At 40.9% G+C, this 130,409-nt stretch overlaps 4 protein-coding genes across 5 annotated transcripts; 3 read left to right on the top strand and 1 right to left on the bottom strand.

Moving 5' to 3' along the window:
• Positions 1–57,361: 57,361 nt before the first annotated feature.
• RMI1 (RecQ mediated genome instability 1) lies at positions 57,362–60,755 on the bottom strand. 2 transcript variants are annotated; one of them, XM_054397674.1, is made up of 2 exons: positions 60,681–60,755; positions 57,362–59,552 (listed from the first exon to the last, which is right to left on the bottom strand). In XM_054397674.1, the coding sequence occupies exon 2, from the start codon at positions 59,529–59,531 to the stop codon at positions 57,660–57,662; it is 1,872 nt and encodes a 623-aa protein (XP_054253649.1). In that variant the 5' UTR covers positions 59,532–59,552; positions 60,681–60,755; the 3' UTR covers positions 57,362–57,659. The 2 variants fall into 2 exon arrangements, with proteins under 2 accessions (XP_054253649.1, XP_054253650.1); XM_054397675.1 differs by lacking the exon at positions 60,681–60,755 and having other exon boundaries at positions 57,362–59,308; positions 59,414–59,598.
• A 2,895-nt stretch (positions 60,756–63,650) lies between these two features.
• On the top strand, positions 63,651–80,368 carry HNRNPK (heterogeneous nuclear ribonucleoprotein K). Its single transcript, XM_054398256.1, has 15 exons — positions 63,651–63,699; positions 63,804–63,891; positions 64,748–64,846; positions 66,108–66,164; positions 67,655–67,698; positions 68,584–68,656; positions 69,317–69,430; positions 70,481–70,609; positions 71,093–71,397; positions 71,737–71,791; positions 74,476–74,526; positions 77,661–77,682; positions 77,760–77,842; positions 78,293–78,462; positions 79,242–80,368. The coding sequence occupies exons 2-15, from the start codon at positions 63,835–63,837 to the stop codon at positions 79,273–79,275; spliced, it is 1,293 nt and encodes a 430-aa protein (XP_054254231.1). The 5' UTR covers positions 63,651–63,699; positions 63,804–63,834; the 3' UTR covers positions 79,276–80,368.
• A 2,050-nt stretch (positions 80,369–82,418) lies between these two features.
• Positions 82,419–89,757, top strand: QNG1 (Q-nucleotide N-glycosylase 1). Its single transcript, XM_054397850.1, has 4 exons — positions 82,419–82,755; positions 83,668–83,927; positions 88,112–88,307; positions 89,340–89,757. The coding sequence occupies exons 1-4, from the start codon at positions 82,419–82,421 to the stop codon at positions 89,570–89,572; spliced, it is 1,026 nt and encodes a 341-aa protein (XP_054253825.1). The 3' UTR covers positions 89,573–89,757.
• A 1,145-nt stretch (positions 89,758–90,902) lies between these two features.
• On the top strand, positions 90,903–125,588 carry KIF27 (kinesin family member 27). Its single transcript, XM_054397698.1, is given in 19 exon segments — positions 90,903–91,212; positions 92,309–92,509; positions 93,776–94,734; positions 109,861–110,004; positions 112,227–112,433; positions 112,969–113,144; positions 113,516–113,649; positions 114,192–114,347; positions 114,635–114,683; positions 114,685–114,764; positions 115,389–115,597; positions 116,440–116,637; positions 116,968–117,066; positions 118,108–118,284; positions 118,871–119,086; positions 120,071–120,277; positions 121,033–121,231; positions 121,670–121,834; positions 125,122–125,588. Coding segments are annotated over 19 exon segments (4,353 nt in total).
• The last annotated feature ends 4,821 nt before the right edge of the window (positions 125,589–130,409 follow it).

Raw genomic sequence — 130,409 nt, 5'->3', positions numbered from 1 at the left:
TTGATCCTGGAGTCTCCAGCCAGGAACTCAGAGCAATATTCCTATCAGAATCATAAAATCATAGAATTATAGAATGATCAAATCATAGAATGATAGAATCATAGAACAGTCTGGGTTGGAAACTCCAAAGGTCATCCTTTCCAGCCCCCTCTGCAGTAAGCAGGGGCATCCTCAACTAGATCAGGTTGCCCAGAGCCTTGTTGAGCCTCACCTTGAATATCTCCAGGGATGAGGCCCCAACCACCTCTCTGGGCAACCTGTTCCAGTGTTCCACCACTCTCATAGTAAAGAACTTTTTCCTAACATCCAGTCTGAATCTGCTCTTCTCCAGTTTGAAGCTATTGCTCCTTGTCCTATCACTACAGGCCTTTGTAAACAGTCCGTCCTTCTTGCAGGCCCCCTTCAGGTACTGGAAGGCTGTGAGTAGGTCTCCCCAGAGCCTTCCCCAGGCTGAAAAACTCCAGCTCCCTCAGCCTGTCTTTGTGGCAGAGGTGTTTCAACCCTACATTATTTTCATGACCCTTCTCTGGATCTCCTCCATCCCTGTCCTTCCTGCTGTGATGGGTTGAGATTACCCCTCAACTAAGTGGAAATTACCCCCAGAATAAATTAAAAAACAAACAAACAAACAAAAAACCAAACAAAGGGGAAAAAAAACAAATCCAAAACAAAACGACCAAAACCTCAGATATTGGAAACGAAATGAAAGTTATATTAAAAAAAAACATAAGCTAAAATCTAGAAGTATAAAATGCAATTAATATGCACAAAATATATTTACATATATTTACAATTCAGAAAAACAAATACAAGGATTCCCTTGAACAGAGTTACACCCACCAGAGCTTGGACAGCCCAGAGGGTTGCTTTCAATCTCCTTTACCAACCCTCTCCCTTCCCTAGTACCTTCAGAGACACAATACAAGCCAGTTCAGACAGCAGGAAAGAGGCAAGGAACCAACCCATGCAAAAGCAGCAGAAAATAACAAGTGAAAAGGAGACATAACAATCTGTGCAGGAGACTTTATCCTAATCAGCAGCCCGGTGGAATGATACAGACATATCGTTATTATTCTTCCATATCCAATGGCTAACTTTGTTTTCCGCTTACTATTTTCTACTCAAAATCCCTGGAATTTTCCTATTCTTGTTTATAATTAAGACACTTGGCTGAAGCATCAACCTGAAACTGTAACAGCTGTATTGAGAGCTCCCTGCCTGGATGCAGTACTCCAGGTGAGGCCTCACCACAGCAGAATATTAGGGGTTGGTAGGGTTTTGTTGTGGGTCCCACCATGGGCTGCAGGTGGATGTCTTCTCCACCATTAACCTTCATGGGCTGCAAGAGAACAGCCTCCCTCACCTTGGTCTTCACCATGGTCTTCAGGGGAATCTCCACTCTGGCAGCTGAAGTGTCTCCACTTCCTCCTTTTTTCACTGACATTGATGCCTGAAGCATTTTTTGTCTTACATATTCTTACTCCTCTCTCCAGCTGAAGTTGCACAGCAGCTTTTCCCCCTTCTTAAATACATTATCACAGAGGTGCTACCACCACCTGCCTTTACTAGTGGAGGATTGTTATAGAATTTATAAATTTATAATTAATAATATGGCAAATATGAATATTTATTAAAATATTAATATAATCGTATTAATATGAAAAATGGCCAAAACCATGTCAAATAGGATCAGTGTGTGGCTGGAATATATATTTACAGTGGGAAGTACAGTATTTAGGCAATATTTAACAATTTAACAATTTTAAACAAACCAGAAGAATACCTGGGAAAGAGAGAATCCCCCAGCACAAAATGGCACTCAACCACAGCCTGGAGACTTGACAAGAACAGTTAAGTCAAAGAGGCAATGACTTAATTACTCATGAAGAGTTCCACCCAAACAGGGTGTGCTGTGGCTGTATATTAGGCATTAAGGCTGTCACGGCGCCACGTGGTCTTCGATGCTGGTTTGGCTTCAGCAGGACAGCGGGCAGTACGACGTGTCTTCAAGAAGGGCTCTCGCATCTTCCTGGGTAAACTGAGGCACCGCACAAATTCTAGTTGCAAGGGGAAGCAAGGCTTGGATCCTAAGGCTTGTGGCTTCTAAAGCTTGCAGTGAGTAGGGCTCATGGCTTCTGTCCCAAGTCCTGGACCAGACAACTCAGGCAAGGCAATCCAGGCAAGGCAAGTCCAAGCAGGCAAGGCAAGGAGAATACAAATCAGACTCCATTTATCACTTGCCTGTGATTCAATTGGGCCAATAGGGCAACTGAAGCCCAAGTTGCCCAATAATATGGGACTCTGCCAGGCTGTGGCCATAAAAGGCAGAAACACAGGCTTGGTCAGGGAGAAGCAGTGGCCAGTACCTGTGCTCTTGCCCCAAAAGGAGACTTGTTTACCAGATATGTTGGGGCCTGTTCTTTTGTCCCTTTTCCCGTGTTACCCTGACTCCTGCAGGAGAGAGAGGGGGAGAATGGGACCATATCTAGACACATCAGGACTTGTCTGGGTTTGTGCTGGGCCTGCTTGGCCCTACCACACCAAGGGTCTGTCTTGGGGTTGAGTGCAACGGGGGTAACTTCTAGCAGCTTCTCAGTGAAGCCACTCACATAACCATCCTGCTACCAAAACCTTGCATCACAAAACCAATACACACTTTATACTTGCATAGATTCAAAGATCTATAGGAATGTTTTGCAAATAATGGATTAAATAGCAGTTGAAGGGAAGTTATGTGGGGTTATCTGTGTTTCAAAGGTCTCACAAAAAGGGAGAGCTTAACCTGCTTTGTAGTTACTAGCATGGCAGTGCACAATTAGTTGTGACTAATGCAAATGGTAAATTAATGAAGCATATATGGCACGAATCAATCTATTTCCCTCAGAAGCTACCAAACGGATATCAGTACACACCTTGTGGAACTTCGTATTGTAGCATTCACAGTGTGTTAAGTTAGCCACTAAAAATCATGGATAATAATTCCAGGAAATGTTTTACACAGTTCGATGTACAATGTTCCAGGAAACATACAGTGTAGCTTTTATTGTGCTCAGAGGATATACAATTAAAAAAACCAACAAACACCACCTCTATTTAAAGTAAGACAAGTTCTCTCTGGTCTGTCTAGAAAAGCACTGAGAGGCTGCTAAGTTAGAATATCTCTATCTTAATTGCCTAGGAAGCAGCTGGAAAACATAAGTGAACTTTTAGAAACAATCTCTTTTTCCAGTTCTATATACCACAGCAACAATTGCAACCTATACATCTTTATGAACATGTGAATAATTGACTATATGAAAAAGGCAAGTCACATACAGCAAGTTATGGAGCAAAATAGGTGTTCTCCAAACCAGATGCCACCTCTTTCTCACAAAAGACATGAGTAAAGAGAGAGAAGGTGCTAAAGATAGAAAATATAAATACCAACTCTTTCCTTCTGTAGCCTGAAGTAGTTGTTACTATGCACTAGTCAGACTGCTTCCCACTATGCAGGGTCATAAATCCACAGTTCCCAAATTTTGGGAGTTTGTGGATCACTCACAGACCTGACAATTTCAAGTATATCCAGGTATATACTCCTTTGAGGTCAATTAATCACGCTGCTCAGCAGGGCCTTAGAGCTGGGAAGGTAGCTCTGAACCTCATCCACACCAGCAGTGGTAGAAGGAAAAACCCAATGCACTGGTGCATTGGTGCAGGGCGAGGAAGTTCTCTGCCCTTGTGAAGTACATGTCACAGGGAGAAAAGAACCCATCTTGGAAGCTGGCAGCACAGGTGGCTGTGGCCTGGAGGCAGCTGGTGTGAGGCCCTTTGTGGCACTATCCCAACACTGCAAGGAAGCCCATAGGACAAGTAGACTTGCTGCTATCCTCAGCTGTTGATTGATATCAAACATTAAAGCAAATGTCAGCTTATAGAACTTCCATGTTTGAGAGGCTGCATCAACTTCCTTTCTCATTTGCATCAGTATGAAATTCAACAATCTTAATGGAGTTAGAGTTACCATGCACTTACAACAGTGTATATCAGATCAGAACTTGTTTCATTTGATTTGAACCTGGCTTCAACCTGGTTTTAAAGTTGGTCTGTCCATAAAAGGCAATGGAAGTACTTCAATTAATACAATATCGTGTCTGTGTAACCGTGCACCTGCATTTGTTTTGCCTTGTGGAGCCCTGAATTTGAAACCTGAGAATATTCAAAAAAACAGACTGATAAAAACCAGTTTACCCTTTAGCTCAGAACTACTCCATTATGGTTTTATGGAGGAAAATAAACAGAGCATTTGCGTGTTGCTATGGTGTTCTGCAGCACAGGGATTTGCTATAGCAACCAGTGCCTTGCTTCAAAAGGCATTGATCAGAATGCGTGGGCTGCCATGGTTGCCATAATGAAAACAGACATTTTCTTTTTGCTCTATTGATTGGTGCCTTTGGTGTCAGGTGACTAGAAATGTCAGGGAGACGTGAGCACACTACATGAGGTTGCTGTATGTTCTGTGGTGGCAGGTTCAGGACCATGTTTGCCTAGATGAAACAAGAAAATTTTATGTTCAAAATCTTGCATGTTACCAGGATTAAATATATGTAAGGAATATACTTTTGTCTTGTTGCTGCACTTGTTCTCCAACTGCCAGCGAAGGGTTCCTACCTAAGCAGCAATTGCATTGCTAAGTTTGGAGTCCCCATGCTAAGGAGAATGTCCTCTGGATTTGTGTCTCGTTGTGAGTTTTGCCACAGATTCCATGTGTGCCTGAGAAAGTATCTTAGCTTTGTGATGTCTCTGTTCCTGGTCTGTAATATGGGGCAGTAGCCTGGGATACTCTCATAACAATATTATTTTCCCCCCTTCCAAATAAACTCTATTGCACTGCTGTAACATCTGAGCTCAAATGACAACACAAACAGAAAACCATTGCTGCCCATACCAAATGACTGATGTTACACTGCACCCTCCCAGCCACCTTACATAGCTGCTATATATTGTCTCTGTGGCCACAAACATTCCAGATGTCCTGAACTGACTGAAGTTGTCATGCAAAACTCTCATTTGACACTAGTTGGCTCTTTAGCTGTGTTAAATCAATTATTACACAAGGAAAGACTCTGATGTCTCTTATCTGTTTATCTTGAATCATTTTTGTGTTACAGGTACTTTATTATTCCTTTCCAGATGCAGGACTCTGCACTTACCATTGTTGAACCTTATTAAGTTCCTCTCTGCCCAGCTCTCCAGTCTGTCCAGGTCTCACTGAACATCTTCACAATCTTCAGGTGTCTCAGCCAAGCCTCCCAGTTTGGTGTCATCAGCAAACTTGCTGAGCAAACTCTGTCCCCTCATCAATGTCGTTGATGATTATGTTGAGCAGGACCAGAACCAGCACTGATCCCTGGGGGACTCCTCTAGTTACAGTTCTCTAGACTGTCTCTAGTCTCTCTGGACTTGGCACCACTGACCACCCACTCATTGAACTCTTTATGTAACCAGTTCCTAATCCATCTTACTGTTCTTCTGTTCCACACTTCCTGAGCTTGCTTACAAGGATGTTATGGGAGACAGTGTCAAAAGCCTTGCTAAGGTCAAGGTAGACTAATCAGAGAATGTTAGGGGCTGGAAAGGACCTCAAAAGATCACCTAGTCCAACCCCCCTGCCAAAGCAGGATCACCTATACCAGCTCACGCAGGAATGCATCCAGGCAAGTTTTGAACATCTCCAGAGAAGGAGTCTCCTCAACCTCTCTCGGCAGCCCATTCCAGTGTTCTGTCACCCTCACAGTGAAAATGTTTTTCCTTACGTTGACATGGAATCTCCTATGCTCCAGCTTGTACCCATTGCCCCTTGTCCTATCATTGGACACCACTGAGAAGAGCCTGGCTCCATCCTCCTGACACTCGCCCTTCACATCATTATAAACATTAATGAGGTCACCTCTCAGTCTCCTCCAAGCTGAAGTGACCCAGGTCCTTCAGACTTTCCTCATAAGGAATGTGTTCCACTCAATAATCTTTTGTATATTTTTTAATTCACAGATAACATGTAAAAGACATCCAGTCCCCACAGATTTTTGAATAATCATGTCCAGGCACTGGGGGGAAAAAAAAAAAAAGGGAATTTGTAGTTATCTGCTGGTTTTGAAAACAGCTCCTATGAAGTCAATGCAGATACTCTCTGTACTAGACACTCACCTTTAATAAGTAATTGCAGTATCTGGCTTGATAAACCTGATAAACTACCTAGGTAAACTTTCAGAACTCTTTCTCCTTGACTCTTTCTCCTTTATTTCTCCTGTAATAAAACCCTGTCAGAGCCCAGACCGAGTTTTCAGGTCAGGTTTCATTTACTAGGTAACTATTGTATTCCCAAGTTTCTTGCTTACCTCCTCTCATCCTTTCTTCTTTTGAGCACTCCATGGCGTTACAATAGCACTGTTCAAATCTTTATTTCTGTATCCACTGCTTGATTCCTCACATCACCACGGGGGTGCTAGAACTTTTCCACTAGGTGGCAGAATACAATCAGTAAAAGCTTTTCCTAAGAAAACGTGTAAGGAAACTATATGTATGTGTGTGTGTGTATGTATGTATATATGTATATGTATATGTATATATAGCCTCCTTGGGGTATTTGTTGCTGTACTTAGGCTTGTGAGTTGTGGTAGGCTCTGCAGTCAGTCAAGGCTTTTTTCAAATGTACCTTCTTTTCCAGCATTATTCTGCTTAAAAATGACTTAAAAGTTACTGCAAATTACCAGTGAGTTGGAATTGTATGATTACTTCACAGGAATATGTCAGGAAAGAAAATAATTTTAAAGACTGACAAAAAAATCAGCCAAGATGGCATGGGTTATCAAGGATCGAATGAGGGACATTCTCTGGGATGAAAGGTCCATGAGACTGCTTTCTCCCTCTCGTCCATCAATAATGAAGATCTCCAAAACAGTACTGTCCATTCCTCTGGATTTCATGTCTAACAGACAAAGCAGTAACTGACAAGATTTCTGAGGGGAATATAGAGTTCCTTTCTCTGTATTACCAAATTTATTATTGTTGTTATGGGATACTTTCTAGAGATAAAGGTTACAAGTGAAAAAAAAGAGAGATGCCAAGTCTCTGGGCTGAAGGATCCTAATCACTACTACCTCACGTGTATGCTTTTAAGCTGGTTCTAGTCATTCATTACAAAGACCTGAAAAACGTCCACCATCCCATTTGCATTGTGACACCATAATGGTCCACACAGTATTGGTGACAAACTGATATTTGTTGCATATGTTGTGACTACATATGAGCCGTAGTCTTTCCCTACGGAGTAAGAGGATGGAGAGGTATGGAAGAACCTGCATCTCCAAGTACCACACATGCCTTCCCCTCTTGAGAATTTTCATTTCTGGAAGAAGTGTCTTTGTGTTTGTGGTGTATTTTTGAGATGTTCAAACCTCTTTTTCTGCCCTTCTGCTTTGCTCCTATCCTTTTGTGAAGGAGCTTGCTAATAAGGTCACTGTGGCTCCCCACAGCCTGGGTTGATGTACTTGCTTCTTTCCCCAGGGGCTGGAGACTTCCCTCTTCCTGGCTCTGTTCTCCCACAAATACTTATGTCTCCTTTCTATTTTCCCTGCTGAGCATTATTCTGTCTCCTTGTCCCCCTTTTTAAGGTCAGGCATCTGCTTTCCTTTTGGGGAACAAGGAAGTGGCAAGAGAGATGTATCAAGGAGGGAGGGGGTGTAGAAAAAAGAGCTGTGGATGGGTGAGGCCTTGCCCACACACAGAGCACCAAAATTCAAAGCTATCTTCACAAAACAAGGCCCTAAATGCACCCCTTCAAGGTGAGGATTGTCATGCCCAAACAAACAATTTTCAGTTTCCATTTAGTCATACATGGAAGCTTCTACAATTTCTCATCAGCCCAAAAGTAAAAGACGAAAACACTTTAAAAAACTTGGAAAGAGGACCTGAAATACAAACTGCAAAACAGTGGGCAGTTAAACCTTTTCAGTGCTGCTTTTGCAATTACTGTGTGACTATTATTTTATGAAAACAGCTTTTCAGAACACACATCAGTTTTCCACATGAACTGAGGCCATGAAACTCTTTTTTTTTTTTCAGTGTTTTGTGTTCATAGTTCCTAACATTAAGAAATATCACACATCAGACATATAGTAAGTTCATTATTGTTCATTTACAAATTTAATTTGTTTAAAGCTAGATATTTTTTCATAAGGCAAAGGGAAGGAAAGACTTAATCTGAAAATCAGCTTTTGGACAAGATTTTAACAACAGACATCCACAGAAAATATATTATGATTTGCATTAAAGTTAAAAACTTAATTGCCTCATCTGTCACTGTGAATCTCTCATAGGTGTATATATTTAATTTTGCTGAACAATGTTCTGTCTGGCTCCAGTGCCATTTGGTTTCCAAAATATGATTTTTCACATGTTTACAGTTTTACTTTACAGGGGGGGTTCTGTTTTCTACAACATCTTTTCACATGGATGGAGTTTACCCACTGTTATGAGGAACACCCCAGGAAAGCCTGTGACAGGTACAGGCCAAGTGCTCTGTGGGAGTGATCTCATTCTGTACATCCTGCTATTTCATTGTCAGTTTCCGAAAATTAGGTTTTCAAAGCGTCAGGGAATTGACAAACACAATATTGGAGAGAAGATGGTAGAATATTAAGTGCATTCACTTTTCATCAAGTATGTTTCCTGCAGTAATCATTCTTGAACCTAAAAAGGCTTATTACTGAAAACACATATCTCTAGAAAAACTTCAGCTTCAATGTGCCAACTAAATAGTCTTTCCAACTTTTGTTTCAGCTTTTGCAGAGGCATGCTTTATTGTTATTTCATCATCTCTGATTAAAAATGCATCTCCATTCTCTTCACTCTATGGGGGGGAAAATCACCTACTTTTGAAACTTTTGCTACTTTCTCAGACATTTTTAACTCATTGTCTCCTTATCTCCCGTCCCTAGTTTCAAGGTGTTGCTCCACTCAAGACCCACTGACTCAGCTGTGTTCTCTTTCTATGGTTCACTGCTTTTAAAAACACTTTCTGAATCCCATTGGCTACACTGCCTTCTATTTTCTGGTCTCACAGACCCGTTTGACAGTTCATATTTTCAGAAAATTAAGCATACATTAAGGCCATTCAGCCACTCTCATCCCTTGGTTAGCGGCTTTCCCCAGCCCACTGCAGATTTTCCTCCTTCTGTTTTTCTAGTCTTGAACTCAAGAGTGCCTATATCTGTAAACATAGGATTAAATGTCCATGTAACTAATATCTACTGAAAAAAGGAGGACTAGACCATGCCAAGCATTAGGATGCTCTCCAGTCAACTGACCTGTCAGAGAGTGACAACAATACAGAGCCCATTTTAAAGGCAAAGTCAGAAAAGCACATGAACGGAAAAAGTGTAATGTGCATAGGTCCTTGCCATGTCACTGTCAGGGAAAACTAGCAGGAAGAGGCTTGCAAATAACAAGTACATTGTAGGCTTATGTGGTGGTTTGAGCTCTGACTGGAGTTTAGGAGCTCAAATGATAAGAGACTGAGATTTCTCCCCACCTCCCTCCCTTTCTCCCGGCAAGGTGGAGAGGCAGGAAAGAAAAAAAAAGGGTAGGGGACAGGAGAAGTAAAGTCGTGAAAGAAATAGTCTGGAATCAGTTTGGAACACGAAGAGGTAATTTTTTTTTTTTTTAACAAAAAAAAAAGATAAATGTATATGTATACGTGTATATATGTGTGTGTGTGTATCAGCAACAAGGAGAGTTCACAGAGGTGAGAGATGAGGGTAAATGGGAAAATATACAAAACCAAGCCTGGATGGCCTTGTATTCCCCTGGATGCGAATGGATTCAGTTGGAAGAAGTAGGTCCCGACCACGTGGTCAGTGCCGGAGGCAGTGGCAGCAGCGATGTTCTTTCGAGCAGACGAGGCAGGAAAGAGAGCAAGCAGTGAGATGCCCGCCCTTTTTATAGTCTTGCTGGACAGGAAGGGGGAGTGGAATAGACCACCTTTGAGTCATGGGACCCCTTCTCCCAGCAGGGGAGGAGCCAAGTCCCACCTGGATTAAGCTTCTTTTGCCCACCTGGGGGCCGGGTTCTTTCAACCCCATCCAGGATGGGTGCAACCCAGCACAGTTTAGATGCTTAATGTAATCTTTCCAAAGTCTCTCTGAAGTGGGATTTAAAATATCAACAGTAAATATGTTTTTACACAGGACTAAGCAAATAACATATTCTGTTAACTGATGTATGACTAAATTGTTTCCCTCTTTTTCCCTGTTGAAACTCAAAGAATGACATCAAGGTCTGAAGAATGGCCTGGAGCAAGGAATCCTCTCTCTTAGTGTTTTTTAATACATCTTCCCAGTGGCAGATAGGATTTTACTGATGGGGAGAAATCATTACTGGGAGCAGTAGCAGTGCAAAAGCCTATGGAAATGATGACACCAGAGTGACTGTCAAGTGTCTTGACACACTGTAATCTTGAGAGGCTGAACACATCTCACTACCCTCTTTGTCAGTGTGCTTTATAGATTGATGGCTTTATGATTTAAGAAAAAAATATTTGTTCCTTTGCCCTCTAATGTGAGTTGTAGATAAAATTCCTACAGGCTAATTCAGTTTTGTTACTGTAGTTTGCTTTTGTGGTTTCTGCTTTTATTTTTAATTCTGTTAGCCAAGAAATCAAAGAGACCTGATATCATTTAGGCAAAACTATCAGAAAACTACTGTATGTAGTGTCTATGATGCTTTTGACTATAGGGAAAAAAAGAAAAAAACAAAACAAAACATTTCAATGGAATATTCCTTCTGGAATTATCAGTAAAAATAAAGTTAATAATCTTGATACAAATATTTTCCTTCAGGCAACAGACCTCTCAATACAGTAGCACACATAGTATCTGTTTCATGTTATCTGCTGGCACAGGTTGACTTCACTGCACTGGCTGCATTCAGTAGGTATTTACAAGGCTTTCCTCATAATCACGAGGATTATACAAGTTTTATGCAAGCTTTAGGTCAAATTGCCACTGATCAGATAGTCTCAAATATTTAGAAAAGTAGTAAAAACTTTGGGTAATACTAAATGGAAACTAGTATGAATAGTATGTGAAACATACAGGTACTTGCCACTTTGACAGCTTAATTTTGTTCCTTTTGTGATACGCTAATAATGGGGGGAAAGAGAGGCAGGAAAAAAGAAAATGGCAACAAATGGGATGACTGTCTGTCATGAATTGAATTGAAACTACTGCTGTTATTCATACCACACTGCAGTCATACCAGCTTCAAAAATGCAAAGTGCAAACTGGAACAAAGTATTTTGGGGCTTGAAATTCAGATTGTGACATGGGAGGCTTCCTGTTCCGCTTGCTGCTTCTGGGTTCCAGCTTCTTGGGTGCAGTCTCTTTTCTGCAGATATAGGGGTGGAAAGAGTGGGAGTTAGGTAACTGATGGGTTTGGCTTTCTCTTTTATGTTGTTCTATCTTCATTGGGGCTGAAGACCATTCCTATCTGTAAAAGCTGTAAAACGGAAGATTCATCCCTTCACTACAATAATGCATCCTGAGGTTTTATTTTTCACAGTTTGGGGTGGATCAATAATAGTTGGCATTTCTATAACAGCTTGCATTTCAGGAATGAAAAGCGCTTGAAAAAAAATTACCAGAGCTTGAGAATGATCTGTATACTTTTAGCAATTTTATGGCGTGATATTTCTCACACTTACTAGGCTACACAGAAGTAATCCTTTGGAACAGAGAGTACCACTAACAGCTTCTCATACTTTGGCTGCAGTACTAGGACTGAAGCAGAAGATGCTGACATGGTTGTCCGAGGTCCATGCACAACACCTAAGAAGGGAATTCAAGAGGCTCACTGGTGGGACTTATGGGGAAAAGGGTCTGTCAAGAGCAGATGAAGGAGCTGAGGCGTTTGGATCAAGGTTATCGTACAAGAGCAGTAGAGTAAGGGAAAACAGTTACAGGAAAAAAAGCCTGCCATTTGGTAGAACGTTATTATTTCAGCACAATACTTAAACCTTCCTCATCATATTTATAGTATGCAAACACCATATCTATGTTGTTTTCTGATGCCCAGTTCCTTTTGCTTATTTTCTTTAGATAGAACTTTGTTACTTGGTACCTGTGATCAGCTACTTGAGCTCCAAATATTATTTTGACTTACTGTATAAAGAATCACTGCAAAAGATCTCACTTGGAGCTTACAAATGAGAACTTATCTGAAAAAAAAGGGGGGAGGGGCATGTCTTTTAAAAAAGTGTGGGAGTGGGGGGAAAGGGTTTTTTTCTTGCTTGTGGATTTTTTTTTTTTTTTGGATGGGGGGAGGTTTGTTTGGATTGTTTTAACAGCTGCTGAAAATAAAAATAACTGGACCCACCAACCCCAAAACGTAAAGTGCCTTTTTTGAGGGGTTGAGGTGCTTGGGAGATCCACCTTAAGTACTTTATTTTTTCATGATCAGACTTCTTTACCCTGAATAGTTTCACAGAACTGGAATAGAAAACAGTTGAAGAGCAATGTCAGCTTTGTGTATTGTAAATGAAAGGTAAGAAGTGGCCTTAAGAACAGGAGTGATTACATCTTTAAATGGGTCTACTGGCAACAGTTTAATTAATTTGCATTGTTTTTGAACACTCATGTTTGATGAACCAAGCCTTCTCATTAGGTTCAGAAAATCCACATTTTTGGATGCAAAGAGTTTTGCCTCACCCTAATGCAAACTATCCATTAAGTTCTGTTGTTGAGATGTCTTGCACAGAAATTTCTGCAGCCCTTGTGCTGAATTACTTTTTTTTCCTGATGAGCTTACTTGCTTTTTATAATTAGGGGCAGGATGCCCCTCATACAGATCTAAGAGAGAATCTCCAATTAGTTCCTAACATATTCATTCATTTTCTGCTCTCCCACATACCACTCTTAAAGGCCTCTGGTATCAATACTGACATTGTTCATATTGCATTATGAGAACTAGAAGGCTGATGCACTGCCCTTTGGGCATGCGTTCATTTATCAAACAGGGTAAGCCTTATGGCTGAAGTGTAGACTTTTAAAAGCAAACATGGTTAAAGGGCAGGCGTATTAAATAAACTAGCAAACTGAGATGAGACTGAGAAATATAGAGATTATTAAACAAATAGTAAGTCACCTCAAACAAAAGGGAAGTTACACCTTCAAAATATTCCGCTACTCGGGAAAAATTCAGCTTCTGGTCACTCTTTATCCAAGGAAATCCACTTAATAACAAGTTGGACAGTCATTTCTTTGCATATCTTAGCTACCTATTCCAAACAGCCTACTGCCAGCAGTCTTGCTTGAGAGTGGGGTCCATCTTATATTCCAGCACAGAGAAGGAGAGCAAAAGCATCAGCAGGATGCAGAGGATCAGAGAACTGAATGCCATTTAGAGCACAGCCTGTATTTTCTGTGCTGTCTGAGAGGCAGCACAAGAAGTACAAAAACATGATTTGGTTGGTAACCAACTTTTGTTCAACAGGCTCTTCTCAAGCTCAAAAGACGTGCCTGCTTGCAGCTGTTTATTTACAGCTTGTTAAATAAGGGCTTAAAAAATTCCAATATGTACCAAACTGTTCCTCGAGACAAGACTGGAAGAGAAGGACCTTACAGCTTTTTTAGGTGCGGGACTATGGCATACAAGATTAATTTGTGCTCTGTGTTAGCCCCATGTTTGCAGTTTTCCTAGTACCAAACTTCAACACAACATGCTTGTAATACTTCACATTTTTTGATCTGTTATACTTTCCAAGTTTATTTCTCTTTGCCTGAACAGTAGCAACACTTCCCACCAGATGGTATACCTCCACACGGGTTTACTGTAGAGGTAATCAATTTGGGTTTACCACACACTTGACATAAATCTTCCAGTTCACTGGTTAAAACTCCACCCAGCCTCACTGTGGCTCTCAAGCTGCCAGCTTTCGGTCTGGTTTAGATTCTTAAACTCTGAGCAAGTTTTTGAGCTTGGCTTTGTAAGTTTGCAGCTGCGCAGTGCAGTTGCAGCTGGTGTCAGTCATCTGTGGATAGATCTTCCCATTTCATGTGCTGCCCATTTCATGTCCAAAGAAGAAACTTGCTCTTTTATGTATGAGCCATCACAAAGGAATCACACGATGGTAGGGTTTGGAAGGAACCTCTGAAGAGCATCGTGTCCAAGCCCCACTGTCAGAGCAGGATCACCTAAAGCAGATCACATGTTCAGTCAGGCCTCGAAATTTTCCAGAGACAGACTCCACCACCTCTCTGGGCAGCCTGCTCCAGTGCTCTGCCACCCTCAAAGTAAAGAAGGTCCTACTCATGTTTAGATGGAACTTCTTGTGTTCAAATCTATTCCCATTACCTCTTGTTCGGTCACAGGGGACCACTGAGAGGAGTCTGGCCCCATTTTTCCTGACACTCATGCTTTAGATATTTGTAAGCATTAATAAGATCCCCTCTCACTCTCCTCTTCTCTAAGACACAGCTCTTTCCTCATATGACAGATGTTTCCCTCCCCTGATCAGTGGCCCTGTGCTGAACACTCTCCAGTAGTTCTTTGACCTGGAGTGCCCAGAACTGGAGACAGTAGTCTAAAAGTCATTGCACAAGTCCTGCTTCAGTAGTCACAGGACTAAGCCCTTACACATTAAAATCCATCCCATGCTGCTTACTGCCACTAACAGTACCACAGAAGGTGAGGGGTAGGAGTGCACTGAATGAATCCTCAGATGGTCCTGCTCAGCTCAAAACAATCAAACTGTAATGTGCTTTTTGCTGGTAATGGTTCCCCCAGATTCAGAAAACACCATGTCACTGCTTGGAGGACATAGACTCTTACTGAAGGCAAGCTTTACTGAACAGCCTCTAAATAAGCTCTAGGCTGCAATTAAATCTATGTTCTGCTTAACCTGGTGTCTTTTTTGAGATGACCCCAAGCTTCTGGTGTCAGCATACTTTGTCAATGTTATCTCCATAGCTGTTTTCCCAGCAAGACAAAATCAAAGAAGAACACAGTTGCTGACTGGAACCCCTGGACAGCCACGGATGGAAGCACACACTGAAGCATGGCAATGTTTCCCCTGGGGACCAGTTGATAAGTATGGTAGCAAGGAATGACGAAGTGATGTGAACTCTTCAGGGGTTCTGGAAGGCCATTCCAGCATGGATATATCCTCGCTATAATTCTCACAAGTCAAACTGGTGATCCACAGGAAATACTCATTTAGCTTATACTCAGATGCGCGTGGCAGTTTCAATTCACTTACTCTTTTGAGAGTGAATGTAGCTGGAAGTGAGTTTGTGTAATATTATTTCCTTTTATTGTATTTTCACATAAAATTGTGTTAATTTTAGTGGCACGTGGACGATTTGGAGAGTTTGTGGAGTGAAAACTGAAATTACAGATAATGAGATGGCACTAATAGAAAGGAGAGGAGGCAGCGGCAACCAGCTCAGCTCTGGGCGCTTGTCTCGGCTTTTCTTTCCTGCCTTTTCAGGCGAAAAGAGGTTACCCGCTCAGGAACTCCTGAGGAGGGGAGGAGGGGCAGCAGGCGCGGGTTGCCTACGTGCCTGAGCGCAGTGACGTAGCAGGGGGAGGGGTTGCCGTGGAAACCGCGCGACAACCAAACAGACCCCAGCGCCTGGCTGCGAGGAGAGGAGGCAGCGGCGACCAGCTCAGCTCAGCTCAGCTCAGCTCAGCTCAGCTCAGCTCAGCCTTCTCACTGACGGGAGAAAAAAAAAACAGGGGGTAGTGAGGGTGGTTACTGAAAGATGGTTACTACCAGAACAAAGGCTAGTAGAAAAACGGTGGGCAGCCAGAGACCATACACAAGCATGCAGGTGTTCAGGCAGGTTGCTGCAGTCAGTGCTGGAGCCTGGCACTTGATACGGAGGATGTCAGGAACAACACCTGTGTTAGATGTGAGCAGATCAGAGATCTGATGAACATGGTGGACGAACTAAAAGAAGAGGTGGAAAGGCTAAGAACCATAAGAGACTGTGTAAGGGAAATTGACTATTCCCACAATCTAACCTCTTCAAAATCAGAACAGGGGGTAACTCTTAGTGGAGCAGGGAGTTTGATACCCTTCCATCAGCAAGCCTCTCAGCCTCCATGCAGTAACCCACGTGAGCAGGGCCAATGGGAACAGGCCTCTGCCAGAAGGAAGAAATGCAAACAGAGCAAGCGTGCTACTTTAAGCAGCACAGTGCCTACAGTGCACTTACAGAATAGGTATGAGGCTCTGCAGGAGCAACAGGTCGTAGGTAAGGATGAGGACTCAAGAAGGTCAGAAGCTGCACCAATGACGAGTTGCCACAGTCCAGCCATCAAAACTAATCCTGTAAAGAAATCTCGTAAGGTCATCGTTATAGGAGACTCCCTACTGAAGGGAGCAGAGGGCCCAATATGCAGACCAAACTCATTTCATAGAAAGGTCTGCTGCCTCCCTGGTGCCCAGGTAAGGGACTTTGTAGGTAAAGTTCCCAACCTTGTGAGTCCGTCAGACTACTACCCACTTCTGGTCTTTCAGGTGGGTAGTGACGATGTATCAATGAGAGGCTCACAATCAATTAAAAGAGATTTCAGAACCTTAGGACAACAGCTAAAGGGATCAGGAGCTCAAGTTCTGTTCTCCTCTATCCCTCTAACGTCAGTGATGGACAAGAGAATATATAGGAAGAGCCAAGAGGTCAATTCATGGCTCTGGGGCTGGTGTCATCGACAGGGCTTTGGGTTCTACAATCACAGCTCCATTTACAAGGTACCAGAGCTGCAAACAACAAATGGGATGCACTTGTCCCAGAGGGGGAAAAGGATCCTAGGACAGGAGTTGGCAGGGCTCATTGATAGGGCTTTAAACTAGATTCAAAGGGGGAAGGGGTGCATAGTCTTCTGCTGGCCAATGACAGAGGGGCAGCTCACCAGAGGCAGAGGGATGGAGTGCTAGTGAGGGCTCTCAATTTTCTGCCCTGAGGCAAGCCATGAATGGAAATCAAGGGGAACTGGCACAAGAGGGGAACAGGGCCAGCCCAGCTGAAGTGTCTCTGTGCAAATGCACGCAGCTTGGGCAACAAAGAGGATGAATTAAGGGCCACTGTGCTGCTGGGATGCCATGACATAGTGGCTATTACTGAAACTTGGTGGGATGATTCCCATGACTGGAATGTAGGGATAGATGGGTACAAGCTCTCTAGGAAGGACAGGAAGGGAAGGAGAAGAGGAGGTGTTGCCCTCTATGTCAGTGACCAGCTGGAATCAGTGGAGCTCCACCTGGGAAAGGATGAAGAGCTGGTTGAGAGTGTATGGGTTAAAATTAAAGGCAAGACAGGGGAAGGAGATGTTACTGTAGGGGTCTGCTACAGGCCACCTGACCAGCAGAACCAAGCAGATGAGGCCCTCCACAGGCAAATAGAAGCAGCTTCCAGGTCACAAGCCCTGGTCCTCATGGGTGATTTCAACCACCCTGACATCTGCTGGAAGAACAACACAGCAAGGCACCAGAAATCCAGGATGGTCCTGGAATGCATAGATGACAACTTCCTCCTCCGCATGGTAGAGGAACCAATGAGAAAAGGTGCTATGCTGGACCTTGTTCTCACTAATAGGGAAGGGCTGGTGACCAGTGTGAAGCTCAGGGAAAACCTTGGCTGCAGTGACCATGAAGCAGTTGAATTTAAGATCCTCAGGGCAACCAGGAGTACATATTCTAAGCTTACAACCCTAGACTTTAGGCGTGCAGACTTTGATCATTTCAGGGATCTGCTGGCCAGAGTATCATGGGACAAAGCCCTAGAGGGAAGAGGGGCACAGAACAGCTGGTCAGTATTCAAAGATCACCTGCTCTGTGTCCAGGAGCAAAGCAGAGAGAAAAGCAGGGAAGAATGCTAGGAGGCCTGCCTGGATGAGCAAGGAGCTGCTGGACACACTATCACTTAAAAGGAAGCTCTACAAGGAGTGGAGGAAAGGACAGCTGGAATGGGGGTATATGAGGAAGCTGCCCAAGCAGCAAGAGACCTGGTTAAGAAAGCCAAAGCACAGTCTGAATTGAATCTAGCCAGGGAGGTTAAAGGGAACACTAAGAATTTCTACAGGTATATTAATGGTAAAAAGAAGACTAGGGAAGGTGTGGGCCCCCTCAGAAAGGAAACAGGTGAAATGGTCAGAAGTGACCTGGAAAAGGCTGAGGTTCTCAATGACTTCTTTATCTCAGTCTTCACTGCAAGGGCCTCCAGCCACACTCCTGGAATAGTCATGGAAGCTAATGGCAAGAACCAGAAGGAAGAACTGCCCATCATAAGTGAAGATCAGATTCGTGATCACCTGAAGAACCTGAAAGTGTTCAAGTCCATGGGACCCGATGGGATACACCCATGGGTACTGAGAGAACTGGCAGAGGAGGTTGCTAAATCTCTCTCTATTATATTCCTGTGCTGGGGCACACCCATCCTGGATGGGGCTGAGAAGAACCCAGCCCCAGGTGGACAAAAGAAATTTAATCTGGGGAGGGCTTGGCCCCTGCCCTGCTGGGAGAAGGTGGTCCCCTGACTCAGAGGTGGTCTATTCCACTTCCCCTTCCTGTCCAGCAAGCCTATAAAAAGGGCAGACATCTTGCTGCTCTTGCCTTTTTCCTGCCTCCTCTGCTCGAGAGGACTTCCTGCTGCTGTTGCTGTCACTGTCTCCTGCACCGGACCACGTGGCTGGGGCCCTTTCTCTCTCTCTCAACTGAATCCACCGACATCCAGGGGAACACAAGGCCATCCAGGCTTGGTTTTGTATATTTTTTCCCACTTACCCTCATCCCTCACCTCTGTGAACCCTCCCCTGTTACTGATATATGTATATATGTAAAAAATTATTTTTTTCCTTTCCCTTTTCTGAAAAAAGAAAAAAATTTACTCCTACTTCCTCCTACTTCCAAACCGACTTCAGAATATTTCTTTCACGAATTTTTTTCTTTCCCTTTTCCCTACCCCTTTTCTTTTTTTTTCCTTTCTTCTCTCTCTCCACCCTGCCGAGAAAAAAGGGAGAGGGGCAGGGGGAGGAATTTATATCTATTATCATTTGAACTCCTAAACTTAGAGCTCAAACCACCACAATTCCAAAAGTCCTGGCAGTCTGGGGAAGTCCCCACTGACTGGAAAAGGGGAAACATTACTCCCATTTTCAAAAAGGGGAAGAAGGAAGAACCAGGGAACTACAGGCCAGTCAGTCTCACCTCTGTGCCTGGTAAGATCATGGAGCAGATTCTCCTGGAGGCACTACTGAGACAGAAGAATAGTGAAGAGGTGATTGGGTACAGTCATCATGGGTTTACCATGGGCAAATCCTGCCTGACAAATCTGGTGGCCTTCTATGACAAGGTCACAACATTAATAGATGAGGGGAGAGCAACTGATGTCATTTACCTGGACCTGAGCAAAGCCTTTGACACTGTCCCGCACCACATCCTGGTCTCCAAACTGGTGACACATGGGTTTGATGGGTGGACCACAAGGTGGATAAAGAACTGGCTTGATGGCCACACCCAAAGAGTGGCTGTCAATGGCTCCATGTCCCAGTGGAGGCCAGTGACAAGTGGAGTCCCTCAGGGGTCAGTCCTGGGACCAGTCTTGTTCAACATCTTTGTTGGTGACATGGACAGTGGCATTGAGTGCACCCTCAGCAAGTTTGCTGATGACACCAAGCTGTGTGGTGCAGCAGACATGCTGGAGGGAAGGGATGGCATCCAGAGGGACCTTGGCAGACTGGAGAGGTGGGCACAAGCCAACTTCATGAGGTTCAACAAGACCAAGTGCAGGGTCCTGCATCTGGGTCGAGGCAATCCCAAGCACAAATCCAGGCTGGGCAGTGAGTGGCTGGAAAGCAGCCCTGAGGAGAGGGACTTGGGGGTGCTGGTGGACGAGAAGCTCAACATGAGCTGTCAATGTGCATTTGCAGCCCAGAAAGCCAACCAGATCCTGGGCTGCATCAAGAGAAGTGTGGCCAGCAGGTCAAGGGAGGTGATTCTCCCCCTCTACTCAGCTCTGGTGAGACCCCACCTGGAGTACTGCATCCAGTTCTGGAGCCCCTATTTCAAGAGGGATATGGACATGCTGGAACGTGTCCAGAGAAGGGCCACCAGGATGATCAGAGGGCTGGAGCACCTCTGCTATGAGGAGAGACTGAAAGAGTTGGGGCTGTTCATTCTGGAGAAGAGAAGGCTCCGAGGTGACCTTATTGTGGCCTTTCAATATCTGAAGGGGGCCTACAAGAAAGCTGGGGAGGGACTTTTTAGCTATCAGGTAGTGACAGGACTAGGGGGAATGGAATAAAGCTGGAAGTGGGGCGATTCAGGCTGGAAGTGAGGAAGAAGTTCTTCCCCATGTGAGTGGTGAGAGCCTGGAATGGGTTGTCCAGGGAGGTGGTTGGGCCCCATCCCTGGAGGTGTTTAAGGCCAGGCTGGATGAGGCTCTGGCCATCCTGATCTAGTGTGAGGTGTCCCTGTCCAGGCAGGGGGGGTTGGAACTAGATGATCCTTGTGGTCCCTTCCAACCCTGACTGGTTCTATGATTCTATGTTTCTATGATTCTAATAATAAAACCTGTCCAGCCACTGAAGCAACATATTACAGGAAAACCCAAGCTCTAGAAATGCATGCTGGGGTAATGAATATTAGTAGCAATGATAATTACAGTTCAAAAACTTTTGACTTGTCTTAAGCACATCTTAAGTACAGTTTGATGTATGTATCTGCCTGAATTAACAGGACATAAATCTGTTACAGCAGCAAAATTTTCAAAATTGTATATATATGTTGCATTGCAAGAGGTACAGGTTGATAAAGAGGAAAAAAATTTCAAAGCTAATTGCTGTCGTTAACTGTGCCAAATGTACAAATGGTTTCAGGTGTTGGAAATTACAATGTGGTATGGGGTTTCAACATGGCAGAAGGGTTTACCGGCAATATAAATTGCATTAATGTCAAAAGTAACCAAAAGAATAGGTGCCTTAGTTAACTCTATAGAAGTGTTGCCTTTTAAAGCAAAGCTTAATACTAACTAGTGTTTGGTCTTGGCTCAGTTTTTGTTGCAGGTGTTTCAAATCAGCCAGGAAAGATATTAGTGCTTAACTTTCTGTTCAATTACTTTGCTTCTCCTCAGCTGCCCGTTTCTATGTATGCTAATAAACAAAACCCTAATAGCCTTTTAAGCATGGTTATGTTCCTAAGAACCAAAGTGAAGCTTGTTTGAATTTACTTAGTAAGACCCTTTTTGTTTGGGAACACAAGTATGTGCTGCATAACTGTAAAATCCAGATATCAAACAAAAGACCCAGAAACCAAACAAGTAAGCAGCAGCAGTCTATAAATTCTGTTTAGTCCAAATTAGTAACACAGGCAATAATAGTGTGTTGTGGCTTTGTCTTCTATTGCATATATTAACAGCTACAGATACAAAACAAATTCGCCTTTGTGGAGAATGAATTATGTAAATGTAATTCATAGCATTAATTTGGACTTGAAAATTTAATCCACTCAAACATAAAAAGGCTTTCATGCACTGAATATTCCTGTGGCAGTTTAAGATGCTTAAAATAAACATTGAGCAGCTGACATAAAAACATATACTCAATAGCACCAAAGCTGTTTTAAAACAGTAATTTAAGTGCCTAATGAATATTTACTATCCAGATCTTAAACGTATAAGTAAGTTTTCTCCCTAAAATATTAGTTGTGCAGTCTATACCGATGGCAGATATTGATGGGAACAGATTGTCAATGGGCAAGGCAAAGGTACTTTGTAAATGCTGCTGTATTCAAAAATACTTGTCATGAAATAAGAGCGGTTGATACAAAAGGGAGTTCAAGTTTCAAGTCTTTGACATATGAAGTGAATTTTCTACCAGTTCCTAAATTTCCTGAAAGTAAAGGTACTATAATTTTTTTTAACCCCACTTTTATTTTAAAGACTTTGTCTTAGTAGCACACCATAAAATGCTTTTTTACCCAAGCAGGAATGTAGTCAGGTTCAACCCCAAAAAAAGCACTGAGGTTGCTACACTGTAGTTGCTATGCTATCCTGTACTACCCTTGTTCTTTGAAGGGAAGCTACTCCAGTTTTTTAATTAATCTGGTCCTCGGACCTGGTTAGACTTTGCCAGATGAAACTGGTTGATCTTTCCTTTTGGTTCCAAAGCTCCAAAAAGAAATCTGACTGGGTGAAAAAATATTTATGTACCACATTAAAATGATACCAGCTTGCTTTGTTTTTTGCTTTTTAGAACAGAGAGAAAAAAGAAAAACATCAGCAAGAGTTCATTATGACTTTTCTCTCTGAAGTGCATCTTCAGAGACTATAAAAAGCTCTCTTACAATCAGTAATTTTGCCTTGCTTTGGCTAAAACCTCCTTATTCTCAGTAATGGATTAATTTGCATTTAGACTACAAACAAAAATCTCATGTTACTTTTCTCAGCACCATCTTTATCTTTATTTAAAAACGTGTTATGCAACTTCATCTCTATGCAAACCTCTCAACCAATAGTATTAAACTTTGCTGTGTGTCCAGTTAAGTAGAGGCAAGCTTGAGGAAATCAAACCTCTCACCAGATACATGAGATTCAGGCTTGGTGAAACTAAACCAAGCTACGGATGGGAGAACTTTCATAATCTGATAAGAGCTTTTTAAAGGTTGAAGGTGGTGTCTGCTCATAAACAATGTTGATTTATATGAAGTCAAGGTTCTGTTCTGACTGCTGAAAAAAGGAAAATATAAAGAGCCATTACAGATGGTCTGTTAGTTTTCTGACTACTGGGCATTAGTGTACACAAGTGGCAGGGCCTGAAGAGGGTGAAGCAATGCTTTGGAACCACTTCTGATCTGAAGGAGCAGTCCTCAGGGACAACAGTGTAGCAACATCAGTTTATCTGTTTTTTAATTACTTGTTCAATGTTTCAAACCAGGTTGTGTGAAAGGAGTGTGGCCTCCAATGCCAAAGGACAAGAGAGTCCTTATGCTATCAGGGCATTGATTAGCAGCCTGGCAGTAAATCACTGTCAGGTGGAGAGAGCTGATGAAGCCAGACAGTGGCTTTTAAGTAAATATTTAAGTACTTACTTATATACAACATATTAACCCAAACTTGGATTTATTTAAATTTCATATTATACATTCAAATAATGGCGAGTGCATGTGGTAAGTTCATCTTAAGGGGCAATCATTCATAGACTTTTTATTCATCTTCTTTATAAAGAAAAACAACCCCCCCTGCAGATGATAATAGTACATTGGAGGCACAGTCATATCATTTGCATATATAGAAAGAGAGTCGCTGTTTCTCTATTAAAGAGTTTAGACTTTTGGTTGGTTGGTTGGGGGTTTTGTAGACACTGAAGTTAAATAAGTAAACTGTAATGACAAACTGCCTTATTGCTGTTTATCTTCTAATACATATAAATCCAGTCCTGGAAATTCTGTAATCTGTGAAAAACTAAAACAGGAAAAAGATTAGTTTTAACTCAACTCTATTTCTCGTGTTTCACTGAAACTATTTAAGGATTGTTAAATCACTCTTCTGCTAAAATTACAGCGTGTTAAGAGTTTGGACAAGTGCTATAATGGGTTTTGGAAGAATCTTCACGTGTTTCAGCAGCTAATTAATCCAGAAATAATTTTAGAATAGGGATCTACATGATGTTCCTGATTTTTTTTTCTGAATGACTCTTGACCATCTTTCAAGTGGAGTTCATAAGGCCTTGTTGTATAGCTCACTTTAGCAAAGCTGTGAGAATTATAGCAAAGAGTAATTTCAAAGAGTTCAAAGTCTTTGTAAGTTTGTTATCTCTAAGCATTTTTGTGTTTCCAACTAATGTTATGATAATGGTATACTTCCTCTGTACAGTCTGTAGCAGGTCTGTAGCACGAGAAATATGGGCGAAATTAATTATAGCAAAGTAGACCTGTTTAGAGTATGCAGCACATCATATTGCACTGATGTAAAAAGAAATTGTAATAATACAGTGGCAGACAAGTTGATTGAAGCACAACACAGTGAATGTTGCCAGTGACTCTTGCAAGAGTCTTTCCTCCATGTCTTTCTCTGCTGTGATCTCTAAGTCAATTTTTTACAAACAAGGGTATATGATGTAATTCATCAATATTTCACAGCTCTTGCAGGATCACAGGATGTTAGGGGTAGGAAGGGACCTCTGGAGATCTTTGAGTCCAACCTGCTGCCAGAGCAGGACCATAGAATCTAGTGCAGGTCACACAGGAATGCATCTAGACAGATCTCTGGGGAGCCTATTCCAGTGCTCTGTAACCCTTAAAGTAAAGTTCTTCCTCATGTTGAGGCAGAACTTCATGTGCTGTAGTTTACATCCGTTGCCCATTGTCCTATCACAGGGCACAAGCGAGAAGAGGTGGTCCCTTACTTCCTGACACCCAGCCCTCTTATATTTATAGACATTAAAAGCCCTCTCAGTCTTCTCTCCAGACTAAAAAGCCCCAGGTCTCTCAGCCTCTCCTCATAGGGCACATGCTTCAGTCCCTTAATCATCCTTGCAGACCTCTGTTGGACTCTCTCAAGCAGATCCCTGTCTCTCTTGCACTGCGGAGCCCAGAAGTGGGTGCAATATTCCAGGTGAGTCCTCACTGGGGCAGAGTAGAGGAGGAAGACAATTTCCATCAATCTGCTGGACACACTCCTCTTAATGAACTCTAGGACACCATTGGCCTTCTTGGCCACAAGGGCACATTGCTGTCCCATGAATAGCTTGTTACCCAGCAGGACTCCCAGGTCTTTCTCCACAGGGCTGCTCTCTAGCAAATCACCTCCTAACCCGAACTGGTGCAGTTTATTATTCCTTCCCAGATGCAGGACTCTGCACTTACCCTTGTTAAATCTCATTAGGTTTCTCTCTGCCCAGCTCTCCAGTCTGTCCAGGTCTTGCTGAATGCCTGCACAGCCTTCAGGTGTCTCAGCCAAGCCTCCCAGTTTGGTATTGTCAGCAAACCTGCTGAGCAGACACTCTCTCACTCTGTCCACTCATCAATGTAATTGATGATGATGTTGAACAGGACCAGAATCCAGCACTGATCCCTGGGGGACTCCTCTAGTTACAGCTCTCCAGATGGATATCGACCACTACTCTTTGAACTCTATTAATTAACCAGTTCCTAATCCCTCTCACTGTGTGTTCTTCTGTCCCACACTTCCTGAGCTTGCTCAAAAGGATGTTATGGGAGGCAGTGTCCAAAGCCTTGCTAAGGTTTGGAATCATGGAATCACAGAATGTTAGGGCTGGAAGGGACCTCAAAAGATCATCCAAACCCCCTTCCAGAGCAGGATCACCTGTACCAGGTCACACAGCAATGCATCCAGGCAGGTTTTGAATATCTCCAGAGAGGGAGGCTCCACAACCCCACTGGGCAGCCAGTGTTCTGTCAACCTCACAGTGAAATGATTCTTCCTCCTGTTTCCATGGAACTTCCTATGCCTCAACTTCCACCCGTTGCCCCTTGTCCTGTCATTGGGCATCACCGAGAAGAGCCTGGCTCCATCCTCTTGGCATTCACCCTTTACATATTTATAAACATTAATGAAGTCACCTCTTAGTTTCCTCTTCCTCAAGCTAAAGAGGCCCAGCTTCCTCAGTCAGTCCTCATAAGGAAGATGTTCCACTCCCTTAATCATTTTTGTGGCTCTGCACTGGTCTCTTTCAAGCAGTTCCCTGTCCTTCTTGAACTGAGGGGCCCAGAACTGGACACAATACTCCAGATGTGGCCTTACCAGGGCAGAGTAGAGGGGGAGGAGAACCTCTCTCAACCTACTAACTACACCCCTTCTAATGCACCCCAGAATGGCATTGGCTTTCTTGGCCAACAGCACATTGCTGGCTCATGGTCAACCTTCCATCCACTAGGACTCCCAGGGCCTTTTCCCCTTCACTGCTCTCTAGCAGGTCAGTCCCCAGCCTATACTGGTACATGGAGTTGTTCTTTCCCCATGGTGCAGGACTCTACACTTGTCCTTGTTGAATTTCATTAAATTTCTCCCTGCCCAACTCTCCAGCCTTTCCAAGCCTTGCTGAATGGCAGCACAACCCTCTGCTGTGTCAGCCACTCCACCCAGTTTGGTGTCATCAGCAAACTTGCTGACAGTGCACTCTGTGCCCTCATCCAGGTCATTAATGAATATATTTAATAGTACCGATCCCAGTACTGACCCCTGAGGGACTCCATTAGTTACAGGCCTCCAACTAGACTCTGTCCCATTGACCACAACTCTCTGACTTCTTCCCTTCAACCAGTTCTCAATTCACCTCACTACCTGATCATCCAGACCACACTGCCTCAGCTTAGCTGCAAGGATGCTGTGGGAGATGGTGTCAAATGCTTTACTAAAATCAAGATAAACCACATCCACTGCTCTACCAGCATCGATCCACCTGGTTAAGTCCCTATAAAGACTATCAGGTTGGTCAGACATGACTTCCCCTTGGTAAAGCCATATTGACTGCTCCTAATAACCCTCTTGTCCTTGATATGCCTAAGGACAGTGCTGAGGATAAGTTGCTCCACCTTTCCAGGGATGGAGGTGAGGCTGACTGGTCTATAGTTACCTGGGTCCTCCTTCTTACCCTTTTTGAAGACTGGAGTGATGTTTTCCCTCCTTCAGCCCCCAGGACCCTCTCCTGTCCACCATGACTTACCAAAGATGATGGAGAGTGGTCTGGCAATGACCTCCACCAGCTCCCTCAGCACCCTTGGGTGCATCCCATCAGGACCCATGGATTTATGGATGTCCAGATTTCTTAACTCTTCTCTAACCCAGTCCTCATCAACCAAGAAAATTTCTCCTTTGTCCTGTCTTTCTCTGGGGCCACAGGGCCCTTGGGCTCCTGAGGACAGCCTCCAGCAGTATAGACAGAGCCAAAGAAGGCATTTAGCAACTCTGCCTTCTCTGTGTCCTCTGTCACCAAGGCAGCTATCTCATTCAGCAGTGGGGCCTACATTGCCTCTGGTCTTAGCTTTTCCTGCAACATATTTGAAGAAGCCCTTTCTGTTGTTGTTGATCTCCCTTGCTAGGGTGAATTCCAAAGAGGCCTCAGCCTTCCTAGTAGCCTCCCTACATCCTCTGCCTTATATTCCTCCCAAATGTCCAGCCCCTCCTTCCATGATCTGTGGACTCTTCTTTCACCTGAGTTTGCTTAGCAGTTCCCTACTTAACCATGCAGTGTCTGGCTCCCTTTCTTGATTTCCTACTCTTTGGGGTGCTCTGATCTTGAGCTTGGAAGAAGAGATCCTTGAATGTTAACCAACTGTCTTGGGCCCCTTTGCCTTCTAGTACACTGCCCCATGAAATTTTCCCTTAGCAACTGCCTGAAAAGGCCAAAGTTGGCCCTGCTGAAATTCAGTGTTGCAATCCTGCGTAATACTTTCTTCCTACCACACAAGATCCTGAGCTCCACCATCCCATGGTCACCGCAGCCAACGCTGCCCTTCAACCCTCTTTGTTGGTGAGTGTCAGGTTCAGTAACGCTCCTCTCCTAGTTGGTTCTTATACCATTTGCATCAAGAAATTATCATCAATGCACTGGGGGAACCTCCTGGACTGTGGCTGGATGGCTGTGTAGGACTTCCAGCAAATACCTGGGTAGTTAAAGTCCCCCATGACATCCAGGGCCTATGACTATGAGGCTGCTGTCAGCTGCCTATAGAAAGCCTCATCGACTTCCTCATCCTGATCAGGTGGTCTGTAATAAACACCCACAACAGTGTCACTCATGCCAGCCTGCTCCTTAATCTGTACCCACAAACTCTGAACTCGCCTCTCATCCCCCCCTGGGCTGAACTCAACACATTCTGGTTGCTGTCTCACACAGAGAGCAGCACCACCACCTCGCTTAGCTGATCTATCTTTCCTACAAAGGACATAGCCATCCATGACCACATTCCACTCATGTGAGCTGTCTCACCACATCTCTGTAACCGCCACCAGATCACAACCCCTTGACCACACATGGATTTCTGGCTCCTCCTGTTTATCCCCCATGTTGCATCATGTGCTGGTGTACAGACAGCGCAGGGAGCGAGATGAGCACACACCCTGAGGGGGGTGGGAGGCCTTCTGGTCCACATTAATACTAGAACACTGCCCCACTGGTGCAAACCCAGCAACAACGCCATCCCCCTTCAACTCTAGTTTAAAGTTCTGTGAATGAACCCTGCTAGTTCCTGTTCTAGAACCCTTTTCCCCCTGTGAGATAAGCCTCTCCCACGTACTACCATCCATCCTGGTGTCCTACAAAATCAGTCATTATCAAAGAACCCAAAGTCCTGCCTGTAGCACCAGTCTCAGAGCCAGGTATTTGTAGACTGGATTCTTCTACTCCCTTCCATATCATGGCTAGTTCCTGGAAGCAGAGGAAGAGAAAATCACTTGTGCCCCAGACTCTCACCAACTATCCCAAGGCCTTGAAGCCTCTCTTCATCCCCCTCAGACTATGGGATGCAGCTTCCTCCCCACCTGTCTGGAAGATCAGGAAGAGGCCTCTTTAAGGCCTCTTGTCCCTCAAAAGGCTCAACAGCACCTCATAGTTTGGTACCATCAACAAACTTTCTCATGGTGCATTGCACTACTGCATCCAAATTGTTGACAAAAATACTGAACGGAACTGGCTGTATAACTGAGCCCTGAGGGACACCACTGGTGACCAGTTACCAGCCATTCACTACAACAGTCTGAGTCCTGCTGCTCAGCCAGTTCTTCACCCAATACACTACAAACTTGCTCATTGCACAAATGGACAACTTGCCCAGAAGGACACTGTGAGCAATGGTAACAAAAGCCTTACTAGAAAAACTGCATCTACCCTTTACCTTTCACTCACTAGTAGATGACCATATTATAAAAGGATATCAAATGAGTTTATTAAGACTGTTGTGGTTTGGCCCTGGCTGGGAGCCAGATACCTACCAAAGCCACTGTATCATTCCCCTTCTTAGATGGACAGGGGAGGGGAAAAATATAACCGAAGGCCCCTGAGTCAAGACAGAAGCAGTTTAACATGATGAAAAGCCAAAGCAAAGGCCACACATGGAAGCAAGAACAAACAAAGATATTATTCTGTACTTCTCATCTGCAGGTGAGGTCTGTTCACTTTCCAGTTGCTGCAGAGGACAGATGCCATCAACGAATGTCCTCACTCCTTCTTTCCCTTAGCTTTTATATCCGAGCTGATGTCATACAGAATGGAATACCCCTTTGGTCAGTTTGGATCAACTGGCCTGGCTGTTGTCTCCTCCCCAGTCTTGCCTATCCCTCCGCCTATTGTTGTGGGGGAAATGTTGAAAAAGCACAGCCTGGGTCCTTTGCTCAGCAGTAGCCAAAACACTGGTGTGTTATCAACACCCAGCTACACCACTGCAAAACATAGCACTGCAAAAGATGCTCTGGGGAGAATTAGTTCCAGCTCAGCCAAACCAAATACAAGGACTTTCCCTTTGTGAATTAATTTTCACTGTGCCTAATGAATTCATTACTCTTTAATTCCCTTTCAATAGTATCCAGTATAATCTTCTTCCTAATTTTTCCAGGAACCAAGGTTAAACTGACAGGTCTGTAGTTCCCTGGGTCTTCCCTCACACCATTTTTTGGTAGATTGGAATAACATTTTCTAGTTTCTCATCAGCTTCCACAGACTCCCAAGACTGCTGCTAGATGGTCAAGAGAGGTGCTGCCATAACATCTGATATAGCTCCTCAGAACTCTGTGATGAATCTCATCAGGCCCCAAGAACTTGTGAACATTTACCTGATAGAGCAGGTTCCCTACAATTTCAGTGTCCGCAAACGGAAATTCACTATTTTGATACTCATGATTCTCTCAGTCAGGAGACCAGGCAGCCCAAAGTCTGTCAGTATAATTAAAGACCAAGAGAAAAATGACATTGAATGTCTGTGGTTTTCCTTCATCTCTGCTAGTCAGATGACTGTCTTCAACAAGTATCACTTCAACGTTTTCTTGTTTTTTTAAATAAAGAAAACAATGGTCAAAATTGCTATCAATATCAATAATGGCTTCACGCTGTAGTTAGAAATTTATTACAAAGGGAGCAATTTTAATTTTTCCTAAAGCATTAGGAGAACAACTTTACAATGAAGGAAAACCATTAGTAGGATGTTTTGTGCACAAAACTAATTACATAGGATGAAAGAAAAGGTAGAAGTTACTCTAGACAGAGGAGGGAAAGAAACTTGAGAGTGCCCAGGGCTGGGGCTGGGCCTGGGCCAGCCACTATAGGAGTGACAGACATTCTCTATTAACCCCTCTGTTCTCAAAGGGCAGGAGGAAGGGAATAGGGAGAGAGACTCAGAGTTCGGAAAAGAAAGCTACCACAACTTTAATGAAATTAGTAACAATCAAAACAAATATGTGCAAATATGTAGAAACCAATATTGAACCCAACCCCTTGATGGCAATTACATCACTTTCAACAGTGATTCTGTGGGCAGGCACTAAGGAGGTCCAAGACTCAACTCAGTGGCAAATGGGAACTGGATTCAGGAGCTAGATTCTGGAACTGGACTCAGGAATACACAGATTGGTATCAAAGGCAGAAGAGACAAAGTACTCCTTGGACAATGGCCATTGAAGAAGAGAGGTCAATCCTTACAATCACTCAGCTTTATACCTAATGTGACATGTATGGAATGGAATATCTTGCAGGTCAGGTTTCTAGCTGAAACATAAAATCACTGAACAGAATTAGTTTGATTCTAGCTCAAACCAGGACAGTCTGTGGGCTGATTTATTTAAGAATAAAGCAAGATTTTCAAAAGTACTAAAGACATTGAGGACCTCCTTTATCTGTTGCTGAATTTGTAGGCTGGGAATCTATAAATGTTGCTCTTGGTATCACTCTTGGTATCTAAATCTCTGTATTTTCTAGCTACTAGATTTGTGCTAATAAAGAATTCTTTTCGGTGCACAGGAAGAAGTGTCTGTAAGCACTCATCTGCAGAACTGAAATCCAAGACTGTTAGAGAAACAGTCTGTCTCTTTATTTAAAAATGCCTCGTAAAGTAATTCCATGGCTTTACAAATGCTACTTCAGACACCAAATTATAATAACATAATTGTACGTTCAGTGATCTAGACTATCTGTGTTTCTTTTAATTTCCTTTTTTCTCTGATGCATTCTTTATAGTTTTTTACTTAATATGTTTACCTTTATTTTAATTTAAAGATTGGGGGGTTAAAATTTTTCAATTTTATGCAACATTTTGATCTTTGTAAAGTCACCATTTATCAGTAAATATATCCACAAATAAACAAACAAATAAATAAATCAATAACATGTTTCCTTCATAATGCAGTGTCAAAAAAAAAAGGAGAAACAGAAAGGGAACTCAACTCTTATGTTGTTCTTAAGATAATTGATTTTAAATGTTAGGGTACTCTGACATTTAAAAAGGAGAATCAGGGGGACATAATATGCAGAGGTTTCAGTTTAAACCAATATTTATTAATGTAATTCCATTTTTAGATATGGCTTAAAGTAACAATTAATGTTTTAACATGCAGGCCTTAATTACAAGCTGACACATTGAACTAATGTCTTTGGAAGCATTATTCTCTATCTGAAGAACAGCAACCTCTTTAAGAGGAGCCTATGTTTTATATTAAGATGTTCATTATTTAACAGTTAAATAATACCAAGCCTCTCTAATCTCTGCACTTCCATGAGCTGAGAAATACCATGACAAATTCTGCTGCTGCATAAGGTTATTATTACTTCTGAATATTCTTTTTCAGGATCCTTTGCCAAATCTATTTATATTCAGTTTTCATCCTTGAAATGAGCATGAGTTAGGAAGCATCACTTCTTCAAAGGGTTTGCATTACAAAGGTGAGGAAATGAGTCTTTGCCAATCCATGTCTCATTTTTGTTTGTTTAATAGTGCTTAGTACTTGCAGCTGCCTTTCACTTCATTGAGATGCTCTCTGCACATACTTGAGACACATTAAACCTGGCCAATCTTTATTTAGTTTATTTTTAAAAAAAATGGTGGGGAGGGAGGGAAAGCGATTTAAGCACTTTTCAGATACCCATATTTGAAGTCATTGATCACACTAAGTAAATTATTTTAATAGTAGGATTGAAACCACACCAGTCTAGAAAGTTTCAGCACTTACTGTCATAATGAAAGAGTAGTGCTGAACAGAGTTAACTCCAGCTGGTAGCTGGTCACAAATGGTGCTCCTCAGGGCTCAGTATTGGGAACAGTTCTCTTTAGTATCTTTATCAATGATCCAGATGAGAGGTGCACCCTCAGTATCTTTGCAGTCAGCACCACACTAGATGAGAGTACCCTCCCTACCACTGTTTGCAGGTAAGGAGGTCTACAGAGGGATCTCGGCAGGCTAGATAGATGGGCCAAGGTCAACAGTATAAAGCTCAATAAGGCCAAGTGCCAGGTCCTGCATTTGGGTCATAACAACTCCATGCAATGCTACAGGCTTGGGGGAGAGTGCCTGTAAAGCTGCTTGGCAGAAAATGACATGGAGTATTGTTTGACAGCTGGCTGAATGTGAGCCAACATTGGGTACAGCATCCTGGTTTGTATCAAAAAAGTGTGGCCTGCAAGACTAGGTAAGTGATTGTCCCCCTGTACTCAGTACTGGTGAGGTCACACCTTCTGTTTCAGGCCCCTCACCATGCGAAAGATATTAAGGTGCTTAAACATGTGGAAAGAAGGGCAGCAAAGCTGGTGAAGGGTCTGGAGCACAAGATTCGTGAAGAGTAGCTGAAGGAACTGGGGTTCTTCAGTCTTGAGAAAAAAAAAAGGCTGAGAGGAGACCTTATCACCCTCTACAACTACGAGCTGGGTGTCAATCTCTTTTCCCAAGTGACAGGAGAAGAGGAAAAAGCTTCAGGCTGTGACAGGTGAGATTCAAATTTGTGCTATGGAAATTTTGTTGACTGAAAGGGTTGTTTAAGCATTGGAACAGGCTACCCAGGGAGGTGTTCAAGTCACCATCCCTGTGATGGTTATAACTCCAAAAATTTTTGGAAAAGAAGTAAATGTGTATTTACTTATTTATGACTATCCCCCATGTATATGAGAGCAAGATAGATCTATGTTCAGTCCTTGTGTATTATTTTTAATAAACTGCCATCTAGAGAGTTTCTGCTCCTACAATAAGGACAGAAAGATGATGACAGAGCCATAATTTGCTATTCTGTTCAGCAAGAGACTGTATTTTGTCATGAGCTTCAGTGACTAGTATTTTACCTCTAGCAGATCAAAATGCTGCAAAGCAATGAAGGAATCATGGAAGAAGACAAAAGAGACAATGAGTAACAATCAAATATTCAGTTACTTAATCAGCTAAACAAAATAATGATATAAGGCTTTCCCTGCCCTTTTCAGTGAGGTACATTAATAAACAACCTTCCTTAAACAAATACAGCTAAGATGTACTGAAAGACTAACTGGACCTAGTAAGTGAAAGAGAATGTAGTCTAACAAATGCATGAGAAGGTGCTCTTTGCATCTTAGCAGTAGTTTGAACTTGTGACCTGGATGTGTCATGTTTTAAATGCCATTGGTGAAAGAAAACTGATTAAATGTAATGCTGTAGTAAAAAGGAGGCTGCTGTGCATGGGTCTATAGTGTAACTACAGATAGTACAGACTAAATCCACTTATAATCAGTCACTTGTAAAAAGCAGACACTTAGAGAAAGAAAACAGAAAAACATATGCTAGGTGTAACATAGCACTTGATATAATAGCTCCCACAGCTTAAAATTAAAGTATATTTAATTTACCTGTCTCTGTCACTCAGATTTCCCTTAGCCATCCACCAAGAACTTTATGATTACTCTAATGGAAAATCAAGGACCAGAAGTAATGAAAAGTCACCAAACAGTGATGAAGAACTAATTTGTCAAGGCAAAGATGGGTAGCGTGACCACCCATCAAGGGTTTTCATGCTAAATTCCCTCCCCTCTCTTTGCTTTACAACTGCATTGTAGTTCTTTGAGAATTAGGTTGCCATTTTCACAGATATTATTCTTGCTTTCTAGGTGAAGTTTTTGAAGGAATAAAAAAAATGTTTTCAGTGTTTTAACTTTCTTTTTAGCATCAAAAACCTAGTGAGCAATGCAGTGATCTGTATGTTCAGATGATAACTACCTTCTTATTGTCACCTTTGAGCTCACGAAAATGATGCTGGTTTAGGTTGTTCTTTTAAGGGCATGAGGCTGCTGACTCTGTTGCTAGTAATATGGTGATCATCTCTCTGCCTTCTTCCCCCTTCTCTCAAAGGATGGAAGTTCACGGGAAAAAGTGTAGCTAGCTCACCATTAAATCCATCTCACCTTATATCCTTTCATAAATATGAAATTAATTCTGAGTGCTACTGATGATGGCAACTGTATCCTGGCTTTGGTCAAACCTAATTATTATTTAATGTGGTGTCACACTCTGCTATTGTTTCCAGTTAGTGAACGTGGCCTCCTTTTTTTCTCAGCAGCTTTGCAGGCAAATCCTTGTTGATGAATAGTAAGAGCTGAAAAAAATCTACAAGTCTCAAATGACCTCTTTTGCATTGTAAAAACACATGTGGGTTGATAAATATGCTAGGATGTGTTATTATCCATTATTTAGTTTCACAATTAGTGAACACCTGGCACGGAGAAGGTGAGATGGCTGTTTACTTCCCATCAGTATTAATGCTGATTTCCAACAGGCACCAAAGAGCATACCACTTTCTAGAGGAGACAAAAATGTGAAACAAAATTAATTTTACCTAATATTAGTAGATATAGATTTGAATGTTAACTTTAAAGGTTATGGATTACATGCCTTATCTTAAAGTATCTTTTATATGAGGCTTACTTATGGAGCTGAAATAAGACTCGAAAGGATTGTGAAAGGTCACTCTATTTCAAACCTACAGAATAACAGGGAAATTCATCAAGAAGGTGTAACACTGCATTAGGATATAGCCAGACAATGAGCTTTTTGTTTTGTCTAGCTGTATTATACAGTAGATCTGAATCAAGTTGATTTTCAAATTTAATTAAAAGACCTCTTCTGTAAACCCCTTTTGGCTGTTGATTTGTTCTGGTCTCCAGATTTAACATTTTGCAATCTAATGAGTAAGTTACAGACCTCAAAGAAACAAATGGACACATCTGGCCTATCAATCAACAATTCTTTATTTAAGAAAAAAATAAAAGAAATAAAAATGAAAAAAACTATTCAACAAAATTGCAGGGAATAGAATATTTGTGTTTAAAACAGACTTTTGAACCTTCAGAATTTCACAGCTAAGACCATAAGTAAAACAAATGGCATAGGTGAAAACATTAATTTTTGACTTTAACTAGTCTTCATTGAAAAAATGATGATTTATGTACAACAGTGTGATTATTTTCCTTTAATGTATGCAGGGGTGTGTTTTTCTCAACAATTAATTAAGTTTTTGGTGGTTTATACCAAAACCAATGTGATTCTCAGTTACCAAGTAGTATGCCTATCTCTTGATCAATATATATATGTCAAAATAACCCAGAGGAAATGGACAGAGGAGGAAGAAAAAAAAAAAAAAAAGACTTGTTAAAGACTTATGAGGAATAAAAAAGGGACACATTACGGAATAGGTTATAAAAACCAAAAAGACTCACCCGTTTATAGCACCTTCCCACATATAGCCCAAACTGTCTGATGCTTTAGTAATAAGAATAGTCAGCCACAAAACACTAAGGCATAAAATGCTCTGCATAATAATAATCTCCTAAAATGACAGTAAGAAAAGACAGGCTCCTTCAATGCAACATGCAGACATTTTCGTACCTCACAGTATTTCAGCTGACTTAAGTGGGTTGCTGAGACTTCTTGCTCTGAGTTTGTGGTTAAAGGGCATTGGTCATTAGCAGTGCAACAAGGCAACAGAGCCATTGATGTTATTCCAGTTCACAGTTTGTACTGGCCATAGAATCATGGAAGGGATCTTAAAGACCAGTTTCAATTCCCCTGCCATGGGGACTATGTTGATCAAGGCCTCATCCAACTTGGCCTTGAACACCTCTGGGAGGGGGTGCATCTATGACCTCCCTGGGCAACCTGTTCCAGTGTCTCACCACCCTTATTGTCAAGAATTTCTTTCTAATATCCAGTCTAAATCTACCCTCCTCAAGCTTCAGCCCCAAGTCTTGCAGCCTTTCCCCACTGGGAAGGTTCTTCAGCCCTCTGGTCATCTTCATAGCCTTCCTCTGGACCTGCTCCAACCATTCAGCATCCTTCTTATGCAGGGGGCACCAGAACTGGACACAATACTCCAGGTGGGGTCTCACAAGAGCAGAGTAGAGGGGCAGAATCACCTCACTCAACCTGCTGGTCACAATTCTTTTGATGCAGCCCAGGATCTGGTTGGCTTTCTGGGCTGCAAGCGCACATTGCTAGCTCATGTTGAGTTTTTCATCAACTGACATCCCCCAAGTTCTTCTCCTCAAGACTGTTCTTGAGCCACTCCTTGCACAGCCTATATTTGTTCTTAGGATTGCCCTAACACAGGTGTAGGACCTTGCACTTGGCCCTGTTGAACTTCATGAGGTTGGCTTGGGCCACCTCTCAAGCCTGTCCAAGTCCCTCTGGATGGCATCCCTACTCCCCATTGTATCAAGCTTGGTGTCATTCACAAACTTGCTGAGGATACACTCAACCCTATTGTCCATATAGCTGGCAAAGGTGTTACACCACACTGGTCCCAGTACTGACCCCTGAGGGACATCATTTGTCACTGGTCTCCATTTGGACATTAAGGTGTTGATCACAGCTCTCTGAGTACAACCATCCAGCCAGTTCCTTACCCAGTGAATGGTCCATCCCTCAAGCCCATGTTTTTCCAGTTTGGTGACCAAGACCTGATGCAGGACAGTGTCAAATGCTTTACACAAGTCCAGGTTGATGGCATCAGTTGCTCTTCCCTTATTCACTGATGCTGTAATTGCATCATAGAAGGCACCAAGTTCGTCAGGCGTGATTTCACTTTGTGAAGCTATGTTGGTTACCACCATTTTCCATATGCCTTAGCAAAGCCTTCAGGAGGATATGCTCCATGATCTTGCCAGGCACAGAGGTGTGTCTCGCTGGCTCATAGTTTCTGGGGTCTTCCTTTTTTCCCTTTTTGAAGACAGAGGTTATGCTTCCCTCTTTCCAGCCAGGAGGAACTTCACCATATTGCCATGATTTTTCAAATAGGAAAGGCCCAACAATACAGCAAAAAAAAAAAGGGGGGGGGGGGGGCAAAGAAAGGGGGAAAGAAAAGGGAAGAAAAAAAGCCTAACAACACAGCACTGCATTTATACCATCATCTCAAAGATGAAAGAATGTCTTTGTTTCCTTTTTCTATTCTTGCCTCCCATTCTATCCTGCCTATAGGATCTATAGAATGCACAGAACCTGGCAGCGAGACACAGCACCACTCTAAGGAAGGGCAAGAATCAATGTCAGTGCTTCTGGCTAGTGAGGCTGCAGGAGCCTACAACTCAACATAATCAGGTCTTCCTTTTTTCACCAGGTAAAGTTTTTGAACCAGGCTTTGAAAAGGACAGCGCTGTCTTTTAAAGAACAAATAGTAATAGCTGCTGTCTTCAGATGTACAGCTGAATTTGACATGTACATATTATTTCATCTGCTGTTCTAATTCTAGGATTAAATTTTATTAGACATGAAAGTCACATCTCCCACTGACACCTCAAATGCATATGTATTGTCATCTTTATCTGTATTTCGTACCAATGCATGTCTATGAGACAGTAAGATTTTAATAAACCCTCTTTATTGACATCTCTTCTACAGATCATCCGGAGCTAACACATATTTATCAATGCTTCAGTATTTAAACAATACTAAAAGTCTCATAAAGTGATATACCCTGAGTGGCTCTTGGTGAGTGCTGTCCCAGGTTTTCTTTGTAGAGGCTTTTGTCAATGCAAGAAGTACATTGCTGAATCCCAATGTAGCATTAGAATTGTGGAAAATACTGCCACTTTTACAGTGAAAGCACATCTCCAGAGGTGAAAAAAAAATAACAGGATGCACAAAAGAATGGAGTGAGAGACTGTTCCTGTGGGCCAAGGAGGCAAAGCAAGATTAGTGCAGACTGGGTGTGCAAAATACCTCTTCAGGACACACACTTGCTAGTACAAGTTCTCTACCATGAGGATGGTGGAACTTTGGAATAGGTTGCCCATGGAGGTATTTGAGGCCTCATCACTTGAGGTATTCCAGGTTAGGTTTGACAAGGCTCTGAGCAACCTGATTCAGTAGAGGATGTCCCTGCTCACTGGAGGGGGTTTGGACTAGACTACCTTTTGAGGTTCCTTCCAACCCAAACCTTTCTATGATTCTATTCTATGATTTTTTAATTCATTTTGTATCATGACTTCAAAAACTGTATCCTCACAATGTTTTTCAAAATATTTGATGCTCAAAAAGTGCATGACAATCAAATTATAAATCCACTGGGATCTAGTGATGCCCATCTTGCCATTTTATCTTTAGAAACTGGATCTCCTAATCAAGTCCCTTCAGAAAGTTCTGAATTATTTAATTCCCTTTCTCAAAAACTTGTCACCCCATAGGATGATGTCATCAAAGTACTGCAGGTATTCTGTATATCCATCCTGCTCTAGTGCATTCTGGATCAATCTATGGCAAATGGTGGAGCTATGTTTCTCCATAACCTTTCAAAAATGATGGAGAGTGGCTTAGTAATTACCTTAGTCAGCTCCCTTAACGCTCATAGGTGGATCCCATCAGGGGCCATGGATTTTTAGGTGCCCAGGTATCTAGGTGATCTCAAACCCAGTCCTCCTTGACCAAAGGAGAGTCTTCCTTCCTCCAGACTTTTTCTATTACCTCCAGAAACTGAGGGCCAGCCTTAGCAGTGAAGGCTAAAGCAAAAAAGACACTCAGTAACTCCACTTGTATCTTCTGTCACAAGGTCACCCATCTTATTCAGCAGCAGGCCCACATTTTGCCTGGTGTTCCTTTTCCTGCTTATGTATTTGAAGAAGGCCTTCTTGATATTTTTTACATCTTTTGCCAGGTTTAATTCCAAGAGGGCCTTAGATTTGCTTGTAGCATCCCTACATGCCCTCGCAACATTCCTATATTCATCCCAAGTGGCCAGCCTCTTTTTCCACACACTGTGAACTTCTTTCTTCCAATTATTTTTTTTTCTGAAGCTCCTTGCTTGCCCATGCAGGTCTCTTGCCTCCCTTGCTTGATGTCTTACTCATGGGGATACACTGATCTTGAAATTGAAAGAGATGGTGCTTGAATATTAGCCATCTCTCTTTGCCCCTCCCCACCTTCTAGAACTCCGACCTAAATGATTCCTCCAAGTCTCTGAAGAGGTCAGAGATGGCTCTCCTGAAGTTCAGGGTTACGATCCTGAACTCCACCATCTTGTGGTCACTGCAGCCAAAGGCTGTCTCCAGCCTACACATCCCTGACCAGACCTTCTTTGTTAGCACAAGCAGCACACCTCTCCTTGTAGGGTCCTCCATGACCTGTCTCAAAAGTTATCATCAACGCACTGCAATAACCACTGTGCCTCATTGTGCTGCCTTTCCAGCAAAGATCAGGGTGGTCAAAGTCCCCTATGATAATCAGGGCACATGACTGCAAGGCTACTTTAAGCTGTCTGTATAAGGCCTCATTGATTTCCTCTTCCTGATCAGGTGGCCAATAGTAAACTACAGGTGACACTATAAAGTCACCTGTATTAGTCTGATCCTTAATTCTTATCCACACACTTTCAACTCATTCTTCTTCCCTACTTTAGAAAGAGCTCAATACATTCTAGTTGGTCTCTCATACGAAGAGCAACTCTACCAACTTGCCTTGCTGGCTTGTTCTTCTTTAAAAGCACATAGCCATCCATTGCAGCACTCCAGACATGACAGTCATCCCACCATGTTTCTGTGATGGTGACTAGGCCATAGCTATGCTGCTGCACAATGACTTTCAGCTCCTCCTGTTTGCTGCCCGTGCTGTGTGCATGGGCACACAGATGCAATTGTGTTGGACTATTGATTTCATTCCCTTCCTGCTTAGAACCTAGTTTAAAGCACTGTTGATGGGCCTGGCCAACTCATGAGTGAGAATGTTTTTTTCCTCTTTGTGATGGAGGGATACCACCTGTTGCCAGCTGGCCTGGTGCCATTTAAACCTCCCCAGGACCTTTTAGAAAGAAAGCAAAATTGAAGAATGGTACAGTGGGTACTCTGTTAGTAAACCCTGGTAACAGAAATTACTTGAAGGAGCTGAACACACATTAATCACTAGAATCAAATGTGCTGGAATAAGAAGGGGAAAAACACAGGCTGGATGCTTCCCTGGGCCCATGTGGTGCATGGAGTTAAATCCAATTGGTGGCTGGCCACAATTGCTCTTGCTTAGGACTTACTGTTGGGTCCAGATATCTCCAGATACCTGTATCAATGATCTAGACTAGGGGATTGAGTGCACCCTCAATAAGTCTGCAGGCAACACCAATTTGGGCAGGAGTGTTGATGTTCTTGAGGATGGGAAGGCTCTACAAAGGGATCTGGATCAATGGGCAAGGCCAAGTGCCTTGGGTCACAACAGCTCTATGCAACACTACAGACTTGGGGCAGAGAGACTGGAAAACTGCCCAGTAAAGAAAGACCTATGGGTGTTGATCTACAGCTGTCTCAACATCAGACAGCAGTGTGCTCAGGTGGCCAAGAAGGACAACAACATCCTGGCCTGCAGGAATAGTGTGGCCAGAAAGAGTAAGGAGTACTTGTCACTGGTGACACCACGCTTTGAATACTGTGTTCAGTTTTGGGCCCTTCACTACAGGAAAGACATTGAGGTGTGGGATTGGGTCCAAAGAGCAATGAAGCTGGTGAAAGTTCTAGAGCATGAGTCCTACAAGTCGTGGCTGAGGAAACTGGGTTGTTTCATCTGCAGAAAACAAGAATGAGGAGAGATCCTGTTGCTTTTTACAATTTTTTTTTTCTGTTACTCACATGCTTTTGGCCAAGTGTGCGTTTTGTTTGTCTCTATCCTTCCATGACTCAGGATGGATCCTGTTCGTCTGCTCACTGCTTAGTTCTCCAATTCCAGGAACAATAATCTACTTCAGGCATTACAGTTCACGCAAGCAATTTTCAAATGCACTGTACGTAATGATTGCACTAATTTACTTCTTAAACAATGATGGAAGACATCTTATTGGGCTTTCAACTTTCAAATATTATTATTGCATACCAGTAGGAACGTTACAACATTCTGGATATGATTTATCAGTGGTGACACTGCTTTGGGCAAAATTAAAATGGAGACGGAAGCCACAGTTGAATAATCTTATATATAACTACATTGAGAATGTGCGCAGGTACATCCTAAGTACTATGCAACTGATCAGTAAATATCTAAATCAGTATATCTGGTTGCAATCTTTTCAAAACACATTTTTGTGAAAATATCCTGACTGTCTAAGCTGAAATTTGTGGAAAACTGAAAGTTACTTCGACAGAGCTTTTGTTGGGAAGGTTTTATAGCATCCTAGGTCAGACTGTTATTTCAGATGAGAAGATGAAATTGAAAATCTGAATATTTTATACATAAATTGATATTTCAATGCAATTTTACTTGTAAAAATGCCTTAACATTTTGGGTTTACTGCAGCACAGAACAGAAAGAAACTTTAAAAGCTTGACTGTTTTAATGAAATTGAATTCTCATCTTTCACTAACAATAGTAGTTTTATTCTTTTTCGCAGGGTTACAAACCTGGACTCAAAATATTAATTCAATCAACAACACTTTTAAGAGCCTCTTTCACCAAAAGGTTTCAGGTGCAATTAATTAAGCCTTTCAATACTCAAGTCGAGAATGACATTCCTACCTAGTACAGAAAATATAACACGGAGATGAAATAATTTCCCACTGTTATACTATTAGCCTGCCATGGAAATCATATCCTCTGAATCCTAGTCCTGTTACCTGAATAGAATGATTCCATCAAATTGTGGATAATAATGACCACCATTAAACCAATCAAAAATATTGCTGTCAACAAAGGCAGAAGTCACACTCTAGCTCTCAGAGGAGACAAAATCTAAAAAGGACATGTATTTGGTAAATGGCTTGATATCTGTCAACAAGGAAAGTTCAAAATAATTTATTGTCTTTTTCCAAAAATAAGCTATTTCAGTATTATTGTAATCAACAAATGCATCATTTCTTTATTAAATAAGAGAGCACTATTACATCTGAAATGTGGACTAATTACTCTAAAAGCATTAATTAAATTGTTAAGAACTCTTTGGTCATAATGTAGTCTCTTGCTACCACTGTAAGATTTACCTCACATAACCATGGCTTACTGATATAAATACCACCTCCTTTTAGATAATTTCAGGAAAACATTTTAGATATGCTTTAGGCTGAAAGGGATGACAAATAATTTTTAGACTGAAAGTTGCGGTAGATTGATTAGGAGCAATTTTTTATGTTTTACACAAGAAGATGAACTACATGGTTCACAGAGCAAATTTGCAGAGCAACCTCTTCTCTCTAATTGCTGCTAGACTAACGTAGAAGCACACTCCTAGAAATCCATTTACCCAATAATATCATTTAAGTAGTGAACACTAGTGGATTTTTCCATTACCTTTTATATTAGCCTTCCTACATTCCACCTGTGACCCTCATTTTAAGAGTGCAATGGTCTTTTATACAATTTTGTAACCATAATAAAGGTCCACTTCAAAATTTTTCAAAGTAGACTGAGGACAATTAAAAAACCCATATAATCAGGTACATAACCAATCTCACTTATTCCTGGTAATGTATTGTAAAACTAAAGTATTTGCTAAAAGGTCTGATAAATTCCCATCTTCAGGAGTAGAAAATAGCATTTCCACTCTTTCCTCTGGCACAAGAGCCTAGTGACTATTCTCTTCGGACTATTTACTCTGTGGTTGTCCCAGCTACTGCAAATTTTAAGAATTGCTTGAGGATTTTTAACAGGAAAAGGACAGACTCCTATTTAAATCAAGGCAGACTTTTTTTTTTTGCTTGTTTTTTGTTCTTGTTGGTACTGTTCACAGAACAATAGATAATACACTGCTGATGGAAAGATAAAAGGCATGTCCTTAGCTCCACTCATTATAGCAAGTTGGAGTACACAGAATAATTAGTTTTATGTTCCAAGTGTCTCTGATAAGGGCGATTTCTATTAATTGCTGGAACTGCATAAAGAAAAATAACATAAGTAAAAATAACCCTGGGAGCAGAAGTTGGTTCTGTGCAATGATTCTAAGTTTTTTTATTGAACTAAGAACATGTTTTAAAAATTACTTTTGCAGATACCTAGAAAGAAAATCAATTATGCTTGAAGGAATTACGCTTCATTGTTTTGGAATATAAGCAAACAACATCATTGACGGTCCCAGGTTATAGAGTTTTCTAACAGACTGAAATAATTTTGTACAGTGTTTTCTGATCTTCAGATTAAATGTATTAAATACATGTTGTGATATTGTTAAAGCAAAATATTTTATATGTTATAATTAAATTAAAGTAATGATTTAGGAATAATTGCTCTAATACTGCATTACATGCACGGAGCACCCCAAAATCTGGAAAACTTTTCCTGCTGGATACAAAATAGCTCTACATAGGAAACAGAAGAATTGGAAGTGTGCTTTTTTTTTTTTAATGACAGCAGTGCTACTTGTAACACATTAATACAGCTAACATTTTCATTGCTTAATGCTCTAAAAGACAGAGAAACCTGCAACATCCAGAAACCCGCATTAACAACATTAAATGCAGTAATTCATAATAAAGGTTAAATATCTGCTACTTGTCTAAACACTGATTTGAATGTATTATTTAGATACCATAGCAGCAAGGCAAGCATGTACACATTTGTGTTGTATTTACTATTTTCATCGGTATCTGGGGTTTTAAAACGGGCTTCACAATGACCTGGTGTGGGTGTTTGGGAAAAAGAAAGGACTCAGTAGATCTGTTTTTTATAAAGGCACATTTTAACGAACATATTGCACTTACTGATAATGACAATGCATAAAACTTTTGAAAAATAACAAGCATCTTGAAAAAGAGTCTGTAGTCATGGTCCACCTGCTGTGTACACCAGTAATCCCACTATGGATATAGGATTTACTGAAGATTTATAAAAAATGAGCTGATTAACTCCAACTTCAAAATAATATGACTTCCCTGAAGTGTAGAGACCTCATGACCTATTTCAGGGCAACCAAGGAACAAGTGAAAATGGGCTGTTGATGTCCTATTCGAACAGCAGGAACTGCATTGGCAAAGGCTGTTACAGTCAACACCTACAGGCTATCTGGAAGCATGACTGTAGGTTCAGCTCCAACATGATTAGAGTGATTGGGAGTATAGTGAGGTGGGATCTGGGCAAGATGCCTGTGAATTTCTTCTAACAGCTCTTCTGTTTTGATTTTTCCTCACATCCTTCCAACTTTGTTGTAGCAGCAAAATTTCACTGTCTTATACACAAAACTGATTTATATCAGTAAAAGCAGGAAAGGAAGAAGACAAGCCTATTTACACAGCATTAATTTAAAAATCTTCAGCAAGAACAAACTTTCCTTTTTTAAGGTACAAATGGAATTCTGACAAGCAAGGTTTGAGTCTTGCAGTGTGAATAGTATAAACACTTTTCCTACTGATTTTTTTAAAATTTACTAAAATTTTAAAAACCCCAACCAAACCCTAAATAAGCAACTTCTGCAAAATAAGACATACCATGTTTAAAAATCAGATTGTGATTTTGCAAGTTGGAAAATCTCCATTTTTCTAGTACCGGAGGTAGTCACCAGAGGTTACCTTCTTTGTAGTTCAGTTCAAGATATCACAAAAGTCTTCCTTTCTGCTACAGTGACCATATCTTCTTTACCATTTCTTGATCATTTGTTGCACAGGTTGCAATTCTAAAGTTAAAACTACCCAGATATGCCTGGTTTACATCAGAGATGCCTGATATGTGTGAGGTGGTATGATTAGTGCATAACAGAAATTGTGCCAGCAGAAGTCCCTGGCATAAATAGAGCTCTGCCAGCAAAACTCCATTGATGATGCTAAGTGGTAAATGCATCAGTGCACAGCCTAGTGGTGTAGAAGAGTTTGGGAAGGGATACAGCCAGGCCAGCTGACCCCAGGTGACCAGGGCAAAGTTCCATGCCATATGGTGTAGCACTCAGCAATAAAAATTGAGGGAGAGAAGGAGGAAGGGAGAGGAGAACGTTTGGTGCTACAACATCTGTCTTTCCAAGTCACCATCCTATGCGATGGAGCCCTGCTGTCCTGGAAGTGACTGAACAACTACATGTTGATGGGAAGTAGTGAATGAATTCCTTGTTTTGCTTTTCTTCTCAAATGCAGCTTCCCCCAGTCTGAATGGGGAGGGAGCAAGTGGCTAATGGGGCTCAGCTGCCCACCGGTGTCAGGCTGCTGCATGCATGAGATTTTAACCCTTTTCATATTTCCCCATCTGACATTTTCACAGTCATGAGAGGCTGACCATTACCCACTCTGCGGGCTGATTCACCCCCACAATTCCCTTCATGCCTAACCCATCACCACCCATTCTTAATTTGAGCAGTCTGATTCCTATTTTTAGCCAACATTTTATAATCACCAACTTCTTGTTGTATCATAGAATCACAGAATGTTAGGGACTGGAAGAGACCTCAAAAGGTCATCCAGTCCAACCCCCCATAGGTGTAGTCCAATTATTGTATTTTCTTGATTTCTTGCAATTTCTTGATTTCTTTATTTCCACCAGGGACTATTAAGTAGAAAGGTACAGTCTCTGGCTGGGCATGAGGGTGGTACACAAGACCAAGACTGCTCAAAGGATGAGGCAGGCAGCACTACATGCCTTCCAGGCTACCCTCTGCACTCAGTACTGGACATTTTTAAGGACAAAACACTGAATTACATGGGTTGTTGATGCCAACCTCTGGAGGCTGCCTGCATTTTTGTTTAAAGAAAAAAAAAATCGTGTTGTTGCCTTAGTACTCCAGCGTATGTTAATATTTGAATTCTTGTGTATGAGTTAATTTTGCTTACAAATGGTTTTCTACAGAGTAGAGGTGTGGAAAATCACATTTTGTATTTACCATATCGTAATGGTCAAGGGATCAGACCCAGCCAGCATGGATTTAGGAGGGGCAGGTCCTGCCTAACCAACTTGATCTTCTCCTATGATCAGGTAAGCCACCTGGTGGATTTGAGGAAGGCTGTGGATGTAGTCTACCTGGACTTCAGCAAGGCCTTTGACACTGTCCCTCACAGCAAACTCCTGGCCAAGCTGTCAGCCTGTGGGTTGGACAAGAGCACTCTGTGCTGGGTTAGGAACTGGCTGGAGGGCCGAGCTCAGAGAGTGGTGGTGAATGGTGCCACTGCCAGCTGGCAGCCAGTCATGAGTGGTGTCCTCAAGGGATGAGTGTTGGGCCCCATCCTGTTTAGTATCTTTATTGATGATCTGGATGAGGAGATAGAGTCCATCATCAGTAAATTTCACACATCAAGTTCATGTCAGGTTTTGATCTTTTCAAGGGTAGGAGGGCTCTGCAGAGGGACCTTGACAGGCTGGTCAGATGGGCAGAGCCAAACAGGATGGCATTTAACAAATCCAAGTGCTGGGTGCTGCACTTCGGTCACAATAACCCCATGCAGAGCTACAGGCTGGGGTCAGAGTGGCTGGAGAGCAGCCAGGCAGAAAGGGACCTGGGGGTACTGGTTGACAGCCACCTGAACATGAGCCAGCAGTGTGCCCAGGTGGCCAAGAATGTCAATTGCATCCTGGCCTGGATCAGGAATAATGTGGCCAGTAGGAGCAGGGAAGCCATTCTGCCCCTGTACTCAGCACTGGTTAGACCACACCTTGAGTACTGTGTCTAGTTCTAGGCCCCGCAGTTCAAGAAAGTTTTTGAGCTGCTTGAATATGTCCAGAGAAGGGCAACAAAGCTGGTGAGGGGTCTGGAGCACAAGCCCTGTGAGGAGTGGCTGAGGGAGCTTGGGTTGTTTAGTCTGGAGAAGAGGAGGCTCAGGGGAGACCTTATTGCCATCTACAACTACCTGAAGCGTAGTTGTAGCCAGGTGGGGATTGGTCTCTTCTCCCAGGCAACCAGTTACAGAACAAGAGAACACAGTCTCAAGCTGCACCAGGGGAGGTTTAGGCTGGATGTTAGGAAGAAATTCTTCACAGAAAGAGTGATTGGCCATCGGAATGTGCTGCCCAGGGAGGTGGTGCATTCACCATCTCTGGAAGTGTTTAAAATAAGACCAGATGAGACACTTAGTGCCACGGTTTAGCTGATTACATGGTGTTGGGTGACAGGTTGGACTTGATGATCTCAAACGTCTTTTCCAACCTGGTTAATTCTGTGATTTGTGTATTTTTAGTAATGTTTTCTGAGAAGTCGTTAGGACACTTGAGTGGAAAAGTCTTATTTAAAGTAGAATAGTGGTTAAGCAACTTTAAAATTTAATTAAAGCCCTTTACTGCATTTCATTATGAGGTTATTTCAGAATTATTCAGCAGGTCCTAGGTATTTACTAATGCAGAAGTGACAGTACATGATACTGCCTAATTATAAGCACACAGCTGGAGAAGATAGAGAAATATAGAACAGATAAATGCATCATTTAAAAGGCATCAAGGGAAAACTCAGCATCGAGCACCCTTCCCTTCCCCTTTCCTGCCCTTCGTAGTTGTAAATAATGCAACAAAATTCAGAGTGGTGGTCTGCCTTCTAAGGACTTAAGGAGCTGACCAAAAAGAACCAGTTGGTTCTTTACATATGCAGCTTACACAAACTGGGATGTTAGTACCTATAGGAAAGCAATATTTCTAACAAATGAACTTATAGGCAGACTGCTACAATGGCCCTGTCCTGTACCCATTGTGTTGAATTTAGTGCTGTGAGTCAACAGGATGTGGTAAATTTGGCTCTTAATACACTGAGATATGTTATCTTTTTCTTCTTGGGAAAAAACAAAACAAAACACAAAAGCCACAATTCCTTTGGCTTGAGTAATACCTGCATTGCACACCCTCCTAAATTCTGCTGTGAAGTTAATCTTGAGAGGAGAAGGCTGGGTGGGGGGCATCTTATTAATGTCTATAAATATCTGACGGGTGGCTGTCACAGTGAAGGTGATTGTCTCTTTTTGGTGGTGCCCGGTTATAGCACAAGGAACAACAGGTATAAGTTACAACATAGGAGATTCCACCTCAACATGAGGAAAAATTTCTTTGTGGCTGGGGTGACAGAGCACTGGAACAGGCTGTTCAGAGACCTTATGGAGTCTCCTCTGCAGACTTTCAAATCCTGCCTGGACACATTCCTGTGCAGCCTGTCTTGGTGATTCTGCTTTGGCAGTGGGGTTGGACTCAATCTCTAGAAGTCCCTTCCAACCCCTAACATTCTGTCAGTCTGTGCTACCACCATCATTTAGTCTGCTAACCACCAGCAGAACTGTGGCTGTGGATTCACATGCACTAAACCAGGATACAGAGCTGTCCACGATCCCCTACTTCTTTCTTTCCTACCCTGCACCATTTCCTCCTTTGTACCTCAGGGAAACAATTCAAACTAAAATCAGCTCAGGGACTAAACCGAATTTTTAACCCAGCAGCATTACGGTGATGTTTTTTCATAGTTTTAAACTCACCATAAAGAGGGAGGTGTGCAAGCAAGAAAACACAGGCACAAGTCTAGTAGCTTCCTTTAATGGGCAAGCTGGTTCACATAGATCTAAAGTAAATGCAGAACTACCATACGAAAAGATCAGGTCTTTCTATCTTTTTTTCAGTCAGACAAATTCCACCTAAATCTTAAGGCTATGTTATTAATTGTGGTTATTACATAGCTTGCGCCAATTGGCGTAAATTATACCAGTTGAAGCATCTTTACACCAGTAACACAATATCCAATGATTGTCAGTCTGTGTCAATTACCTCACAAGTAATGTATTTGCATTGAACATATCCTGCATAAGAATCACGCAAATTCACTTTCTCTGCATGAAAGGCATCAGGTTACCCCAAACATCTGAAGGATTTGCAAGCTTCTTCAGAGAACAAATATATAAGTTTTAGCTTCCAGAATAGTGCTAGATGAAACAATACTGTCGAGAAAACCACAGCAGGCTTAAAATTTGACACACAGTTTGTAAGCACTGTGGGAAATATTAAGGAATACTTGAAGATGAGTTCTGCTATGAGAGGATCCAATAAAAATTTTGCTACTGATTGTTCTGTGCACACCACTACTGCAAGATCAAGCATGCAAAGAAAGTTGTTTCCTTGCCTAGAACAACCACCTTGGTTTAAATACATTTTCTACAGAAACTAATGTAGTTTTACTTAATCTTTTGGTTTTTTCCTCTACTTAATTAAGGAAATACCTCGCTAAAATACACTTCATTTGAGATAATTAACTTTCTTATCAATCAGGGATGTGATCTGAGTCACAAACTCTGGGCTTAGAGGCAGAGCCAGGGCCAGGTTCTGAGATCCCCAGGGGACGAACAAAGTTTAATCCAACACCAAGCATCTTTTGAAAGCAGATGAAGTTTGATCCAACACCAAGCCACTGTCCAGTTGAACTGTATTAAATACAAACAGCAATGGCAACATGGTAAATTAGTTGTCCTTCCCCTTGTTAAGAAATTAGATATTAAAAGAAAGGAAGGAAAGAAAAGAGAGGCTAGAGACAACAATAAAGGAGACAGAGAGATATCAAATCTTCAAGCTCCAGCATTCTACAATGTGGTCTTCAATCTGGTGCTCCGGAGTTGTGGGGGAACAACTTGGCTAGGCTACCTTTGCATCCCTGGCCTTTGGGGTCCTCTTGCTCGGGCAGAGTTTGCTGGTGATATGCACTTTTTCTGGATTGTTCCAAAAATGGGTGTAGGGGCTTGGAAGGTTCCCAAAATGTCTCTGGGGGGCATAGGGGGTCTCAGAGGTCAGCTTATTCCCTGTGCTACCATGACTGCTGCATGGCCTTTTCAGTACATGCATGTGGCCTCTGTCCCAGGCTGGAGCAGGGCAGCTGCCTCCACCTCCTCACTGGACCTTGCAAAAACAGCATGCTCAGGACATATCCTATAGGTCACAGCCATGACAACCATTCCTTCATTTTCCACTAAGAAATTCTCCTCCTCTAACAATCTCTTAAGCTCCCAAAATGAATTCAGAAATGCAGACACAATTTCCCAATATCAGACCAAGATAAAATCCTGACAGTATACGCGTCCATCGTCATAAAAATTTGGTTTGCTTACTTCCATCACAGAATATCTTTCTTAAGCTTTTAAATCCTTGGTGTAATACAATATTAACAAAGTGATTGTATTTCACAGGAAGATCTATAGTGATAAATTATAGTGAAGACTGGATTTGTAGATTCAAAATTATGCATTTCAGAAAATAAGAAGTCTTCATAAATAATGTTGAACTACAGATTTAAGTAAGTTTATTAACAGTATCAAAACATTAATATTTTTTCTTATCACACATTTCCATATATCTGCAGCTGAAATAAAAAAACAAACCATTTTTTAAAGGAAGCTTCCATCTACAAAAAAATAGACAACAGAGGCTGTAATGGTTAATTCCTGCCTACAAGACAGTGGTTTTATAGGAGCTCTATCAAAATATAGTATGCTCTTGAGGCCTATCACATGCTGTGTCACAAGAATAAATTACTACTAGAAAAACACATTAAAAATGGATAAATACACAGCCACGCTACATTTCATGTATTTGCTTCTGTATCTGCAGACTGATTATTTACATATGGATAGATAGTATTGATCTGAGAGTACTCGCAATTATTTAACTTTTTAATTTTTCACACATGTATCCAGGGCCTAATTTACCAGTTATTATAAAAGCTGCCATGAAGATATCATTAGATCAAACTAATTCCCAGTTTGGTTTTTCAAATAGTGGAAATAGAGGAATGGTCAGGAGTTTTAAATGCAACTAGGAGAGGAATTATCACCTAACTGGTATTATTTGTCGGAAGAAAACCGTATTATTTTGTGTGCCACACCTGCCATCACGAATACTAGAGACGATACAGTATTTTTCTGGAGATAAAGGGGTATTTTACACTATTCTGTCTTATGTTTAAAAATATTATAACCCATGTTCCACTCTAGTATGAGAGCATAAAATCATAAATAAAAACTAATGTAGGGTCACGGATTGAGCTGAACCTGCTGCTGTTATTCATACCATGCTGCAGTCATGCCAGCTTCAGAAAGTGAAAGTGCTAACTGGAGCAAAATGTTATGGGGCTTGAAGTTCAGACTGAAACATGGGAAACTTACTGTTCTGGTTGCTGCTTCTGGGTTCTGGGTTCTTTGGTGTTGTCTTTTCTGCTGAGATGGCGGCAGGACAAGGAGGGACGGGGGAGCAGTTTTCTACATTGGGCTTTTGGCTCACTTGCTTCTGATTGCTGCTGTTTTGCACAGTGCTTTTCCTGCAAATAGGCTAAGGTAATTATGCATTTTGTACCATGGTTATCTGATTTTTGATAAGTAAACTCTATTCTTCTCTCACTTTTTTTTTGGTCTCAATCCCAAGTTTTTGTGTGTTACTTTTCCCTCGCTTCTGTGTTGGGAAAAGAGCCAAGCTAACCCACTGGTTTGTTTTGACCTATTCTGTTCTGATTCAAACTGTCACACATAGTTATTGAAAACATCATGTAGCTTCAGCCTCATATCCTTTCACGAATAGCAACAGACTCTACAGGTAAGACATCTTCTTTTCTCCTATTTTGGCTTTGCCGGCACTATTAAATGTTATCACATTATAGTATTCTGTTGTGAAACAAAACGTAAAACTTATTTCAGTGTTCTTGCATACCTTGATGTGCATTTTAAAATGGTATAACATTTATTTTATAAAGGCCCTTGATGCACATACACTTGGAAGCACAGCCTTTGCAGCTCAAGGGTATTTTTGATCAATATTTTCATCTGAGTAACCATTTTGTAAGTAAAATGTTCGAGGCAATACTCCTGTGTTTGCACGAAAATGTAGCTATTGAATGATTATTTGAATATTTTAAATTATGTGTAGATCCTTACTTACATGTTCTATTTAATGACATTTTCCTAGTTTGAGGAAACTGTATGAGAGCAATTACACTAACAGATGGTAGTGGGGGTAAATTACCTAAGCATGTGCTTAGGTGGCTAGCAACTGGGGCTGTTAAGTTAATTTTCCGTTATGATAAATGACAGATACATGCATAGCCAGATTCATGGCAATAATGTTTGCCCATATTTTAAATAGAGAACACATCTGTTAAATGATGATTGTATTGTAACTGTAAATATTAAAATAAACTGTCCTAGACACAGAAAAGTGCTTAGGACACTAATTGTGAATATTTATATTGTAATTACATTTATTTCCTAAATGCTGCTGGTGGACTACAACATTTCCTCCTAGTTATAAATCACACTCTTTCCCATCACAGATTCTTTGAACATATGCATATCTTCACATCAGTATTTGAAGATATCTTCATATTTTTTTAATCTAAAAGAATGGTTTGTCAAGCTTTGTCATTCTTCCTGTACTATAAAAGTGTCATCAGACTGTTACCTGCTGCAGTTCATGCTACCATTGCTTCATACTTGTACTGTAATTATCAATACCAATAACAGAAGCTTTTGACCACTTATGAAGAAATAATAATCTCCTTCCCCTCCACTTGCACCATAGCAAAGGCTATTCTCATGCAAAGACAAAATTCAAGACTACCAATGATGCAAATACAAAGAAGTTGCTTAAAAAGTCAGGATGATCTATATCACTTTGTAGTTAACCATATAGGCTCTCCATGCAGTTTGTGCAAGGAGTCAAATTGTTCTAGAAATGCTAAGTCCTTGGGCAGGGTGATGTTCATTTAGCCAGTAAGAAGCATTAAGCACTGAACACATTTCAGCTCCCACCTTGACTTAGGGATAAGGTGCTTAAGAATGAAAACTGAATGCTTTCAGACACTCGGACTGAATTTACTACTGCTCTTTGAGAAGCCACAGAACTGAGGTAAATTTGTTTTCTTTGCCACAACGACCTTGAGAGTGCTCCTTTAAGAAAGAGGGAATAGCCTTATTGTGAAAGACCTCTAGTCTGCAACTCCTATGAATGCCTTAGTTCGTTCAACTGTTTACCTCTCTGGTTCATGCTGTATTACTGATACAGATGGTATTCAGGAAGCCCTTTTTAACATTAATGCCACTTTGTTGAAATCGGTAACAGTTTTGTGCTTGAAAAAAGGTGTAAAAGTTAGTTTTTTTGGTATTCATCTGCCACAAAACAATATGCCATATATATCACTATCCCTTTCAAAGTAACATGTCCAGTTCAAAAAGTTAAGTTCTTCTACTCTTCACACTGCCAATACAGTAAAAGGTACTAAACTATTTTAAAGCCAGCATTAACTGTGACTTGTACTACAATGTGAAACCTATGATACAGTTCTTCTGCATAATTTGCACCTTATATGGAAAATACAGATACTGAGAGAAGCAGGTGACCCATAAGTGGATGACAGGAAAAGCTCTGCAGGACCTGCCACTCATAGACAAGAAAGATCTAAACACAGAAAGTTTCAGGGCAGTCCTAGCTGCATTCTTTTCATTGCATTGTTTTAAATGATCAGAGAAGTAAGCAAGTTAAATAGCACATCTCAGAGCTTCAGATCGGACATCACTTTATTTAGGGCTCTCCTTGGATCCAAAAGTAGATTACCTAAGTAAGCTGAAAGGCCCAGGGCAGTGGGTTGCTTTCCAGGGGAACCTCTTTGAAGCACACAGATACTGGACAGTGCAGAAAACCAAGCTAATGGTGCAGCATGCTAGAACAGATGACCAGGCAACCTCTGCCTGAGCTCAGATGTGAAAAATGCACACAGAGGAAATTTCAGGAAGAGTAAAAGGGCAGCAGTAAACCATACAGGGATGAGGAGGGCAACACACAGGGCTTCTGCATTAGGAACAGAAGGAAGACTGAGTAAAATAGGGCTCACTGTTCAGCGAGAATTCACCAACACAGGACATGGGAAAGACTGAAGTACTCAATGCTTTGGGTTTTGACCTTGGTTTTCCCTGGTTAAGGTCTGCTTTCTAGCCTCCTGTTTCCCTGAGCATACTAACATGATTAGCAGAAAGTTTAGTGCAATCCACATCTGATGATAGGGCAGGGAATGCAGCTATACTGACCATCAGATGATTTACAAATTGAGAGGTCAGTGACCCTACTAAGGCTGACCCAAGCAGGCACAGACCTATGCCATGCCCACCTAGTGCAGGCTTCACATTGGGCTGGGCAGCACAAAGCTCTTGGCTGCACAATCTCTGGCAGTACACAGTGCCAGAGGAGCAAGCAGGCAGTTCCTCCATGGCACCAGAGCAGTGCCACTTGCTGATACCATATGTTTCAGCAATTGCTTGTGAAAAGGGAGTATCTTACTGTACAGACAGAAATAAATTGATAGAACCAATTAGGTTACTGAGGAGGGCATTAGGTCACATCACACAAGGTCACTCTCTGATACTGTAAAGGACACAGCAATCAAGAGGATGCAGACATGGCATGGAGTGATGGTGAAATAAAGTGAAAGGTGTTGGAGGGGAACCTAGTGTGGAGTTTGAACCTGGCTAGGGGGGGAACCTAGTTGGGGAAAAAAAGAAAAAGGAAAATGCAGTGTTCAGGCTGGACACATCAGCTGACAAAAACCTCCTTAAATTCACCAAAGGCAAATGCAAAGTCTGTCACCCCCCCACACAACAGCATGGGTTGGTCACCAACTAGTTAGAAGGCTTTCCAGGATGTACACAGGTGGACAGGTTGAACATCAGTCAGCAGTGACCTTGCAGTGGCCACAACTAGCCACATACCAGACTCTATCAGAGCAGCAAGCACACCCAAGAAAGCAAGTCACCTGCTTTCAGCACTTGTGAAACTACATGTGGAGTACCACGTCCTACTTAAGAGTCCTCTAGCGTAAGAAAGCCACTGACACAGTGAAGCTAGTGACCAGCAAATGGCTATCAAGGTAGTCAGGGAGCTGAAGCACATTCCATTCCCTGGAAAGAACAGAAGAATTGGGTTTGTTCAGCCTTAAGATAAGGCTAAGAACCAGAAAAGTAAAAACTCTGACAGCACCATACTACAATTTTGCCCTGTTACAAAACCCACTGTAAACATGGAAGAAAAAAAAAAAAAGTTGCATGCCAGTATGAAACTATGCTACCTATACATCTAGACGAGAAGTTGATTTGTAGGAAACTTCCACCTCTTCTGTTAAATTAAAAGGAATTGCAAGGGCAGGCTGCCTTTAACATTTCACTTGCTGTTGTTACTGGTTGCATTCTGATCCTTCTAGGACAGAGAACTGGATCCGAAATGAGAGATACCACATTGTAAATTCCTTTATGCCCTTTACTCCCAGGTAAATACACTTAAGTTTGCTTGCCACCATACTGCTTGTTCCATATTCAGTACTTTGACAATTCCTCTTACTGACATGACCTGAAATACGTAATTACTTTAGCATGAAGTTACAGTACTAGAGCAGAACTGCACATTCTTTAAGAAATCTATTAACATTCCTAACTGATGCTTTTAAATTACATTATCTCCACTAGCTGCTGTTTCCCTAGGACAATGCCTTCATTCAACAAGAAGAAACTTGCTGGATTATAATGACATACATCATTGTGGCCAGTAGGATTAGGCTAGTCCTCAGGCTGGGTTTGCCAGCCTAGTTTATTTGGAAACCCACCACATTCTTCAGTCTAGCCACCGCCTTTTTCCAGAATTTGAGAGTGAATACTTTTAAAAGAAGTATGGTGCAGCAAAAGTTAGGGGAATTCTCTTGTGAGAGCCTTTAAATGGCATATTCTGATGTCTACTTGGCACCCTCATAGCCATTTTATTGTTTTCACTTTAATAAATGGAAGAGCAAACTTTTATTATTAATATAACAACATCTATGTCATTGCTTGAGAACATTGTAGGTTGTATACTTTAAAAATTAATTAGTTGCAAGTTTCCATTCTGACCAGCAATGAAAAAATGCAGTTTATTTTTCCCATTAATATGAAAACATTAATGAGGAATACAACCTCTGAAGCTGCACTGCAGGTGCAGAAGTGTACTTAGCAGCCAAAACCTTGTTAGCAAGAAAAAGCTTGCAAAATAGTAGAGATGACAGATGGAGTAGGAACTGCTTTCTGGTAAGAAGCTACATGGAACTCTTGAGAGCAGCTGCTCTCACTATTGACTGCAGTAGCTCCCACAAGAATTCTGTTGCACTCTGCAGGAGGAGCATGGCCATAGCTCTGCTTCATACCACTATCACTGTCAGCTGGGGTTGCAGCCTGATCTCTGAATTCATCCTGCACAAATTTTACATTTTTTTGCAAACACTGTGAAGATTTCTCCTGTCACTGGTCTCTCACCTCCAGCAGAATTTTAATTCTTTTAAAGGAAAAAAAAAAAAACCAAAGGATGGACAGAAGGAAATAAAAAAGAACCATTTCTGATACTCTAGACTCTAAAATATACACCTTGTTAAGTCACCAAACAGCTTCCGCTACAGCTTAAATGAAAACATTAGTATTTATTTTTATACATTCTGAAAGCAAAAATTAAAAAAATAAATTTTAAAAAGCAAAACTAAGACCAACAATAAATATACATATACACCAAGTTTGAAGCACAAGTATTTGAGTATTCTGTTAAAAGGTTGGATAAGCTAATGAATAAAGTTGCCTGTGAGTTCAATACTGTTACCAATGATTAATGCTAACATGACAAAAACACTCTTCATGTTACAAACATTCCTTTCTGTTAATAAAACATTAAAAAATGTTGGCCTTTTTTTTGTTTCATTTTTTAAAACATACAGCTTTTTAGCTCATTTAGGTATAGAGTTGGGCTTTTTCCTCCCCTACACCTGAACATTTATAGAAAGATCTCTCATTTCTCTACATTTCAGGCTCTTGCACACTGAATATATATTAGTTTTCCGGTTGGCATAGTCAGAAGGGACTGCATTTACACAGTAATTATTTATTTACATTTACTCTGTTTTCCTCCAAGAAAAGACTGATAGTCTCCTACAGCTACCTTTTAAAAATCAGGTAAGTAACCATCCTTAAAAATGTACAAGAAGATGGTTTGTTTGGTATTATCAATTTCCTGACAAATTCTGCTACTCTATGTCACCAGTCAAGGACAATGAGGATTTTGAAGAATGAAAAATATACAAAAGTATTCTAAATAAAACCAAAAATATTTGAAAATTTATTTCAATACTGTCACCGTAAGAAACGAAAGTTTCACCCAACACGTCATCCACTCTCCTCTCACTCTTCCATTATTTTTCCTGATAACAGAAAAGGCTTACTACTTAACACTAAAACTTAACTTTCAACAGTTCCTCAACGGAAAATGACTTATAGACTCTCTATTAGGAAATGTTTAAGTTTGCATACATTATTTATTTAAACGTTTCTTCAGTTGTTCTAAATGCCTTGCATCAGGATCCTGGAGATTTAATATAGTGGCTTTAGACTGAAGTGGGTTAAACTCGATAGTCATCAAACAACAAAGATCTATCAGTTGTTTTTGGCATTTCTCTAAACCATCCTTAAGCTTCAGATGTAAAGATGGATCCTTCCTCAGCTTATTCATTTCAGGTACTGAAAAGCCAATCAAACTTGTTAGAATATCATCAGCAAAATCTACTTCAAGATAAGCGGAACCATCAGAAATTTTTGCCTTTATACCCCAGGATCCATTGGTGCTTGTAAGGTTTCCAGTGAGAGTAACAATAAAACACTTAACTTTCAGCTGTGTGACAGTTTCTGGCTTTTTTGCAAGGAGAAGGGAAATATAGGTGAAAGGGGAAGAATCTAAGTCTAAATGTGCCTCTGCTCCTCTGCGGGGAAAGGTCTGTGAATCATGCTTCTGCTGATCTGCCCCTGGATCCATTTTTGAAAAAAACACAGAATCATCATTTAACAGCCTGCTGTCCTGGGATTTACATCTGCTGTCATCTAGGTCTGTATCATTCTGTCTTTCTTTAGGAGGATTTTCCAAAGAACCGTCTGCAGAACTGCAGATTTGATGTCCATCCCTGTGCTGTGAAAAGCTACTCATACTATTTCCATCTCCACTAAATACTGTTCTTCCAAAAGTCTTTTGCTTGATGGTAGTTTCTACAGGCTTATCTCTTTCATTTCTATGACCAGTTTCACAAGTGCCATTTAAAGATGAATTACAAGAGCTTTTAGATGTATGTGAAAGTCTCTCAGTAACTAAACTCAGGTTTCTGTTCATGACCACTGGTTTCACTTCTTCCAGCTCTTTTTGCATCTCTTCTTCCAGAAGAAAGTCATCTTCTAGAGGAAAGTCATTTAAAATGCCATCAGCATATTCTATAGGTGATACTTGTAGAGCTGAATGAGGCAAAATTCTTCTAGGTTCTCGATGCAAAACATTCCCATTGTGCGCATTTGTTGAATCTGAGGCTGTATTAAAATTGTTGCTTCCAGTGTAGTATCCACTTTCTAAAGATGCTTCATTGTTTAAAGCAAATTCATTATTTTCATCAAGACTAGCTAAAAGCTCTTCATCTGAAGGGCCTAGAGTTTGTTCTAACTCATTCAAAGACCTTGAAATAATTTGGTTATGCGAAGCTTGTCCAACAGAATTAAGGTTTTCAATTTCCCCAATTAATCTAGTAAGAACCCTTTCCTGAGAATACTCCTCGAGAAGAGCATCCACTTCACCTCCCAAGAGTTTCACATTTTCTGATTTCAGCAGAAGGACACCAAGACGATATGCAATATTACCCTGTATGGTGATTTTTGTTCCAGGAGGAAGATTACAGTGGAGGATGGGCACCGGCTGATACTCCATGCCCTGAACTTGATGTATCCCATCAGTTAGTTGCAGCATCAGCATTCGAGTAGGCTTTGTCTCCCAGGGCTTCTGGAATGTCTGAGTACTGCTTGTTACTTCTTCATTTATGGTATTTTTCCCTCTTAGCTTCTGCAACTGGTAATATGCTGGCTGGCTGACATCAACCAGTGAATCAATCTGTATGGAGTAGAAACCTGACAGGGCTCCTTTGGGAGAACCTAAGATGCAGTCAGGCAAAACAGGATATTCCAAATCTCTTAGATCAGTAAGAAGCCATTGCTCAAATGCCTGCCTGTTAATCTGATCTTGACTTAAGTTATTACCTCTATTCTCTTCCTGGATCCAACTGATACATGCTTCCAGCCATGTCAAAGGAACTTTAACATGCCATGTGGACAAAAGCCAAGCTTCCACTCTTCCTGCAATGTTAGATGTAGACATTTTCTTTCAAGAGTGTGTTCCCTAGAAGAAATACCAAACAGACATACTTACTCTTCTAACAACTAAAATTATGCCAAGTCTCTTGCTCGTATTATACAGAAATTTACCCTCAAAGTTCCACTATTCCATGTGTAACAATATCAAAGCAATTTAAATTAAAAGCAGTTCTCATGAACATGCACTTCAATCAGCATAAAAGGTATGTGCTGTTTACACACCATGGGGCATCAAAAAAGTTTGGAAACTTCTACAAGCAACCCTGCTCTGTGACTTTCTATTGATTTAATTAGAAACCTGTAACTGAAATTCTTTTACAACCATAGATGGAAAAATGAGTGGATGACAAAAAACAAACAGGCAGCAAGCAAAAGTAGGTTGTCCTCTTTTTTGTGGGTGCTGTTATTAATACCAATTAAATTATAAACTGACCTGAGAAATTACTCTCCCTTTTCATCAGCACTGTTATAAATACAAGCAAGAGACTCCGTCTGTAACAACCAAGGTGAGATCCGTCAGCATGTGTATCACAGGGACAATTTTTACAATGCTTGTGACACCAACCACCTCTCTAGCAAGCCTGTTCCAATATTTCATCACCCTCTCTGTAAAGAAATGCATCCTAAACTCCCCTTTAAATCTCCTGTCACAGATTTGACTACTGCCATGTGCCCTATCACGGGATCCCTAGAATGGATCAGCTTTACCTCTTCTCTCCACCTCTTCTCCTCAGGAACCTATAGAATGCTATGAGGTCACCCCTCACCCTCCTTTTCTCCTAACTTGATGAACCCAAACTCCCCAGCAGCTTCTCATAGGACATGCCTTCCAGCTCTTCCACCAGCTTTGTTGCCCTTCTCTGAGCTTATTCAAGGACTGACGTATCCTCTTAAATCGTGGGGCCCAGCACCGCACACATACTCCAGGTGAGGCAACTTGAAACTCCAAGTTTAGAGTTTTGGGGTTTTTTTTGCCACCATAACGTGCAGCAAAAAACATCCGTCCCTGGTGCCAAGTTCTCGGGCCAGAGCCCCCACGGGCGCGGAGTGGAGCTGATTCAGGGAGGTTGGAGGGAATAGCACCCCGCAGCCCCTTGGAGGAGCTCAAGCGCTTCCCCTCCTCCCCACCTGCAGTTGAGCCACCAGCACTTACCGGGGCGAGCAGGCGGTACCGACAGGCGGCCCCGGCTCCCACCACCTAGGGCTCAGACGGGAGAGGAGAGGAGAGGAGGCAACGCGCACACCCTCCTGCGCAGCTCCCCAAAATCCCCGCGGGCCTTAGCAGCCAATAGGCATCGCGCGTCGCGCGCGCTTTTAAGCATCGCGAGAACCACTCTCTCCCCTTCCCACCCGCCCCACCGACGCCCGGCAGCGAGCACAAGGCCGGGTTTTCTCAGACGCCATTTTCTTTTCTCACGATCGTGGTGGCTCTCGCTCTCCTTTGCTTCCCCTCTCTCTCTGTACCGCTCTATCGCGGCTCCCACTGGGCAGGTAAAGAGACCGACGGTGAAGCAGCAGTGCGCAGTGCAGCGGGTGGCGCGGCGGGGCGGATCATCCTTTATTCCTCCTGTTGCCGGGCCTGGCCCGCTTTGGCCTTCACGGAGGGCGGGGCGGAGGAGGACTGTCTCCTATTCTTGATAGACAGCAGCCTTATCCAATGGAGTTTTGGCGGGTCCGGGCAGGGGGGCGGTGGCAGGGCCAATCGTCTGGCGGTGCTGCTGGATATGCGCGTTGCTGGTGGGGGCTGCTATCCTTCTTCTCCCGTACGCGGCGGGGCCGGCGGTGGGTGCAGGTATGCACAGCCTGCGACGGGATGTAACCGGGCCAGCGAGGAGGGGGCGCTGCGCGCGCGCCGGGGGAGGGGGACATAGAGGCCAGGTCGGGCAGAGTTTTTATCGTGCCCTTTTCGGTGCCGTTACGTGACACAGCGGCGTACGAGGCCTGCGCCTGCTGCCTGTCACGGGGCCTCAATCTCCGAGAGCCGTCGCGCCCCGGGACTCCTGTGGGCTCTCTCGGGGGTGGTCGTGAAGTGGGCGAGGGTTGCCTGGAGAAGGAGACGGGTGTCGCCGTTTCGGCTGATGGTGGGGGAGAGTTCCCTCTGACGGCTGAGGGCAGTCTGCAGGCCCAAGGACAGCCCCCCCCTTTCCCCCCCAACCCTCCCGTTCCTCTCCGGCACGTGTGAAAAGCGAGAAAGGTGTCTCTGCGCGCGGCCGTGAGCAATGTGGCCCGGCCATTGTGGCGCGATGGAGGCCGGCAGCACTGTCGGGTGCTCTCTGAGAGTGGGGAGCTGCAAAAGCTGCGTTCTTGCGCCCGCCCTTGGTAACTGTGTGCCCGGGGCGAATTATGGGGAATTATGGCGGGTGGAGGGTAGGGCAATGTCGGCCGCGGCCTGTACGGATGTGGCCGCGGGAGGCCCATTAGGGAGCGCCCCGCGTCGCCTCCGCCGCTTTCTGGAGCGGTCACTGCGGATCTCCCTTAGCTGTCCAGTTCTCTGGTTGTGTTGGTGCTAAGGCCGCTGGGCGCCTCCTTTGTGTCTGCCCGGGCAGAGGGGGTAAATCTGCGACCGCGTGGTAGCGGAGGCTTTTCCGCTCCCGACTCCGCCTAGCAGCGGACAGGCGGCATTACAGTGGCCGCCATTTCTGCTGGTCCCCGCCGCTGGGGAGGTGAGGCTGGGCTTTTGGGAGTTATGTAATGCTGCCGCTCTCCCGCCCGGGAGCCAGCTGGGCTCGCCGCACGCCGCGTCAACGGCTACAGAGAGGGACAGGCGAGCGGGAAGAGCCGCTACAGCCGGAGGGAGCGGCGCTGAGGTGCACTGGCGTGTCCTAGCTTTTTCCTACGATGTTTGTTGTAGTTCGTGCCACTTCCTGTCTTTCGTGGCCACTTTATCCTTTCGGTGTTTACAAAAAGTATCACGAAATTTAATTCCTGTAACTCGATTTACCTAGCAGAGGCCGGTAACTGAGAGCACTTTACATACAGCCGATTAGAAGTTTGGCTAGGCGACTAGAGGAGGCTGTGCTCTGCATTCTGTCTTACAGTTCACCGTCTGCAGTACTAAAATTGTTTGGATGGTTAGAAATAGGCCTTTCGGACTTCAGTTATCCTATTCAAGCCGTGTGGAAATACGTTCGTGCCGTCCCAACTGTTCTCTCACGTAACAGCATTTTGGCAACGTCTGGCAGAGATTTTGTAATCATTAAATCTGTGCATGTCCATCAGTTCATATTAAGTGCCTATAAAGACCAGCGTGTGCTGGGAAGGCAGTGCCTGTTGTTAGCTTGTACAACAGACAAGGCAGCAAAAAAATTTAACAGCTGGCTGAGAGTGCATTAAAAAAGTTAGATGCACCTCGTTGTTGGTTTTTGTGTTGGTTCGGGGTTTTGGTTTTTTTTATTTGTTTGTTGTTTTTTTGGTCTTTATTACAGAGTGAGTGAATATCATTTGTTGAGGCAATGAGAATTAGTAAAATACAATGGGGTAAAATATGATTGGTTGGGTGTATTTGTGGAAACATTTTTGAGAATAAGTTCCAATTTTTCTAGATTTTTCTAGTATCACTTAGTATGCAAGAAATCAACAGAAACAGATCACAGGCAAGATACTTGTTTCAGAAAATCACAGAGAAATTCAGCTGCTTTTGATATTCTTTCTGGTTTTGTGTGTGCAGAGGACTATATGTGGCTACAAAGTGGTGGTATTTTTTTTTCCCCACTATGGCTAGACGTTGTAATTTGTCTTTTCCTCTATTAAACTTGAGTGGAAGGCATGCTAAAATGGCTGCTAATATATTGGTATAGCATCTGTACAACTAATGCTGATGATGAACATAATAGGGCTTTTATTAGCTGAAGTTATGTAAAGTCTTCTAAAAAGTAAACCCAAGACGTGTATCCTAAAAACTGTAATTCAGACAATAACAGTTTATCCGTGTTTACAGACTTGTCTTTTATATCCTGTTAGCGGTGTGTTTGGTCTGGGTCTGCTTTGTCCTTGATAAAGAAAAGCAAAAGCTCAGGTCGAACATACGGTTTTTGGCTGTAGTTGAGAATCTGAGTGGAAAATGAGCAGAGTCACTACTGATGTATGCTGTTTTCATAGGCTCTTAAAGCCATAGGCTGTTGGATTTTGATCCCGCCCAGAATACTTTTTCTCTGCAAGGATATATAATAGTGGTAAGTTTTAGAAGCAGGCATTTATTTTTGCTTTTTTTCATTAGCACAGTGTACAGTTTGTCTTTTCACAGAATAGATGTACAAGATTTTTTGTTCTTCTACAGGTTTTGCCTGTCCATTTAAGAAGAGAAGGCAATGGAGACTGAACAACAGGAAGAGACATTTACCAACACAGAGACAAATGGTAAATTTTTAAAGAACCTTTTTTCTTTTTTTTTTGGGAGAAGCTCTTTAAATTTTAGTGTTTCTAAATATTCCATTTTTAGAATATAAATACTGCTTTAACTGTTTGTGTCAGTAGTAGTTTTTTATGCTGCATTAAGTCTTTTAGTTTTTAAGTCAGCCATATTATTAGACATGATTTTGAAGCATAAATGCACGATCGTTCTATTGGCATACTTAACATATGGGATAAGTAGTTGAAAGTTGTGATAAAGGATTTGAAAATATTTCATAGTTAAGTATTCAGTATTTGTATAGAGAATATGAGTAGAGAGTATTGCAGGAATATCCATTAATTGCATTTTGTTTATTGCAGTTTTTACATGCGATAGTATAAATGTGTGAAATACTTCAAAAGAACTTAATGAAAAACCGCTTCGGCATAATTAATACAGAAGTTGGGGCAACTATTGCTATTTTTTCGTATAAAGTATTTGAAGTGATCATTTGTCTGACACTGAAATAGTAAGTTAGAGCTTTTTGCCTGAAAGGTTTTTTTCCCAGTTGCACATCATAAGTACCAAGTGGAGGTTGCAGCACTGCTGTGGTCAGTATGTTGTGAATTTCTTGCTGGCTGTGTGAAACATTGTGGTGTAAACTATAGGTCACAGATTCTAAATGGATTTTCAGTGGTTAATCAGTAAGCTGACAAAGTAAAAACCTGTTTCTTTGCTGTGAATGCTCAAGACTAGGTGTCAGCAATTAGCATTTGGGTAATAGGAAATAAGGTATTAATACAGAGAATGAATTTGGCACGTACTCTGTTTTATTACAGCTTTGCAAGTTAAATGAATGTTTGTGTTTCTCCCCTATGGACCTTTCTACAGGCAAACGTCCAGCAGAAGATATGGAGGAAGAACAGGCCTTCAAGAGATCTCGGAACACAGATGAGATGGTTGAATTACGCATCCTTCTTCAGAGCAAAGTATGCTTTTTTCATTTTTAATGGTTTTGCTACAGCATTGCATTGTGGCAAAGTGCATGTTTGGAAAGAATGTGTACTTTATTTAACGCAAGATAACTTTTTTGGAATAACTTAAAGTGCATGAACAGTAAAAATGTGTTGGTCATGCAGTTACTTTCAATGATTACTTTGAAGATAATAGAGTTATTTCTAGAAGATATGCTTACTGAGGAAACAGAGCAAAATAAATGAGAGGCTGTTATTTTGAAAGGGATTTCTGTGTATTAGTCTTTGGAAAGGAAGCAGATTAGGGAATGATCAGCTGGCGATTGTAAATAAAATGTAAGAAGTAAGACAAAAACTTCATTAGAGTTTTAGTAACTCTCAAACAAATTTACTAAACTTGTTCATATATGCATCAACAGGAAGAAATGCAGTAGTAATACTTTGTGGGGATTGCAGTGGTTTGGATGACAAGTGTAAATAGTTACAGTAAAGTTATTATGTATGAATTTCCTCTGGTGTTCTCAGTAGTTAGAGATGATTTGTACTTTATGAAGTATCTTGGTCTTTTGTGTTGTCAGAATGTTACTGTAACTCTGCATCACATTTCTGAGTCAAGTTGCATGTGGTACTGCAAAATGTTTTGCATGCCATTAAGCTTGATATGTAATTTTGTGATAATAGTAATACTTTTGCATGTAGCCACCTCGTAAAAGCAGAGTTTTACAATTACTTTTGATTATCTGCCAGTTTATTCTTCCTGATTTCAGAAACTTGAAGGTAGTTAGTGGCTGTTAATACGGGCTTTCACCATTTTCAGAGGGTACTTCCCTGAGAAGTCAATTGTTAGAGAAATATAAACCAAAGTCAGCACTTCAAATTATCAAGAAGTGTTTGGAGTGCGGAAGTGGGATTTGCAAGCACAATCCTATTGGGAGAAGGGGAAGTTACTATAAATGCAGGAAATAATTGACCTGCATTGTATTCATATGATATGTTTTGCCTAGAAACATACATTTGGAATTTAAATACTAGTTGTGAAACTGAATATTCTTCTCTTTTCTAAGTTCAGTAGTAAGAGTTATTGGCCACTTTTTTCATAGGTAAACTATATCAGTTTGTTTCAATTTGATTTGAACCTTTTAAAACCAGTTTCTGCATGCTTCCACCCCAAGGCCAGTAGAATAATGCAAAAATAGATTTACCTTAGTCTTGAGGAGTTTGCAAATGCAGTCTGTGCTGTGTTGCCATAACGTGACTTCTGAAAACTATTTTCCAGAATGCTGGAGCAGTGATTGGGAAAGGTGGCAAAAATATTAAGGCACTTCGTACAGACGTGAGTATATATGTGTTTGAACTACTTTAACACCCAATTCTTTCAGAGCACTACATCAAAAGCTTGATAGCTTGCATTTCTAGAAATGGGAGCAATTCAACTCTAGACATCAACAGTCTAGTTACAAGTCATTTTTATTGATTATTAGAGTAGGTAACTTAGTTCTTAAATTTCTACTCTAATGAAAACCCAACTTGACTCATGGCAGCAGAGGTTTATATTAAATCTCTTCACTTTTCAATACAATTCCACAAAATTACACACTTCATGTGAGTTAACATCCTAATTAGAAATACGGACAAAGCTTAAATCCCTTAATTGTACCATTTCCCATATGTGCAAATCAAGTATAATACTACTGAAACCATTGCCAATGGCTGGCTTAACCCAGTGATAGAGGAATTCTTTATCTTCCTTTAAAAAACAAACCAGTCTGTCTGTTCTTCAGCAGCTTGCACACGAATCTCAAAAGCATTAATGTTAGGATTTCTTGATTTAAATACAGTTATAGAACAGCAAGGGAGTATTCTATTCAGGTAGTTGGAAGCAGTTTTGAACAATCATTACTGACTTGCCTATTCACATTTTACAGTGGGTTGACTCTTGTGATTAGGCGCATGGTCAGCATAATGTGTATTTATAAATAAACTTGGCAACGCTTCTTAAATTCCATTTGTTTGCATTCCTGTACTTGACATCAGCTACAATTTCAACAGTTTTCCAATCAAAACTATGTAATACAGTCTTTGGCAGTATCTCATTACAAATCAGTTCAACTAAGTGCATAAACTACCTCAACTAGAATTGAGGTTGAGGTTGAAATGGTCAGGAATCATGCATATGCTCACTAACGTTGGCAGCTAGTTGTCTTTTTTTTTTTAATAGGATGTTTTTTTTGTGGTGGTTTTTTCTTTTTTTTCTTTTCCTTTTTTTTTTCCAACTTAATGCGTCACCTAAGTCCAGATAATTTAGATTGGTCTGGAAAACTAACTTTCCCAATCTGCCCGAGGTTCTACTAATAGCGATCTCAACAGGTTTTGTGTCTACCCTCATGAGCCAGCCTGCTACTGAAACATCATATGTTAAAAGTAGTTCAGTCAGATCAAGTGACTCATTTTTAAGGTCCATACTGTTAAACCACAGCTGGTGTAGCAATCCATAATTGTGTTAGTCTTCAGAACAACTTAAGCTTGTTTCATTAATTGAGAGTAATGAGTATAGTTTGTATTAAATTAAAATTTATTGCTTTTCCCCCTTTTCCCTCTCCTTGTTTTTTTGGCCATATATCTCCGTTGCCCATGTACTGGATCGACTTGCCCCTGCGTTGCCCACCATGACGTTGGCCCATCCGCCCCTGAACGCCCATGTGAAAACCCTGGTTGGCTATGCCCAAAAATGTGCTCGTTGCCAAACGGGTACCATACTTGACAACTTCTGATTGAATACCCATGCCCAATGCCAACATCCACGAACGCCAATGACCAATGCAGTACAATGCCAGTGTTTCAGTCCCAGACAGCAGTGGCCCCGAGCGGTATGTCCCAACAGTTTATGCCTCACTGCCTGATTAGAAAGAGAGAAATGTGTTTTATTACCTGCCTTTGATATAATTAAATAGTATCCCCTTATAGACGGTGTATTGTTTTTTTTTTCAAGTTTTCTGTCTTATTTTGCCCATTAAGTCTTTTTGTCACTGAACTTTTACGTGAGTTGCCCACCCAAACAATCCACTGATTTTATTTCAATGGAAGGAGCACAGCTTCAAGTGTTGCATATTTGCTGCATTGTGAAACGAATTGTTTCAAAGAAGTCTCTCGCTCTGTCTTTGTGGCCCACCTTGCTCCCGTCAACATTGCCTGTTCATAATTAATTTCTGATGAACTGCTAACTCTGGTTCACTTTCCTTCACTTCTCATTTGTTTTGTCTTTTTTTTGTCTTACATGTGTATTTGTTTTCTCGGAGAACCCATTAGTGATCTGATTTCTAACTGATATCATAACCTTACTCTGGATACAGTGTTCACCACTTGCATATCCCCACTTTTTCTGTGAGAAGGTGTGCCAGTTTTACATATGTAATAGCGAGGGTATCCTAAATTAGTGGTGGCGGGGAACATGAATATTCACTTCTACTTTCAGTTCTGCGTCAGTTTCTTGCCCACTTAATCTGAGCCCTTCCAAAAGCCCATTCTGTCTTTCTATCTGCAAGGCCTACCTAAATTTATCATGCATATATATTGGGCATAAACAAAGATGCATGTGTTGTAAATTGAGCAAACAGGTTTACTTTAAATGGGGAGTCTTGTAAGCTCTTCTCTGTAGTAAATCTTGTTAGAATTTTGTGTATGTTGACTAAAAAAATTTACTTCTACTTCTTTTCCACCTTCACTGTATTGTCTGGCATTATGGCCTCCAACAGCATCTTGAGCATAAGTGCAGATATAGAGACAATTGGAGAAATCCTGAAGAAGATTATCCCTACTTTAGAAGAGGTATTTCTCTTAATGTTTGTTTTCCTTTCAGAGGTGAAAGATTGGCCTTTAAAACAAGATGGTTCTAGATTATTTGCTGGTTTTTAAATACAGGGAATTAATATTAAAACGCCCTTTAAAGAAAAGTTCAAACTCTCAAATTACATGTTGGTGGGTTTTGGGGTATTTTTTGGGTGATGAGTTGTGGTGTGGGGTTTTCTTTTGGGTTTTTGGATGGGTTTTTTGTGGGGGGGGTTGTGTGTGTGTGTTTGGTTTGGGTTTTTTTTGATAGAGGATAAAGTCATTGTTTATTAAATTAGGGTTTTGAGCAACCCTCCTCACTTTCAAAGTACTTCCCTTCAGACTTGTTTCATCCCAATTTTAAAGTAGTTGTAACTTGTATTTTGTGTTGGCTTTGTGAGAATGTTACACTGTTTGATACAGTTTTTGTGGAAAGTAGTGCAATGTCATGTAATAAATAAGGAAAACTGATCTGACATAAGTTTATGTTGAGGTAAAGTGCTTAAGTGTTTGCTATTCTGTCAGAGAAAAAAAATTAATTGTAACTCAGCAATCCATCAAAGCATAGCTCTGTGTTTGGAAAAGAAACTTCACCAAATGCTGAATAGTTCAAATTTTATATGACTAACATTGTTTGCCTTGTATCCTTCTTTCTTACAGTATCAACACTACAAAGGCAGTGACTTTGACTGCGAATTAAGACTTCTCATTCACCAAAGTTTGGCAGGAGGAATTATAGGTGTCAAGGGTGCTAAAATTAAAGAACTCAGAGAGGTACTAGTTTCATGTTCTTCTTAGATCTGCTTTTTTGTTGTTGTTCAATAAACAATTTGCTGTTTTCTGTTCATAAAAGGCAGATGCAAGTGTCTTCTGTGCAGTACGTCCTCCAGAACATACTTTTTTATGTTCTGTGCAGTACGTCTTCCAGAACATGATTTTGATGTTCTGAAATACATCTGTGACTTGCAGCTTTCTTGCAAGCATTCAAAAGTAAAGTTACTGGTGGTAAAACCTGGAACTTCTAGTCAAGCTTGAAACAATATTTGTGGCAGAGCAATATTTTTAAAGAAAGGACAATCTACTTCCTAAAAAAAAATTATAATCACATTCACCACTCCTACAATGAACTTCTGTATGAACTGGATTGGTGTGATTAGATATACAAAATGGTTTAGGGCAAATGCATCTTCTCTCACTCTTATGATGAAAGTTGAATAGGTGCCTGAATATTGCTGTAAAAGACCTGTATTTTTATATTTCTAAATTCTGTCTCCTAGAAGACCATTCATTGTCTTTATTTCAGTGGAGGAATGAAATTAAAAAAAAAAAAAAAACCAACACTAATGGCCCTCCTGAACTTAAAATACCTCTCTGTTTTCCGTCCATCCTCGACATTGTGTCAGAGGCAATTTCAGGTCTGTTCAGGTATGAGCTGATACCATGAGTTGAGAACAGCAAGATACCTCTATGTGATCCTAGCAGTGTTGCTGTCTTGCATCCAAAGCATGTTTTCTTGACTTGTGAAGGTTAATACACTTTTGAGGTCGCAACAGATATGTGGTCCTTCTGATATTTAGATAGAGTAGATAAGTCATGATTGAGAGAGGAGAAAATTGAGTTTTTTTCTTTTCAACAAAACTGTCAGATCTTAAGGAAATACAGTGTTAAATTTGTTGCAAGAAGTTACAAGCAAGCGTGCTCTTAAAATGGCTGGGAAATTTTTATTTGGATTGTTTGTAAAAAATACTTTACTGGGTTTATGAAGTTATTTAAAATACTTAACCCAACAATCTCTTACTTTTTTTTCTTTTTTTTCTTCAACAGAACACTCAGACGACCATTAAGCTCTTCCAAGAGTGTTGTCCTCATTCTACTGACAGAGTAGTTCTTATTGGTGGAAAACCTGATAGAGTCGTTGAATGTATTAAGATTATCTTGGATCTTATCTCTGAGGTAATGTTTATGAAATTAATTTTATTTTCATTGTTGTTCATGAATGTTTCAAGATTTATTTGCATGTAAAATGTTATCTTTCACTTTGTTTTGAATGTAGTACTTCCTACTTTCCCAGTAATAAAGCAATTTTTGCCACCTTTTGAAAGTATTTCCCTTTTTTGTAATTGGTTGCACTTTATGGAAGAGGGAAGCAATATTTGATAGTAGTGGACCATTATTCATGTTTTATATAAAACATTAAGGTGCAGAAATTAAAGAAGTCAAGACAAAACTGGTTAGCCACTAATAAAGTAACAGCAGTTTTTCAGTATCATAGATAAGCTCACAAGAAATGGATCACCATTTCTTCCTTACTAGCATTGTGAAATCTAAGAATGTGTATGAATACAAATTTATGCATTTGTAACACTTAATATAATTAAATACAACAATTGTAATAGTCCTAATTGGGTTGGGGGATTGTCTTTTTGTTTGTTGTAGTCTCCAATAAAAGGACGGGCCCAGCCTTATGATCCAAATTTCTATGATGAAACATACGACTATGGTGGCTTCACAATGTTTGATGATCGAAGGGGACGTCCAGTAGGCTTTCCAATGCGTGGAAGAGGAGGTTTTGATCGAATGCCCCCTGGTCGTGGTGGACGACCTATGCCTCCATCAAGAAGAGATTATGATGATATGAGCCCTCGCAGAGGACCTCCACCACCTCCACCAGGTCGTGGTGGTAGAGGTGGCAGCAGAGCTCGTAATCTTCCCCTTCCTCCTCCACCACCTCCTCGTGGCGGGTGAGTTGTATAAATACATTATACAAAACTCACATTGTGTACAGTCTCCTAAATCATATTTTCATCTTCCAGTGCTTTTTGTCCACACTTTCATGTTGATAGTAATTATGCAGGGTTGAGTGTGAGTTAGACCAGGGTATTTTGAAAAGCACTGGTGTTTAATTACTTGCTGCACTGCAATAGTCTACTAGGACTATAGTCAGTAGTGTTGAAACTTAAAACTGGAGTGGTTTGAAGGTAGGCTGTATGCGCTATGAAATGTAAATGAGACTATATAAACTAATTTATAAAGCAATTTACATGATGCTGGGTTTTTTTGTTTGGTTGGTTTTGTTTTAGAGATCTTATGTCCTATGACCGAAGAGGCAGACCAGGAGACCGTTACGATGGCATGGTACGAGTTTAAAGTTCAGCTTGTTTTGTTGCATAAGCACAGTGAGCATGCTGACTGTCTACGCATACTGTTGCCGAACACATGTGCTTAAGTGCGGGACCGGCATGGTTCTGGTGATAAAACCAAAATGTTTCATCTGTAGAGGTGGTCCCGTGTGGAGGACTGTTTGGGCTGTAAGTGGTATCTGAGACACTCTGCTTGCTTGCTTTCCTCTATGCCACCAAAAATTATACTGAAAGTTTGACTGCTCTATCCTGCAGCTTTTCTTGCACTGACTGTCTTTCAGTTTTTTCTATTCAGGATGACAGAAGCAGGAATTGGTAGGCTTTTCAGATAGAGAAAAAAAAACATTAGAATGACATTCTCTGAAATTCTTTGATTCACACAAGCATTCTTAGTGATGTTGGAAAAAAATATAAATAGAATAGTACAGTTTGTAGAATATTATCTATGAAAAGCTCTAGTTAAGCTGGAATGTGGTTGCTCTTTTGAATCAGTTCTTGTCTAGTTAGTGATTTCATTGCAAAAATCCACTGTCACTCCATATTTTTGGTACTAGCACCACCGATGAGTTGAATCCTAAGATAATTCTAATATTTGCTGAGCGGGAAAAAAAGTCCTTCCTAGTATATGAAAGCTTTAAAAAAAAAAAAAGGCTTAAATACACTCCTCTATGTGAAGCTTCTCAGTAGTCATTTACTTTTGTACTAGCTTGTTTTTTCCTGGGAAATCATGTGTTTTCAGAGGTAAATCTCTGTAGTAGCAAGCTTTTTTTTTCCTCTTCTCGCTTTGGTTGGCACCTTTTTTAAAGTGACAGCTGAGATGGGACTTTTATATTTTGTTTTGTTTTTAAATGAATGGAAGAGAAAGAAGTTGAGAATGTGCTATGGAATAGGCTGCCTGCATGGGCTTTTCACATTTCCTGCTTGGGAGTATAAGTTAATGGAAGTATGTCATTGCGAGAATGTCATTTGCTTATAAAGACATACTAAAAGGAAGGATTTCACACAATTAAGTGTTATCCATGCTACCCTACATGTTAAGAAATTTGAAGAGTCCTTATTTATCTTTGCATGTTTTCAGAGCTCAGGTTTTGTATTCTTATATTTGCAGCTAATAAAGCCAATTCTAGGGCATGTACACTGAGTATCTTGATGAGACAGGTCTTAGCTTGACTTTTGGGCAGCAGTGGGTTCTATTTTTATTCTGTTACAGCTGGAAGAGAAAAACAATTTTGATTTCTGTTTAGCCTGACTTCTGTGAGGTTGACCTTTCCTTTCTCGACCTGAGTTTCTACAAGCACTTCAGGATACAGTTTAGTAGTTATGGTAGTTAGGTTATTGTGGGACTTGACAATCTTAAAGGTCATCTCCAACCGTAGTGATTGTAAGTAACTGTGTACCTACTCCAAATCAAATGCCTGTGGACCATAAGGGCTCTTCTGACAGTTTAAAAAAAAAAAATACATTTCTTATTTAACACCTTCATCCTTGGGTTTCCTTCAAGTACTCAGATGAATGTGAGGGGTGGAAAATAAAGTGGGCAAGCCTATGAAGTGATTTTTTTTTTCTCCTCACCTCTTCCTGTAATTACCTGATATGATACTAACATTTTCAAAATATGAATGATTTCAAAGTCTGAGTTAATAGAGGCTTAAATCAGAATGTCTCCTGGTAAATGGACTGCCTCCTCTCAGACTTCTTTGAGTGTCTTCAAACTTCTGATGTGCTTGTGTTCTTCAGCTACTTCCTAATTCTTGGATTTTTCTTTTTTCATTTATGTATGGATTGATACGTGAGAACTTCGGTATATACGCTTAAAAATACAAAACGTTCTTCATGTTTAAGCGATGTGGCATTAACAAGCAGGTTAAAAAAAAAGTCAGTAAAGTAAGAATGTATGACAACCGTTCTTCTATTTGTCCATGCAGGTACTGGGAGAAAGTTACAGAATTTCACTCTCCTAGATCATCCTATTAAAAATCAGAGAAAATTATGATAAAAGAATTTGACACCAGTTACGGATTAAACACATTTTCTTGCATTAGATGTAAAATTCAGGCTCTCTGGCTTATCCTGCCAGTGTGTACATCAATTGCTGAAAACGCAAAACTCTGAAAGAAAGAAGTGCTATACATCGTGTTTTAAAAAGGCAGCAGAAACGGTTAGGCAGCAGTAGGTTGTTAGTTTGGTTATTGGCTTTATGAGGTAAATCAAATGAATTGGTAGGACACAAGAAGCAGTGTTCTTCCTGCTTAAGCAGCTGTCAGCGTACAGATAGTCACTATTACTTGTTTTAAACTCATTAAACCTTTCTCTAACATGTGGCAGGAATAAAAGGTTTTGATATCAAATAGCACTTGAAGGTGTTCTCAAAGACCAAAAAAAAAAGGCTTGTTCAACTTTGCCTTTAGCTATCTGACCTTCTTTGTAGGAGGAAAAGCCTCTTTACACCACAGAAAGGTGGGGGGGAAGTGTGACTGCTTACAGTTCCCCCAAAACGAAACTGAAATGGAGTGAATCTTGAAAGTGGTCTAAGTCACAAAGACCTAAGTCTTTGTTGCAGTACAAATGTTTCTCTGTACCACTACGTATTCTGTTTGCTTGCCAAGCTGCTTGTAAGTCTGACACAGACTTATTTTACATTTATTTCCTCTTTTACTCATATTGTGTTATGTCTGGAAGATGATGCAGTGTCATGTGGATGCCTGTGATGATATGCAGCCTCCAGAGTTGGTAAGTATGTTCAACCTTCTATGTGAAGACTGAGTGTAATCAGTAGTGACTTGCACCTATTGAAAATCATAAAGCTGTCCTTCTGACTAAGAATTTATTGGCAGTGTATCTTACATTGTGTCCTGTACAGTAATTGAAATGTGGAAGTATGCAGCAGCACAGCCAAAAGAGAAGATCTTTCCTGTACCTCTTTTTGCCTCTTCTATACTCACCCCCATTTTTGTGTTGTGACTAATAACTTTCTCCATAACCAGTGCACTGCAGGTGCATGGATTTAGGATATATATTTTGTATTAACTTCATAATGTCATGTTTTCTCCTGTTTTAACCATCAAGTATTAAAAGTAGCTTCTTGCTTATAGTTGGCGATAAACTATTCTGCTTTACTTAGCAATGCGCTTGGAAATGCACAGTTGATCAGATAGATTCGGGGAAGGGAAATTAAAGGGGTTCATCAGGTGCTCATGCTGTCTAGAAGATGGCAAAGTACTGCCAAATATTAAAAAGCCCGTTCTTAGCTTACATAAACACAGCAAATGTAATTGCTTAATTCAGCTAGGTCATTTGCTGTCATGTAGTCTAGAGAGGTAAAGATGAGTAAGGAAAGAATTGTTTGTGAACACAAATTAGTCCTAAAATGGATCTTGAGACAAGTGTCAACAGAAATAGGTGTTTGCATTGTGCTATTCTGATCAGCCTCTGAGTTAAGCCTTAAGCTGAGTCCTTGATTCTCTTGCACTTTGGACTCTACTACAAGTTCTATTAGGCTTTATTACTAAGTAACATGTTTACACAACATAGGTTGCTTAGAAGCAGAAAACAAGCTCAACTCTTTGGTCTGAGTAGCTTCTATTCTGATCTTATAAAAAGGTAGTCTGAAACAGTATTTAGGGAAAAAACTATTGCAGTACAATGTGAAAAAATAGTTGTTGGTTGAACTTGGTGGGCTGCCAGGTACTCATCCTGCTGCCTTCTCACTCCTCTTCCTCAGTGGGATGAGGAGAGAAAATAAGATGGAAAAGCTTGTGGCTCAAGATATAAGACAGGGGATCACTTGATAATTACTGTCATGGGCAGAACAGAGTGAACTGGAGAAAGATTAATTTGTTGACACTTAAAATTATAGTGGCATCGCAGGAAATAAAGAGGAAAAGTGAAAACACCTTTCCCTCCCACCCTTCACTTCTTCCCAGAGTCAACTTCATTTCCTGCTCTCCTACTCCTGTACCAGGAGTGGTGCGGGAGGGATGGGGAGTGGTGAGTTGCAGTCAGTTCATCAGACTTTGGCTGTTCCTCGCTCCTCGTTCTGTTCCCATGCCCCATCGTGGGGTCTCACACAGGGTGCAGTGATTGACAAGCTGCTCAAATCTGGATGTTTCCAATAGAGAGCAGTTCTTCAGAACCGCTCCAGCCTATGTCGTCTACATGGAGTACACTGCTTTCAGGAACAGGCTGGTCCAGTGTGCACCCTCCACTGGCCATATGCCCTGTCAAGTGTTGCCACTTGTGTGGGCTCTCCACAGATGTCCTTCAGATCATTCCCACCCAAGCATAAGGTACTCTGTGGACTGCAGTGTGATGATCTGCTTCAGGGCAGTTCTCTACATGAGAACCTCTCTACGGAGGTGCCACCAGATTTGCCAGTAGCTTTAAGCAGCACTTTTAAGGACCCCTAAGGGTCCATTTGGGCATTGGTTAGAACTCTCTGGCTTTGACTGGCACAGGTTGCAGCCCCATGCTTCTCACACAGGTCACCCCACTGGTCTCCTGGAAGTTGAATTCTGGAGAACTGTGCATACTTGTTTGAGTCTGTAGGGAAGTACAAAAATGGAGTCTTGGGCACTTAGAAAGTATTAGATGAAATGAAGCACTTGATTACTATTACTGATGTAGAAATCCTAAAACTAGAAGCCATGAATGCTCATTGCTGGTGATTTGGATTTGGTATATATGGTAGTTTTAGCAGAACAGAAGGAAATTGTGGTTATCTGTTCTAAGATTAAAAAGGGTTGTGACAATGTGAATAGAGAGTTAAGTATTAGAGCTCTTCTTTTTAGTGCTTTGGGCTTGGGGATTTTTGGTTGTTGTTGGGGTTTTTTTGTTTCTTTTGGGGGGGGTTGTTTTTTTTTTATGTAGATGAAGTAGAAGGATTGACAGTCACTAGGTAAATTTTTTGTCTCAAAACTGGAGATTTGAGCCTCTCCTGAGCTGCTGTAGTAGTATTAATGAGTATTGATTTGAATGTTAGTTTAATAGAAGAGTCAGGAGTAAAGCAGCATCAAGAGCTGTCCAGCAGCAGCTGAACTGGTGAGACTGTTAGGTAAACTGGTACAGCTGGGTCTTTTATGTCATGTATTGTCCCCTCCCCCCATGACCATCACAGAAGCAGCCACAGACCTGTGGCTGTGCCAGGTACTCCCAGGGGCACTGGCAAGCCAAGCTGTATCAAGTGCTGGCCAGAGCTATGACAGCAGTTAGACTTGGTGTTGAAACTGGTATGTTTGTAGGTCATTAAACTTTCCACCTTAGGAAACCATGGGGACAGGCAATTACAAAGAGCAAATAGGATTTCAACTTCTAGTTTTCAATCATTCTAGAAAGAAGTATTTGAAGAGAAAATGAGTAGGTGAGAAGCTAGTCTTATTTTCTATGTAAGTCTGTCTGCTGGCAGACAGAACAGCTCATAGAAGAATCAACCAGATAAAGGTGGATCATCTTACTTGGCAACAAAAATAAATGAAGCGAAAGACTTGTTGGAATCCAGTGCCAAAAACTTAAATCCAAAGCGTTGGATTATAGGAGATTTCATATTTATCTGCTCTGCACAGTTTAACTATGCATTGGTTGTGCCTATTTAATATCACAGTCGTACATTCAGGATTATGTAACTGTAAAATATTTCAATTTGCTTTTAAATAAAGTTCTGTACAGTTAAGCTTCCCAAACAATCCTTTTTGTTTCTGGTCTGCCCTCTGCCTCAGTATGCCTTCGGTAGCACCCCACTGTTGTATTTATAGTAAGGTTGGGATTGAGATGTTTACGTAAAGTAGGCTCAAAGTTAACAGTGTGATACTTAGGGTGAAAATATGTTAATAAATCATGGCTATTCACCTTTTTTCCCCTTTCTCTTGCAGTTCGAGGGTGGCTCTGGATATGGTAAGTGTTTATATAGAACCTTTGCATGTACTTCAGTATGTGGTTGTTAAAGGGCATGATGCATACATTTAAATCAGACTATTCTTACGCAGGGGGGCGTGGTTCATACGGAGATCTTGGGGGACCTATTATCACGACACAAGTAACAATTCCCAAAGATGTAAGTAGAGTTGATTTGCTTTCAACTTTCCTTTTTTTCTCGTTTAAAAAAAAAAGTCACAGACTTTTCTAAAATTATGTAAATCAGAGGTATTTAGAGTGCTTGACAAGTATTTTTCATTTCAAGTGTTTTCTAAATCACCTGTAGTTTATTCTTCCATTGTTTGTTTTGTCTTCACTTTAGAGGTAGACTAAACAAATTGACTAATTGTTAATATTCAGTAATAGGGATGGTCTGTGTAGCTTGTTTTTTTGCAAATGAGCAACTGGTTCTCCCAGTTTTTATCAGTTTATTTGTACAGCTAACATTGAAAGGATGTTTTGAGGCTGTAGAGAAGTAAGCTTCCATTGCAGCTCTTTAAACTTGTGAAAGGTACTCAAACACTGCTGTGATTTTAATAAATTTCTAGAAAGTTGTATCAGGAGTTGAATGCTTTGCTTTCTCCCCTAGTTGGCAGGATCTATTATTGGAAAGGGAGGACAGAGAATCAAACAAATACGTCATGAATCAGGAGCTTCGATCAAAATTGATGAACCATTAGAAGGCTCAGAAGATCGGATAATAACTATTACGGGAACACAGGACCAGATACAAAATGCACAGTATTTACTGCAAAACAGGCAAGTTAAAGTTTCATGTCCCTACTGTCAAGTTCAGGCTGATTGATGTGTACATGTTAAAACTGTTCTCTGTGGTCCAGTTTTTACAAGGCAGGTTTTAAATAACTATTTGAACCTAACTTCTTCAGAGGTAGTTTTGCCTTGATTCTTTCCTCCATTTTAATTCAAATACAGCTTCAAAACTAGTATTGCTGGAAGATGCCTTAACCAAGCAGTCCTCTTATTTCTGTGGTGAAAACTGCTGCAAAAAAAACCTACTTGTAATAAATTACATAGAGCCTGTAGAAAATATAGAAGATTTCAGTGGATGTTGGCCTAGTTCTGTGTGGAAGACTAGTGATTTTGTTGTTTTTAGATAACTAAATTGACAACAAATCACAGTCTGCCATATGGCACAGACCATGCCTCTACAGGACAAGTTGAAATCGATTTGGTGCCGTTAGGCAGCATTTCACACGTTGCTGACGTTACTTTGTCTTTTTTTGCAAAATATTAACAGCTTCCGATTCAATTTGCTTAGTTTTGTTTTATTAACATGTTGGTGGTCATAGGAGATTTAGACGTTTTAACTTGAATGTTTGACTTTAGATTACTAATATTTAAATGCTAAAATACATTAATATACCTACAATTACTAGTCATTAATATTTTTTATTTATTTACTTTAAAATAATTAGACATTTATAATGTAGTCTGGTCTAAGAATGTCAGTTGTGAATGTTTATGCAAGATGTATGGTCCATCATTCTAATATATGCTTTTTTCTTTTTCTTTTATAGTGTGAAGCAGTATGCAGATGTTGAAGGATTCTAATGCAAGATTATTTTTTCTTTTTTATAGTGTGAAGCAGTATTCTGGAAAGTTTTTCTAAGACTAGTGAAGAACTGAAGGAGTCCTGCACCTTTTTTTTTTTTTTTTTTTTTAATCTGCTTCTGTTTAAAAAGCCAACATTCCTCTGCTTCATAGGTGTTCTGCATTTGAGGTGTAGTGGAATATTTGCTGTCCACCAGATGTAATGTTTTAGTTCCTTACAAATACATGGGGGTGGAAGGACAGGGCGCACGAGACTAACATTGGAATTTTGAAGCAGCAGCAGAGAGAGTGGATTTTATTTTTGTTCATTGTTGGTGGTAAATGTTAATGTCTTTATGTAATTGTTGTGAATGCCCTGCGTTTATGTACACTGTATCTTTTTTTTGAAGTGGGGAGGACACTGGTAGTCCACATGTCCCTGACATCCTTTGAGAGCAGTGTGCAGAATGTAATGCTCTTTTGTAAGAAACAGTTTATGATTTTTGAAATAAATTTAGTGAACCTGTCCTTGGTGGTTATTTTTCTTCAGATTTACATGAGGTAATATCCAAAATGGATATACTCTTCCCCTCCTCCCCCTTCCACTTTGCATAAATTAAATTTGCTGTTAAGCTTGCTCTTCTGCTTCTTTAACATAGACGGAGTTATGTGAGGTTTTTTACAAATTAAAGAAATGTTGTGAAAGCAAAGACTGATTTTTGGGGAAAATGCAAAAATATTCATGCGAATGTGTAAAACATTTTTTTGGAAGTGTTTGGCCCTCTTTGCAGTACATATATATATTGGTGACAGTATACAAATATTTTAAAACTTCGTGATGTCACTGAGCAAACAGTGGTAAAGTACACCTGGTTATAGACAGCTTGCTTAATGCAGATAACACTGTTAGAAATGACAGTTGCTGTACCATTACTGAATTATAGTTGTTTTCTGAGCTTTCATTTGTATGAGGTAGAAGTTCTTATAAATCAGCAAATTGATGATATCTAACTGTAACTTGGTTTTCGTTGTATGCAAAACTTAAACTTATTTGGTTTTCCCTATTGTATGTTGAATTCCTTAGGAATTTTGTGGAAAAAAAAAAATAAAAAATATAAAGCCTCTGGATATCTCGTGTAATACCTTGGCATTTGTATTTATAGTTTTTAAGTTTAAATTTCACTTCCTGAATAAAAACAAATGTAAAAGATGCAAAGTGTGTTGCACATAGGGATATGATGAGCCCAGAAAAATCATGGATTCCTTTCCTGTGTTTTGTGTTGGTTTTGTTTTTTTACTTTACCCAGGGTTGCAGAGCATTTCTCTTTGCCTTTTTTTTGTTGTTGTTGTTTTTTTTTTTTCGTGCTGTGGTGTAATTACTGTCCTGTTGTGGTGGTTTGGCCCTGGCTGAGGGTGAGATGCCCACCAAAGCCACTCTGTCACTCCCCTTCTTAGACAGGAGAGGGAAAATACGAAGGTATTCAATGAGTTAAGACAGGAGCAATTTAATGGGGTGAGAAGCAAAATCAAAGGCTGTGTGTGAAAGCAAGAGTAAACAAAGATGTTATTCTCTACTTCCCGTCAGCAGGTGATGTTTGGCCACTTCTCAGGAACCAGGGCTTCAGTGTAGCAGTTGCTTTGGAGGACAGATACCATCAATAATTGCTCTTCACATTTCCTTCTTTCCCTTAGATTTTATATCTGAGCTGATGTGATAAGGTATGGAATGTAGCCTATTGGTCAGTTTGGGTCAACTGGCCTAGCTCTTGTGCCCTCCCCAGGTCTGGGCCATCAGCCTACTGTTGTGTGGGAAATGGCTGGAAAAGCACAGCCTGAGTCCGTTTGCTCAGCAGTAGCCAAAATCCTGGTGTGTTATCAACACCCAGCTCCACCACTGCAAAACAGCACCACGAAAGAAGCTCTGGGGAGAATTAACTCCAGCTCAGCCAAACCCAGTACACCGCTCCCAAGTAAGAGGTGATGTGTGAGGCTGACATTTGCAGGGCTATAACCCGTTCTTTGAAGCAAAAACTTCGTTGCTTTTTCACAGTTGGTGGATCTTCACAGTGGCACTCGAGTGGGAAAGGCTGTGTGAGAAACAAGCTCCCTCCTAAAAAAAAATGAGGGGCAAAGTCGGTTAAAGAAGGCTGATTTACAACACTGCGTACATGCCTTCCCACATGTACACATTCCTTCCCCCACTGGGGGCTTTTATAATCCGCGCTTGTTAAAGGACTCCGTCCCGTGCAACATCCTGACTGGATCCCAGAACAAAGAACCTCTGCCCCACAACAGGAGTTCCTGCCACGGCATGTCTGGTGGTGGTCTCTGCAGGGGTCAGTGGATGCTTGAACTTCTGAACTCAAGTGTCTCAGACGCACTGCACCCGCTCGCTCCCTTAATTAGCTGAAGCAAAATTACTTTCCCCTATCTTTATCACAGCTGAGTGCAAGCTAGCAGGAGACATCTGCAACCAAGGCACAGGTTTGGGGCAACATGTAACTAAAACATTAGTGCCCTGCTTTCACGTATGCCTTCAATATGAGTGTGGATTTGTTTTGCCTGCTGCGTGTTTGGGTCTGGTTGTTTTGCCTTTTTTTAATCCGTAGGAGAGCTCCATATGTATCGACATGCTAACGAGTTTTGTTTGCCGCTTTTGTCTTCTCAATAATGAGTATCTGCTGGAAAAGTTCTTACGAAGAAACTGAGCACGTAGTCCAACTTTGGCAAGACTGGGGAGGCGGGTGAAGGGGAGAGATGGTTGGTTCTCAGAATAACTGTCCATGATTTAAGATGTGCTGTTGGGCGTCTCGCCGGCGAAGTCTCACCCGCGAGTCTGAGGTTAGTGCGCATCCTCCCTCGGGTCTCCGCTCTATCCTTCTTGTCCTGCCTTCCGCTGCGGAAGCGGTACCGCATCCGACCTTCCAGTATTCGCAGCACAGGGCCTAAACCGCACCGCCGCGGTGGTGAAAGGGTGCAGTGCGGATGCGCCGCGCCTCAGCGAGCAGCGTCTGAGAAGAGAGATGTGCGCCGCGGCAACTCGCGACCGAACTGCTTTCCATCGGCACTCCGCCACCTGGCTGATCCCGGGCGGGGAGGGGTTGAGATAGAGGGGCTGGGCTTGATGGCGTGCGTGTTTCCGGTCCACCGCGAGGCAATCGAGTATGGAAACGTTCGTGTGCCCCTTGGAGTCTGCCAAGTTCATAGCGAGCCATAGCAAAGATGTCTCCGTGGACGAGGAGGGGGCGCGGCGGGTGGCGGAGAGTTTGTTTGACAAAGCCTCGGCGGAGGAGTTCGGTCTGGCGGGGTGGAAGAGCCTCCACGAGCTGAACCCCCGAGCCGCCAGCGAGGAGGCGGTCAACTGGGTGTTCCTGGTGGACACTCTCAACTTCTCCTTCTGGTCCGAGCGGGAGGAGCACAAGTACCTGGTGAACTACAAGGGTAAAACGTATAGCGGCTATTGGTCCCTCTGCGCCGCCGTCAACAGGGCTCTGGACGACGGTTAGTGAGCGGCAGGGGAGTGGAGGGCCTGGCCTCGTCTGGCGGGCTGTACGTCCCGCTGCGCAGCCGGTGGTGGGATGTATTATGGAGCGATGCGTGTAAAGTAGAGTAGCTATCTTCAGAAACGGGAACCGTTTCTGCAGAGTATCGCTTCCTGGGTTGACGAACCTGTACGTGTTGGCTGTTCCAGAGTTAAGGGGATATAAGTGGAAACGCTTCAACAATGCCTTGAAAATGAAACCGCATAAATGGAGGTTCTAAATGGTTTATCGCATTTTTGCTGAAAAGACTTTCAGTAATGGGTCCATGAAGAAGTCCATGACTTCTGCTACTTCACATGTGTCGTTAAGGTAACTTGCATGTTTCCACGGAAGACGAGACAGTAAGGCTTAATTCTCTGAACCAGTCTCTCATGAGAGCAGCTCCAGAAGTCTGGAAACCCGTATGCCTCCAAAATCAGCATTTTAGCCCTTGCTCCTCCCGCCGTCATCGGGAGGAAAATCTATTTTAGATAAAGATGGAAGTTTTAGCTAGTTTTATACATACATGTAAATTAAGGGAACATTAGCGTTAAGATACTGTTTGTAAATGCGCAACGTGATTAGCAGCTAAGGGAAAACAAGTCTTTGCTGACTATGCTGAGTATAGGCTATTTGCCAGTGTGCTGTGTAAACACCACACTTGAAGACTAAGTGACTTGGAAAAATTACACATAAAAAGTAAGAAAGGTTCCACTGTGTGCAAACACAAATTTAGTTTTAAGCAGCTGTTGCTGAACACTCAGGTCAGTTTAAGGAGCTCATAGCCTCTTTGGGTCTTACTCCGTAAATGCTCTCATTGGCAGCAGGCCTTTGCATTAGAACTTAGGTTATGCTATGATAGCCTAAACATCTTATTTTTACTTTTCTGAAGGAATACCTATTACCAGTGCATCGTATTTTGCCACCATGACTCTTGACCAGGTTAGACATGTATTTCGCTCTGATACAGAAGAGCCCATACCTTTGATTGAAGAAAGACATCGAGTGCTGAATGAAAGTGGAACGGTTCTGTTGGAGAAGTTTGGAGGCTCTTTCCTTACCTGTGTTAAAATGAGTGAGAAAAGTGCTCAGAAACTACTATGTCTAGTACTGGAAAATTTTCCTTCTTACAGAGATGAAGCTGTATTTGAGGTAAGCAATTTCTGACACTATCATATGATCAGAATTTAATCCTTACTAATTGTGATTTTTTTTTTTTTGTCTATGTAAGTTTTTCTGAGAGGACAGTCAGCTCAGAATTAATCTGGTATTTGTTAATGGCTAAGTTTTTTTTTTTTAATCCATGAGATGGAAAATGAACAGAAATATTTTTGTGGAACTCAGTGTATTAAAAAGTAAAATTCAAGGGAAGAAGGAAAATTACTATTATTTTAATATTTTTGCCTCAAATCATTAAAGACACTGATCTGTATAATGAAAAGAAAATCAGACTTTGAAACAGTTGATCATAATTATGTAAGGTGCTATGAGACATTCAAATAGCAAAGAAGGTTTTTAAAATAATGCTTCTGGAGCATAGTGTACTTTTTGGTAAGCTGTGGTAAAATTACTGACATTTCATTTGTCTAACCAATCTAAACTTGTGAAAACAAAATCACACCATTTATTAACAGTAAAGGAGTTGTGAGTGCTTAACTAGTCAGAAATGTATTTCTAAAGACAAGGGTCACCTTTTTTCCCCAAAGGAGAGCTATTTTTTCATATGCTGTCTGTCTTCATCACTTTGATATAGTTTATTTTGACATACTCCAAATCCACAATTCGATCATGACTCCTTTCTGCTCCTTAAAAATGCAGAACATTTGAAATAATTTCTGCCTGAGAAATCAAAATATTTTATCCTTTGTTTCTCCTTTTCTCCTTCCTCCCTTGAATTTCTACCAACCCCTGTCTCTTCATCTCTCTCATCTTTTACTTTGAGGATCTCCACAGCTAATTGCTACCAAGCCCCCTCTTCCCATATCCCTTCTTTTACCTCAAGGATCTCCACTGCTACTGAAGGATATGAAACTCCAGTAGAGATGTGAAAATGCACAACTACTGGGAATCCACACTATAACTGTTGCTGAGTCAACAGGTACTGCACAAATGACCACAGGTCAGAAATAACCTATACTTTTGTCAGGGTTCTCAGCTTTTTGGAACAGTTGTCTTGAAGGAAACTGATGGGAAGTAAACAGACTGTCTACTGGTTTTTTGTGTCTCAGGTTTTGCCTGTATGGGCATGATCTTTGTTTAGCATTAGTGCCATCTGTGATTGCTCCTGTGCTCAGTTTCGTCTGTGGACTACTACTTCAGCTGTGATGACATTCCCTCCAGAATACTCTATTCTAGTGACAGTGTAGACCATACTAATAGTCTGTGCAGCCTTTTCAAGGTAACTATGGAATACCAGTCACTGGAGCTTTGAATCCATTGCATTAATCACTCAAATCTGCCCTTAGGTGGCATGATTTTATTTTCTCTTGTCTCTGCTATGAATTAAGGTATATTTACATGAGGAATCACAGGTCCTGTCTAACTAGTCTTTAAAGGTACTTGTTTAATTTATTGGGATTTTTTTTCATTTTTTTTTTCATTTTTTATGATCCATTTATGAAAAAGAAAATATTTTCCAAGTAAAATGATAGTGTATTTTCTTATCTTTATAGTGACTGTATTCACTAACATAATGTCTTTCATGAGATGATGCATGATGCTGAGTGCTTTATAAAGCAAGTCTTCCTAAAGGCAGCAGCAGACTACAGAACGAAAAGATATTCGAAAAATGATTGCAGACTGTAAGCACTGACATAGCAGTAAAGCAGTAAAGCCTGTTGCATGAGTAGGGAAGCTGGTTTTCTGCTTTCACTAAGCAAGATGTGTATTTTGAAGGTTGGTGAAATAACACAGACCAAGTTTATGCCCTGCTTGTTTTAAAAACAACAAAAAAATCAACAGCCCCCAAGAAAACAACAAAAATCCCTTGACCAAACAAACAGCAGCAAAAAAAGGTAAAGACATGCACAGGCCAAAACTACAACTCAAAGCCCCTCCAATGTTAGCACCTGATGCGAGGTGACATGGATCATTTTACCAACATAATTTCTCTGGCAGCAGGTTGAACTCTTAAGACATCGCCTTCAATAAAGGGAACTGAAAGATGGTGAAATACCTAATAGCAAACCACTGTTTCTCAGTAACCCACCATAATAGAATTATATATGATTATAAAATAAATACTGTAGCTCTCCTGCATTCTGAATGTCTAGGGGAACTTCTAAAATTAACATGATTATTTGGCCATGTATTTTTCCAAACACACAAAATACTCTTCAGAATGACACACTACTGAATGTAATTATAGAAACTGCCAGTGTTCTTCCGCTTACAAAAAGTGACTTGCGAACCAAACCCAAAATTCCGTAAAGCTTTTTGTCTCTGGCTGTGTAGTTCATGTTTAGATGCTGTGGCAGAAGTTTAAATATTAGACTATTATTCTCATGATCCTGCTATTCCTTTTTTCTTTCCTTTTTTACTAGCTATCATATTTTGCTTTTTGCCAACACAATATTCCTCCCTTCTTTTAGTATCAGTAGGTCAGAATTACTTACGTCTCTTGATACTGGCTCATTTTAGTGGAGAGGAGACACAAGTGTCCTTATATACTCACTGGAAGGTGAGTGTGTTGCATGACAAAAAAAAAAGAATATTTGTAGTGCCAGCTGGTAAAATGTTCCAATGGTAGTATCTTTGAGACATAGTATCATCCATGTAAAGCTTTCCTTGTTTTCTGTGGAAAAAAATGGTGAGAAAATTTACTAGAAATGCTTGATAGTCTTTTTTACATCTCAGTAATTTTACATCAGTGTCAGAAGCTATATGCAGCATAAAAATAAATTGAAACAGCAAAATTATAAATTGATCTACTCAATACGTCCCATCCAGGATTTTGTTTACAAATTAAATTGCAACACAAGATGAAAAAATTCAAATTGAATTCTCCCTTCCTCTGGTCTTGAAAAGTGATGTGGTGCCAGAGACATTGAGTTCTATATCTAGAAGGAGAAATCTGCCTGGTTTCCATTAGCTTTGGGTTAATAGGAGCTAAGATGGAATTTGGTCTCTTAATTATTACTTCCTGTTGTAACGTTTCAAGTGGTGTTTTATTAATACACAGAATGGTGGTTTTCTCTAGAAGTAAGTTTATGCATCTATGCCAAGTATAGGATGAAGCACAGGGAAGGAACGGTTTTGTTTTAGAAACTGTTCTGTCAGTTGTTCTGGATATCCTGTTCTCAGTACTCTTGGAAAATAGCATTTAACCACCAAAATATGCCTGGCTGTCAGGGGTAGTTGTAGAATCTTGGGAATAATGTCAAATTAGCTTAAAAATGCCATTTATAAATCATGGTGATCTGAACAGTGATGGAGTAAAACTGGAAATAAGTTGAATCCCCACCTACTTGTATTTCAAACTACCAATTCTAGTTTCATGTTGTTTGGCACGTTTTGTCAGAAGCTGAAAATGCCATCTAGCTATATCAGGAGGAGAAAAACACAATCCACTAATACCTTTTATTTTTAAAGATGTGGATTTACATTCACACCTTGTGTTCATGAAGGAGTGAAAACCTCAACAGCGTACAGATCACAGCATATCTTTATTTTTTCCCCTTGTGAGCAGTCACCAAAGCATGTAAATCCTTCCAGGATTAGCACCAGCAAAAAAAGTGGATGACAAAAATAGAACCATGTGTAGTATCTAACAAACCCTTGTATTTGTGAATACACGTTCTACTGGGATTAATTTTCCGCTCTTTAACTGACAAGATACACTACACAACACAGAGGAGCATCCACTGAAATTTTCACTAGAATTTTATTTCCTTAACATTATGCATAAACTGATTTAAAAAAAAAAATTGTGGTCTGATACATGCCTTTTACACTTGAAATAAAAGGTTGGGTGAATTCTAGTGTTTCTGAAAGAATGTTTGCTGGACTTGAAGTACAGTGTTTGCAAGTGGAAGTAAACCAACATCCATGTGTTCTGAGATTCAAGCAGAATCTAATCAAATTTTGCTCCACTACAATGACTTCCGTTGTGTTTTTCTTTTGCTTCCATTTGTTAATGAGCTTTCCACACAGTAGTTGTTCATGTTCCAGTATTCACATTTTAAGGTGTTTTGAGTGTTGAATTTCTATCTTGTGTTAGTGAAGTAATATGTTTGATTAACCAAATAATAGTTTACGTTTCATAGAATAATGTGTACATGTTATTTGCTGTATTTGTTGGTGTTTCAGGTACTTAACTGACAAATTTCTTTCACCAGAAGAAAAAGGTGTCTTTCTACAAGCGGGCACAAATACTTGTGGCAGACATATGGAGTGTACTAGAAGGCAAAGGAGATGGCTGTTTCAATGACATTTCTAGTCTGACTATATTTGCTGACTACAGAATTCCTCAAGTTCTTGTTCATTTAAAAGCAATGAAGTATTCTGAAGAGCTAATGAAAAAATTACGTGAAGGTTTGTGCCTCCCTTATTAATATAGTCTCACCTCTACATTTTTAATAGAGATAGAGCTGTTCTTTGACTTATACCTTGATAAGGGAAGGATTAAAGAGACACTAAACAAATTCATCTCCTAAGTTTCTGAAGGACTGATGTTTCCAAAACTACTTTTTTTCAGCGTGAGTATACTTGTAATTTTTGAGATTTAAATAAGCAACAGTTTTGTCAGTAGTCCATACATGCTGTAAAAGCATGAGGATTCCTCTTCATCTGTATCAAACTGCTGGTGACAAGCAAGGTAATATTTTTAAGCTTCCATTAAAAAAAATAGTTTTAAATGAAGCTAATTGCATAAGACTCTAGAGTCTCTAATTTTTAAGCATAGTTCCATTTCTGGTACTTACTGTGAACTTCAGTAACAAAAACCTGAATTTAAAAATAGCACAGCAAGACAGACAGAAATGCAGTCCTCCGTGGATCTTAATAGAATGGCCATGTTATATAGCAAATTTATCTTTTCCATGAATCCTAATAAGGACACTCCTGTCCAAGTCATGCAACAAATAGGTTCCTTTATATTTATTTTATACATAGTTGGGGATTTTGTGGGCAGTGTTGTTGGTTGGAGTTTTTTGGTGGTGGTGGTGGTTGGTTGGTGGCTTGTGTTTTTTGTTTGTTTTGTTTTTTATCTTAGAGTTATCCTGGTAGAAAATACACAAATTGCAGGTTGATTATCCTTTTTGCCTCCACAAGCAAAGAAATGGTCATGTTATACTGCAGACAACCAAGTAGATATTCTTTTCTTATACTACTTTCTTAGAGTACAGGATGTTTTAATTGAAAGGGGAGTATTCTAAGTGCATATGGTAAAATTAATGATTTAGAAAATATATAGGACTATTGTTAGCAGTTGTGATGCAGGTAAAAAAAAATTGTAGTCCTAGAATTGAGTAAATGTGGAGCGAGGAGGTCAGGGGAAGAAGCAAACTCACATCCTGGGGCTTTTGTCTCTTGAAAATAATTGAATTGCTGTATTGTGTCCTGCAGGAACAGTTTTCCAGTCTGGAGATAAAGAGGAGGTAGAGATCCGTGGCTGTTCCATTTGGTGTTGTGCATTGGTTTGTAAGCACTTGCTGGAGCTCTATGAGAAGAAGGGCCAGGACATGCATGGAAAGATCAATGCAGTTTTACTTGATTATTATCTTTGGGACTATGCCAGGGATCATAGGGAAGATATGAAAGATATTCCCTTTCACCGAGTGCGGTGTATATATTACTAAGTCCAGTGTGATTGCTATTATGTTGATGCATTGTCTGAATTGCAGTTACTCCTTCCATACTGCAGTTGGTCATATTCTGTTTTGAAGCTGGCTAAATCAAATGGCTTTTTGTGATGGTAACACTTGCTCTCTTTTTCGTCTGAATCTTCTGCTGACCATGACTGGAAGTAATAGTGTAAGCATTGCTGGACAGTACATGTGAATATAAAGTTTATTACTGCCACTTTGCGGTTCTGTATTTGTGTACGTGGGTGTCTTTGCACACGGGCTTGTCATGTGTGTTTCTGCGCCGGGTAGGCCGGGCCTGGCAGATGTCGCACCATGACTGCACTTCGGTGGCCGCCTGCAGGCGTCCGCGATGAAGGCTGAGCTAGTGCCTTCACCCAATCAATAGTGCGGTGACAGGACTTGTACGGAGGATGTGCTTGTTTTCACCGGAGCGGGCTGAACAAGGGAACGCGGCGCCTTTCAGCCCACAGCGCGGAGCTGCTTCGCCTGCTGCAGCCCGCGCCTGCCTGCAGGCCCTCCACCCCCGCATTCCTGCCGCCGCGGGGTGCTGTAGGCGGCAGCGTGCGAGGTGGTACCGCTCTGGCGTCGCCGGACGTTGCTGCCGTTGCCTAGCGAAACGCAGTAAACAAGGGAGAGCCAGAGGCGGCCGCCGCCTCGGCGGGCTCCTCCGCGGCCTGCCTCACTCTCTGCTGTCCCTTTCCGTTCAGCGCCGGCGGCCCCTTGCGGGAGCTGTAGCGGGATTCTGAGGCCCCGCCAGCCCGGGCGCTTGGATTCCGAGGACGGCTCCCGAGACCCTGACGTGATCCCTTTCCGGGCTGCTTGCAGGTTTGAAGTAGAAAGACCTCTTCGAGATAGAACAAATACGGAAAATGTACTGTCCCGCTCTCAGAATACCCCTGCCAGCAAAAACCGTACCCGTAGTAGGTGCTCCTGCCTTCTGGCGGCCAAGAGCACACAATGGGTCAGCACCGGCGTATTTTTGTAGCTTTGGCAAACACCTGGTTTATATTTTCACGTTATTGTACGAAGTAGTGAATAAATTTTTCCCTCTCTCTCTTCCTCTCTCCCCCCCCCCCCCGCCCTGATTTGTTTGTTTATTTATTTATGTAATACAATTTTAAAAGAAAGGGAGCATGTTGGCACTTTTTAAAAAGTACTTCCTAGGGGGTTAAAATTAACATGCCTAGGTAAATAAAAACTGAAGTTGACCAAAATGTGTTTTCAATCTGTAGTTATACAGCTATTTCTGATGGCAGTGTCCTGATTTTCTTAGTTGCAGGCATTTTATTGACTATGTGAATGCTTCATGGGGAGCACAGGGATGGATTCTGGCATGGAAGAGACACCAGTTAAAGTTGCAGTTCGAGTCAGACCTCTGCTTTTCAAAGAAGTGCTTCATAACCACCAAACGTGTGTAAGACTAGTCCCAAACACCCAACAGATTATCATTGGTAAAGACCGTGTCTTCACTTTTGATTTCGTGTTTGGCAAAAACTCAACCCAAGAAGAAGTTTATGCTGTTTGTATTAAGCCTCTTCTAATGTCTTTGACTAATGGATACAATGCTACAGTGTTTGCTTATGGACAAACGGGTTCTGGCAAGACTTACACCATTGGAGGTGGCCACATTGGTAGGTTTTACAAAGTTCAGGGGTTTATACAATTTATAACATGACGTTTCTTGTTCTTCATTTTAGCATGCAAGTTAAACTAGAATTTCTTCTTGAAATTTATTGTTTTAGAGATTCTTGCTACATAGGATTTACCTTTCCTTGAAAAAGTTTCTTTAGATGATTGTTTAGAAATTTGTAACTTGAGTCTTGCAATGGGTATAATTATTTAAAACCTCTTGGTAGGTATTAAAATCTTTTTATTTAGAATCATAGAATCATTGTAGTTGCTGAAGACTCTTAAGGTCATTGAGTCCAACTGTTAACCTAACACTGCCAAATCCATCACTAAACCACGTCCCTAAGCACCCCACCTATATGTCTTTTAAATACCTCCAGTGATGATGGCTCAATCAGTTCCCTGGGCAGCCTGCTCCAATGCTTAACAACCCTTTCAGTGAAGTAATTCTCCTTAATGTACAATTTAAACCTACCCTGGCGCAACTAGAGGCAATTTCTCTTTCTCCTTGCTACATGCGAGAAAGGTCTCCCCTGAGCCTTATTCAGGCTGAACAACTCCAGTTGTAGAAGAATAAGAGATCAACAGTTCAACAAACTACTGAACATGCTTTAAAAAGTGAGAGCACCCACAGGAAAACATGTTCTGTATGTACAAAATTTAATCACCTGATTTCAAAAGAATAAGATGTTCTCTAGTAACTCAATCCAACCCTAAGCATTTACACAATGAATGTGACAAGAAGGACTGTTTAAGTTTTATTCTTCCCTATGCACAAAAAATAAAGTTTACTGTAGAGGCTGAAGAGACAGACCGCAGACTCTGCCTTTTTTTGAGTCTCAGCAGGAGGAATAAAGAAATCTCTTGAGTATAGATTTAAAGGAGACTCCATATTTTTCACAGTTTTGTGGTTATAATGTTATGTATTTTAGATTTTAACACTGAATCCTATTAATGGATTCAAACAAGTATTTTTGAATCCTAGAAAACAGGTATTCACAAAGTAGTACCAAATCTCACAGGCCTGTCAATCTTCAGTGTTTGTAATCTATGCAGCAGAATGACTGGGCTTCTGTGACATCTTTGCTTGTATTTTAGCATCAGTTGCAGAGGATGAAAAGGGCATCATCCCACGGGCTATTGAGGAATTATTTCATCATATTTCTGAAAACTGTAACAGTGACTTCCATGTGAAGGTATCTTATATAGAGGTTTACAAAGAAGAACTTCGAGATTTATTGGAGTTGGAGACCTCTGCAAAAGAATTACATATCCGAGAGGATGAAAAGGGAAATACAGGTAGGATTTCTGCTCTAGAATTTAATGTGTTTGGTTTCAGTTGTGTACCAAGAAATACTTCCCATCTCTTGAAAGTGTGTTTTCATTACTAATACTTCAAACAGTTAAATAGCCATATAAACTTAGCTTAGCTGATGTGAAACAGTTTGGGGGTTTTAGATGCCTGTGAGCAATATAGATGCTCCATCAGAAATGGCAATAAATGCTAAAGTAAAAATACAGTTTACTACTTCAGTAAATTTCTGTCTAGAAATGCAATAGCAGGATTATTCACCTGAGTATTTTAACGTTAAACTTTTGCTTCTCCCATCAGAATTATGGTTTTTAAACCACTTACACTGTAAATGTTTGCTTGTCTTTCGGTATTAAATGAGTAGACTAAAATGTTTCATTAATAATAGAATCTGATATTTTGGAGGCATTGAAATTAACCCTTTTCCTATAGTTCTGCTGTACGCTAAATGAAAATACTAGGAAAAAAATCCACAGCAGAGATATTTTATTCTGTAACTGTACTGTCTGTTTTGTTTTAGTTTTCTTTACATTCTAACTGTTATGTTTAATACCAATGTATTGTTGTATTGAGCTGGTATAGTTTTCTTGTTTGTAGCTGGAAGAAAGTACAAATTTAGTGCAATATCATTGCTTCATAAGGACTCTGCCATATATTTTAAACTGTTTATCCTCTTTAGTGCAGTTTGAGTCATCTTTAGTACTTTAGTTACCATGTACTTCATTAAAGCAAAGAACAGAAAATATGCTTGATAAGGGTGCTTGGTAGAAGTACTTGACAGCAGTACCTTTTTACATTATTAGATTGTTAATAGATAGCTAAGAGGCCCAACTACCTGAGCTGTATGGAATAGACATTCTGTTCTTGCTGTAGGGTAGGAATAATTTCTACTAAAAACATTTTTTCTTTTCCAGGCAAAATATCTTTAAGCTGACTTTGCTCATACTTTTTCTAGACAGCACTAGTCTGCAAAATTTTTATGGCAAGGTATAAATGAGCAAAGCTGTGCATTGTGTTTAATACTTCTAATGATATGACACAATACACCCATATATTAAATATCCGAAGGTTTCAGATATGTTGTACTTAATGCTTTTCACATATTGATGTCTTATTTTTCTATAGGTATATGCTATGACTTCATAATAATGGTTTTCTAATATGTGTTTATAGTTTGACTACTTCTCATGGCTGTAAACTTCTGCTGAAGAGTTTAGAAATAATTGAATTATTCTTTGATTTGGTATTTGTAGTGATTATTGGTGCTAAGGAATTCCCTGTAGAATGTGCAGATGAAGTGATAAGCCTGCTGAAAAGTGGCAGTGCAGCTCGTCACACAGGCACAACACAGATGAATGAGCACTCTAGTCGATCTCATGCCATTTTTACAATCAGTATTTGTCAGAAGCAATCTGCAGAGTCTCAGAAAAATACCGATGTTGGGCAGGATTCATCTGGGAAATCAGTCCAGAAGATTGCTTCAAAGTTTCATTTTGTGGATTTGGCAGGATCAGAGAGGGTGACAAAGACTGGAAATACTGGTGAACGCTTCAAAGAATCAGTTCAGATCAACAGTGGTCTGTTAGCCTTGGGAAATGTCATCAGTGCCCTTGGAGATCCTAAAAGGAAAAACGTACACATTCCGTACAGGGATGCTAAAATCACTCGTATTCTGAAAGACTCCCTTGGAGGAAATGCCAAGACGGTGATGATAACGTGTATAAGCCCATCCTCATCAGACTTCGACGAATCTTTAAATTCCCTCAAATATGCCAACAGAGCCAAAAACATTAGAAATAAACCAGTTGTAAATTACAACCCTGATCAAGAACGGATTGACGAAATGGAACTTGAAATCAAATTGCTTCGAGAAGCTTTGCAGAACCAAAAAGTTGGTAATCAGGGTTCACATGACTTAAATCAAGAACAAACTCATATCACTTCTCTTGAGGAACAGCTTACCCGGCTTCAAATTCAATGTTTCAGTTACAGAAATTGTGTAGATGAAGCCTTCCCATTGCTGCTTGATTTGAATGGTGTGGCTAACTTAGAAAGAAATCAACGGGACAGGCTGCAGAAGTGGATCACTATGGTACAGAAAGTAAGGAAGGAAGCTCTCAGCATACAGGAAACTGACACAGGGACTGGGACTAGCCAAGAGCCACTTCACATCACAATTCTTCAGCTAAAGAAGGAACTAAAGAAAAGCCAGGTATTTAATAAAGTTGATTATTTAAATAGCTATGTGAAAGACCAGCCCACTAAAATTTTAATTCAATTTCAAAAGATACAAACCATTAACACTTACCTATAGTTAATTTGACATGGCAAAATGAACTCAAAATCTTGTATAATTTTTTTTTGGTCTTATTTCCTGGGAATAACTTTATTTTAATGGATGATTCAATAGATGATCATCTTGATCATGGTAGAGATGAGTAATGTTATATTTTGGTTAGTCAGCTTCAAGATGATTCTATGAGGCTAAGCTGTTTTATCTGTTATATTTTTTTTGAGCTATGCTACTGGGGTGGAGTTTATTTTCTTCGTAGCAGCTCATAGGGTGCTGTTTTAGATTTGTGAGCAGTACAGTGCTGGTAGCACAAAGATGCTTTAGTTCTTGCTGAAGAGTGTTTGCACAGCATCAGATCTTCTCTCTTTTTGTCTCTATCCTCCAATTAATAGGCTGAGGCATGCACAAATGGTTTGGTACACAAACACACAGAGCAAATCAGATCACCTGAACTAATGAAAAAAGATGTTTCACAGTCTATGACATGCTCAACAATAAAAAATGAGAGGGGGAGTTTTAGGAAAGTTAGCCATATTTTGTCTGGGAACTCACTGGGCCTTGGGAGAGTTAGTGATTGATTGCCTTTGCTTACATTCTTCTACTTCACCTTTACTTTACACCTGACCCACATGATCTCTTGCTGTTACTCTTCCTTTGCTCTTCCATCTTCCCACTGGGGCTGAGAGAGCAGGTGAGCAAGTGGCAGTATATGTTTAGCTACTTACTGGGGTTAATCCACAACAGTACTTTTTACTATGCAGCATATGGCTCAAAGCCTTTGAGATTATAACAGATTTGATTAGGTCATGCTAGATTAAACTTCTAGTTGTTACACCTGTTTAGTTGTTATTTGAGTGGCTATTTCAGAACACGATGCTGGCATATTTGCTTTGGGTGCTGACTTACACGTTTTCTTCCATATTCCAATGCTTGATTCCTTTCTAGCTGTACAACAGACTGCAAGAATCATTAATGAGTATTTTCAGACTTTGTTTTTCAGTGTGTGGTTTATCACTTTGTTTTCCTTTCTTTGGGAGAGCTATGATAAAGCCACTGGCCTTAGCCTAGTGTGGTATTTGGGTCTTACATCACTGATGTCCCAGTACTTCAAGAACCATCTCATGAACAAAACCAGCAACTCTACCTTTCCCCTTTTCTCCTCTGAGAGACATTTTGTGGAGAAGTAAAAAGTGTCACCTCTCCCTTCCTCTTCTCCAGGACAGGTATTGGCTTCTTGGTTCCTTCAATATCTCCATGTAATCACATGGTTCATATAGGTGTGTGTTGTGATTCTGACTTTGTTTATTATTCATACAATTAAACAAGCTAATTGGGGATGCCACACAGGGCCATGCTTTAAGGCAGTTGATCCATGGGGTGGCAGGATGGGAATGTAGGGCTGTTACTGCCTCTGGTAGCTTGAAATTTCATGCCTGAACAGACTTGTAAACCCATCAAACTAATACTCTATTTGAAGGAGGGGAGACAAAATACAGTGACTTCTAAAGCTGTGATGGCCCTGACTGTTGTCCTCAAGTATACAAAAGGGTCTCCTGATCTAACAACCCATTAATGGACACTGAGAAGGTCTCTTGTGCTGAGGCCACAAAAATGCACACTAAACTGGAGGCCAAACCCTGAACTGTAATGCTTTTGTAGTCAAGAAGAAATAGTGGAAGCAGAGGTCAGCTCAGTTAGTAAGAGCTCCTCGTGAGACAGGGAGAAGAAGAATAGGAAGAGGCAGCCTATTTTGCATCAGGACAGGGGAGGAAAGAGATACAAATCGTAAGAGATGGAAACAACCCAGTCCCTGTCCATGGCCAAATTCCAAGATAGACAGAAAGATTTCATCCCTCAGCAAGATGACTACCTGGTTGCTCCAGTGCTGGGATAGTGGGACTTAAAGTCTAGAACTAGAAGGCAGAGAAGCACAGCAGCTGGAATCCATTGATAGGGACGGTGGAATTGACACAGAGATTAGAAGAGGATAGATAGCTGCATGCAGCTTCAGAGATAGCTCTTACTGAGCACAAAGGAAGTTATAACCCATGAGACAAGGGGACAACCACAGGGGAAGATACGTGGTGTCTGAGGGAATTAGAGGTAGTGGAGGCAATGTACAGTGACGTGGACAATAATGCAGCCCCCAGTGATCTGAAGGATGTACAGTGCACACCACCTGTGTGGCAGAAATCTGTAGTGCCCTGATGTCTTGTGCCAGCAGCCCAGCAGTGATCGTTTAGGCTGACATGGGGGCACCAACTTTGTATAGACTGGTCTGCCAGCTCCAATGGTACAAAGAGAATAAATTTTGCTCCCTATCATGGGCCTGCATATCAGCTGAGAAAAGATGAGCACAAGGTCTGGCAGCTTAGAAGAGAATGTGGATAATCTCTTTCCCTTCTTATCCCAGTAGTGCAATATCTCAGCTACCATGAGTCAGCTTTTCCCTGCTCAGAGGAAAGGGAACTATTGGCACATGACACTCTGTGGTTCTACCTACATGACTGTGGGGAGCACATGAGGAAGTGAAATGGTGTAACTATGGTGGTCCTGGAAGTCTGTGTACATGAATTGTGGAGAAAAGCAGTGATATTTTCAGGAATATTACTGCTCTGGTTACTGTCAAGCAATTCCCAAGATGTACTATATGCATTGAGGATCCCTCTGCTCTTGCTGATGCTGATTCAGTGGTCTCCTGTCCATGTGATTTTGAACCCCACACCTTCTACCACAGAAAGATCATGCTGGTCTGTAGCAGGATTGTATCTGTGAATAGTTCTTGTAACGTAACTTGAGTAACAGAGAGATACATGGGCGCATTTGTTGTGTAAAGACCTCTGATTTGCAATTACAGGAGTCAGGTAATTAATGCTGTAATTGGGAATAAAGAGGCCTTCCCTCTGGACAAGTAGAAGAAAGAGACAATTTGATTTAGTTTGGTGGGTGCCAGTGCACCATGTACCCCAATGCCATGAGGATACAAGGGGGCAAAAGACATCTGGATTTTGGGAGTTACAGGGAGATCCCAGATGTTGTCTATGTTAGAAGCCGAAATGAGCCTACCAGGAAAAAAGAGACAGAAGAATCCTATTGTAACCAGTCCAAAGACTTTTTGTATCCTTGCCACTGACTTTCTCAAAAGAGAAAGAGAGATCTGAAGGGGTACCACTGGGTCTTTGATGTAGCCACTGCAGGTTCAGAGAAGACTAAACATCTGTCTACCATGCCTGGCTTCTTTGGTAATAACTCTGTGGTGGGATTGCTATACGTTGAAGAATGGCAAGTGCCAGTTGCTACTATGATGGTGCCCTGGTATCAATATCATCCTAGCTGAGACTCCCTCATTCATATACAGGATCTGATTTGTCAACTCAAGAGCCAGCAAGTGATTAGCAAGACTTACTTGCCTTTTAGTAGTTCCATATGGCCAGTGTGAAAGTTTGTTGGAGGTTTACAGTGCACAGTCATGGCCTGAATGAAGTCATACCACCATTAAGCACTGCTGTACCAGACACACTAGAACTCTAGTATGAACTGTAATCAAAGGCAGCCAAGCAATAACTGATACTGTCTCTGCATTTTTCTCAATCTCTTTTTCATCAGAGTGCAGGGCACAGTTAGCTTTGGTGTGAGGCGGTACCCAGTATGAAATTCACTGCAGTGGAAGAGTGGAAGCACAGCCCTGGAAAAGCACAAAGCACTGGAAAGCTTGCAGTGCATTGACAACATCAGCTCTGTGGGGCAACAAGCTGAGAAAGTGTTTGGGAAAGAGAAAAGAAAATTCTGATTCTTCTGAAAGCTGATTTTGCTGTAAAACAAAATCAAAGGAGCTTTATGAGGAATCTAGTTTGGGGGAATAAAAATGCACTTGTGGCATTCAGGAAGATGCATATTTGAGGTTATAGTCCTTTCTATCAATGACTTCTGGATCCTGTCATATTAAGGGAAACCATCGAAGATGGAAAGCAGCAGTGTGGAGTCCCACATAACAAGTTGCAGAAACTGCTGAGGAGAAAGGTGAATTGAGTCAAGGGAAAGGAAATGGCAGAAGTGAAAGCCATCCAGCTGAGCTTAGGTATTGTGGAACAAGAAAAATGGACAGTACTTTATCCATTACAGTACTTGTAACAGCTTACATTCCCCATACCACCTTCCAAAACAGTCTTGGTCCTTGAAAAACACGTTCTGTGGTGACATGGCCACCAGGAGGCAATTAGTCAGACAATGGAACTCATTTCTGAAACAATCTCCTAGGTGCCTGACCAAGAAATAGAGTATTGATCAGTTGTATCACATTTGATATCACATGCCAATCTATGGAAAGCTTGAACGACACAATGGATTGGTGAAGACTATAGTGAAAGCAGTGGGCACTGGGATGTGTCAGCAGTAGGTGGAACTTTAACTGAAACCACTTGGCTGAATAATACCAGAGGGTGAACTGACTGACCTAGAGCTGCTGAGTGGAACCACCACATCTTGTAGTTAGAGGTAAGGTCCCTGTAGTGTGTGAAGAGAGAACTTGGCTGGCAAGGATAGCATGCATTGTTCGTTCCTCAGGAAAAGACAAGCTGGTTTGTGAGACTTCTTTTGCTCAAGCAGGCAGGTATGCTTGTGGGTGATGTGGGCAGATAGGGAAATTTGAGGTACACCTCAAGAGATTTAACCTTGGGGGAAAATAACCCTTGATTTGAGTTGTATATTAGAGGAAATTCTACAGCAGGAATCACCTAAAGCAACAGAGAACAAGCCTTGAGAAAAGCCAGGAAAGTACAGCAGTGACCCAGCCTGAGCTGGTTTCAATGTCCAGGAACTCCACACAATGTGCCACTGCTGTCTTCATGACCACCATAACAGACAGAACCCAAGTCATGGACTAAACGAACTCACTGGATGTTTAAGGAACATTTTACAGATATTTTACAGCAATAGTCCATGGAGTAGGGGATCAAAGAATAAGGGAAGGTTTTTTTAATGATGTTCTATTGGATAGTGTGGGACTTAAGCATGATACAAATGGAATGGAATATGGAGTGGAGATTGTATTGGTTCTGGCTAGGATGGAGTTTCATAGCAGCTTGTAGGGTACTGTGTTTTAAGATTTGTGACCAATATAATGCTGATAACACACCCACGTTTTAGGTCTTGCAGGACATTGCGCAGTGTCAAGGCTGTTTTTGCCTCTTCCATCCCAGTGAATAGGCTGGGGTCTGTACCCAGGAGCAGGCATAAACCAACCAGAAATACTTTATGCCATATAACATGCTCAGCAATGAAAAAGGAGAGGAGGAGGGTTTAGGTACATTAGCTACCTTTTGCTCAGGAGCTGGATGGGCATCTGGGAGGCAGTGAGTGAGTGGTTTTGTATAAATAATTGCCTTAACACTTCTTGTCTTGTTTACTTTCTTCTTCCACTTCACATTCAATTCCTGGAAAATTTCTGTCTTGACTCACAAAATTTCTTGCTGTAAAAGAAAACAGGGAAGAAAGAAATCTCTGCCTCTGCCCTTCCACCATCCCCCGGGGTTAGGGCAGAGGGAAGTGAGTGGTTGTCTGTGCTTAGATGCTTACTGGGATTGACCCACAACTAAATTCAGTTGTCCTTTAAACTCAGAAATTGTTTTGTGTCTTGCAAATAAATTAGCCTGTCAGAAGCATTTCAGGTATAACTACAATCTAGATATTTTCACAGGTATCAATGTATTTACAGATAATCTATGGGCTAATCTATGGGCTAATTTGTGTCTAATACTGTCTAATTCTATGTATGTAGCGTACCAGTCTAGCTAATACTATGAAGTTGCAACTATCTCATCTATTCTCATTAAGAAATTTCCTAACCTATATTTCTTCAGCAATGTTCTCATCAAGAAGCCCTGCACTTCCTTTTCTCTGTCATAACCTTAGCTAAGTATGTAAACTATTTACTGATTTCTCTGTTTCATCCCTTTTCTAATGCTCATTTTTTGTGTTACGCATCAACTTTCCGGGTTTTGGTGGTACCATACTTCTCTGGAGTTTTTCTAGCTGAGGTGAGAATTTCAAAACAAAGTATGAGATTCTTAGCATACAGATATTTTTTGAGGATGCTGTCATGCTGACAGCTATAATTAGTTCTTCAGACATAGTGCTAGGCAGTGACCTGTGGGGTCACAGCCTTCTCAAGCATGATAATCTATTCTCAGAGGACTGACACGTAATCATGATCACATAAATAATTTTATTTCTTAATATCCCCATATACCGCTAGGGAGTGCGTATTTTGGATGTGCTAGGTTAAAATGTTGACTATGAATAACAAAGCATCCAAAATCACAGAATGTTAGGAATTGCAAGGGATGTCAAGAAATCATCAAGTCCAACCCCGCTGCCAAAGCAGGATCACATAGGACAGGTCACACAGGAATGCAACCAGGCAGATTTTGAGTGTCTCTAGAGAAGGAGACTCCACAGTCTCTCTGGGCAGCCTATTCCAGTACTCCATCACCCTCACCATAAAGAAGTTTCTCTTCATGTTGAGGTGGAACCTTCTGTCCCCCAGCTTGTACCTGTTGTTCGTTGTTGTATCACTGGGCACCACCAAAAAGAGACTGATTCATCCTGATATCCATCCCTCAGGTATTTATAGATGTTGATAAGATCCCCTCTCAGCCTTCTCTTCTCAGGACTAAACAGCCCCAGTTCTATCAGTCTTTCCTCATGGGAGAGATGTTCATCCCACAAGCTCTTCATTGGAGACTCTGCAGTAGTTGCTTGTCTCTTCTCCAGTAGATTTCTGGTGTCACCAGGGCAGAGTAGAGGGGGAGGAGAACCTGCCTAGACCTGCTGGACAGTTTTCGTAATGCACCTCAGGATGCTAGTGGCTCTCTTAGCCACAAAGGCGTATTGCTGTCCCATGGATAACTTGCTGGCCACTAGCACTCCAAGGTCTTTCTCTATGGGGCTGCTTTCCAGCAGGGCAGCCCCTAACCTGTACTGGCATCTGCTGTTATTTCTCCTTAGATGCAGGACCCTGCACTTGTCCTTGTTGAACTTCATGATGTTTGTCTTTGCCCAGCTCTCCTGCCTGTGAAGATCCCGTTGGATGGCAGCACAGCCTGCCAGTGTGTCAGCCACCCCTCCCAGTTTCATATCATCAGTGAACTTGCTGAGGGTACGCTCAATCCCCTCATCCAGGTCACTGATTAAGGTAATGAACAAAACTGGACCCAGTACTGATCCCTGGGGATACCACTGACCACAGGCCTCCAACTGGACTCTGCACCCCTGATTGCAACTCTCTGAACTCTGTTGTTGAGCCAGTTTCCAATCCTCCTTATGGTCCACATCTCGACTGAGAGGCTTAGCTATTCCCTCTGGTGGGTCCAGTGGAGTTGCCTGGAATGAGCTGTGTCTAGCATGAGGAAACTGGCCTTTCTTCACAGACACTACCCCTGTAGTCACCCCCACCGATCCCTTGACACCTACACCAAATACAACTGAGTGAAAATATCCTGGGTTTAGTTAGGTATATTTAATGCAATATGCCACTTAGTTTTCCATCACTTCATCCTCTGTCACTACACTGTCAAGCTTCTTTCTGTAGTTGGCTCAATTCTGCATAAGGATACACCACCAGTGGGGGACAGGATACACTTGTCAACTACATTTAGTAGAAACATTTGTTTTGGTATGTAGACTTTGGAAGGAAGTTCTATTCTCTAAAGAGACATCCAGTTCTTGAGTGCATTCAGAAAAAAACTTACCATGAATTGTCTTTTCTTAGAAGAAAGACATGGATAAGCTAGGTGTACAGAAGTATTCAGTTTTAGACCATACTATGTATTTGGCTTCTATAGGTTTTCTGGAAGAGTAACCACATTTGGAAGTCTCCTTCAATCAGCACAGGATTATTTATCCACAAGAACGTCTAAAGAAGCATTTTTATGATTTCTTTAATCTTTAGGTTTTTACCTGAGTTGCAGAATGAGGACAGCTATCTTTTTAATTTGAGAAGCGTATTAACCTAGTGATTGATGGTGAGATGTTGTGGCTGCCTCTCATAGCACCCTAAAGAGAATAATTTGATCTAGAGAATTACTTCAATGAAATAGCTTTGGAAGCAATAAACTTCTCAGAAGAAAGTTAATAGATGAAACAGAATTGAAGAAATAACCATGGACAGAAACCATAGACAACTGTGACGTAATGGGCATGGACTCCATGACTCAGTTCCAAGAGAAGACGTTTATTATGCTATATAGTTAACTTATATACGGTTCTAATGCAGTGTTGTCACACTCTTAACTGGTTACAATTCTACTGACATGCGCTCACACAAAGCATACAATTGGTTAATGATCACAAATAAGCTTCTCAACATATCCAGCCAAATCCTGCCTGATCTCTCTTTCAGTTATGGACAAGGTGTACATTCCTAACTCAAAGACAAAACGTAGCTCTCTGAAAGTTCTTGTGGATAAATAATCCTGTGCTGATGCCAGAGCAGGATCACATAGGATAGTCTGCACAGGAACGCATCCAGCTGGGTTTTGAAAGTCTCCAGAGAAGGAGACTCCACAACTCGCCTGGGGAGCCTGTTGCAGTGCTGCGTCACCCTCACTGTAAAGAAGTTTCTCCTCATGTTGAGGTGAAATCTTCCAGTTTGAACCCATTGTTCCTTGTCTTATCACTGTGAACCACCAAAAAGAGCCTGGCCTCCTCCACTTGACACCCACCCCTCAGATATTTATACACATTGATCAGATCCCCTCTCAGTCTTTTCAAGACTAAACAGCCCCAGGGATCTCAGTCTCTCTTCATAGGGGAGATGCTCAAGTCCCCTAATCATCCTCATGGCTGTCTGCTGGATTCTCTCCAGCAGGTCTCTGTCTCTCTTGAACTGGGGAGCCCAAAACTGGACACAGTATTCCAGGTGTGGTCTCAGCAGGGCAGAGTAGAGAGGTAGATCTTCCCTACACCTTTCTTGATACATCCCAGGATCCCATTGGCTCTCTTGGGCACAAGAGCACATTGTTGTTCCATGGAGAACTTGCTGTCCACCAGCACTCCAAGTGGAGCTGCTTTCCAGCAGGGCAGCCCCTGACCTGTCCTGGTGCCTGTTGTTACTCCTCCCCAGATGTAGGACCCTGCACTTGTCCTTATTAAACTTCATGAGGTTTGCCTGCACCCAGCTCTCCAGCCTGTCCAGGTCACGTTGGATGGCTACACAGCCTGACGGGGTGTCAGCCAACCCCCCCAGTTTTGTACCATCAGGGAACTTGCTGAGGGTACTCTCAATCCCCTCATCCACATCATTGATAAAGATATTGAACAAAACTGGACCCAGTACCGATCCCTGGGGGACACCACTTGCCCCAGGCCTCCGAGTTGACTCTGTGCCACTGATGACGACCCTCTGAACTCTGTTGGGGAGCCAGTTTGCAATCCACCTCACTGACCAGCCATCTATGTATGCCACATCTCCTGAGCTTTTCTATGAGGATGTTATGGGAGACAGTATCAAAAGCTTTACTGAAGTCAAGATATATGACGTCCACTGCTCTTCCCTCATCTACCCACTTGGTCATAACTTCATAGAAGGCTATCAGATTAGTTAGACAAGATTTCTCCTTGGTAAATCCATGTTAGGTACTCCTGATAATCTTCTTGTCTTCCCTGTGGTTAGAGGTGACCTCCAGAATGAGCTGCTCCATCATCTTTCCAGGGATGGAGGTGAGGCTGACTGGTCTGTAGTTGCCTGGGTCCTCCTTCTTGCCTTTTTTGAAGACTGGAGTGATATTTGCTTTCTTCCAGTTGTCAGGCACCTCTCCTGTTGTCCAGGACTTTTCAAAGATGATGGAGAGAGTTTCAGCAACACTATCAGCCAGCTCTCTCAGCACCCTTGGATGCACCCCATTGGGGCCCAAGGTTTTGTGCATCTTCAGTTGATGTAAGAGATCTCTAACCCTGTCCTGACTGACCAGCAGAATGTCCACATCTCTCCAGTTCTGCTCCCTTGCTTCTAGAGACTGAACTTCCTGAGGGTTGGTCTTAGGAGTGAAGACTGAGGCAAAGAAGGCATTCAGCAACTCTGCCATCTCTGCATCATCAGTTGCTATATCTCCCAACTCATTCAGCAGTGGGCCTACCTTTTCCCTGCTCTTCCTTTTATCATTGATATATTTGAAAAAACTCTTCTTGTTCTCCTTGACCCCTCCTGCAAGATTTAGTTCCAGGAGGGCCTTGGCTTTCCTTGTTGCATCTCTACGTTCTCTGGCTACGTCTCTATAATCCTCCCAATTGACCAGTCCTTTTTTCCACATATTGTAAACATCTTTTTTGTTTTTGAGTTTTACTAAGAGTTCCTTACTTATCCATGCAGGTCTTCTGCTTGCCTTATTGTTTTTTTTTTCAAGGGAATACATTTCTCTTGAGCTTGGAGGAGGTAATGTTTGAATATTAACCAGCTCTCTTGGGCTCCCCTTTCTTCCAGAGCCCTAGTCCACTGGATATTTCCAAGTAGAGTCTTGAGGAGGGGAAAGTTGGACTTTTTAAAGTCCAGAGTTGAAATTTTACTTATCGCCCTGCTTCTTTGTCTATTGATATTAAACTCTAACATGTCATGGTCACTGCAACCAATATTACCCCCAGCCGTGACATCTACAACCAGTCCTTCTTTGTTTGTTAATATCAGGTCCACTTCTCCTTCTCCTTGTTAGTTCCTCAGCTACTTGCAGGAGAAAGTTGTCATCAATGCACTGCAGGAACCTTTTGGACTGTTTGTGCTTGGCTGTGTGATCTTTCCACTAATATCCAAGTGGTTGAAGTCACCCACAAGCACCAGGGCACTTGATCTTGAGGCTATTTCCAGCAGCCTGTAGAAAGCCTCATCAGCAGCTTCTTCCTGGTTCGGTGGTCTGTAGTAAACCCCCACAACTGTATCATCCATGTTTGTATGTCCCTTCACTCTTACCCATAAGGTTTCAACGCTTTTATCATCTCCCCCTGGGTTGAGCTCAACACATTCCAGTTGCTTATTCACACAGAGAGAACTCCACCACCTCCCCTTGTCAGCCTGTCCTTTCTGAAAAGAACATAGCTGTCCGTAATTACATCCCAGTCATGGGAGCCATGTCTGTAATTGCAACAAGATCATAACCCTGCGACTGCACCTGGATTTCCAATTCATCCTGCTTATTCCCCATGTTTCTTGCGTTGGTATACAGACACTTCAGAGACTTAGCAGAGGAGTATCTGTTACCATTGTGGGTGTTGCATAATCCACTATCCCCTACAGCCCCTGGGATAGCAGTGGAGCTGGTACCCTGCCTCACAATTGTCCCAGGAATGTCCTCAGTGAGGCTCATTTTTCCCTTTTCCCCCTTTGAAATTAGTTTAAAGACTTATCAATTGGCCCTGGCAGTTCTTTTCCCAGGATTCTTTTTCCTCTCAGAGATAAGCATTTTTTTTCTATAGTCAGCAGGCTGGAGACTTGTAGAGTAGCCTGTGATCAAAGAACCCAAAAACCTGCCATTGACACCAGTCCCACAGCCAGGCATTAATCTGCTGGATTTTCATGTTTAGTCCATCATTAGGCTTAGCTAGTGGGGGGACAGAAGCAAATACTGCTTGTGCCTCTGACCCCTTAACCATTCATCCCTGGGCTCTGGAGTCCTTCTTCATTGATCTCAAACTTCTTTTTGAAATTTCATCATTGCCTACTCGGAAAACCAACAATGGGTAGTAGTCAGTTGGTTGGACCAGGGTAGGAAGTTTTCTTACTACGTCCTTGACCCAGGCCCCAGGTAGGCAACAGACTTCCTTAAAGAGCGGATCAGGTCTGCACATAGGACCCTCAACGCCCTTCAGAAGTGAGTCCCCGATGACAAGCTCCTGTCGTTTCTTCTTGACTGCAGATATTTCGACAGTAGGTTTGCTCACCCCTAGCCTCTCTGAACGACGTAAACTGGACAAGCCTTCATAGCTGCTGGTAGATGGTTCCACTTGCTGAACATTGGTTTTGCTGGAAACAGGTTCACTAAGAACAGCATATCTATTATACAGGGACAACTGAGGGGGTTCAGTGGCTTGTGGGGTGCCACGTCTGGCGCACTTGGGAGGAATTTGTCCCCATTGCTCTCCAGCTTCTGAGTTATTCTGTTTGGGAAGCTGGTAAGAGAGTAGGGAGCGTTTAGTGTCCTGACTACTACATAGTTCCTACCCTAATGTTAAGTTTGCTTTTTCTTTCAAATTTTTCCCAACTGACACCTCCAAAATTTTTAATCCTCCATAAATTTTGCCAAACCACATTAAAAAACACATATAAAATGAACGTTTGAGAACATAACATACTTTAACTATTATTTCTTGTGACATAATACCTACGCTTCCCACTTTTTTGTTTATATAACCTAAAACTAAGAGTATCTTTTATGCTATAATCCATTTTGACCTTCTCTTTAACCATTTGACATTGTTACTTAACTATGACATTCTGGCAAGTTAACATATAAATGCATATGAACGTATTTCCTAAATACACAACAATTAAGCGATTGTGATAGTCCTAATTCAGATGTTTTCTGGTGACATTCTTGTGGAATCAAGCCTCAGATTGATGCTTCTGATCACAGTTTGTCATAACAGTCATTGTGATCAGCCTTAAGTCTGTTGATTTTCAGTTTCATGGGCAGTGCTGTTTGTCTCATCCTTTGATTCTTGTGCTTTCTTCTGCTGAGATGTTTGCAGCACTGAATTGCAGAATTGATCTTTGCAGCTCATGACATGGGTTGACTTTTCCTTGCTGGTGTCACTAAAACCTGTAGGTGATAAAATATGCATCCCCTTTCCAGACCTTGCATTTTCCTTTTTTTTTTTTTTTTTTTTTTTTTTTGTATTTTTTATAATCCTTATCTTAAAACTATTGTGAATACAAAGACAAGACCAAAAAATCCTTTCATAATATGCACATATCAAACTAATAACTACCTAATACCAAAAATCTCTAAAAAAATTTTAAAAATATGTTAAACCATCAAATCAATTTCTAAAAATACATTACATTATCTAAAGCGCACTATTTACAATGAAAACTTATTTAATATAACCCTTATATTACACAGAGATCTCTTGTAATTGTCATGACACACAAGAAGGAAGGGGGAAAGGGTTTTGAACCCTAAAAGAAACTTGGCTCTGAAATTGTAGAATAACTTACTCTACTTAATTTTGCCCATTATCACTTATATATTATTATTAATTACCATGTGTATCATAATTAGTTATTAATTATAATAATATGTGATTATTACCATATGCTTATCACATTTATTATTATTACTAATTACTTGACATGCCATATTATAGTTACTAAATACTTATAAGTATTCAGTATTCATTATTCAGAATATTAATAATTCATTATATTAAAACTTAACTAATACAAACATCAAAATAACAAATCTCCAGAATCTCTTACAGTCAGAAATAATGCTAAAATCATTATCCCCATCAGATTTGCGTCTACAGAACGTTAAGTATCTTTTTTAACAAAACATAGCACTGTTTCTTTAAATGTGAGCACAACTTTTGCAAACTCCAAATGCTGCATAACAAGAAGAGATAGCAGAGAGAGAAGGAGGGGGGGATTAAAAATGGGCAGGCTCATCCAGAGCCTCTAAAAAGCGGGAGGAGGAGAGGGTGGAGGTTCAGACAGATGCGGTAGAAGAAACTCTTCTTCCATTGTTTACAAGCTGTTGTCTTCAGAAACATGCAGATTTTCCAACTTTGGAAGAACGTTTCGAATGCATGAATACTGCTTTCAGCTTCAAAGTTGCTTTTTCAGTAACTTCTTGGTGATGAAAAAATAGAGTGCTGATTCTTTAGGGAATCCGGGGCTGGTAACCGTCACTGCTTCTGTTGGTGTATGAGAGTGATGGGAGCTGCCAGTGCTACCTCTCCTGCTGCCGGCCAGACCAGAGGCTCCGTGGGAGCTGCTGCCTGGGCTACGGGAGAGGCTTTGCAGCCAGAGCCTCTGCTCATCCCTCCTGCCATTGCTGGCACCACCGTGCTGAGGCTCAGAATGGCCAGAGCAGGAGCTATTGCCTTCCCCTGCTCCGTGCTGCATTCTGCACTGTTCAAAACACATTGGGGGAAAAAAAGCTGCAAAAGCCTTTGCTTCTTGCTTCTGCAAGGCAGCTTCAGCATCAGATATTGCTTTAATCTCTCCAAACTTCTTAACATAGTCACAAAACTTAGGTCTGATTTTATCCCAGATCCCTGGATCTGCCCTTCTAGTGATAGAGGAGTAGTGCTTAGTAGCTAAAAAGAGCATCTGCTGAAGGGCAAAGGTACTGATAAATTTTTCTTCCTTGGTCATTTGCTGACCCATAATGCCCACAGAAATGTTAGTTCTCAGTTGCTCACCTCTACCACTGAGCTTCAGAGGTGTCTCTTACCTTGTCCGGACAAACAGTTCTCTCCACTGGTTTTTGAGTTCAACCAAGTACGTCACTGACCGCTCCCCCTGCAGCTACCGACCCCGTAACGAATCTCCATAGGGATCACGTATATTCGGGATCACCGTTTGTGCTGTAATGGGCGTGGACTCCTCAACTCAGTTCCAAGAGAAGACATTTATTGTGCTATATAGTTAAATTATATATGGTTCTAATGCAGTGTTGTCTCACTCCAATTGGTTACAATTCTATACTGACATGCACTCACACAAAGCATACAATTGGTTAATGCTAGCAAATAAGCTTCTCAACATACCCAGCCAAATCCTGCCTGGTCTGTCTCTCAGTTACTGATAAGGTGTACATTCCTAACTCAAAGACAAAATGTAGCTTTCTCAAAGTTATCTGAAAGTAACCCTTCTCCTACAGACAACCACTTGGAAAATTTGCCATTCTTACCACAAAAAAATTGCAGTTCAGATCACGTATTTTAACAATAAATAAGGTTTGTTGTGGGAAGTTTTAAAATTATTTTGTCATTCTCCAGTTCTAAGAATAATAATGTCCCCTTTTCTGCAGCTGAACTTTGGTTTTTATTATCTAGCAGGCTCTAGTTATGGATGAAGAGGTATTTAGCCAGAAGGACCGTGAACTACGGATACTGCAGAATCAGATAAAGACGTTGCTGCAGAAAAATGAAGAACAACTAGAATCTTTAAAGGAGGCTCAAGAAACACACAGATTACAGGTATTTTTCCTCTAGTATGCATTACATTTATCTCTGCCAAACCACCTTTCCGTTGTATGAATGCATTCATGATTTTAAGACTAAGGACTTTTTTTGGACATGACTTTCTGTCAGTCTTACGGATGCTTTGCTTGAGTTAGAGCTGCATCACTTAATTAGTTGAATTTGTCCTGTGGATGAAGAACAACAGTGTGATTCCTGAAGCTTGTGACACAGCATTCCTGTCTAATAAGGTGAATCACTCACCTTCTCCATGCTTCTTAAAGAATAACACACACTAGATGGGTATGATTGCTAAGTAGCTTCATGACAACTAAAGAATTAGGATTTGAAAGGTCTTATAGATTCCTTAGAACCTAACAGAGACTATAAAGATCCTACAGAATACTTCAATTGAAAGGTTGTATAGAAACGTATTTTATTATATTTTAATTAAGAATTGGAATATTTGTCCTTTTTGACTATATAAACCAGAATTTCGTCCTAATATTTTCAGCATTTATAGTTAGATAAAACCTGAGCGACATAGTAGAAACACCACTTGTCTCCTTCTTCTCTAGATCTTGTGCATGCTAACAAAATTATGATGGGTAGTAAGTGTAAGATATCTCAAGATTCAGTTAATAGTTAATATTCTGATGTTGCCTGTCACATGGATGATAAATAAATTATCTGACTTTTTGAAAGAGAAAAGCGTAAGCATGGTTAGTTAGTACTCTTCTCCTTATTCTACTTCTCCTCCTTTTTTATCTTCTTTGCTGATGGCTTGGGAAGAGTCAGTCAATGAAAGGTAAGCATACTAGTCATAATCTTTTTCTTCCTTCTGTCACCTTCTTTCCTTTCTGTCATCTCTGGCTATTTTTTTTTCTTCTTAACATATTCAGCATAACGTCAGTTTATTACACTGCGATAATGCTTATATAAATTGTGGAAGCTACAAGGCAGAGATTACCATTGCTTCAGAGTCAGAGACAGGAGAGAAGCTTGAGAGGTCTCAGGCACTATTTTCATACTTAATCCACTAAATTCCCACTTTTATTTTAAGACATATAAAATAGGTAGAATAATGAAAAGCAAATGCTTCTGTCAAAATTTTAAGTTGAATTCACAGGAATATGGAATTTAGTGATAAGTGATAGTATAAGAACTTTCAAAGTAGCAGGTACTAGATAGTTACTACGTGTTTATACAGGTATTTATGTAACAGGTGTTGCACTGTGAGATTGTATGTACAAGGGAATCAGGGACAAAGTGTCTTAAAAGGGTTAAATAATAGCCTCAAGCCTCATCACTTGGCCTTTACTGCTTCCAAAATCAGAACAAATACAGTATTCATATATGTATTCTATTTCCTATGACACAGGAATGTTATGTACTGTCTGTGTTTGTCTGGAAGGAGCTTGCAGTCTTAAGAAAAGAAGATACAAAAAATGAATAAAAACTTATTATTCAAAGTAGGAGAATGCAAAATATCTTTCACTGATTACTCTCATTTGACTATCACTTGGTATTCTTCAACTTTCCTGTTGTTAGTGAGCTAGATTTTAAAGGTACTTTGAAAAGAATTGGAAGGAATATAAAGTGTTGAAAACAGATAAAATTTTTGCCTTAGGGATGAGTTTAGGTAAGATAAGTTTTGAATAGTGCAGAGACTGCTCCAGGAGGAACAAGTAACTAAGTTCTCCAGACTAGCATTACCAACAAATTTCAGGCTGGGTAGAAGGAAAAGTAGCCCATGCAAAGGATCCTAGGATCATGTACGTGTTTATGTTCATCAATATAAATAATCTTTAAATTAGAAGTGCTCAAAGAGGAAGCCTGTATACATGTTTAATTAATTAGGCTCAGCCAAATGCTTTATTTGAACTTTTTTGTTAAATTCCCATTTTATTTCTCCATAAACATAGATAGAAAGCAAGCATACTGATAAGTATGTCATCCACATCTCACTAGATACCTAGGTAAGCTAACATAACTTGCCAGGAATAGGTCTTAATGGACAAAAATGTATCTAAAATTTGAGCTGGGGTTTGTGTTAGATTAATGACATGTCATAGAATTTTCAGTTTGTTTCAGAATTTGTCTACGCACTGCAGAAGAATGTAGTGTCAATGCATGATTTACAAGATTCATGGCTTTTGAAGGAACTTAGAAATTGTGAATATGATGCAGAGCTCATACTCAGCAACAGTTTTGCTTTGCCTTTTTTTTCTTTCCATGAGAATGAGAAAATGGTGGAACAGCAAATGATTATTGATCAGCTCAAAGAAAAACTAGAGAAGTTCACAGATGTGAAAACTTTGGGCTTCTCAAGCACTTGTGCAGATGGGCCAGCTGTTGTGGCATCTGCAAGAAGGCCATACAGTGTTCCACTCACAAAGAGCCTGCTGCACTCCCTTCACCCACCTTCAGGGACAGAGACCCGAAAGGTAACATCTACCCAAATGTTACATGTTTTTTTCCTTTACTTTGTTAGTGGTTCTAGCTCAGTAATTAGACTTGATGTGACAAAGGATGGTTTTCTCAGATGCTGTTCAGAGTCTCCTATTGGAGACTGAAAAATTACTTTTTAATGTCTTACGCTATACCATAATTGTAAAAAGTCCTACAATTATAACAAGTACTAAAGCCTTACTCTTTTATGGTGTTTTTATGGAGGTTTTGAGGGTTCAAATACAAAGCATTATCAAAATTTAATTGCTATTCTTACTGATATATTGAATACATTGTGTAATGAATTGCCAACAGGCCTACTTTCACATTTGGACCAAGCACTCCAAGCTCTTGCAAAACCTTTTGTTACAAAGATACTCAGAATTACTAGAGAAGACCTCAGTAGTTTTGCTTACAAGCTCAGGTGTTGACACACTTCTAAATGGAAATATTTTTGTAAAGATCAGTAAAGAACTGCTAAATTGTTGCAAGTATTTTTACCTACCATGTTTTTTGTGCGGTTTTTGACAGGTGTACACCAGCCCCCCTGCCTTTTCCCTGGCCCGAGTAATGGCAGAATTCCATGCTCGCAGACAGACAGTGCTGAGCAACATAGAAGATCAAGATAAGGTCCTTCACTGCCACCTCTCTGATCACAGTGATGAAGAGAAAGAAAATACAGGCAGCAAAAAGAAAACCTCATTTAAGTAATTTTTTAAATTATTCTTTAATTTTGTTATTATAGATAAATGTATAGCAAAGGCAGTATTGCTGCCTAATCCTGCCATAATGAGACCACTTGTGATATTACTTATGGTAAATTTATAGGACCAACTCAGCATATTACAAAATGTTTAATAAACATAGGATTTTGATTTAATAAAGATTGCATAATCCTTTTTTTGGGGCCAGATTCCACTGAAGATTGGAGAGTTAGGAAAGTAGACACCTGATGAGAGAGAAGTTACAAACACTTAACATGAGTTTGAGATTCTTCTCTGCTAAGGTCATGTACTTCCCATGAAGCTGAAAAAATCCCTATGTGTTTGGAATGTACCATGTTTTCATTCTTCCATAGGCATTCCACAAATGGAACATGGAAACGAAAACAGGCTTCTCTATGCTTTCTTCCTGATCTATGTGACATGCAGTGTCAAGTAGAGAAGTCTGGTTTATTCAAAGAGTCTGTGCTACAGACTGACACAACCCCAGGTAAAATGGAAGTCATGAAAGCAGATCTTGTTGCACTATCAGTATATGCAAGAATGTATTTAGCACATGTAATTACTTTTCCCAGTAAAATAAGTGTACACTAGGTTTTTTGTTGTAGTCCAGTGTAGGCTTTTGAGATTCTCTCCTTCCCTTTTCTGAAACAGATCTCAGTGACCTTGATGTTTAAGTAATACTTATTATTATTATTAAGCACTTCACACATCAAAAAGATGTTCAGATATTAATTTTTAGTACAGCTTCACTGAAATAAAATAGATGCCATTATCTTATCAGATATACACTGAAGTAGTTTAATGAATATTCTTCCTGCCACTTCAGGTCTTTGAAATGCTAGTTCATAACCAGCCTTTCTTTTCTGATTAGACATATGGTAGGGAAAAGGTTTTGACCTATTATTTCTTTTTGATTCTTCTACTGTGTCTGGAAGAACTCCACACATACAGTGTTCCAGAGCACTACCTTTTGCGAACCTGGAGTGTATTCCAGATTTTAATCTCCATGTTGCTTTATTTTGTTTCAAGGTGAAGAGATTGGCAGCCTCCAGAAAAGCCATGTTTTTAACATGCAGAAGTTAAAGAATTCAGAGTTGAGACTCACTGGAGCCAAGCAAAATATGAGAGAACTTGAACTTAATATCAAAATGAAAGAGGAACTTATTAAGGAATTAGTAAGAACAGGTAACTGGCAATTGTAGGGAAAATTAGAATTAAGTTCAGAAGCAGAAGAAAAGACACAAAACTTCTGAAGTCCTGCATGTCTTAGTTTTTATTTAATTATGTAAGAATACTTTAGTAACATTAAGGTTCATAATGTTCATTAATTATCTGCTATGATTGCACTGAAGGTTGTAAATTTTGGTTACAGCCTACTCTGCTATGATATACAGATGTATTTGTAAAATAAATTGTTCTTTGCTTATTACTGCTTTTATCCACCAATAGTGTAATTTTTCATGTATGGTCAGTGCTACTGATCTCTTCATGGACATGTATTTGTCACATGGTGTATGGGATAGAAGACACATCACTGTGCTGGGAATATAAGCATTCCCAGAACTACAGTAGAGAAGCAGAAGTCAGAAGTGGATGGGAAAAGGTCAGGGTCCTGGTTAGCCTACATCTCTTACATGTCTGTCCTGGTATATATATAGGCCTTCTAGAAACTAGCCTTATGATGACAGTAAGGATCTCTTTGCTTAGCCCCTTCAGTTGCACTCTTCTGTACATACCTTCTCTTGAAGTTTCTTCTGGTGCTGAGAAAGATTCTCTGTGCCCAAAAATAGTATTTTGAAAAAGATCGTCCACAGAGGGCGAGTCAGGGAGTAGAAACACGATCCAAAGTTGTTTAAGTAGATTGTTAAGATGAAAGCTAAGAAATAAGAAAGAGTATATTTTTCTGGAAAAAGCAAAATTTATGAAATACAGGCAACCCATTTTGGCAAAAACTGCACTATGCAGAAGAATTTCGTTTTATTTGTTACTCAGGTGGCACTTTATTTGGTGAAATCTGATGACTTGTGAAGAATTGAGATTTAAGACTCCTTCTCTATCTGTATTCCAAAGTTAGAAAGGAATTGTATGTTACTTTAGGGTTGGAAAATGTGTTGGAAATTACTGGTACAGCCACAATGAAGTAAGTACTGATTGAATTACAGAATTAAGTTTTACATTTCAACTGATTTTCTTGCTGTTTTTAAACTATTTGGATGTGGTTTCTTTAAGGTAAGGATGCTCAATTTGTCAGCAGGCAGTATTCTTTGAAGATAACTGAACTGGAACAAGAAATTGAACAGGCCAAAATGGAACTGACTGAAACACAAAAGCAGCTTCAGGAACTGGAGAGTAAGGATTTGAGAGACATTCCTGAGAAAGCCAAGTTACAAAGAGAGTTCAGGAAGAAGATGGATGCAGCTAAGTTGAAAGTGCAGGTACTTCTGATCTGACCATTAAGATTTGCAAATCTCTGTCTCACTGTCACCTTTGAACCTTAACACCAGTTTTACACAAACAAAGCTCATTAAAGTAGCTACTGAGAAACTTACTATTGTACTCAGAATGGTATTTAACATATATTTGGTTATATACATACACTATTTTCCTGGTAGATAAGAAACCAAGAAAGAAGTATGTGACATGAGATTCTCCTATACCATTGTATGTTGCACCATAAAAGAACCTGCACAAGAAGACTATTACAAGTTTATCACCTGCCATAAATAAAATCAATCTTTTTATGAAAATACAGTATAAATTCAAGTTCTAAGCAAATCACTGTGATGGTTTGCAAGACCAGGCTCAGTACAGTCATATTTCTTTGGCACTGACCTTCTACTTGTAAGTTCTGCTATACCCAAGTTTAAATTCTGTGTATGACCAGCTTAGGTGCTGTGTGTCTCTTGGTGCTAGAATGATGGGTTAGACAAGCATCATACAGAAAGAGGTAGCTGGCTTATTGCGTTGAGCTCAGGACCAGCATTTCGGCAGCATTATTTCTCTGCACATTTTCCAGAACTGTGGCTGTTGTTAGATTTTGCTACTTTCATTGTGTTGCCAAGCATAAACGGTATCTTTACCTTTTCATGTCGCTTGAGATTAATTCTGCCTGTGCCAACTTTACCAGGTAGCTCAGAAACCACAGAAATAATGTGATTGTTTTGGCAGAAGCTAGTAAGTCTTGCTGAATAAGAATTTGGTGAAATAAAGAATGAAGTTGAGTCATTTTAGTTCATGTTTTCCTGCTATTAAGCTGAAATTTGTCATGAATATTCAGGCCTTACAGAAGCAGCATGAGGATGCTAAGAATCTGGCTTTATTATCTAACCAAAGCAAGAGACGAGCAACAGAACTTGAACAGAACGTGGCTCAGATGAAGCATCAGCTGACCCAGCTACGGAAGAGACTGTGTGAGGAAAGTGAAAAAAATAAGCAACTAGAAGCAGAGATTCAGCAGGACCAGCAACAAATTAAAGTAGGATTCCTGCTGTTTCTTTATGACAAAAAAAAAATTACATGAGCCATTTTTACCTGTGCTTCCCCAAAGGAAATAAACTGCACCGCCAAGCTTTCCATAGATTTAAGTAATGACTTTCTTGACAAATTTCTGTAAACATTTTCATGAAATCTTGTTTGCTTTTCAGCTTTTCAAAATTTACTTTATTACACGGTGTCTAGTTCTGAATTTCAATTTTACATGTAAATTTAGGTCAGTATTTCAGATTATGTACTTGTGTGGACTCCAGCATTAAATATATTTTGAAAACTGACTGAGACAGGAAAAGTGCTTTTTGTTTGTTTATAGGAACTTGAGATGGAGCAACAACAGAAGATCCTTAAGGATGAAGAGATTGCTGCATTTAAAAAGAAAAATAATTCAATGGGAACTTCACAGAAGCTACAGGTAGCTAATCTATTTTGAATCTTCCTGAGTTCAGGGGGGCAGGAGAAAGTATTTCTTCATCCCTAGTCATCTTTCTAAAGTGTTTGGAAGAAAAGTATTCCATCATAGTTTTGTCGTCTTTTTTGCTGTTGCAGAAATTGAGAGTATAGTCTAGCAGCTCTTATACTCTTTTTGAATGAGGACAAGGAGAGGCTTTAATGCCTTTTCTTTCTATTCTTTGTCAAAGATGATGATTCAGAGACCAGAGAATTCAACTGGTTTGGTTGTCTGATAGGTGTGAGGGTGACCCTGATGAGCTCTGTTATAAATGTTCCATAGTTTGCTTGGTTTTAACTTCCCCTGACATAAATTGCAGAGCTGTATGGGCTTTATTGTTTCTAACAGGGTCAGAAAAGTAAAAAGTACATCCCCTATACAGCAGTGCTGCTTAGGTTGTTTCAGATGGGGACACTGGAATGTGAGAGTTTCGTGAGTTACCCAAAGTCCTTAAAGGTGAAAAGGAATTTAAAAAGTGAAATAAAGGCAACTTTTTATCTTTACCATGATAAACTGATAAACTGTGACTTCAGAATAAATTTATAATGAACTCTGCTAGTAGGATGAGAGCTTTTGTTTACTGTCTTTCTTTAAACATCATAATTTTTTGTCCTTAATATTTTTTCACAAATAGCTGGTTTTGAGAAACTATAATGCAGTGATAAGGGGCTAGCTGAATTCTTGTGGTGCCTTCCAAACCTAAAAGACATCTATATATGTAACTGGTCTTAGGAAAATAATATATTTCATCAAAGGCACCTGATACAAATTTCTGTGTACAAGATGTAACAATTTAACATTGCTGTGCCTCTTTTCAGACCAGTCCAATTTCTGTTTTAGTCCAAGTAAAATTCTGTGGCAGAGTTAATGTTAATATTTAAAAAATAGCAATTTCTTCAGTTATTCTAGTTTATCAGTTATTCTAAAAAGAGGAAAAACATAATCATAAAATTCTGAGCCCAAAAGTCCTGGTTAATGTTCTCTGGATCTCTATTTAAACTTTAGAAATTAGAAGAGCAAAAGAAATGGCTGGATGAAGAAATGGAAAGAACTCTCCAACAGCACCAACAATTAGCAGAACTAGAAGAAGATTTAAAGAAAAGAGAAGCCATTGTAGCCAAAAAAGAAGCATTATTGCAAGAGAAAAACCACCTGGAAATCAAGAAACTGCGATCTAGTCAGGTGATTTAAGAAAAAGCAGGATAGTAGCCAGTTATAGTACTGACTGATAGACTTGGGGAGAATAATAATTTCTATTACCTTTTTCTCACCCAAATTCCAACAAGAAAACAATGCGAACTGTGGAGTTCTGTTACTGCAGAGCATTAGATGTGTAGATATGGCACTTAGGAACATGGTTTAGTGGGACTTGGCATAAAGTGTTAGCTTTATGGTTGGATGCAGTGATCTTAAAGGTATTTTCCAGTCTAAACAATTCTATGATTAAATAATACAGTATCAAAAAATTACTCAGTCCTTTTGCAAACTAGAGAAGGTGACAGGAAAACGTTTTGCATTATTTATTTTTCAGCAGCAAAAGTGAATAGAAATTGAAATATTGTCACTTAAAACAGCTAGCTTTTTCAGGTTTTAGTGTGTAGAAAACTGCACTTTGAGCATTTGCTTTCTTTCATCTTTTGAGTGAATAACAAATTTTATCATAGCTGTCCACTAAAAATAAATGGGGTCCCACTTCAAGAAGCAGGCAAGTCTTTCACTGCAGATTGTGATGATCATTTTCTTCTACCGTTTCTGTGATTATTTTTAGGCTTTAAACAAAAATAGTATGAATTTGTCAACTCGCTTAACTCTGCTGGATCAGGAACTATGTGATAAAGGTATGCAGCTTCAGGGTAGCACCACTGAAGACAAGACAGACATTTTGGAAAAAATTCAAGCTCTCCAAACAGAAAGGGATCAGCTGCTCAGAAGAAGAAATAGTGTGGATGAGAAACTGAAAGATGGTAAAGTACTGTCAGCTGAAGTAAGTAAGCACCTCTAAGATAAATGCAGGTTTTAGGAAGTGTTACGTATTAAAACATTTGAATCAGAACCTAAATTATCTACAAATATTAGATAAGATAGACCCAAAGAAATTGGGTTGGGTACTTTTGTAAATAGCAATGTTAAAATAAATGCTATGTACCAGTGAGCAAAGTTCATGTCCAGAGGAACTTAATTCAGATAGTGCCTTGAGAAACTCCACTGGCCTTCGAGTCATATAATCAGGAATAAGGGAGCTAGAAGTTCATCAATTTATCATAGGCATATAAACATAGAACAAAGCAATGATCTTGAATAGTGATGGTCCTTGATTTTTTTTTTCCATACGGTTTTGTGAAAAGCAAACTTCATCTGAAGAGCTCTATTTTTACAGTGAAAGTAAGTCATATTATTTGGGTGCACTTGAGTTGATCAGTATAATATACACTGAATATATAATAGATTTACATAAATAGAGACTATTTTTAGGTCTTGAGAAGCAGTATGGGCATATGGTTGAGGTGATAATGTGCCAGAAAGAACCCTACTTATCTCAAATCTCAAAATCTTATGCAGTGTTTCAGGCCATGCATTTCTTCCAGTTCTCTACAGAAGTTGTGGCCACCAAACTCCTTACTTGACCCGATTCATTGATTAATCCAACAGAAAACTAGCACAACCAAAGAAATAATAGCAGAAGTCAAAGTGTGGGGAGGAAGAGGGAAGAATTAAAAAGGAAATGTGACTTTTGTTTTTGTGATGAACCAGTTGATCAGCCTCTGTATCATGGAAGGTACACTACAGAAGGAAAGACAAGTGTTCTAGATCTGTTTTCTTACCTCTTATTTTTCCCATTCCATTCTCTCTACTATTACTAGTTTGTCTTGCCCTTTAGTTTTTCTCTTGAGAATGAAGTTAAAGATGTCTTATATATGGAAAGATTAATTCTATTTTTTTTAAAGATCTCACTTGTGTTTCTCTGTAGGAAGAACATGTCCTTTTCCAGCTGGAAGAAGGAATTGAGGCCCTGGAGGCTGCTATTGATTACAAGAATGAAAGTATTCAGAACCGCCAGCATTTGCTTAGGTCATCATCTCAGATTGTTTCACAGAGTGAGAATAACATAATTGGAAAACTCGTTTCCCTGTCTGCTGCTGAGCTCAGAGCTATCCTTTTCAAATATTTCAACAAGGTCTGTTTCGGCTAATTGCTAGCATTTTACTCTATTTTCAGTTACTATTCTAGAGACTAGAATTTAACAAGCTTTTGTTGAAAATCTCTTTAGGTTACATAGATCTGCAATTACTTCAGATTTTTTAATTGCTATTTTTGTATTAATCTATGTAGGATACTTGTGTGTTACCTTTGTATATCTTGTTTTGGGGTCACTAGCTTTAAAGGGTACTGTAAATCTGCAACTTTTCTTGCTGCTAACTTTGGGAGCAGCAACATATTTAAACAGGGATATTGCATTGAAATTCTTCCAAACTGCAGGCTTCATAAAGGTCAGGCTCGTATTCCTATGTATTTATTTTCTTTAAATCCAGTATAAAATACTGTTCGCAGTGTGTACAGACAAACACTGGAGAATCATACTCATATCTGGAAATACAAAAAAGAAATGGCGTGCCTTTGTGACCTTGGGTGATTTTGTGAACAAGTTCTCTGTGGGGTGCAAGATGGAAGTTTTCCAGAATCAGGAAAACACTGTTGTTCCAGTTTAAATTCTGCACAAAATACTGAAAAAATCTGTTAGTCCGTGTGATGAAAATGCAGAGAGCTCACTTCTAAAGTGTGACCTTGTAGCAGCAGGCAAGCCTGCTTCAAATACAAGCTTATGTCTTGTAGAGACCACTGCTTTTGTAGGCTTTAATCTATTAAGCAGAAGGACAAAAAGCTTTTTTAAAAATGATTTGATACATCAGAAGAACTGTGTTACTTTCTTAGATTGTTGGCCTACGTGAGTCTGAACGTAGATTACAACTGCAAATTGAAGAACAGGAAATGAAGGTCATAGACCAGGAAATCATGATACTTGAATTAGAATCTGCACTTGAACACATCAAATGGCAGTATGACAGGCAGCTAACCCTACAACAAAAAGAACATGAGAAAAAAATACAGTTAATACTGCATCATTTCAAAGGTATTTGCTTCTGGGAGAGGGGGATTTTACAGCAAGTATTACCTTCAGTCACTAATGACAAATACTATAGTCTAACTGAAAAAAAAAAAGGTTCAGAGTTATATTTTGGTCGTCACTTATTCTGATGTTGTGTAAGATGTTGAGGAACAGACACATGGTGTCAGTATGAATAGCAAATCAAATATATATTTCAGAGCAGGATCATAATAGCTGTATTTTTATACTGAATTTGCTGACAATGGAACTTTGAAAGACACCAGTCCTGCTGAGCTTGATCTTCTTAAATACTCTGTTAAAACTGACAAGTGCATTTGGCATGACCTTTTTGATGCTAGTTAAAACCTACACAGTGCAAGCAGTGTCAGCAAGGTACAAGACTTACTCATTGTAGTTGGACACTTTGTTATTTGTTTCTTAAATTAGTTTTGCTTGTCCTAGAACAAGATACTGAAGATACTGCAGAAACCTTGAAAGGGTATGAAGTAAAAGTGCAGCAACTGGAAAAAGAGTTATTTTTCTATAAGAAAACCAACAGAGATATGAAGAAGAAATTGAAAGGCCTCTCTGGAGAGTCATCCCATCAATTACTGGCATCCACTAAATGTAAGCTTATTATCCTAAATATTCATGCAGTTGTCAATAGACCATTTGAAGGGTGTTCAACACACAGAAGTATATCAGACAAAGATCACATTGTTACTGAACTAACTGTTGTCCAGAAATATATGACACCTCTTTCCTAGTTTCAAAGGAGAGACGACATTGCTTGTAGCAGTGGTATTCCAGTGGTTTAAATTCTTGCTCTGTTTTCTCTAGATTGTAATGTCAGCATTTACAACCTCAAACTGCTGTGGCTAAGAAAAAGGAATTTTACTATCTGAAAGCATCTGATGCAATTAACAGCTTTGTAAAATGGCATGCTTTTTAAATAAGGTGTTCCTAGCACTTGATTTTATAAAAGTTACTTACTAGGAGATTGTCAGTGAAGAATTCCATAGTTTCAGTTGCTAACTAACTTTAGTTATTTACAAAGGCTAAAGGAGAGGATTCATGTAGTTGTAGGAAAAACTAAGAGCTTTCTAGTGTGGTTCTGCGCATTCACACACACACACATCCACACAAACCAACCAAACAACAAAAAAATAAATAACAAAATTAACCCCAGAACCAAACCAACAACCAATTGCTAAACTTCTTGACTGTTCTATGTTGTACTTGCTGGAGAACTACTGTACCTGCAGTAGAACTACTCACGTGAAGAAGAAAAGGACATTGAATTTCTGTCACTATTTTGGTTGCCTCACACTTCTGCTTGCCACCACCAATACCTCACATGCATAAGAGAGCCTTCTCTACCTCAGTATGAGGAGGCACTCCTTTACAGGTCACACAGCACTGGAATAGGCTGCCCAGAGAACTTGTTAAGTCTCCTTCTCTGGAAACTTTCAAAACCTGCCTGGATGTGTTCCTGTGTGGCCTGTGCTAGGTGATCCTGCTCTGGCAGGGTTTGGACTTGATGATCTCTGGAGGTCCCTTCCCACCCCTCATATTCTATAATTCTGTGATTCTTGGCCCTGTGCTTTTTCTTAAGGTTCAGCATGACTGGTTCTTCCTTCCAACAGATCCCTCTGTTTCTTTCTACTTGGGCGGTACCATGCTTGCCTAACACATAGATTCTGCTTACATTCCTGCTTCCAGTATGAATTAAGGCTTAGCACTTGCCCTCTGTGCAGGATAATGAGTCAACACATTTGTTGCCATAAAGTACACTGTTGAACTGTGAACATGAATATTACAGTATCACAGTACATTAGAGGTTGGAAGGGACCTCAAGAGTGCACCACCAAAAAGAGATTGGCCGCCGCCACTTGACACCCACCCCTCAGATATTTATACACATTGATCAGATCCCCTCTCACTCTTCTCCAGACTAAACAGCCCCAGGGATCTCAGTCTCTCTGCATAGGGGAGATGCTCTAGTCCCTTTATCATCCTCATGGTTCTCCATTGGATTCTCTCCAGCAGGTCTCTGTCTCTCTTGAACTGGGGAGCCCCAAACTGGACACTGTATTCCAGGTGTGGTCTCACCAGGGCAGAGAGGTAGAAGAACCTCTCTAGTCCTGCTGGACACACTTTTCTTGATGCACCCTAGGATACCATTGGCTCTCTTTGCCACAAGGGCACATTGCTGTCCCATGGAGAAATTGCTGCCCACTAGGACTCCAAGGTCTTTCTCCATGAAGCTGCTTCCCAGCAGGGCAGCCTCTAATCTGTACTGCTGCCTGTTTTTATTCCACCACAGGTGCAGGACCCTGCATTTGTCCTTACTGAACTTCATGAGGTTTGCCTGCACCCAGCTCTTCAGCCTGTCCAGATCTCGTTGGATGGCTGCACAGCCTGATGGGGTGTCAGTTTTGTATCATCAGTGAAATTGCAGAGAATACTTTTAATCTCCTCATCCAGGTCATTGATAAAGATATTGAACAAAATACTGGTCCCAGTACTGCTCCCTAGGGAACACCACTGGCCTCCAGGCTGACACTGTGCCACCAATCACAACCCTGTGAACTTGTCAAGCCAGTTTTCAAACTACCTCACAAACCATCTATGCCACATTTCCTGAGCTTTTCTATGAGGATGTTATGGGAGACAGTATCAAAAGCTTTACTGAAGTCAAGGTATATGACATCCACTGCTCTTCCCTCATCTACGCATTTGGTCATGATTCCATAGAAGGCTATCAGATTAGTAAGGCAGGATCTTCCCTTAGTAAATCCATGTTGGCTACTCCTGATAACCTTCTTGTCTTCCATGTGGTTAGAGATGACCTCCAGAATGAGCTGCTCCATCATCTTTCCAGGGATGGAGGTGAGGCTGGCTGGTCTGTAGTTGCCTGGGTCCTCCTCCTTGCCTTTTTTGAAGTCTGGAGTGACATTTGCTTTCTTCCAGTTGTCAGGCACCTCTCCTGTTGTCCAGGACTTTTCAAAAATGATGGAGAGAGGTTCTGCAACAGTACCAGCCAGCTCTCTCAGCACTCGTGGATGCATCCCATCAGGGCCCAAGGTTTTGTGTGTCTTCAGTTGGTGTAAGAGATCTCTAACCCAGCCCTGACTGACCAGTGGAATGTCCACATCTCTCCAGTTCTGCTCTCTTGCTTCTAGAGACTGAGGTTCCTGAGGGCTGGTCCTAGGGTAAAGACTGAGGAGCTTTCATTATAAAACAGCTTGTTTTATATATGAGCATTGGTTAAGACTATTCTGTGTTTAGTATACAAAGAAGCTTGTAGTTCAGGACATGTATCCATGTGGGGAAACATCCATCCTAGCCAAACTGGAGCAAGGAGAAATGAGAAGACACCTGTGAGTTTCCAACTTTTAAAAACACACATGTTCTCAACTTTTAATAAGAAATATTCCATATTTATCTTTCTTTTGAATATTTTGAGGCATGCTGCAATACAGTGTAATAAAAAACACTTCGTAATTTGTTGCTGAGCTTTAAAATAAAAGCTCTGTCTGTACATTGCAGTCAAATTTGCAAGAGTTTTGTGTGCTGTGCTAGTGTAATTGCTGGCTGCTTTTTAATACATGAATAATTTCCAATTTGACTCCGATGGTTTAGTTGTTCTAAGACTGCCAGCTAGGATACATGCCAAGTTACAATGATAAGGCTTATATTACCAGCATCTTGTCAGACAAAACTAACAGATGACAAACTTTTTAACAGAAAGGATAAAATGTCAGATGCTGATACTTTTTTATCATGTTGACACTACAAGTTGCTGATGCTGTAAAGTTGCACTGACAACTAAAAAGCATTTATTTCTCAACTGCAGGCACTAAGAAGAGTTGTAATTTTAGGTACTTATCTCCTGGTAATTTTCGTTTTAGGTAACAGTGCTGGTGAGAGGACAGCTTCATCTAGGCAAGATGAAGCAGAAGTTGCTTCTGAAGAATTAAAATTGACACTTAACCCTGAAACCTATAGTCAACCAAGAAAAATAAATGAAACAGAGAGAAAAAGTATTTTAAGAGCACAACAGAATCCGTATAGCCTTGGAGAAGTTGTTTCAGGATTTGGGGGCAACAAAGAGTGTTTGTCAAGCTCTAGTGATGACATAACAGGAACGGATGCTCAGCCTTCAAAATCTCATCATCAGTTACCTTCTGTTATCCAGAGAAGAGAGACCATGATACAGTTTGAAGAAGTAACTCCAATAAAACTATCTCGACGAGAGCTACGTTATATTCCTCCCTCTGAATTATCTTTGAGACGATCAAGCCTTGGAGTTGGTGCCAGTTTTGTTGCTCCAGATTCCATTGAAATGGACAAAAAATCTCATGTCAGTGAGACATAGTTCATTACATTAATTCTTCATTATATTTGCAATAGTTGTTGCAACTGTATTAGATTTTTTTCATGGTCTTGTTAAGTATCAGTTCAATCATTAGGTTACATTCACACAGTTTCAGCGAATCTCAGATTGATTTTAATTAACATGGTACCTAAGAACTTTAATTCAAAGGCCTTTTTACACAAAGAAATTATTTATATTGGTTTGGTATTTTTGCAATCATCTTCAAAAAATACACTTTTCAAAAACTGAACTGTGAAGTGCACTGCACTTGTGCTAGTTAGGTTTCCCAGAACAATATATTCCACTTTCTTGAATCAGAAACAGTAACGGATTACTTACTTTATTTGGTGATATAGCTAGAAAATCTAGTTGCCAGACTGTCACCTAGTATTGATAATGACTGGCTCCTCTGTGCTTTTTATCTTAAAACATTTTGTATGAGCCATGTTTGAAATCAAAAATCACTACACAAAGATAAACTTGTTCCTGGAATGAAACACAGGTGTACTTACTTTTCTTCTTTTTTTACAGCTTATTTATGAAATTAAGATAATTGCATATTTCGCATTCTGGTTTTGTTTGTTGGGCATTTAGAGAATTGCACTTGCCAACTCAAGAGTGTGATATTTATTTCTGTATTACTAAAATGGCCAAAAAAGGAACCAAATTCAGCGTCCTCTAGGTAAGCCAGATGGACCAAAGTTTTATTTCTTGTGCGCTAATTAGTCACATTCTTTCACTGACAAATTATTCTTCTGGATTCCTTATATGCTTCAGTGCAAGTACCACACATATCCTTTATTTTACCACTATGTTGTTGGTGGTGCCTTCGTGACAAAAACCAAATCTTTTTGTGCAACGGGAAAGCGTTCACTGAGCATAAGCTTATCAGCTGCACAGATTTGAATACAGAGACCAGAATGTTCACTTTTAAATGAAATTAACAGTTCCAACTGTAACTGTCTCCTACATAGTGGCAGTACTGAAAGTAAGTCAGTTTCTCTTTTAGTAGTGGACTTTGCCCAGTCATATGTTGAAAAAGTTGTCTTAGAGTCTTAGATGTACTTAAGAAAGGAAATTTTATTTTCTGCTATTGTCTAGGCAAGACCTCTTATAGTGCATGTGTGGCTATAGGTGTAAAAGAACTGCATTTTTCCATCCTGCAAGTACAGGTCAAGTAAGCCCATATTATGAAGAGGCCATTATTACCATGATAAATGGACCCACTGTCTTACAGAACATTTCAAAGATTTCTGAGTAGACGGCAAAATATTTCATTCTACTGAGGTAAACCACTTAATGTCAAACGATAGTATCTCTCACTGCTATACATAGTTATTATCTAATGCCCAGCTGAATTGTGAGGTAAGGATTGGGGTCTTTCTTGACTGTTTTTTGATTGGGCTTGATTGCTTTTACTGTCATGGAAGTACTGAGCCTTAACTACTGTTAATGTAAGTGTATAAATAATTCACGTTGTTTCCAGTCAAAAAGCAATAAACAGACACACGTCAATACAGTGTACTTATTTATTACTTCTCAGTATGTCAGTCCTGGTTTTCAGGATCAGTATACCAAACAAGCTGGTAATGCTGCATAGGGCTGCCAAAGAATCTGAAAATACTTTCAAGAGACGCTACTTGCAGGGCATCACTTCAAGAAGCGCACGTTTGATGCACTTCTAACATTACATGATTTTTACTTACCGGCAAATACTGCACACAGTACTAAACACCGCAAAATGTAACCTCATTAACGGGGGTGATTGACTCTATGATCTATAGCGATGTAACACATGCATGGTGCACTAGCTGCGTGCATCGCGAACGAAGCACACGGAGTGTGACTGGATTCCACGGTTACTTCACACAGTGGCGTCATTTGCCGCGGATGTAAAAACCTCTGGGAAAATGCACAACTGACCAACAACTCCAGTCCTCCGTGCTGTTCGTTCCCGAGGCTGAGCCGCCGGACGGTGCCGTCTGCCAGTGCACGTGAAGGGCGGCACTTAAGGCAGCTCGAGCAGACACCGCGCCTTTCACAGGCTGGCACAGCTACCACGTTCTGCGGTTTGCGAAGAACAGAACCAGGTCCCGCAGCCGGCTTCTCTTTTATCAGCCGTCCAGTTGTATCCCTCAAGACCCACGCTCGCGGTCCCCTCGATCCCGCTTCCCGCTTTGCAAACCCTCCAATGGCGGAGGCCGGGGCTGCTCGCCTCCGTAACCCGCGGGCACCCTCTTCCACGGAACAGCACCTTTAGGAGGGGGCGACAAGACGCCCGCTCACCAACCACCTGCAGCTGCAGTACAACTCCGCCCCGGAGACCGCCACGGTTTCGCGCAGCCGCGTGAGCATTGCGGCTCATCCCAGCTCGCCCGACCTTCGACTCGGCGCCGGGGCTGGCGGCAGCGATGGTACGTCCGCGGTGCATGCTGGGCAGCGCCAGCCGCTCCGGCCCACGCCTCGGCCCACCCTGCTGCCCACGAGCGACCGCCTCTCGCCCTGGCGTTGTTTTGGTCCCGGCAGGACCCCGTACTGGCCGGCGGCGGCCAGGCTGCCTTCGTGACGCAGCGCGCGCCCCGATGCCCAGCCAACCAGCGGGCGAGGGACGAAACTTACCCGCGGGTCAGGGACTGGCATGCCCCAGCCGCGGGTTACAACTACCGGCCCCGGGGCAGAGGCGCAAGCGCTCTTTGCTGCACTCCTCTCCTTCCCTTGCCGTCGGGACCGGAGTGAGTGTTCCCCGGGGGCGCCGGCCCCGCTTTTCGCTGCTATCCCTCGATCCTATGAGCTGACCCTTCGCAGTTCCTTGCGCTGCTCGTAGGCCTGTTGCGGCAGGAAAGGAGGACGTCCATCGGGGACCGTGTCTTAATATCCTCTCCTTCCCCTTGGGCCGCGGCAGGTGTCCGCCCTGCGGCGACTTCCCCGCGGGCGGTGGGACCGCCTCGGCAGCCGCGAGAGCCGGCTCCTTGCCGCAGCGGCGGAAGTGTCCCGGCTGAAAGCCGCGCTTCTACCTTTTCGCCGCCTTTGCCGTTACGCGTCCGCACGGAGCCTCTGTTCGCTTCAGTCTCCTGCATGCGGTGAACGTGTCAGGCTGCACGTTTTCGTGTATAACACGGGCGTACTCACTGTGCTCGAAACTGGGGGCCGCGGAGGGTGTCAGCCTGACGAATACGGGCGCCTGTCCCCAGAAGTGAATCTACGTGTTCATTGTCAGTGCCACTGAAAGGGCTCACGGTTTCTGTCTCTGTGCTTTTAAGAGAAGTTGCGGTAGTTAAAACAATCGGCTGCAGCAAACGTGCGGATAGTCATTAGAATCCAAAGCGTCACTGGAACAGTATTTACTGATCATGTTATTTAACGTTATTGGTATCTGAAGGTTACTAATATGGGTCGGTATCGAAGAAGAATAGTCTTCTGCTTTAGTCGCTCACAGTAAATTTAGCATGAAGTCTCAAAGTTTGTTAGATAAAAGTTCGCAACTTTAAAGCTTTACTTTTTTTGGCGGGGGGGTTGGGCGGGAGAGCGCGGCGGGGCGGTTGTGGGGTGGGAGCGTAAATCACGGGAAGCAAGGCGATAGCCTAAGCTTAAACTCAAGTCAGGCTTTTTCAAAACGGATTTTTCAAACTGGTGTCAGACTTGCCTGGTCACTTTTGCATTTTAATTGAGTTTAGAAAATGTTTTCAAAATTTTCTTCTTCAAAAACAGTATTTTTCCCAAAGCACAGCAGTAAATTCATTATACTCCCTTTTCAAACTATGCAAGGTCCTTTACCTGCCATGGTTTTATACCTGCTGTATACCTGTGCCAGTGCTGTAGCTCTCAAATAGATTCTTGACCCAGGTTGGTTCCTTTTTGAGGGGTGTGTTTTCTAAGTTTCTTCTGGTTATAAACTTGTGAAACTCACTGCCAAGCTGATGACTTGATGTGAAGTAAATTTAAGCTTTTGATCAGATGGCATAAATGGAGAGAGCTTGTTGAACTGGAAAGGTCTCCCATGCAAAATTCCTGTAAATGCATTAATAAGAAAAAGTAGATTGAACTTGGTTTGGTAGTTGTATAAACAAGCAAAGATCAATATGTAAAGTGCTGAAGGTGCAAGGGTTGATCAGCGCCAGTGGCAAATGAACATGTTCCTTCATTTACAAATGTATATTGTGTGTTTTACAAGGAAGTACTGAATTCAGACAATACTTTAGGTGTTTGCTAAGAAAGTATATTGATTGTAGATTGTCATAAATATGTATTTAAGTGGTAGAAACAAGTAGAATTTATGTAGGAAGAAGCATGGAAGTGCTCTATTTTCAAAGTTTTCTAAAAGGCATCTTTATAATTTATTAGACAATGAAAGTGGTTAAATAGGAAGGGGATTGTATTTTGGGCTCTTCATGTTTTCTTTGAAACAGTAAAGCCCTACGTTTCAAGCTGTGTAGTTCTTTCACAGATGCTTAAAGGTGCACTACTAGCATCAGATTAGAGACACCTAATTGGGATGCAGTGCGCACTTCTTAGAGGTGTTTGAACACTTGCCAGTTCAGTGGTAACTCTGATGATCAAACAAAGTAAGTTTGTGTACTGAACTCTTCTTAATATACATATTGGGTAGTTTATGGTACAGATTTTAAACCTTAAGTATTTCAAAAGCTACGGCACCTGCAAGGTGTGGGTACATATAAGTAACTGACAAAAAAGAGATTTCAAATTATGGTAACACCAGATATGATTGTGTTACTTTTTATTACTTCCTTACATCATGTCTAAAAGGAGACTGAAGCTCTTCAGGGCATTGATGGATTTTTATGTTTCTAAACATAGTTAGTA

The sequence above is a fragment of the Indicator indicator genome, chromosome Z (genome assembly GCF_027791375.1).
Source record: "Indicator indicator isolate 239-I01 chromosome Z, UM_Iind_1.1, whole genome shotgun sequence".
NCBI classification, from domain to species: domain Eukaryota; kingdom Metazoa; phylum Chordata; class Aves; order Piciformes; family Indicatoridae; genus Indicator; species Indicator indicator.
The sequence above is the reverse complement of the archived record's forward strand: the minus strand, read 5'-3'. Positions and strand labels throughout refer to the sequence as shown.

Bases quoted from the DNA above. Each gene is read 5' to 3' on its own strand.
- QNG1 (XM_054397850.1), top strand. From the start codon at position 82,419: ATGGAAACGTTCGTGTGCCCCTTGGAGTCTGCCAAGTTCATAGCGAGC. The intron at 82,756-83,667 runs GTTAGTGAGCGG...ACTTTTCTGAAG, and splicing joins CAACAGGGCTCTGGACGACG to GAATACCTATTACCAGTGCA. The intron at 88,308-89,339 runs GTTTGTGCCTCC...TGTGTCCTGCAG, and splicing joins AATGAAAAAATTACGTGAAG to GAACAGTTTTCCAGTCTGGA.
- HNRNPK (XM_054398256.1), top strand. From the start codon at position 63,835: ATGGAGACTGAACAACAGGAAGAGACATTTACCAACACAGAGACAAAT. The intron at 64,847-66,107 runs GTATGCTTTTTT...ACTATTTTCCAG, and splicing joins GCATCCTTCTTCAGAGCAAA to AATGCTGGAGCAGTGATTGG. The intron at 77,843-78,292 runs GTAAGTAGAGTT...TTTCTCCCCTAG, and splicing joins AAGTAACAATTCCCAAAGAT to TTGGCAGGATCTATTATTGG.
- RMI1 (XM_054397674.1), bottom strand. From the start codon at position 59,531: ATGTCTACATCTAACATTGCAGGAAGAGTGGAAGCTTGGCTTTTGTCC.